The sequence below is a fragment of the Erinaceus europaeus genome, chromosome 21 (genome assembly GCF_950295315.1).
Source record: "Erinaceus europaeus chromosome 21, mEriEur2.1, whole genome shotgun sequence".
Taxonomy (NCBI): domain Eukaryota; kingdom Metazoa; phylum Chordata; class Mammalia; order Eulipotyphla; family Erinaceidae; genus Erinaceus; species Erinaceus europaeus.
In genome coordinates, this window is record NC_080182.1 from 28,010,951 (window position 1) to 28,147,862 (window position 136,912).

The 136,912-nt window shown below is 48.0% G+C and overlaps 4 protein-coding genes and 1 long non-coding RNA gene across 13 annotated transcripts in view; 3 read left to right on the plus strand and 2 right to left on the minus strand.

The window, feature by feature from the left end:
• Positions 1 to 25,220: 25,220 nt before the first annotated feature.
• RAF1 (Raf-1 proto-oncogene, serine/threonine kinase) lies at positions 25,221 to 81,072 on the plus strand. Of its 5 annotated transcripts, none has more exons than XM_060180709.1 (17): positions 25,221 to 25,510; positions 58,382 to 58,617; positions 61,536 to 61,648; positions 62,963 to 63,065; positions 63,719 to 63,876; positions 66,227 to 66,325; positions 71,122 to 71,275; positions 74,261 to 74,288; positions 74,380 to 74,507; positions 75,301 to 75,418; positions 78,071 to 78,155; positions 78,407 to 78,583; positions 79,353 to 79,399; positions 79,854 to 79,972; positions 80,056 to 80,187; positions 80,278 to 80,412; positions 80,504 to 81,072. In XM_060180709.1, exons 2-17 carry the CDS (start codon positions 58,411 to 58,413, stop codon positions 80,645 to 80,647), a joined length of 1,947 nt encoding a protein of 648 aa, XP_060036692.1. In that variant the 5' UTR covers positions 25,221 to 25,510; positions 58,382 to 58,410; the 3' UTR covers positions 80,648 to 81,072. The 5 variants fall into 5 exon arrangements, with proteins under 5 accessions (XP_060036692.1, XP_060036691.1, XP_016041047.1 ...); XM_060180708.1 differs by having other exon boundaries at positions 58,385 to 58,617; XM_016185561.2 differs by lacking the exons at positions 25,221 to 25,510; positions 66,227 to 66,325.
• MKRN2 (makorin ring finger protein 2) lies at positions 80,967 to 97,441 on the minus strand. 2 transcript variants are annotated; one of them, XM_007517090.3, is made up of 8 exons: positions 97,239 to 97,441; positions 92,171 to 92,299; positions 90,854 to 91,035; positions 89,464 to 89,771; positions 88,648 to 88,862; positions 87,637 to 87,747; positions 81,925 to 82,069; positions 80,967 to 81,842 (listed from the first exon to the last, which is right to left on the minus strand). In XM_007517090.3, exons 1-8 carry the CDS (start codon positions 97,262 to 97,264, stop codon positions 81,705 to 81,707), a joined length of 1,254 nt encoding a protein of 417 aa, XP_007517152.2. In that variant the 5' UTR covers positions 97,265 to 97,441; the 3' UTR covers positions 80,967 to 81,704. The 2 variants fall into 2 exon arrangements, with proteins under 2 accessions (XP_007517152.2, XP_060036700.1); XM_060180717.1 differs by lacking the exons at positions 90,854 to 91,035; positions 97,239 to 97,441.
• A 65-nt stretch (positions 97,442 to 97,506) lies between these two features.
• Positions 97,507 to 97,935, plus strand: LOC132535299 (uncharacterized). The gene is made up of 2 exons (XR_009547089.1): positions 97,507 to 97,631; positions 97,803 to 97,935. It is a non-coding gene; the product is annotated as an uncharacterized LOC132535299 (long non-coding RNA).
• A 12,387-nt stretch (positions 97,936 to 110,322) lies between these two features.
• Positions 110,323 to 120,201, plus strand: MKRN2OS (MKRN2 opposite strand). Its single transcript, XM_007517140.3, has 4 exons — positions 110,323 to 110,733; positions 114,986 to 115,035; positions 116,387 to 116,549; positions 118,002 to 120,201. Exons 1-4 carry the CDS (start codon positions 110,411 to 110,413, stop codon positions 118,222 to 118,224), a joined length of 759 nt encoding a protein of 252 aa, XP_007517202.2. The 5' UTR covers positions 110,323 to 110,410; the 3' UTR covers positions 118,225 to 120,201.
• Positions 120,202 to 127,721: 7,520 nt separating this feature from the next.
• TSEN2 (tRNA splicing endonuclease subunit 2) overlaps positions 127,722 to 136,912 on the minus strand; it is a 20,117-nt gene continuing 10,926 nt past the window's right edge. The window contains exons 7-12 of one of the 4 annotated variants that reach the window (XM_016185562.2): positions 136,222 to 136,272; positions 133,579 to 133,717; positions 132,677 to 132,713; positions 131,703 to 131,814; positions 129,301 to 129,390; positions 127,722 to 128,230 (exon numbers count right to left, since the gene is read on the minus strand). In XM_016185562.2, coding sequence (XP_016041048.2) covers positions 128,171 to 128,230; positions 129,301 to 129,390; positions 131,703 to 131,814; positions 132,677 to 132,713; positions 133,579 to 133,717; positions 136,222 to 136,272 — 489 coding nt within the window. In that variant the 3' untranslated portion in view covers positions 127,722 to 128,170. Of the gene's footprint in view, positions 128,231 to 129,300; positions 129,391 to 131,702; positions 131,909 to 132,676; positions 132,714 to 133,578; positions 133,718 to 136,221; positions 136,273 to 136,912 lie in introns of those variants that run through there. The other 3 variants (XM_060180681.1, XR_009547082.1, XM_060180682.1) reach the window with 3 other exon arrangements.

The following is a 136,912-nucleotide window of genomic DNA, read 5'->3' on the forward strand; positions in this document are numbered from 1 at the left end:
GAGGAAGCAGGGCATCACTCTGGCACACGGGATGCCAGGGATTGACCTCAGGATCTCAGGCTTGAGAGTCTCCCACCTTATCCACTGTGTCACATCCTGGGCTGCAGTAAATAAAACCTCTTAAAAAACCCGTCTGGGTGGAGGGTAGATAGCATAATTGTTATGCAAACAGACTCTCATGCCTGAGGCTCCAGAGTCCCAGGTTCAATCCCCCACACCACCATAAGCCAGAGCTGAACAGTGCTCTGGTTAAAAAAAAAAATTCCAATTTTGGAGTGACATGCTTGGGTCACAGGTCTGGGCTGTGCTCAAAGCGGCCAGGGATTCAGGAGCAAGGTCACCACACTGTCCCCTCCCACCTTGTCCTGACCCCTCCTTGAAGGCAGCCCGAGCCAGTGACTGGTCAGTAAGGGAGTACAGTGGCCCAGCCCCCTTCTAGTAAGTCAGGACAAGCTGCAAGGATCACCCCGTTTTCATAGGTCTCTGGGACAGCTCCCCACTTCCTGGCAGGTGCTGTTCTGCAACCCCAGGCAACCTGACCCAGCGCCCAGCACATCCTCAATCACAGGGTTCCCTACTTTCTGTCAGGCTATTTCCAGGATGGGGTGGGGATGGGACAGTGCAGGCTGCCTCCCCTTGCTGCCCACACCCCTAGGCCCTGCTGTCCTTTCATCTCCAGCTCACCCACCCCGCCCCTGAAGCAGAGACTCCTTGAGGGCTGGATTTATGTGTCCCAAGGACTCAGGAGGCTGAGTGCCTGCCCTGGGGGTGACAGACTGGGGGTGACGGAGGGAGCAGCCTGCCACTGATGTCACAGTCACTCTTGAGAACAGAGGGCCAGGAAGTAGCTCGTCTGGACAGGGCGCTGCCTTGCCATGTTCGAGCTCCAGGCTCCAGCTGATGCAAGGATCCGGGTTTGAGCCTTCGGCTCCCCACCTGCAGGGGGAAGCTTCACAAGGGGTGAAGCTGGTCTGCAGGTGTTTCTCTGTCTTTCTCCCTCTCTATCTCCCCTCCCCTCTCAATTTTTCTCTGTACTATCCAATAAAATGGAAAAAAAATGGCCACTAGGATCAGTGGATTCATAGTGCTGGCACCAAGTCCCAGTGAGAACCCTGAGGCAATAAATAAATAAATGAATAAATAAATTTTATTTATTTTATTACTTACTGGATAGAGACAGAAAACAATTGAGAGAGGGGAATGAAAAGTAAAGATGGAGAGAGAGAGATACCTACAGACCGGCTTCACCACTCGTGAAGTTTCCCTCCCTCTTGCAGGTGGGGACCAGAGGCTTGAACCTGGGTCCTTGCAGATGGTGACCAGGTGCTCCATCACTGAGCCCCACAAAAGTCTTTCTTATGGAACAGGTAGCAGCAATCTGGTCCTTTTCATTGCTGCATGCTATTCTAGTGCGTGAAGCCAATTCCGTGTGTTCAGAAGGTAGCTCAATGTCTAAAGTGTTGGACTCTCAAGACAGGTCCTGAGTTCACCTCTGGTCTTGCATGAGCCAGTGTAATACTTTGATATTCTCTCTCTTTCTCTCTCTCTAGTAAATAAACATGTTTTAAAACCACAGTATACTTTTCTGCTCTCCTGTGGTGGACACAGGGTTGTCTTTGTGTTGGGGCTATTAAAATAAAGCTGTGGTAGATATCCATGCAGACGGTTCTGGGTGAACCTGAGCACTTGTTTGTCGTGGGACTGCAGGCAGGGCTGGGATGGCTCAGTGTCAGGTAGGTGTGTGTCTGCCTTAAAGAGAAGGCCAGCTTGCTGAAGAGGCTGCTCCAGTCCCTAGGCCCACCGGCCTCGTCCGAGAGATCTGGCAGCAGTCCAACATGCAGGTCTCACGCAGCTCCACCCAGAAGTGCAGTTTGTCACATCTGGATGCCAACTAGCATAAGAGACCTGGACCTAGGGGTTCCTTTCTACCTCCACCCCCACTTCATGCGTCCTGGACCGTTAGGGGAGTCACTGCGCTGCACCTTCAAGTCCAGGGCACTGGCCAGTGTGTAGGGGCTACAGGAGAAGATCTTGGTGATGGGAGGGGAAAAATCATGGACCTAGGAAAGGCTAATTCTCCCTGACTTTTCTTGTTGGGGGAGAGAGAGAGAGAGGGAGGGAGAGAGGGAGGGAGGGAGGGAGGGAGGGAAGGAGGGAGGGAGGGAAAGAGAGAGAGAAAGGGAGAGAGGAAGAGTACGAGAGAAGAGGAATGTATGTCACCAGGGCCTACACTGCTGAGTGGTTTCCTGGAGGCCAATTTTTTTTCCAAGAGAGGAGAGACCCCACAGCCCTGCCCCACCCTCCATGGGGCTCCCTGGGTGCTGTGCATGGTGCTGAGAGGAGAGACCCCACAGCCCTGCCCACCCTCCATGGGGCTCACAGGGTGCTGTGCATGGTGCTGAGAGAGGAGAGACCCCACAGCCCTGTCCACCCTCCATGGGGCTCCCTGGGTGCTGTGTATGGTGCTGAGAGAGGAGAGACCCCACAGCCCTGCCTACCCTCCATGGGGCTCCCTGGGTGCTGTGCATGGTGCTGAGAGGGGAGAGACCTCACAGCCCTGTCCACCCTCCATGGGGCTCCCTGGGTGCTGTGCATGGTGCTGAGAGAGGAGAGACCCCACAGCCCTGCCCACCCTCCATGGGGCTCCCTGGGTGCTGTGCATGGTGCTGAGAGAGGAGAGACCCCACAGCCCTGCCCACCCTCCATGGGGCTCCCTGGGTGCTGTGCATGGTGCTGAGAGGAGAGACCCCACAGCCCTGCCCACCCTCCCTGGGGCACCCTGGATGCTATGCATGGTGCTGAGAGAGGAGACAGTCCACAGTCCTGCACACCCTCCATTGTGATCCCAGAGTGCTGAACACAGTGCTCGCACATGGTGCCCGAGCCTGAACCCAGGTCCTTGGTAAGGTGTGTGCTCTGCCTGGTGACCTTTCCCAACCCCTTCTATTCAGTTATTTTATGTCAGAAGGTAGTGCATTGAGCCTTTGGGTGCAGCAGCCGCAGCTGAGTCAAGGCCCCCACACTCACTCACACACATACATTCACACACACTCACAAACACACACACATTCACTCACACATTCATACACACACTCACACACTTACACACAGTCACTCATACACACTTACACAAACACACACATTCACTCACACATTCATACACTGACACACATACACACTCACTCATACACACACACACACACACACACACACACACAGCTGTGCTCAGCCCTGGGAAAAGCCCCCACCCAACCCCCAAGCCCTTCTTCAGCTGGTTCTCTGTTTCTCAAAAATGTGCAGGATGGGATCAAGAGAGAGTTCAGTGGAAGACCCAGTACTGTGTCCTTGCTTTCTTTTGTTGCCCTTTTTTTTTTTAAGTTTTTCTGTTTTTTTTTAATATTTATTTTATTTATTTATTTATTCCCTTTGTTGCCCTTGTTGTTTTTGTGTCCTTGATTTCTGTTTCCTGTGGAGAAAAAAGCCTGTTTTCATTTGAGATGATGCGACAGTTAATGGTTTTCATTTTAGAGGGAGAAAGATGCCCTGGGGAGCTTTTCTTTCCAAATTTATTTTTTATTTATTTATTTTATTTATTTATTGTCTCCAGGGTTACTACTGGGGCTTGGCTCCTGCACTATGAATTCGCTGCTCCTGGAGGCTATTTTTTTCCCTTTTGTTGCCCTTGCTGTTTATCACTGTTATTATTATTGTTGTTGTTATTGCTTTCATTGTTGTTGGATACGACAGAGAGAAATGGAGAGAGGAGGAGAAGACAGAGATGGGGAGAGAAAGTTAGACAACTGCAGACCTGCTCACCACTTGTGAAGAAAACCCCCTGCAGGTGGGGAGCTGGGGGCTCGACTGGGATCCTTGAGCTTGTCCTTGCACTTTGTACCATGTGCGCTTAACCCTCTATGCTACTGCCCAGCCCCTTTAAATTTTTTATTAGTCATTTAATATTGATTTACAAACTTATAAGATAACAGGGTTATAATTCCATTCAGTTCCCACTACCAGAGTTCTGTGTCCCCATTTCCTCCATTGGAAATTGCAGTGGTTCTCCCAAGGTCACAGATATGGGTTGATACTATAGCTATGGATATATATATATATATATATATATATATATATATATATATATACCTTGTTTTCCCTATGGTTCTGCCTTCTCTTCCTTTCACCTATTACTACTTCTGAGTGTCCTTTTTTTTTTTCTCTCTCTCTCTCTCTCTTTCCTCTCAGATGAGAGAAACAGCCTCTGGCTTCTTCTGGCATTTTCCAGAGTCACTTTCTTTCAGAGATGCTATAAAAACAAGATTCCTGGGCGGGGGAGATAGCATAATGGTTATGCAAAGAGACTCTCACTCCTGAGGCTCCAAAGTCCCAGGTTCAATCCCCCGTACCACCATAAGCCAGAGCTGAGCAGTGCTCTGGTGTTTCTCTGTGTATGTCTCTCTCCCTGCATCTAAATAAATAAATAAAATAAAATAAAATAAACAAGATTTCTACCTGAACTGGAGTTGTTGCATTGCACCAAAGTAAAAAACTCTGGGGTGGGGGGAGTACAGGTCCAAAAAGAATGGCAGAGGACCTAGTGGGGGTTGTATTGTTATGTGGAAAACTGAGAAATGTTATGCATGTACAAACTGTTGTATTTACTGTCAAATGTAAAGCATTAATCCCCCAATAAAGAAAAAAAAAAACCAAGATTCCTGGTTAAGCGCACATAGTGCAGAGCACAAGAAGTGGGCTTAAGATAACTCTGGAGGCACAAAAAAAAAAGTTTCCTGGTGGCAGACACTTAGGGTCCTGCTGGGATGGGAGGTTCAGAGCCCTCTGCTTTACTTCTGCTATCATTTACCCCTCTGGGCTTTTCTTTCCCCAGAACCCTGCTCAGCCCTGGCTGATAGTGGTACTGGGGATTGAACCTGTGACCTTGGACCCTCAAGCATGAGAGCCTTTTGTGTGACCACTCTGCTATCTTCCCATCCTGAGATTTTGTTCCTTATTTTAACTAGTGATGTTGAGGTTGGAGGAACTTTTTGGGAAAGGTCTAGACTCACACACAGCCCTGCGGAGAAGCAGCAGCTTGAAGATGAGCAGTTTGTTTGAGTCCTTGCTTCTTGGCTCCTGAGGCTGTATGATGACCGTCCCCCAGTCTCAGTTTCACCTGAAAATGGAGGAGACAGACTCACAGAGCAGAGCCAGCATCTGTGACTTCTGATGCTGTCATCTGCTAGCTGCTGGGCGTCAGGGCTCCTGGGCTGGGCTGGGGGTGCAGGGGGGTCGGGGGCGGGGGGAAGACCTAGGAGGCCTGGGGGTGGATGGGGTGCAAGGCTGCAGGCTGGCATCCAGCACCCAGAGGACTCTGAGGGTTTCACCCTGTTTATTGTTCAGTGTGGGCCAACACAAAACCTTAAGGGACTTCTTATAGAACCTTGGTGTTAAAATTCCTCCAGGAAAAGAATTGGATCAAAAAACACTCCTGCTAAAGGGAACGTCACTTGATGCCACCATCTTGGCCAGTGCTTGCTACCAAGCAAGAAGCCAGACAGTGGCTGGGGAGCGAATTGGCAGAGCCTCTGGTTCATGTCCCTGTGATTCTGGGTTACCATGAGCAAAGACCTGGGTTCAAGTCCCCAGTCCCCACCTGCAGGGGGAAGCTTCATAAGCAGTGAAGCATGTCTGCAGGTATCTCTCTCTCCCCTTTTCCTTTCACAATTTCTCTCTGCTCTATCCAATTAAATAATAAATGAAGTTTATTTATTTATTTATTTATTTTTTAACCAGAGCACTGCTCAGCTCTGGCTTATGGTGGTTCAGGGGATTGAACCTGGGACTTGCGGGAGCCTCAGGCATAAAAGTCTGTTTGTATAACCATTATGCTATCTACCCCTGCTGAAGTTTAAAATTTTAAGATAAATAAATCTTCTAGATGAAAGCAAGGGGTATGGGGGTCTCAGGGGTGGATTGGAGGGACTCGGGCGGGTGAAGGCTGAGTGGTGGGCCCCACACTCAGGCCCCAGGTTGGGGCCACCTGAGGGGGAGGGCCCTCTCCTGTACTGAGTGACTGTTCTCCCTGGGATCCTCCAGCCTCCTGCCTCTGAGTAAATAGGTGTTGCTATTTTCAGCAAGGGCTGAGGTCAAAAATACTTGCTTTGCTCTGGAGGGATTTTCTTAAGCCCTAGAAATAACAGGGCAGCAGGCTGTCTATTTTAGGCCCAGGTGACAACTGCTTACTAACAAGTCACTGTGCACACTTCTCTCGTGGGGCCTGGCTGGCAGAACAGGCCTGGGAGGTGGTGCCCCCAAAGCTAGGGCCTTTCCTGAGGGGCAAGGCTGGGGGGACGTGCTAGCTCCTTGTGTCCACAGGCCTTGCAGCTCCCCACCATGCGGCAGATGGAACCGGGGTCAGAGTGGGGCTGGGAGGTGGAGAGTGCCGCCTCCTCCTCTCCAAGTTCCCAGGACACGCTGGCTTGTCACCTAGAACTGAGCTGGGTTTTTCCATCCTCTGTGGCCCCAAAGGGGGCTTTCAGGGACTGAGAAGAAGGCTCTGGAGGAACGGCCCGAGGGAGAATGGAAAGCAGACTTCTGTTTGTATAGTGTGGTCCACAATGGATAGAGTGTTGGACAACCAAGCAGGAAGTCCTGAGTTCAATCCTGGCATCACATGTGTGGGAGTGATGCTCTGATTTCTCTCTCTTCTTTTTTTTTTTTTGAAGTGACAGAGGAGCTAGCATAATGGTTATGCAAAAGACTTTCATGCCAATAACTTGGATCCACCTGCATATCAGATTTCAGGCTCGGGGGGAAAAAAAAAAGAAAAAAGAGAAAAAAAAAAACTAGTATAGCCACAGGCCCTTTGGAATATAAATAAAATATGCCTACTAGCTATCTACAAAACTGAGACCCCGCCCCAACTCTTCATCTGCAGTATTTCAGCCTTTAGGTTCATGATTGGTCAACAATTTGTTTGGCTTTGTATGTTAACTCTCTTTTCAGCCACCAGGTTCCAGATGCTAGCAGGATGCGACCAGACTTCCCTGGACAGACCACCCCACCAATGTGTCCTGCAGCTCTGAGAGGCAGGCTGAGAGTATGGATTGACCTGCACTCCATAATGACCCTGGGTCCATACTCCCAGAGGGATAAAGAACAGGAAAGCTATCAGGGGAGGGGATGGGATATAGAGTTCTGGTGGTGGGAATTGTGTGGCGTTGTACCCCTCTTATCCTATGGTTTTGTCAGTTTCCTTTTCATAAATAAAAATAAGGGGGGGGGGGGAGTCAGGCGGTAGTGCAACAGGTCTTCAGGTGTCGATCTTTCTCTCCCCCTCTCTGTCTTCCCCTCCTCTCTCCATTTCTCTCTGTCCTATCCAACAACAACAACAGTAAAAAAAGAAAAAAAAGACTCTCATGCCTGAGGCTCCCAAGTCCAAGGTTCAATTCCCATGCACCTCCATAAGCCAGAGCTGAGCAGTTCTGGGAAAAAAAAAAAAAAGTTTACATCTGTGGCCTGGTTGCCACTGTATGTGACCTTAGGCAGGCTATCTAGCCTCTCTGACCTTCTTTCCTTCTTTCTTCATTTCTTCCTTTCTTCCTTTCTTTCTTTCTTTCTTTCTTTTTGTCTGTCACATATGCACTATCACCCCTCCCTCTTTATTTCAGAGGGGCAGAGACACCACAACACTGCTCCGCCATCCTTGGAGCTCCTTCCACTGTCTTGGTGTCTCCATCTGATGTCAGGATTCTTTTTTTTTTTTTTTTTTTTTTTTTTTTTTACCAGAGCACTGTTTAGCTCTGGCTTATGGTGGTGCGAGGGATTGAACCTGGAACTTTGGAGCCTCAGGCATGATGATGTCAGGATTCAAACCCCGGGCCTCACACATGACAAAATGCTGGCTCTGTGGGGTGAGCTATCTTCTGGGAAGGATATCTGCTGGTCCTTTGTTACTATTATTTTATTATTAGTGAAATGGAGATGAGGAAGCAAAACTTTAGGACGTGTGTGTGTGTGTGTGTGTGTGTGTGTGTGTGTTGGGGGGGGCTGGTAAAGAGGATGATGCCTGGGGCTGGGAGGGCTGGCAGAGACTAGATGGAAAGGGATGTACTTGCACCTAGAGGTAAACATGTCGAGGGGAGCAGTGAGTTTGCTAAGAGGCTTGATCTGTTGACTAACCATGTAACTCGCTGATTTATAGATGTCACGTGGCATCACTCTGCCACGTGACATCTGGGGTCGAGGTCGGGCTCTCATGCCTGAGAGTTCAGTGCTCTGACTACCCTACGACTTCCTATGAGACACACAATTTATTTATTTAAAAAAAAGATTTATTTAAAGCAAAACAGGGCTGAGTGGTGGCACACCTGTTAAGCATACATCACCATATGCAAGGACCAGAGTTCAAGTCCCCGATCCCCACCTATAAGGGGGGACACTTCACAAACAGTGAAGCAGGTCTGCAGGTGTCTCTCTATCTCTCTCCCTCTCTATCTCCCCTCCCCTGTTGACTTTCCTCTGCCTCTAGCCAATAAATAAATACAATATTAAAACACACAAGAGAAGAAAGGAAGCTTCAGTGCTGTGGTGTCTTTCTCTCTGTCTTCCTGTCTGAGAAAACAGTTTACCTGGACTGTAAAACACCAGACAGAGAGAAAATGAGAAGTGAGAAGAGAGAAACCAGAGAACCACTATGACTCTGGCATACACGGTACTAGGGACTGAACCCAGAGCCCTCCACATACAAGTCATAAGCAGAAACAAGATCTCATTTCTCCTGACCCTGGAAGCCATGACCATTCATTTCATGAATTCAGAGAGGTGGGAGCCAATACTCCACTGGCAACCACACGCAGTAGAATGGCCTCACACGCGTCTGTCCTATACCTTGAACCTTCCTGATGTTGTCTGCCAAATAGATTCTATCAATAAACAAATGCAAGAGAAGGAAATGTATCCCACAGCTCCTCAGGTGTGAAGAGGGCTGAGGGACAGAGGGATCTTCGGAACACCTGTCTCATCAATAACTTGTCATCAACGCCTCTGCATCATCAGATTTTGTGGGTCACCCTGTGGAAATAATTGCTGCACTTCACGGCACCCAGCAGTTGACGAGCCTTGTTCTATGACAGATGATTGGCATGTGAGAGCTTTTCAAAACAACCCTAAGTAGGGTGCTAGGAGACAGCTCCTGGCATGGAGTCAGGTCAGAGGCACGGGAGGGGGGGAGCCCCTGGGTTATGCTGCCCTCACTGCATGGGGGGAGCTCCACAGTGTTGGGGCTGTGCTGTGGCTTCTCTCCATTGCTAGGAGAGAAAGAATGAAAAAGCCTGTCACACATCAGAAACCGACAGCAATGACAAATGCTGGAGAGGTTGTGGGGACAAAGGAGCCCTCCTGCACTGCTGGTGGGAATGTAAATTAGTCCAGCCCCTGTGGAGAGCAATCTGGAGAACTCTCAGAAGGTTAGAAATGGACATATCCTATGACCTTGCAATTCCTCTACTGAGGATATATCGTAAGGAACCAATCATATCTATCCAAAAAGATTTGCATATACCTATGTTCATAATAGCACAATTTGTAATAGGCAAAACCTGGAAGCAATCCAGGTGTCCAACAACAGATGAGTGGCTGAGCAAGTTGTGGTCTAGATACGCAATGGAATACTACTCAGGTATTAAGAACGATGAATTTCCCTTCACCTCATCTTGGATGGAGCTTGAAGGAATCCTGTGAAGTGAGATCAGCCAGATAAAGAAGGATGAAGATGGGATGATCTCACTTGTAGACAGATGTTGTGAAATAAGAGCAGAAGGGGAAACACCAAGCAGAACTTGGACTGGAGTTGGTGTGTTGCACCAAAGTAAAGGACTCTGGGGGGTGGGGGAGAGGGTTCAGGTCCTGGAACATGATGGCAGAGGAGGACCTAGGTGGGTCCTGAGAAATGTTACACATGTACAAACTACTGTATTTTACTGTTCACTGTAAACCATTAATCCCCCCAATAGAGAGGGAAAAATGAAGAAGCTTGGCCTGGAGTGGTGTTTGAGGATTCGGCCAGAGGAAAAATGGGGAGAGCCACCAACATTGAGTAGGCACCTTATGGTCCCCATTTTACAGATGAGGAAACTGAGGCTAGGCATTAAATAACTTGGGGCTATAGCTCAATGGCAGAAAGAACTTTTTTTTTTTTGCCTCCAGGGTTGTCACTGGGGCTCAATGCCAGCATTATTCCTGGCAGCCATTTTTTAAAAAATTTTATTGGATAGGATAGAAAGAAATTGAGAGAGGAGGGGGTGATAGAGAGGGAGAGAAAGAGAGACAGAGAGTACTGTGTGTACTTAACCAGGTGCGCTACCACCCACCCCCTGAGAGAACATTGCACATGTAGTGTAAGGCCCTGGGTTTGCACCCCCAAAGCTAGACAAGTTACTCAAGGTCACACAGCAGAACTGAGCCTCAAACTGTGGCAGTTAACTGTTAAACTCAGCTAACTATTATGTTAGAAGCCTCAATGCCTAGACAATGCTAACAGGTGGAGACTAGGACAAGGACGGTGATGATGGTGACAGATCCCAGCCCTGCAGACAAGCTTGAGGTAACTCAGGGCTGGGGAGAAATCTCAGTGGCAGCTCATAGCACTTGTGTATTTGAGGTCCCATGTTTGATTCCTAGCACCACCAATAGCCAGAGCTGAGTGGTGCTCTTCCCCCCCCCAAAAATAAATAAATAAATGGGGTAGACTTATTCAGTGACTGTTACCTTAGCCTTCTGCTTCTCTCAGGAGTCAAGAGTACACAGAAAACACATAGGAGCTTGTCATTCTACTTCAGTCAATGTAATAATAAGAAATGGTCTTTCGTGGTCTGGGAGGTGGCGCAGTGATAAAACTTTGGACTCTCAAGCATGAGGTCCAGAGTTCGATCCCCGGCAGCACATGTGCCAGAGTGATGTCTGGTTCTTTGTCTCTCCTCCTCCTATCTTTCTCATAAATAAAATCTTAAAAAAAAGAAAGAAAGAAATTGGGAGTCGGGCTGTAGCGCAGCGGGTTAAGCGCAGGTGGCGCAAAGCACAAGGACCGGCATAAGGATCCCGGTTCGAACCCCGGCTCCCCACCTGCAGGGGAGTCGCTTCCCAGGCGGTGAAGCAGGTCTGCAGGTGTCTATCTTTCTCTCCTCCTCTCTGTCTTCCCCTCCTCTCTCCATTTCTCTCTGTCCTATCCAACAACAACAACAACAATAATAACTACAGCAATTAAAAAAAAAAACAAGGGCAACAAAAGGGAATAAATAAATAAATAAAAGAAATGGTCTTTTAGGGGGCCTGGCAGTAGCACAGCGGGTTAAGCACACATGGCACAAAGTGCAAGGACTAGCATAAGGATACTGGTTTGAACCCCCTGCTCCCCTACTGCAGTAGGGGGTCACTTCACAAGCAATGAAGCAGGTCTCCAGGTGTCTATCTTTCTCTCCCCCTCTCTGTCTTCCCCTCCTCTCTGTCCTATCCAACAACAATGACATCAATGACGACAACAACAACAATAATAACTACAACAATAAAACAACAAGGGCAACAAAAGGGGAAGAAATTAGCCTCCAGGAGCAGTGGATTCATGGTGCAGACACCGAGCCCCAGCAATAAGCCTGGAGGAAAAAAACAGAAAAGAAAAGAAAAGAAAAAAGTAAGAAATGGTCTTTCTGTAATTTCTACAGTTATCAAGGTATTTATCTTTATTTTTATTTTTTTATTTAATAAAAGATTAATTAACAAAACCATAGGGTAGGAGGGGTACAACTCCACGGTATTTATCTTTAAAAATATATATATTTTCCTTTTTGCCAGTCGTCCTGAACTGAGTTGCAATTGCCATTTTCCAGTGGGCTTCCTGCCCTGTGGCAGAAATCGGCCTTCAGGCCAGTGAAGGTACCCAGTTCTCCTCCCACAGCTGCTGACCTGTGTTGCATGCTTGGAAGTGCTTTTCCTGCAGGGAAAAAAAAAGTCCCCCCCTTTTCCCCCCCTTTTTAAAGGTTTTTATTTATTTATTATTGGATAGAGATAGAGAGGAATTGAGAGTGGAGGGAGAGAGACAGAGATACCTAAAGCTCTACTCTATGCTTGTGACTTTCCCCCTGCAGATGGGGCCCAGGGGCTTGAACCTGCAACCTTGCACCCTTCAATGTGTATGCTTAACCAGATGTGCCACTGCCTGGCCCCCAAAATTCCCTTTTGACTTGTGCATATTCTTTTTTTTCAATATTTATTTTATTTATTTGTTCCCTTTTGTTGCCCTTGTTGTTTTATCAGTTGTGGTTACTATTATCGTTGTTATTGATGTTGTTGGATAAGACAGAGAGAAATGGAGAGAGGAGGGGAAGACAGAGAGGGGGAGAGAAAGACAGACACCTACAGACATGCTTCACCGCCTGTGAAGCGACTCCCTTGCAGGTGGGGAGCCGGGGGCTCGAACCAGGATCCTTATGCCGGGCCACGTGCGCTTAACCCACTGCACTACTGCCCGACTCCCGACTTGTGCTTATTCTATGCTTCATTTTTGACACTGTAATGGCTGATTTTTGCCCTTCACTTTAGTGTGATTTGCAAGATAAAAATCAAGCTCCCCCCTTCCTCTACATGCTAAGGGAATAGCACTTTGGCTCCTGTTTCCATGTTCAGTGTGCAATAATTCTGTCCAGTTCTCTAGGTTTCAATAGCTTAATTAATTAACAATTATTATTATTATTTATCACTGGTTGTCACCAGGGTTAGCGCCTGTTCCTCTCCCTCTCTGTTTTCCCCTCCCCTCTCAACTTCTCTCTGCCCTATCAAATAAAGTGGAAGAAAGAGAAGGAAAGAAAGGCTACTGAGAATGGTGGCTTCATCGTGCAGGTACTGAACCCCACTGACAACCCTGGTGGCAATAAATACATTAAAAAAATTTTTTTACATTTATTTATTTATTTTCCCTTTTGTTGCCCTTGTTGTTTATCGTTGTTGTTGTTATTGCTGTCATCGTTGTTGGATAGGACCGAGAGAAATGGAGAGAGGAGGGGAAGACAGAGAGGGGGAAAGAAAGACACCTGTGGACCTGCTTCACCACCTGTGAAGCGACTCCCCTGCAGGTGGGGAGCCGGGGGCTCGAACCGGGATCCTTATGCTGATCTTTGTGCTTTGCGCCACCTGGGCTTAACCCACTGAGCTATGCCTGACTCCCAATAAATACATATTTTTAATTTTTTTATTATTTTTAATTTTTATCTACAAAAAGGAAACACTGACAAGATAAGGATAAGAGGGGTACAAATCCACACAATTCCCACCACCAGATCTCCGTATCCCACTCCCTCCCCTGATAGCTTTCCTATTATTTTTTATTATTATTATTATTTTTAATTTATTTCTTTATTGGGGAATTAATGTTTTACATTCAACAGTAAATACAATAGTTTGTACATGCATAACATTCCCCAGTTTCCCATATAACAATACAACCTCCACTATGTCATTTATCATCCTTCATGGACCTGTATTTTCCCCACCCACCCACCCCCTATTATTTTTTGATTTACTTGTTTATTTTCCCTTTTTAGTTGCCCTTGTTTTTTTATTATTGTAGTTATTATTGTTGTTGTTACTGATGTCATAGTTGTTGGATAGGACAGAGAGAAATGGAGTGAAGAGGGGAAGACAGAGAGGAGGAGAGAAAGACAGACACCTGCAGACCTGCTTCACCGCCTGTGAAGTGACTCCCCTGCAGGTGGGGAGCTGGGGGCTTGAATCGGGATCCTTATGCCGGTCCTTGCGCTTTGTGCCATGTGCGCTTAACCTGCTGCGCTACCACCTAACTTTCCTATTCTTTAACCCTCTGGGAGTATGGACCCAGGGTCATTATGGGGTGTAGAAGATGGAAGGTCTGGCTTCTGTAATTGCTTCCCTGCTGAACATGGGTGTTGACCGGCTGATCCATACTCCCAGCCTGTCTCTCTCTTTCCCCAGTGAGGTGGGGCTTTGGGGAAGCGGGGCTTCAGGACACATCAGTGGGGTCATTGCCCAGGTCCTGTTGCATCATGGTAGCATCTGGAACCTGGTGGCTGAAAGAAGAGTTAACATATAAAGCCAAACAAATTATTGACCAATCATGAACCTAAAGTCTGGAATAGTGCAGATGAAGAGTTGGGGGTCTCCGTTTTATAGATTAAAAAAAATTAAATGCAAGACTTTTGTAGCTGCAAAACCTCTAGAACATACTCGGCAATAAATAGTGATTACAATAACAAAAATCACAAAAAACAAACCATTTCAAAATAAAGGCAAACACTTGAGGTCATTTAACAGTTGTAACATATATAAGAAGTTAATTTTAAAAAAAGAGATTCAATTTCCTTTTAAAATAGTTTTATTTATTTTAGTGAGGGGTGGGGGGGTGGCATACCTGTTTGAGTGCACATGTTATAATGTGCAAGGACCCGGGTTTGAGTCTCCATTCCCCACCTGCAGGGGGAAAGCTTTGTGAGTGGTGAAGCAGGGTTGCAGATGTCTCTCTGTCTCTCTCCCTCTCTATATCCCCCTTCCCTCTTGATTTCTGGCTGTCTCTATCCAATAAATAAAGATAATAATTTTTTTTAAAAAAAAGAGAGAGAGAAAAGCCTGAGCCCTGCTCTGCCCTGCCCTGCCCTGCCCTGCCCTGCCCTGCCCTGCCGTGCTAGGGACTGGACCTGGCACTCTGAAACCTCACACAGGAGAGTCTTTGCAGAACCATTGTGCTGTTTCTCCAGCTTGAAATTTGATTTCTTTATCATATAAATTCATTAACAAGGGGCTGGGGGAGGGGTGACGCACCTGGTTAAGCACACGTTACTGTGTGCAAGGACCTGGGTTCAAGTCCTCGGTCCCCACCTGCAGGGGGAGGCTTCACGAGTGGTGGAGCAGAGATGCAAGTGCCTCTCTCTCTCTCTCCCTGTCTATCAACCCTTTCCCTCTCCATTTCTGCCTGTCTCTATACAGTAAATAAATAAAAATAATAGAACAATTTCAAAACCTTTATCATTAACAACTATTTTTAAAGACTCCATATTCCACTAGCTAAAAGTCAACTGATAAATCAGAAACCAGAGAACACACCTGTGGGTAAGTGTCCATCTGAATGATCAAAGACAGACAACTTGAAAGAAACAGTGAGGAGGAACTGGGACTTTTCTATTTTTGTACGATCGATCGTAATTACTAATGAGAGTGAGAGGAGAGAGAGGCAGGGCCTCACCCTGGCGAGTGCGGGATGAGGTGGGGGTGACGGTGGACTCAGGCTTCTTGTTTCAGAGTTCGGCCCCTTAGCCACAGCAGCTCCCAGGCCTCACATCCCTAGTGGGGGACCACAAGTCCAATGTGTGTACCGCAAACCTGGCGGTCCCATGCCAGAAGGGGGCAGCAATCCTCTGGAAACCAAGCTGACATTCTGGACCAAGGACCATGAAAAGATTCCTGTTGATCCAGTAATTCTGCTTCTGGGACTCCATTTTATTGGAACAGTTTGAAGTACGGGAAAAAAATAGTCATTTGAAAAAGTAGGGGAATGAGGGACAGTTATTGACTCCCCCAAAAGTCCAAGTTTTGGTTGTGGTTGTTGTTGTTTTGTTTGTTTTCCCCCAGAGTCCTGCTCAGTTTAGGCTTCTGGTGGTGTTGGGGATTGAGCTTGGGACCTCAAAGCCTCAGACACGAAAGTCTTTGCAGAATCACTGTGCTGTCTCCTCAGCCCTCCAAGCTCATGTTAAGATGATTTATTTACCCTTGGCACTAATTATAGGAGAAAGAGAGAGAGATGAGGGTGGAGGCGCTGCTCTGGTATTTGTGGTGCTGGGGACCGAGCTCCGGGTTTCACTCGTGCTCTGCTCTCTGAGCTCCTGGACTCAAAGTTCTCTACACGCTATCTTGTTTGCCTTTCTCAACAGCCCCCCTCCCCAGTCCTGCACTCTGCTCTGCCTATAGGTAAGGCAAGCCAGGTCCTAGGGGTTAAGCTTCTCTTCAAGGTCACCCAGCTCAGACGTGGCAGAGCTGGGCTCTGATATGGGGTGAAACAGTCCTGGGGCCACTGGGCACCCCACCCTCCCACCAGCCACCAATTTGCCCTGAAGGGTCTCCAAGGTCCCTCTCTGCTCTGGACTGTTTATCTGAATCTCGTGGTCGCCCTAAGTCAGTCTCAACAAGGACAACACAACACAGACATGAGTGAGGACCAGGACCCTGCAGAAATGGACACACTTCAAACCCACCCCACCCCGCCCCCACTTGTTCTGGGCCTTTCTCTAAGGTTCATCTTTGCTTTGGGGTTTTCATCTGGGGCATGATGTCTTTCTCAGTATAGGTACTGAGCACATCTGAGTGCTTGTTTATTTACTGAGCAATTATGTTGTAATGATTTAAAATGCAGTTTAGATATGTGGAAGCTCCTTACATTATCATTACAAAATGTCTTGTTTGCAATTATGTTAAAATAAATAGTTATTTTTAAAAAGATGGAGTTGAAAAAAAATGTAAAGAAAACATGGACTGGGGGGTGGTGCATTGCTACGAAAGTTCACTCAAGCATGAAGTCTGGGGCTGGGCAGTGCCACACCTGTTTAAGCTCACCTGGGTCAGGCCCCCCAGTTCTGGAGAAGGGCCAAGGGGAGTCAGTGCGCTCCGTCCAGTTACAAATGGGGTGGGGGTGGGGTGTGAACAGAACTAACCGCAAAGTGGACGTTTAAATGTCTTTGCTCCACAAGGGAACTTTCATTCACTCTTCTGGTCATAAACACCACCTCACCACCTCACCCTCCTTGCCCAGAGCCCAGCTCAAGTTCTGATGGTAGTGTGGGGGATTGAACCTGGGACCTCAGAGCCTCAAGCATGAAAATCCTTTGTGAGAACTGAGCAGTGCTCTGGTAAGAAAAGAACAGAAGGGCTGGGGTAGATAACATAATGGTTCTGCAAAGAGACTCTAATGCCTGAGACTCCAAAGTCCCAGGTTCAATCCCCCACACCACCATAAGCCAGAGCTCAGTAGTGCTCTGGTAAAATAAATAAAATAAAATAAAATAAAATAAAATAAAATAAAGAAAGAAAATAAAGAGGAAGAGGAAAAGGAGGAGGAGAAGTAGGAGAAAGAAGGAAAATGAAAAGATAGTCTGTTGAATAAACCTCTGTGCTATCTCCCCAGTCCTGATAAGCCTTCTCACCAAATCCCTGGGGTTCATGCACAAAATTTCTATCCTGTGACCACAAGCAAGAACCTGCCATGTGTGTGAGACTAGGCACCAGATTTCTGGGGGACTTTTTTTTTTTTTCCCCCAAGGTTAAGGTTGGGGCTTTGTGTACAAGAGGACTCCACTGTTACCAGTGGCCAACCCTCTTTCCCTTCCTTCCTTCCTTCCTTTTTTCCTTCCTTCCTTCCATTTTATTTATTTATTTTGTGAAAAATGATATATAGAGATAGACCAGAGCCCTGCTCAGCTCTGGCTGAGAGTGGTGCTAGCGCTTAAACCTGGGACTTCAGAGCCTCAGGCAGGAGGGGCTCTTGCAGAGCCATTATGCTGCTTCCCCAGACCTATTACTACTACTGCTATTATTATTATCATCATTATTATTATTTCTTTTCATTTATTTATTGTTATCAGAGACCTGCTCAACTCTGGCTGATGGTGGTGCTAGGGATAGGAACCTGGGACCTGGGAGCCTCAGGCAGGAGCATCTTTTACTGTGCTGCCTCCCCAGCCTTTTCCCTTCTTTCTGATAGAAAGTGTGTGTGTGTGTGTGTGTGTGTGTGTGTGTGAGAGAGAGAGAGAGAGAGAGAGAGAGAGAGAGAGAGGGAGACCAGGTGGTAGCATACCTGTTAAGCACACAATTATAATGTGCAAGGACCCAGGTTCAAGCCCCCAGTCCCCACCTGCAGGAGGGAAGCTTCACATGTGGGGAAGCAGGTCTGCAGGTGTCTATCTTTCCCTTCCCTCTCAATTTCTCTCTGTCTCTATCCAATAATATATATATATATATATATATATATATATATATATATATATATATATATATGAGAGGGAGAGGGAGAGAGAGAGAGACAAAAGTTGGCCCCCAAAGACATCTTTTGCCCCTGCCCACCTCCCATCATCCTGCTCTGGAATGTCTCTGTTCCAGAGAGACTGTCTCCAGTCCCTCAGCCCTGGAGAAGTGCTGGATACTCAGTCCCACCTCCAGCCCTGCCAAAATCCGCACAACTTCAAGACTCAGCTTAGAGGCAGCTGGGCGGCTTCCCCAGCTTCCCTGGCAGAACCGGTCTCTGCCCTCTCCAGTCCATCCCCTCCCACGGGTAAGGGACAGGCGCTTCCATTACTGTGCTGGCATCTGCTGGCTGGTTGGTGGGTGCCTTTGTTTATGTGGTTTTGTTTTTTCTGGCAGCCTGCGGGCCAGGCCCACACTGGAGACTCATCTGGGGCTAAAATTAACCCCCAGCGAGGCGGCAAGGTATGGGAGGCAGGCTGGCTGGGCCTCCCAGCTCCCCAGTCTCCACTTCCAGGTCTTTCCCCATGCTGTCCCAAATGCCAGCCACGCTCCCCTGGCTCTGGCTTCACTGCCACCCCCAGAGAGGCCAGCCCTGCTGCTGCTGAGTCCCAAGGCCCCCTTCCCTGGGAGTGATGGGAACACTTTGGACCTCAAGTTGGTGGCAGCCAGCACTGGGAATGCTCCAGACACCACTGCTGTCTGCTTTCACTCTGTAAGCCTTAGCCACGCGGTCTGCAAGGGCGCACAACGGGCACAGTGCTGGACACCCAGGTTTCAGGTCCTGCGTTTGACTTTGACTGCCTGGGACTGGCACTCGGTGTGCCAGAGTGCTGCTTTGTTTCTCTCTCCGCCTCTCCCGTGAATAAACACTAAGTACACCTTGAAACAATTTCCACGGGCCATGAAGGCTGTGTTTTAGCCTACATATTCACTACATGTGAGCACTGTTGGGTATGGAATATCTGTGCTATGACATACAATAAAAATAGTTTCAAAAAATGTTTTCCCCATATATTGGGCTGAGCAGTGGATGTGCCCAATTGAGCACACATTACAGTATGCAAGGACCTAGGTTCAAGTCCTGGTTTCTATCCTTGGCCCCCACCTGTGTTGGGGGGGGACTTCAGGAGCGGTGGAGCAGGGCTGCTGGTATCACTCTGTCTCTCTTCCTCTCTATTTCCCTTCCCCCCTCTTTTATTTATCAAAATAAATAACTAAACATTTTAAAACTTTCCATCTTTCTATCATCTGTCTATCTATCTATCTATCTATCTTTTTATCTATATATACTACACACACAGAGAGACACAGAACACACACACACACACACACACACACACACACGGGGGCGGGGAACCACAGCACTGCTTTTTCTTCCATGGAGCTCCCTCAGTGTTGTGGTTCTCCCATGTGATGTCAGGACTTGAACCCACGACCTCCTGCATGGCAGTGCAGGTGCTCTGTCTTCCAGGCCCCCAATTGTGCATTTTAAAACGCTTAGGATTCTGTTAGGTGAATCTCACCTCAACACATTACCACTACTGTTGCTGTCCTAGGCCCCCAGGCTGACATTTTCAGACAGAGGGAAAGAGGGAGGGGCACCCCTGCACTGGAGCCTCCCAAAGCTGGCTCCCTCTTCCGTGAGCTATGGTGCCCTCTGACAGCAGGAAGCAGCCGCTGCCACTGGCCAGCTGAGGGTGTGAGGCTCCCGGCCTCTTCTGAGGTGTGACACTGGAAGGCAGGGCAGTCACTGTGCTGTGTGGTGCCTGTGTGGTGAACAGCTGTGAGACAGCAGCCCTCCTGGAATGTGGGACATGAGCCAACTGCTGTTTCCAGTGCTGCTTCCTCTCAAGCTCACCCAATTCTTACCACTTTTTTAAAAAAAATAAATGATGGTTGGATACTGGTTCTAACATTTATTGATTTCTTAGACTAATAAACTCTGTCAACAAAATACCTAAATATTGCAAATTGGTTTATTTTATTGGGGAATTAATGGTTTAGAGTATATAGTTGTTGCTACATGTGTACAATTTCTCAGGTTTCTTTTTTAAAAATTTTTATTTATAAAAAGGAAACACTGACAAAAACCATAGGATAAGAGGGGTACAACTCCACACAATTCCCACCACCAGAACTCCGTATCCCATCCCCCCTTTTTTTCCCAGAACACTGCTCAGCTCTGGTTTATGGTGGTGCAGGGGACTGAACCTGGGATTTTGGAGCCTCAGGCATAAGAGTCTGTATACTCATTATGCTATCTACCCCCACCCACTCTCAGTTATTTTTATTTCTCCAATATCATCTCTTGGAGTCCGTGCCTGCACTATGTATCCACTAATCCTGGAGGCCATTCTCCACCCCCTTTTTTTCCTATTTTATTTGATAGGACAGAGATAAATTGGGGTGAGGGAGATAGAGAGGGAGACAGACACCTGCAGACCTGCTTCACCACTTGTGAAGTTTCCACCCTGCAGGTGGGGAGCAGCGGCTTGAACCTGGGTCCTTGTGCTTGGTAATATATGCTCTTAACCGGGTGCATCACTGCCCAACCTGTTCTTTTCTGTTATCTTTTCTTTTCTTTTTTCTTTCTTTCTTTCTATCTTGAGAAAGGGGAGAGAACCAGAGCATCACTTTGGCATATGCCCAGGTCCTCACACTTGACTGTCCACACTTGATCCACTGCACTACTTCCTGGTTCACTGGCTATCTAGACAGATGGAGCAAGAGACAGGCACTCTCTGTGAGTGAGGATTGGGTGTTGTGCATGGCACGCTCCCAGGTGAGGTATCTGGCTCTCACTTCTACTCACATTTTTTTTCAAGCTATTTTTTTTTTCTCTTTCTTTCTCTCTCTCTTTTTTTTTTTTTTTTTGCCTCCAGGGTTATTCCTGGGGCTCAAAGCCTGCATCATGAATCCACTGCTCCTGGAAGCTATCCCCCCTTTTGTTGCCCTAGTTGTTTTACTGTTGTTGTGGTTATTATTGTTATTGATGTCATTGTTGTTGAGTAGGACAGAGAGAAATGGAGAGAGGAGGGGAGGATAGAGAGGAGTAGAGAAAGACAGACACCTGGAGACCTGCTTCACCGCCTGTGAAGTGACTCCCCTGCAGGTGGGGATCCGGGGGCTCCAACCAGGATCCTTAGCCGGTCCTTGCACTTTGTGCCACATGCTATTAACCCGCCCGACTCCCCTCAAGCTATTTTTTCAAATTTGTGATTAATTGTGGTCTAAAAAATTGTAAGATGACAGGGTCTTAGTTGCACACCGCACTCACCACCACCAGAGTTTTGTGCCCCCACCTTCCTCATGATAATTACCAGAGTTCTCAAAGTCTTAGAGACAGTCTACCTTTTTTTTTGTAAGTTCATATGCTTCAGTTTTCTTTTCTTTTTAAAAAATATTTTATTTATTTATTAATGAGAGGGATGGGAGGAAAGAGAAAGAACCAGACATCACTCTGGTACATGTGCTGCTGGGGATTGAACTCAGGACCTCGTGCTTGAGGGTCCAACGCTTTATCCACTGCACCACCTCCCGGACCCCACTGTTTCAGTTTTCTTTCTTTCTTTCTTTCTTTCTTTCTTTCTTTCTTTCTTTCTTTCTTTCTTCAGAATTTATTTCTTTATTAATGAGAAAGATAGGAGAAGAGAAAGAACCAGCCATCACTCTGGTACATGTGTTGCCAGGAATGGAACTCAGGACCTCATGGCTGAGAATCCAATGCTTTATCCACTGCGCCACCTCCTGGACCATATGCTTCAGTTTTCTAAATTCCACATCTGAGTGAAACCACCTGGTAGTTAGTTGTCTCTCATCTTTTTACTTACTTTGCTAAGCATCATTAACTCCAGCTCCACCCATTTTGTCCCAAAGGACAGAAATCTCATCCTTTTCAGTTGCAGAGTATAAATCCCAGGGTCTATATCTATATCCCGTAACATATATATATATATATATATATATATATATATATATATATATATATATAATTTATTAATGAAAGGTAGGAGAAGAGAGAAAGAATGAGACATCACTCTAGTACATGTGCTGCCAGGGATCTAACTCTGGACCTCATGTTTGAGAGCCCGATGTTTTATCCACTGTGCCACCTCCTGGTCCACTATCCATAACTTCTTTATCCAGTCAACTGCAGACGAGCATTTAGGCTGTGTCCACTCTAGGCTGCTGTGAATAATGCAGCTGTGGGGAGTCAGGTGGTAGCGCAGCGGGTTAAGCACACATGGCACGAAGCACAAGGACCAGCATAAGGATCCCAGTTCGAGCCCCCAGCTCCCCACCTGCAGGAGAGTCGCTTCACAGGCGTTGAAGCAGGTCTGCAGGTGTCTGTCTTTCTCTCCCCGTCTTCCCTTCCTCTCTCCATTTCTCTCTGTCCTATCGAGCAATAACAACAACGATGGTGACAGTAAGGGCAACAGAATGGGAAAAAATGCCCTCCAGGAGCAGTGGATTTGCAGTGCAAGCACTAAGCCCCAGCAATAACCCTAGAGGCAGAATGAAGAAGATGATGATAATAATAATAATAATTTGGACACAGGGTCTGCCAGGTTCCCCTCCAGTAGAAGATTATGCCCAGATCAGGGTGAGTGTTGGAATGGAAGGATGTTACGCCTGGCACAGTGCAGTGTTGAGTGACCCTGTCTGAACAGCAGCAATGGTGCACCATGTTCTACTCAGACTGAAAAAAATCACAACACAGACTTAGCTCTTGACTCTGCCAGGAGCCTCCTGTCTATTCAGCCAGTTTCCTATTTAATTAACCCTTGCTGTGCCCTGTGTTTCTCTGATGGTAATAAACTCTAGCACACGCCTCTCTGTGCACATGTGTGCAATTCTCTCTGGAACTGATGCCTAGAAGTCTGATTTGCTGGGAGCAAATGATAATAATATTAGAATATTAAAATGTTAGCAGGTGGGCTGGGGAGATAGCACAGTGTTTCTGCAAAAGACTCTCCTGCCCGGGAGTCGGGCTGTAGTGCAGCAAGTTAAGCGCAGGTGGCGCAAAGCGCAAGGACCGGCAGAAGGATCCTGGTTCGATCCCCTGGCTCCCCACCTGCAGGGATGTCACTTCACAGGTGGTGAAGCAGGTCTGCAGGTGTCTATCTTTCTCTCCCCCCTGTCTTCCCCTCCCCTCTCCATTTCTTTCTGTCCTAGCCAACAATGATGACAACAATAATAACTACAACAATAAAACAACAAGGGCAACAAAAGGGAATAAATTTAAAAAAAAAAGTTAAAAAAAAAAAAAGACTCTCCTGCCCGAGGCTCTTAGGTTCCAGGTTCAATCCCCAGCACCACCACCAGCCAGAGTTGAGCAGGCCTCTGGGGGAAATAACAACAACAACAGCAATAAAATAACTTAAAAGTGTTCTGCAAAAAGTCTCTCCTGTCTGAGACTCCAAGGTCCCATGCTCAATCCCCAGCACCATTACCAGCCAGAGCTGAGCAAAGATCTGACCTCTCACTGTCTTTCTGTCTTTTCTTTTTAATTTCTTTATTGGGGGATTAATGTCTTACATTCGAGTAAATACAATAGTTTGTACATGCATAACATTTCTGTTTTCCATATAACAATACAACCCCCACTAGGTCCTCTGTCATCCTTCTTGGTCACTGTGTCTTTCTCATTAAAATAATTTTGTTTAAGATTTTATTTATTTATGAGAAAGATAGGGGAGAGAGAGAAAGAACCAGACATCACTCTGGTACATGTGCTGCCAGGGATTGAACTCAGTACCTCATGCTTGAGAGTCTAGTGCCTTAGCCACTGCGTCACCTCCTGGACCAAAATAAAATTTTAAAAAGGATCAGGTAGTGGTGCACCTGGTTGAGTACACACATCACAGTGCACTCAGACCTGGGTTAGAGCCCAGGCTTCCCACCTGCAGGGGGGAAGCTTCACAAGTGGTGGAGCAGGGCAGCAGGTGTCTCTGTCTCTCCATCTACCCCTCCCCTATGAATTTCTCTATCCAATAATATAAATAAGTAAAATTAAAATAAAAAATAAAATAAATGGTAATAAAACAAAATGTTAGCAGGTGATGCCCTTCCAGCAACAGGGGTCCCCAGACCTTGGGCAAGGCTGGGATCCACACTTTTGGCCCATCTGAGGGGGGTTGTGTCTTGGAGTGATAGGAGAGAGAGGGGACAGGATGAAGACAGACAGGAAAGCAGAGAGGGGGGACAGAGAGAGGGCCAGAGAGGGGGTCAGAGAGGGGGACAGAAAGAGGGACAGAGGAGGACAGAGAGAGGGACAGAGATGGGACAGACAGGAGGACAGTGAGTAGACAGAGCGGGACAGAGAGGGGGACAGAGAGAGGGACAGAGATGGGACAGACAGGAGGACAGTGAGTAGACAGAGCGGGACAGAGAGGGGGACAGAGAGAGGGACAGAGATGGGACAGACAGGAGGACAGTGAGTAGACAGAGCGGGACAGAGAGGGGGACAGAGAGAGGGACAGAGATGGGACAGACAGGAGGACAGTGAGTAGACAGAGCGGGACAGAGAGGGGGACAGAGAGAGGGACAGAGATGGGACAGACAGGAGGACAGTGAGTAGACAGAGCGGGACAGAGAGGGGGACAGAGAAGGGGACAAGAGAGAAACAGGGAGGGGGACAGAGAGAGGGACAGAGAGGGGGACAGAGATGGGACAGACAGGAGGACAGTGAGTAGACAGAGCGGGACAGAGAGGGGGACAGAGAAGGGGACAGAGAGAGAAACAGGGAGGGGGACAGAGAGGGGGACAGAGAGAGGGACAGAGATGGGACAGACAGGAGGACAGTGAGTAGACAGAGCGGGACAGAGAGGGGGACAGAGAAGGGGACAAGAGAGAAACAGGGAGGGGGACAGAGAGAGGGACAGAGAGGGGGACAGAGATGGGACAGACAGGAGGACAGTGAGTAGACAGAGGGGGACAGAGATGGGGACAGAGAGGGGACTTCCGGCTTTGTGGGACGCGTCCCCGCAGGCAGTGGGCGCAGAAGCATGACCGGACCCGCGCCGCCCCGCCCCTCCGCTACTCTCGCCCCCAGCGGTTCCCCCCCTCAGACCAGCGCCGCGCGTCGAAGCCACGCCCCCGGGGCGGGGCCCACACAGGCCAGAGCAATCGATGGCGGAGCGGGACCGCGGCTGCCGGCGGGGCGTGCGCAGGCTGCGAGGACGAGCGCGGAGCGCGGACTCGCGGGCCGGGCAGCCGAGTGTGTCGTCGCGGGCGCCGGGCGGCCATCTTAGATGGCGGGAGCGAGGCGAGAGGGCGCGTGAGAGTCGGGGCGGCTCGCTGGGCTCTGACCGCGCCCGCACGGGGTCGGCCGGCCGGGCTTTGGGGCGCGTGCCCCGGGCGCGAGGGCGACGATGCGGGGGCCGCCCGGGGCCCCGTCCCCTGGATTGGGGACGCGCCGAGTGTGACCGACTCCCGCTGCCTCAGCCGCCGGGCACGACGGGCCCGAGGCGGCGGCCCTCAGGTAGGCGGCGGGGTGGCGTACGGGGTCCGGCCGGGCGGCTGTCAGCGCGACTGTCGCGGGGCCGAGCCTGCGGCGGGTCCCCGAGTCCCGGGCAGGTGCCGGCCGCCTGTCAGCGCCCCGCGGGTCCGGGCCGCGCGCGGGGACGCGCCTCGGGGGGCCGCCCGGTGACTCCGCGGCGGGGCGGAGCAGGGGCTGCCGCTGCCACCCGGGGTGCGGGGTCCGGGCTGCTGGGACGCCCGCCGGGCCCCGGGGTGCTGGCCAGGCTCATTCATTGTTCTCCGTTTGGGCCGGGGTGTCCCGTCCGGGACGCCCTGAGGGGTTGGGGTGTCACCCCGGGACCCCCTGAGGGCATGGAGTGTCCACCCGGAACGCCCCGAGGGGCCGGCGTGCGCCCCCCCGGAGCCCCGTGAGGGACTCATTTGCACCCCAGGACTCCCTGAGGGGCTGAGGTGTCCCCCCGGAGCCCCGTGAGGAGCTGGGGCGAGCGCCCAGGACCCGTCCGAGGAGCTAGGGTGTCCCTCCCGGAACCTCCTTGAGGAGCTGGGGCGATCGCCCGGGACTCCCCCCTCTGCGGGCTGGTGTCGCCCCCCGGAGCCTGCCGGAGGAGCTGCGGTGTCCCGGAGCCGGGCGGGCGGCGCGGGGAAGCGAGCCTGGGGCGCATTCCTGCAGCCCGCGGCAGCGAACACAAACAAAGCGCAGATAAGGGGGACCGGCCCTGGGCTTGGGGGTGTGCCCCGCGCGGGGAGCCAGCTGCCGGGCTGGAGGCGTCGGAGTGGCTGGGGCGCAGAATCTGGGGTGCCGAGGGCGCCTGCAGAGGGGCAGGAGTGGGGTCACGGGCGGATTCTGCCCTCTTGCTGATGAGGCAGCCCCGCGGCCCAGGTGCCCGCGTGCCCAGGTGCCCGCGGCTTTGCAGGATGCTGGACGTCCAGCGACCGACCGGGGCAGCAGGGGCCGCCCGGCGGCCTGCTGAAAGAGCCTTTTCCCAAAATGCTGTTTTTGTAAGAGTGTGCTTTGGTGGTCACCCAGTTTTGGGTAACTGTGGACATTATCAACCATGCCCCCCCCCCCCCCCCCAGCCAGACAGACGTTGGCAGACTAGATTTATAAAAGATTTGAAAAAGTGTAAAAGGCCAGTAAGTAGTTGGGTTGAACTGAGTGCATGTTACTGTTTTCCTGTCTGCACTTGTGGCTCCGGAGGACTTTTTCACATAGGAAGCGAGAGTCGCAGAGCGGGACGGACACCCACAGCACTCGAGCTTCCTCCAGTGTAGTGGGATCCACAGGGCTTGGGCTTGGGCTTGGGTCCTGTGCACTACCCTGGCCAGCCAGCTTGCAGGCCCAGCCAGGTGTGATTTTTGTAGTAGATATTTGTGGATTGGTTGCTTGTTCTCCAGTTCTGGTGCAAAGTCTTGAGCGGTGTAAACAGAGTTTCCTGGAAGGGCTGCATTACAGCTCTTAGGTTTGTGCCGAGAGGGCTATACCAGCAGACTTCTTCAGCTGGTGGCTCCTACGTCTGGGGTCGTAATGACTCTGCACCAGTGGAGAATTTTAATGTTCCTTTGGCTTGTTTTCACTCTTGTCATGGCAAGGGCTGAGTTGTTGAAAATGCAGCAGAAATATTTGACCCAGTTCAACACTGGATCCTTGGGAAAATAAACCTGTTGGAAAAGCTTATCTTTCAGATATGTGGTGTTTGTGATTTTAAGTTGGGTTGCTTAGGATTGCTAGACTCTTGTCTGTAGTTAAAACAAAAACAAAAACAAAAAAAAACCTGTGGCTACCTTCAAAGTAGAAGACTGGAGTGAAATCCATTGTAAGTGTTTTTTACCAGAGGAAAACAGTGAGAAGTAAGGCTGATCTGGTTATTTCTGTTGAGAAGTATAAGATGAAGTGGAGAAGGACTGCGCATCAAATATTGGTCCAACTGTTCAGAAACTAGTGGCTTTTGTCTTAAAACTTGTCATTTGTGGAATCCAAAGTGGTGCAAAAACTGGATAACTTCTTAAAATTTCAAGTGGACTTTCAGAAGCACTAAACTTGTTATTAAATGGGAAATATAGTGAGCACCTTTAAGTTACTATTTCAAGGAGTTTATTAGTTGTAAGGATGTGATGCTACAGCATTTAAATTTCAGGTGAACCCTCTTAGTGACCTGCTGCGTGAGAAGGGAAGCGTTACGTGAGGGAGGGCTTTTGTCTGCATCTCAGGCACAGCATAAGGCCATACATAATAATCCTGCTCTTAGGAGGAGCTCGTTAGCTAACCTGCACACCTTAATGTTGACTTGCCAAGAGAATTTTTTTTTTTTAAGATTTAATTTATTTATGAGAAAGATAGGAGAGAGAAAGAACCAGACATCTCTCTGGCACATGTGCTGCCAGGGATTGAAGTCGGATCTCATGCTTGAGAGTCCAAAGCTTTACCACTGCACCACTTCTTGGACCACTTGCCAGGAGAATTTTAACTATTGCCTTTGAAAGACTGTGGACTAGTGTGTGCACACACACTGTTAGTGAAACCAGTGATGAGCTGGTAGTGAGTTTTTTTTGTTTGTTTTGATTTTGAAATTATGCAGACTGTAGAATTTGTTACTTTCTTTTTTATATGTAGTTTTCCTTCTTTCTTTTGTTACCTTTATTTATTCATTAGATAGAGACAGCCAGAAATTGAGGGGGGGTGGTAGAGGGGGAGTGAGACAGAGAGATACCTGCAACACTGCTTCACCACTTGGGAAGGTTTCCCCCTGCAGGTGGGAACCAGGGCTTGAACTCAGGGCCTTGCACGTTGTAATATGTGCACTCAACCAGGTGAGCCACTACCTGGGCCCCTAGAATTTGTTTATTCAAGACCAATGACTGTAGTTGGATAATTGCTTATCTTGACTGAGTTAATTGGAAAATAAAGAACTCTGGCTTAGTGTCAGGTCCTCTGGTCTCTGTGCATGGCATTATGCATGGGTAGAGCTCAATTTGCTAGGCCACAGTTCAGTTATGTACTAGGGATGCTTGTTTGCTTTTGGCATTTAAGAGAGAGAGAGAGAACACACGAACTAGAGCATTACTCTGGCTCATGAGGTGCCAGGGGTTGACCTCAGGCTTGAGAGTTCAAGGGTTGGGCCCCTGTAGTAGCTGTTTGTGTTGGAATTTGGCTAGTATTTTGGTGCAGGGCTAAACTACTCTGCCTGTAATTCTCATGGTAGAAAAGGCTGGGTGCATTTTTTTTTTTTTAATAGCATTCCGAGTAGAAATGCCTTATTTGCTTGTTCAGGTTCTCATTTTTAATTTTGTAATGGCTGAGTCATGCTGTTCCTCCAATTCTCCCAGAATTACTTGTCTAGCTCTCAGTGACTTTAGTAGTTACTTGCAGATCTAAAATTACTTTCAGAGAACCTCCGCTTAACCAAGGAAAATGCCAAGTGGGTGTTGTTTCTTTGTTATTGGGTTTAGCCAGCCTCTCTGAAATCTTTCTGGGGAATCACTCCTGAAGTGTGTTAATTGCCTCACATTCCAATCAGTGTACATAGTATTTCTTGGGGAACACTTGACACATAGTTTTATTTTTAGATCAGGTCTTAAGGGCTTCTACTGAGTGGAGACTGACAATCATAAGATCACCTTAGATTCTTAAAAACTTTTGTAATCTTAGAGATTCAAATTTTGAGTTGCTGAATGCGAAGCCTGGGGCATGACAGTGAGTGTGTTGTGGGGGGACCCTTGTCCCTGTTTGATTGCTTCAGAGCCTGTGTGGGCTTTCCTCTCTTCTCTGCCTGTTGGGTTTTATTTACTGACATTCAGTAGACAGTAAAGAGTGAGTGTTTGTCATAGATGTGCTTGCCTTTTTATTTTCTTTTTCTTTCAACCTACTGTAGAAAACAAGTGGACTGAGTTATTTGAAGCTACTCAACGCTAGGCATACATCTGGACAGTTTCCCTTCATCCATGCATTTTCTGATGGATGAGTCTTAAGAGTATTTTTTTAAAAAATATTTATTTACTTTGATTTTTATCATCTTTATTTATTTATTGGATAGAGATAGCCAGAAATGGAGAGGAAGGGGGAGATAGGGAGGGAGAGACAGAGATACCTTTAGCTCTGTTTTACTACTCCCAAAGCTTTCCCCCTGCAAGTGGGGACTGAGGACTTGAACCTGGGTCCTTGTGCACTGTAACGTGCGCTCAACCAGTTGTGCCACCACCTGGCCCCTGTTTATTAGTGAGAGACATAGGAGGAAAGAAAGAACAAAACCATCATTTTGTATGTGCTGTTGGGGATTGAACTCTGTACCTAATGCTTGAGAGTCACACTTTACTGTGCCAGACCTCACTTGTCATCATCATTGTCTTTTTTAATGGATTTTCAGTCTCAAGCGGGACAAATAGACTTTCTTTTTAAAATTTTAAAAAATATTTTATTATTATTTATTTATTTATTCCTTTTTGTTGCCCTTGTTTTATTGTTGTAGTTAGTGTTGTCATCGTTTTTGGATAGGACAGAGAGAAATGGAGAGAGGAGGGGGAAGACAGACGGGGAGATCAAGATAGACACCTGCAGACCTGCTTCACCGCTTGTGAAGCGACTCCCCTGCAGGTGGGGAGCTGGGGCTCGTACCAGGATCATTACTCCAGTCCTTGCGCTTTGCACCACCTGCGCTTAACCTGCTGTGCTACAGCCCGACTCCCAAATAATACTTTTTTAAAATAATTTTTTAATATTTTCCCTTTTGTTGTCTTTATTTTTTTATTGTTGTAGTTATTGTTGTTATTGATGTCATTGTTGTTGGATAGGACAGAGAGAAATGGAGAGAGGAGGGGAAGACAGAGAAGGGGAGAGAAAGATAGGCATCTGCAGACCCGCTTCACTGCCTGTGAATCGACTCCCCCTGAAGGTGGGGAGCAAGGAGCTCAAACCGGGATCCATATGCTGGTTCTTGAGTTTTGCGCCACTCCACCTGCTTGCTTAACCTGCTGTGCTACTGTCTGACCTCTGGGACAAATATACTTTTAACAAGTTTTACAGCCCTGGCAGTGGCACACTTGGTAGAGCAGACATGTTATGATGTGCAAAGACCAGGGTTCAAGGCCTAGTCCCCCACTTGTGGTGGGGGGGGCTTACAAGTGGTGAAGCAGGTCTTCAGGTCTCTTTCTCATTCCATCTGTGTCTTCCCTGCCTCTGTTTCTCTATCTGTATACAATAAGTACATAAATAAATTTTGTATATCTGTTTTGGATAGACAGAGAAATTGAGTGGGGAGATAGAGACATCTGCAACACCCCACCACTCATGAATATCCCCTTCCCCCGCAGGTGGGGACTAGGGACTTGAACATATCCTTGCACATAGTAACTTGTGCCTCTTTTTTTAACGTTTATTTATTTATTTATTTATTTATTTTTACCAGAGCTAACAGCTTTAGCTTATGGTGGTGCAGGGGATTGAACCTGGGACTTTGGAGCCTCAGACATGAGAGTCTCTTTGCATGACCATTATGCTGTCTACCCTCCGCCTATAACTTGTGCCTCTTTCTGCATTTGCCATCACCCAGCCGCTATGCTAATGCATTTATATAAATTATTAAGTTGTATTTTGGAGCTTTCTTTTCAGCCTTGGATAGCTTTTAATATTTCTTTACCTATTTAGAATTTTTTTACTTTTTTTTTTTGCTAGTTTAGAGAGGGAGAGACAGAGAGATGTATACATCCCTGCTTTACGGTTCATGAAGCTTTCCTCTTGCAGGTGGGGTCTGGGGGTTGAACCTGGGTTCTTGTGCATGGTAACATGCGCTTAACCAGGGTACAGTATCATCCAGCTCCATATTTGTTTATTTGTTTGTTTATTACCAGAGCACTGCTTAGCTCTGGTTTGTGGCAGTATCAGAGCTTGAACTTGGGCCCTCAGAGCCTTAGGTTTGAAAATCTTTTGTGGAGGACACATGGTGCAAAGTGCAGGGACCGATGTAAGGATCCTGGTTTGAGCCCACGACTCCCACCTACAAGTGGTGAAGCAGGTCTGCAAGTGTCTGTCTTTCTCTCTCCCTCTCTATCTTCCCCTCCTCTCTCCATTTCTCTCTGTCCTGTCCCACAACAGCAGCAGCAATAATAATAACAATAACAATGACAAACAACAAGGGCAACAAAAGGGAAAAAATAACCTCCAGTAACAGTGGACCCAGCAATAACATTGGAGGCACAAAAAAAAAAAAAAAAGAAAGAAAGAAAAGAAAAGAAACATTATGCTGTCTCCCTGGCCCTCACATCTTACTTTTACATAGGCCCTCTCCTTAGAACCTATCACCTAGATCAGGGGAGGGGAACCTTTTTTCTTTCTTTTTTTTTTCCTGCCAAGGGCCATTTGTATTATTTATGATACTATTCACAGGCCATACAAAATTATCAGCTTAAAAATCTGTATTTTGGGAGTTAGCGCAGTGGGTTAAGTGCAAGGGCCCGCAAAAGGATACTGGTTTGAGCCCCTGGCTCCCCGCCTGCAGGGGAGTGGCTTCACAGGCGGTGAAGCAGGTCTGCAGGTGTCTATCTTACTCTCCCCCTCTCTGTTTTCCCCTCCTCTCTCCATTTCTCTCTGTCCTATCCAACAACAATGACATCAATAACAACAACAATAATAACTACAACATTAAAAAAGGACAACAAAAGGGAATGAATAAACATAAAAAAAAATCAGCATTTCATGATGCTGTGAAGAAGGTTGCCCTTCTCACCAGAGGTTAGATTCCCAACTCCTGCTCTAAATGGATGAGATTGAGTTTTCCCTGGAAGATCATGATTCTTGCATTCTGGAAAATCCTTTTAGGAAGTTTTGCATTTCTGAAAGGCTTTTTGGGCCCAGGCAGATCATTTTGATAGGAAAGTTTGTTTACAGTAGAGAGTCAGTCATAAGCTTTTAAGTTCTATCCATTTTTTTTCCCAGAGGACACAATATCATCTTTTTTGATTGCAAAGTAATATTCCATGGAGCCTATCTCCCACAACTTCTTTAGCCAGTCATTTGCTGATGGGCTTTTAGGTTGCTTCACCCTTTGGCTGTTGTGAACAATGCAGCTATGAACACAGGGGCTGCTATGCTTTTCATTACATATTGACCATATGAGACATTTATGACATGAAAAATTCTGGACACAGTTGTGTACCCAGATTGGTTACAGTTGTATTAGAAGCCCTAAACTTAGCATAGTAGAATATTATTGAGTGATGGTAACTTTCTCTAGGGTACATCAACCTCACAAACATCTGCTAAGTTGAAAGCAGGTAGTCAGAAGAGACTACATGGTGCATGGTGTCTGTTTCCATGCGGTGTTCATGATAGGAGCAGGGAATCCACGGGGATAGAAAGTGGTGCTGCCAAGAGGTGGCTCAGCAGGTAGAACTCCACCTGAGGCCCTACATTTGATCACCGTGATCAACATGTACCAGAATGGTGCTCTAGTTGGGTGGTAGTGCTGTGGGTTAAGTGCACTACCACCTGCGGGTTAAGCGCAGGTGGCAGAATGGTGCTCTTTTCTCCCTCCCTCTCTCTCTCTCTCTCTCAAAAGAAGAAGAGGAGGAGAAGGGGGGGAGGAGGGAGGAGGAGGAGAGGGGAGGGGGGAAGGGGGGAGGAGGAGGAGGAAGAGAGAAAGAGAAAAAGAGGGAGAAAGTAGTTTAGTGGTTACCAAGAACCAGAGGTAGTAATCAGTAGTTACTAATGGGATTTCTACTTGGGTTGTTGGAAAAGTCATGACACATTTTATTTATTTATTTTTTATCTCTTATTTGTGATTAATAGTAGGTTTCAAGATTATAAGATGACAGTGTATAGTTGCACACCACACCCACCACCAGAGTTCCTCCTGCCTCCCAACAATAACCACCAGAGTTCTCACAAGGTTTAGAAACAGTTTGCTTGCTTCTGGCTTTCCCCATTTCCCCCCCCCCACATTTATGTGTATCAGATCTATAGATTACACATCTGAGTGAAACTAGCCAGTAGTTGTCTCTCATCTCTTTACTAGTTTCGCTAAGCATCATCACCTCCAGTTCCATGCATTTTGCATAATCTTTTTTGATGGCAGAGTAGTAGTCCACGGAGTATATATCCCATAGTTTCTTTATCCAGTCATCTGTGGATGGGCATTTAGGCTGTTTCCACTCTTTGGCTTTTGTGCCTGGCTGCCTGTGTCCCTTCTAATTAGTGTCTGAGTGTCCACTGGATTAAGCCTCAGAGTGGGATTGCTGGGTCATGAGGTGACTCCATGTCTATTTGTTGAAGGATTGTCCACACAGTCTCCACAGGGGACTCCCCAGTCTGCATTCCCAGCAGCAGTGAGCAGAATCCCTTTCCTCCACGACCTCGCCAGCACCTGTCGTGTCCTGGTTTGTGGGTGGAGGCAGTTCTCTCAGGGGTGAGATGGGATCTCAGTGTAGTTTTAGTTTGCATTTCTCTCATGATGAGTGAAGTGGAGCATTTCTTCATGTGTCTGTGGGCTGTGTGTGTCTTCTTTAGAAAACTGTCATGACGCATCTTTGCAACAGATGGCGCTAGTTCATTTTGGAAGTACTACAGTCATTCACATCTATGTTATTGTATCATTAGACAGGTGACAGTTCTAGCTTCATTCTGAAACTGTACTTTCACCCTGTTCTACTGTTTTACTGTTGTAAAGGGAAGAATTTACATCAAGCTTATGAAAAGCCATGTGACATTTATGGTGACGGTGCTCTACAAGAACCTCACTGCCAGCAACGGCTCACAAAATTCCAAGCTGGTGATTTTGATCTCAAGGATACTGCTCTGTCAGGGAGCCCACTGAGGCTGATGATGACAAAACAGGTAGAGATGGAGTCAAGCCCACTTTCCACGACACGGGCTTGTAGAAACATTGAATGTCACGGCCACTGGAAGCAGCTGGGATAAGGAAGCTCCAAAGCTGGGTCCTCTGAACTCAGTGACGTTCACCTAAGGTGCACGTACACACCTGTGGCATGCTAATTAATGTGAGGAAATGGATCCTTTTCTGGAAGGCAGCTTTGCTCACCACTATACCACCAACGCTATGGATCCTTTTTCTGATACGACTGAAAACTGTTGAGGAGACTGGATAGTTCACAGCAGTGTGATGTGCAAACTGTCTTGGTCCTGACCCAATGATTCGCCTCAAATGTCATCGAAAGCAGACATTCACCACACAGAGGCTGTACTCTCAAGTGTGCTGGGCTCTTAGGGGACGTGTTGTTTTGAAGTCTTACCAAGGAATCACACAGTTCAAATATTCCGTTGTCAGACGGTTTGAACAAGTCCATCATCCAGAAATATCCACAGCTTGTTAATAGGAGCGTGTCCATCACAACGCCAGACCACACACACTTGATCATCAGTCAACCGAGTGTGCCAACACGTGGCCCAGGGGTTTCTGCTTTGGGGTGATGCAAATGTTCTAACATTGATTGTGGAGATGCACGACTGAATATAGCAGTTTTATAGTAAAAGCCATTGACTTGTACTTCTTTATTAGGGAAAGAGAGTGCCACTCTGGCCCATGGGATGCTGGCATTGAGTTTGGAACATTAGGTTTGAAAGACCAGTGCTTTATCCATTATGCTACCTCCCAGGAAGCTAGGTTAAGCTTTTATTACTACTTGTCTACACTTTTCTTTCTTGCACTGTTCTCTGGCTGTTTTTCTGTTTTCTATATATTTCAGATAGAGACAGGGATGGGGGAGGGGGGGGACTACAGCACTGCCACACTGTTTATGGAATTTTCCCTTGTGTGTGGGACTTCATGAAGTGCCAGGGTTGAACCTGCAGCTTTGAGCAGGATAAGCTACTTACCCTGTCAAGTGAAATAGGGTCCTGGCCCTGCTCAACTGTTAATAAAACCTCTGAGCTGGTGTCAGCCTTCCAATTCCAATAATCTGACACCACGTTGCAGATACTATCATGATGTCATCCTCACTTCCCTGGGCAGACGACCTCACCAGTGTGTCCTGGAACCTCCCCTCCCCAGAGCCCTGCCCACTAGGGAAAGACAGAGACAGGCTGGCATTGTGGACCCACTTGTCGATAGCCATGGCCAGTGGTGAAGCAGTTACAGAAACCAGAACTTCCACCTTCTGCACCCCATAAAGGATTTTGGTCCATCCTCCCAGAGGGGGAAATGTTAGGGGGAGGTGAGCAGAGGGCTCTGAGCCCCAGTTCCATCAGGACCAGAGAGAGAAGAGGAGAAAAGGAAGGGCACTCGGGAGTAGCAGCAGGTGCAGGTGTGACTTAGGGAGGAAAAGAAGACAGCAGGGCCATAGAAAACCAGAGGATATATATATAGAGAGAAATAAATACTAGTCAACCCGTGTCTGTGACACTGGGAGAACCACTGCAATTTCTAATGGAGAGAATGGGGACACAGAACTCTGGTGATGGGAACGGTATGGAATTGTACCCCTTTTAATCTTGTATTTTGTAAAATACTACTACTAATAATAATCTTCCAAGAGTACCAGTTGCTTCTCACACCCGGCATACCATTCTCATGTCTATCTAATATGGATTCCTCATACTAAAGTGAAATTCAAAACCTGTTTTTTAAAGTACTTAAGTAGGTGTAGGCTACTGTACTTGATGTAGGCTGAGTAAGGCAGATTCTTGCCTTTCAATGGTGTTATCTAGTGAGAGATTGACTTGACATGCCATGATTTCTTCACCTTTTTTTTTTTTCCCAGAGTGTAGATTTATTCAGGGCAAAAGGCCAGTGCACATTCATTCCAGAGGTAGAGTGGGCTTCCTCCAGGGGTGAGCAGACTGTCTCTGTGCTGCTGGCTGGCTTTATTTGTTTAGTGAGAAAGAGAGAACCCAGGTATCATTTTGGTACATGTGATGCTGGGATTGAACTCAGGATCTCCTATTTGAGAGCCCAGTGCCTTCTCCACTGTACCATCTCCTTGGCTCCTGCACACCTGTTTCTTAGGGAGCCTGCTCAGGTACAGTCAGTCTTTTTTTTAAAGATCTATCTTTTAAAAATATTTATTTATTCCCTTTTGTTGCCCTTGTTTTATTGTTGTAGTTATTATTGTTGTTATTGATGTCATTGTTGGATAGGACAGAGAGAAATGGAGAGAGGAGAGGAAGACAGAGAGGGGGAGAGTAAGATAGACACCTGCAGACCTGCTACACCACTCGTGAAGCAACCCCCCTATAGGTGGGGAGCCAGTGGCTCGAACCGGGATCCTTATGCCTGTTCTTGTGCTTTGCACCACCTGCGCTTAACCCACTGCACTACTGCCTGACTTCCCAGTCAGTCATTTTTGAGGGGAAACAAGGAGTGGAATAAAGATAGATCCACGAGGACAGATGTCAGTCATTTCAGCGACTGTCAGAAATTTTGGGATGTCTGTGGGATGTTATTTGTTTTCATTCTCTCTCTAAGATCTTTATCATTTTCTCTTTCTTTTTATCAGAGCTCAGCTCTGGCTTATGGTCCTTTCTTTAGTTGGGGCCTTGCTCATGTTCAGTTCTCTGCCTCTGGTAGAGTGCACATACTATTATGTGTGAGGACCCGGGTTCAAGCCCCTGGGCCCCCCACTTCATGAGTGGCGGAGCAGTGCTGCTTTCTCATTTTAACCCTTCCTATTTCTGTCTCTCTCTATAAGAAAAAAAGAAAGAAAAAGAAAGAAAGAGCTGCCAGAAGCTCTGAATTCATTTAGTCACCGAGCACTAGTGATAACTCTGGTGGCAAAAAGAAAAAAGTCTTTGCACCTTGCAACATATGCTTCTAGCCAGATGTAAACTCTCCCACTGTAAAATCATTTCCCAATCTTTTTCTCTTTCCCACTCAATACAGCTGTGTTTCCTTCCACGGGGCCCTTCTTAACACTCTCGTATGACCTTTATAACCCACCCTCCTCCTCCTCTTCTGCTTCCTCCCCTCATGCTTGATAGTCAGTCCCTCACCCTATCCAGTGTACCACTTCCTGGACCAAGTGTTTATGATTCTTTTTTTTTTTTTTTAATTTTTTTCTTTTTAGATTTAAAAAAAATATTTATTCTCTTTTGTTGCCCTTGTTTTATTGTTGTCATTGTTGGGTAGGACAGAGAGAAATGAAGAGAGGAGGGTAAGACAGAGAGGGGGAAAGAAAGATAGACACCTGCTTCACCGCTTGTGACGTGACTCCCCGGCAAGTAGGGCGCCAGGGGCTCGAACCGGGATTCTTACACTGGTTCTTGCGCTTTGCGCCACATGCACTGAACTCACTGCGTTACTGCCCTACTCCCGTATTTATGATTCTTTTAGGTTATAAAACTCAGATTATCACTCACTACACAATGCGCTCTCTCTCAAGTGCAAGAGGACCCCTGTGCACATGCTGCAGGGTGGGAGCCGGGCGCTTTCAGGTTGACCTCTCCCCCTTCAGACCTTCTCCTTTCTCATTGACACTTTTCTTTGAGTTGCCGAGGGATCAGGCCTGTGTGCTTCAGTGAACAAAACACATGTGTGATTGATTTCATTGCTCCAGACTGCTTTTCTTCTCTCTCTCTCTTTCCCTTTCTCTCTCTCTCTCTCTCTTTTTCTCTTTTCACCAGAGCCCTGCTTGGCTCTGCCTTGTGGTGGTGTGGGGGATTGAACCTGGGACCTTTGGTGCCTCAGGCATGAACAACTTGGAGAACCATCACGCTGTTTTCCCTAGCCCTCGAACTGCTTTACCATGGAGACTAAGGGACAGAGAGGTGGCACACAGCTGAGGTACCTCTGGTGCCAGCACCTTTTCGGACACAGCTGGGCCATGTGGTAACAAGGCTCTCAGACATGCATCCTGCTTGCTGACTCTCCCACCCTTTACTGACATTGTTGAATCTAAGTGACAACACGCAGTTCTAGGTTTTTGTTTTTTAAAATCAGAGCTCTGCTCAGCTCTGACTTGTGGTGGTATTGGGGATTGAACCTGGAACCTCTGGTGCTCTCCCCCAGCCCTCAATACTAGGTTTGTGTGTATACTAGTTTGGTACTATCCACTATAGACTTGTTTCCTTTTTATTTCTTGATCATCTGCAAGGCTTTTGTGCTTCCAGCCAGCATTTTCAGACAGAGAGGAAGAGAGAGCGAGAGAGAAGCTACAGCTTGTAGTGTCCTTCAGTGTGCTGGGGGCTGGCCTCAGGACCCGGGTTCCTGCACATGGCAAATGACTTGTTTATTTATTTAATTCCCTTTTGTTGCCCTTGTTTTATTGTTGTAGTTATTATTGATGTTGTCGTTGTTGGGTAGGACAGAGAGAAATGGAGAGAGGAAGGGAAGACAGAGGGGGAGAGAAAGATAGACACCTGCAGACCTGCTTCACCACCAGTGAAGTGACTCCCCTGCAGGTGGGGAGCCGGGGGCTCGAACTGGGATCCTTACGTCAGTACTTGCGCTTTGCGCCACTTGCACTTAATCTGCTGCACTACAGTCCGACTCCTGGCAGATGACTTTATAGTTATTCACTGTAGCACGTTTTATCAGAGCGTCCCGTCCTCCCCTTAGAGGACAGGATGGTGACAGCGCATAAGAACAGTCAGAGTGGATTTAGCACAGTGGCTGGCCTGGGTGCAGCTCAGCTTGTTGACTAACCACTGGGTAATGCTTACTGAATTGACGTTTCCAGAGATGCCTACATTGTTGGTGAGACTGCAGCTCCTAAAAGGCAGGGCATGCTCATTCTTGCTCGTTAATCTCCAGTGCTCACATCTTTGTCTCGATTATATAACAAACCTGAAGTGACCGTGTGGAGACTGAGACTAGTCACTAGGACATGGGGTCTCCTCTGTGGAGCTGCTTCCTCCTGCACCCCAGTGCGTGACGCTAGGAGGCCTTGCACACTGCCTCCTATAGATCCCTGTGACCTAGTACATGGGGTCCCCTCTGCAGAGGTCGCCTACCCAAGCAGCTTGCTGACCTCCACTGGCTGGAGCTGCCCTGCCGCGCAGCTGCTTCCTCCTGCATGGTGCTTTGCTCAAGGGAAAGAGCTTTAGCCAGAGACCTCCAGTAGGGATAGATGCCTAGCCTCCACATGGACCAGAACCACAGTGTAACTGACTCAAGCAGGGGTCGAGACTTATGACTTGTGGTTATCTACCTATCTGGCCATGCAAACTGGCCCCCAAGGTGATTCTCTCTCTCTCTCTCTCTCTCTCTCCCTCCCCCCCCCCCCTCTCTCTCTCTCACACACACACACACACACACACACACACACACATTTAGTGTTCTTAAATGTATGGCCAAGGCTTCTGTCACCACTGACCCAGACCCAGAGCCTTTGATCATGCCAGATAGAAAGTGCGCCCATGAGACAGGACTCCCTCTTTCTTCTACCCCCCAGCTCCTGGCAAGCTGTGCTGCTTTCTCTCAATGAATGTGACTGTTGGAGGTACCTCACATAAAGGAATCATACAATATTTGTGATTTACTTAGGGGATTTTCATGATCTATTCATGTTGAAACATGTACCAGAATTTCATTCCTTTTTTTGGCTGAATAGTCCCTTGCATGTTTCCATATCTATGCATGCCACGTTTGTTTACTCATTCATCCATTGATGGACTCCTGCTGTTTCCAGCTCTTAGCTGTTTTAGTAGTGCTGCTGTGAACATTGATTTGCAAGTATCCTATGAGTCAGCTTTCTGTGTTTTTAGTAGCACTGAGGAATGAACCCAGGGCCTTGGGCCCCTGTGATACCACCACTGAGTAACCTGAAATCCTGTATTTGAGAGAAGGGACAGGAGAGAGGGAGAGATGGATGGGGCGAGAGGGAAGACCACACAGCACACCACCATCCATGAGCCTCTGCCCGTGGTGCTTCCTGGTGGGTTGAGGCTTGAATCCAGGGCCTTCTCTTGCCCGGCCTTGTCTAGCAGTCAGACAGATGGACACTCTGTCGGACGAGCCTTGTTTTTGTTTTGTTTTGCTTTTTCCCAGAGACTGCTCAGCTCTGGCATATGGTGGTGCCAGGGATTGAACCTGAGATTTGGCACCTGGTGCCTCAGGTGTGAGTCTTTTGGCAGAACCGCTATGCCACCTGTCTCCCCAGCTCTGGGTGAGCTATCCTTACCTTCAACCTGAGTCTGCTTTCCGTTCTTTGAGCATGTGCCTAGGTCTGGATTTGCTGGATCATGTAGTAACTTAGTAACTTTTTTACTTTTGGTGGGATTGGTGTGTTGTGCCCCATCACTCTAGGCTACTTTCTCTTTCAGTCACTCAGAGGCACCTTCCTGATGAGCTCTCTCTCTCACCCTCTGTTTAATTTTTTTTTTTTGAAGGATTGCCTAACTCTCTCAAGGCCATTGCACCATCTTATATTACTGCCACTGCACTAAGGCGCCAGTTTCTTGTCATCCTTGCCAACGCTTGTTACTTTCCATTCTATTCCATTTGGAACAGACATTAGTGGCACAAAGATAAGCCAGTATTTCCATGAATTAACTTAATGGAATGAGATATCTGGGTATTTTTTGTTCCCCTACCTATTTTCTTTCTTTCTTAAAAAATTTTTTTGGAGGCCTGGGTGGTGGCGCACCTGGTTGAGTGCACATGTTACAACGCTCAAGGACCCAGGTTCGAGTCCCTGGTCCCCACCTTCCTTCTTGTGTAGCTAGATTTTTTTACCTGGCCATCAGAATGAATATCCCTAAACTGTGTTTTATTTGTGTACTGTGTGTTTGCTACTTGTGTTAATGGTACACTTTGGATATAGCAGACTTTGTAAAAGGTTTATTGTGAATTTAGCAGTTGCTGCCTAAAAGGAGTGCCAGCAATAGACAGAAATGAAAAAAAATCAAACGAGTTTGAAAGAGTTCTAAATGATTTAAGATGAAAATAATGGAAAGCTGATTTTTGTTAAGAGTTAAAAATCAAATTCACTCCAGATGTTTTTCACTGTGGAACACATCATTTTAATGTAGTTGCTTGGAACCAGCTGTTTTTAAACTTTGAAAGTCAATCACCCTTTTAAAAAGTCAGGAACTTTCCTGAGCTCCGGCAGCCCTGCTTATTGACACTTGTGAGGAGAGAGTGTCACATCTCTGCATGTGCCTTTGTGCACAGTCATCTGATTTTGGCAGAATGGAAAAGGGGGGCGGTCTGTGAGGAGACCCAACGCGTTGACACGAACACCACCTTGTAGCCATCCCACTGCCCTTTTGGACTGGCTAGGAATGGAACCAACGCTTCTGCTAAACTAGATGTTTGTTTCCTGGCTAGAAGGAAATGACATTTGGCTATTAAGTACTATTAAGAACGTGTTTATTCAGCTAGAACTCTTACATGTGAGGGGGTTTTATTGTCCTGTGTTGTGCGGTTAGTTGAATTAAGAAAAAAAAAAATCAAAGCCTTTATTCCTTAAAAGTCTTGATAACTGGACTGCAGATGGTCTTGGGTGAAGGAATGACCATAAAGGAGAAATGAGCACTGAAATGGGAGTGTTCTAGGCTTTTTTCTGCCAAGAGTTTACTTCTGGGCAGTTTTAGCCATCACTACTCATGCTGGGTACAAGTTCGGGTGAGATTTTGACTTCAGCTGAAGAAAATAATCTTGCTACATTCTCATAAGACATCTAACCATTGAGTGTTACCCTTGTTATCTAAAACTACATTATTGGGGGTGGGGGTGGATTCGGTGTTGGTGAGACCAGACTGCTCTGCTCTGGCATGTGTGCTTTTGTGACTCTGGAGGGGGGACATGAGTGTCACAACAGGCCTTGCATTCTACCTGCTAAGCTCCCTCCACCCTTCTGAGTGTTGCTTCTCCTTTGTCAGAACATGGAGGTGCTGGAGGGAATCGTGTTAAGTGAAATAAGCTGGAAGATGACAAATACCAGATGATCTCACTCATAGGTGGCACTTAAGAAACAAAGGGAAATGGGGGGGAGAAACACTACTAAACTGTGGTCTGTTTCAACAGATCCAGGATACAAAAGGGGAGACTGGGAGTGGGTCAGGTCAGCTGGTATAGCTGGGGGGAATAGGTTCAGCTCAACTGGTATAGCTGGGGGGGCAGGGTCAGCTCAACTGGTATGTGGGGGAGGGTAGCTCAACTGGCATAGCTGGGGGTTGTTCAGCCCCTTGAGGCTCTGGGTTGATCCCTGGTGCGCCATGTACTACTCTGGCTCCCCCTCTCCCTGTGAACCTCTATCTCATGTGAAATAAATAAACTAAATCTATGAATAAATAAATGAAATAAACTAAAAGTGAGGGCTGAGCGCCCAGTGCACTGTGGTGGAGGAGCTGACAGCCAGGTGGAGGGGGAGGTAGGTGTGCTGGCACCTCACGGGGAGACTGAATACACCCCTGTGACAGCAGGTGTTGGCACGCAGCATCTCCTCAATAACATGGGGGAAATGTTCCTGATTAACAGAAGAGAAAACCAGAGCATCACTCTGGCACATGTAATACTAGAAATTGAACTTGGGACTGAGTGCTTTTCATTAATTAGTTAATGTATTTATTTTTACCAAAGCACTACTTAACTTGGATTTATGCTGGTGCAGGGGACTGAACCTGGGACCCTGAAGTCCTAGGCATCAAAGTCTTTTGCATAATCACTGTGCTGTCTCCCTGCCCCTAGAACCCTCATGCTTTGGCTGTAGGAACTGCACCACCTCCTAGGCCCCAAAAGAGGGAAAGATAAAGAGGCAGGAGAGACGCCTACAGCACTGTTACGGTGCGTGCTGCTTCCCTGATGATGAGGGCTGGGCTCCTGGACCTCAGGCGTGGACTACTCTGCTGAGCCAGCCGCCACCTACTTAGGAAGAGATTGAGAGGGCTGGAGCCGAGCCCAGAGTCCATCTGTGACATCAGATTTGTCACAATTCGGCTCTGGCTTCTTTCTTTCTCCTTACTCTATCTCTACTCCTATCTCGTGATGTAAAGACATATTTTCTTCTCCTTCCCTCCCCAATTCTTTTCTTATTTATTTAAACATTTCTTTATTAGCTTTATTTTTTTAATAAAAGGCTATTAATGCAAAAGATAGGAGAGAATAAAAAACAGACATCACTTTGACATGTGCTGCTGGGGATTGAACACAGGACCTCATGCTTGAGAGTCCAGTGCTTTATCCATTGTGCCACCTCCCGGACCACTATATTTACTTATAATTGGATAGAGTCAGCAGAAATTGAAAGGGTAGGGGAGACAGAGAGGAAAGAGAGGGTAGGGGTAGATAGTATACAAGGCCCCAGGTTCAACCCCCCCCCCCCCACCATCATAAGCCAGAGCTGAGCAGTGCTCTGGTAAAAAAAAAAAAAAAAGTAGAAGAGACCCCTGCAGCCCTCTTCACCACTCACAAAGCCTTCCCCCTGCAGGTGGAGACGGGGGGCTCCAACCCGGGTCCTTGTGCACTGTAATCTGTGTGCTCAACCGGGTGCGTCACCACTTGGCCTGTTCTTTCCTTTTTTTGGTAAAGACTATCTTTTGCCAGTTAAGACACATTGTAAATTTATTCTCATGGTGTCTGGCTTGTCTTTATACATTGTGGGGTGTAATATGGGTGAATTCAGTCTTATAGTTAATGCTTTTGTTTCTTCTACAATAAATTCTCCCTACCTCAGTGTCATGGTGATAATATCTGGTATTTTTTCTAAAACACTAGTTTGTCTTTTTTGTTTTGTTTTGGGGTTATGTGACAATGAAGATTTTTTAATTAATTCATTTTTTAAACTTTTCTCACCATTCCCATCACCAAAGGTCTGTGTCCTGTAGATATGGTACAAGTGTTAGGCTTCTGGAAAAGCTCTTCGTGTTATGACTTTTGTCATGGTCTGTCATGGTTTTGTTTTCTACATGTGGACTTTATATCATTAACCTCACTAATTCCTCTTATTTCTTCAACTAAATTACAAAGTTATTGGACTTAGCAGTCAGGTATTAAATTTCTTCTCCAAATCCTCCTTTCTATACAGCCTTCAGAGAGAGCTTTAACAAATAATTGTCTTTCACAAAGTGAGTAGAAATACTTATTTTCCTTTCTCTCTCTCTGTTATAGAAAACGTTTCACTATTTTCCCCCTCCTGATTTGTTAAACACAAGAGAAATTCAAAATAGAGATACATTGAGAGATACTCTGGAGTATCACTCTGGTCCATGTGGTATACGGAACCTTGGCAAGCCAGGCAGCACCCTGCCAGTGAGCAGTTCATTGACCACGGTTTGATCTGCATGCCCTTTCTGGGTTTCAAGGCTTCAGTTATTTCCATGGCAGGTAGAGGCAGGGGCAGGCGAGAAGACCAACTCTGCCATTTGATGGTGTTGGGGATTGAACCTGCACCTTCTGGTGCCTTAGGTATGAAAGTCTGACAGGAAATCTCTGCACCATCTCTTAGACTTCAATTATTCAACATTTGCTGAATCTAGTTTAAAATAATGCTTAAAAGCCTAGGAGACAGCATAATGGTTCTGCAAATGACTTTGATGCCTAAGGCTCTCTGATTCAGCCTCTGGCACCACCCTCCCTGGAGTTGAGCACAAAAACAAGACTTCTTTTTTTCTTTTCTCTCTTTTTTTTTTTTTTCCCCTACCAGAGCACTGCTCAGCTCTGGTTTATGGTGGTGTGGGGGATTGGACCTGGGACTTTGACATGAGAGTCTGAGACATGAGAGACATAAGAGTCTGTTTGCAGAACCATTATGCTATTTACCCCCACCAACTAATTTCTTTACCACTAATTAATATTTCATAAACTTTAAGCTTACTGGATAGAGGCAGAGAAATTGAACAGGAAGCAGGAGAGAGAGACAGACAGAGACACCCTTGCAGCGCTGCTTCATTGCTCATGAGGCTTCCCCCCCTTCAGGTGGGGACTGGGGACTTGAACCCAGGTCCTTGTTCATTGCAACATAATTGCTCCACTAGGTGTGCCACCACCTGACCCCTTAGTTCTATTTTTTATTGCCACCAGGTTCGTCTCTTGGACCTGGTGCCTGCATAGTGAACCCAGCACTCCCAGCAGCCATTTTCCCCCTTCTTTTCCTTTAATAGAACAGAGAGAAGTTGAGTGTTGAGTGGGAGATAGAGAGGAAGAGGAACACCTGCGGCCCTGCTTCACTGCTAATGAAGCTTCCCCTCCTCCCAAAGGTGGGCACCAGAGGCTTGAACCTGGATCGTTGTGGCTGGTAATGTTTGTTCAACCAGGTATGTCATCACCCGGCCCCTGGGAAGATATCTAAAACAACTATGCTGGCTTTTATAGTTTTAAAGATTCATCATATGATTAAAAACAATCAAAACTGAAGTAACGTTTGATCAGACTGGCATTGGAGTAATAAAACATGAGGCAGATGCCTGGGAGGTGTTGCAGTGGACAATGGGCGGGTCCCAGGTTCGACCCCCAGCACGGCATGCACTAGAATGATGTTCTGGTTCTCTCCCTCTGCCATTAATAAAGGAATCTTTACGGAAACTATGCAGTTAGTTCACTGCTACCAACTTTCCTTCTCTCCCCGTCCAATCTGTATCTTGCCTTGTGATCTGTCAGGAGCATATAGTTTAGCTAGTATAGTTAACTGATTAAAACGTGAGCTGTTGGCCCATTAGACACTCGTGCCTGAGGTGTCCGGTTTGGTCCCAGCAGTGCATGTGCCAGAGGGTTGACCCTCTCTGTCATAGTACTAAATAAAACATCTTGGAAAGTGAAATACAAATCAGTACAGGGCTCAAGTCAGATCACGTTCCATACATGGATTTTTATAGACTCCCAGCCACACAGAACACACTGCTTCATTCTCAGAAAGTCCTCTGTAGTGACATTTGCTTTTCCACAGTCTTTTAAAAACTCATTCTGTATGGAAATAGTAGTGCTGGCTAGTGTAGGCATTTTTGCTCACCCTCTCCTCTCCTCTCCTCTCCTCTCCTCCTCCTCTCCTCTCCTCTCCTCTCCTCTCCTCTCCTCTCCTCTCCTCTCCTCTCCTCTCCTCTCCTCTCCTCTCCTCTCCTCTCTTCTCTCTCCTCTCCACCCTTCCCCCTCCCCCCACCATCATAGGGACTTCACTGCTCCAGGCTGACTTCTCAGATAAACAAAGAAGCAGCCTTCAGTACCGTGGGACTGGATTTGAACCTCAGTTGTGCACAAGATAAAGCAAGTGAGCTAGCTGTCTTGCCAGCCCTAAGGTGGTACTTGGAGAAATACCACACAGAAATAAGAAGGACAGAGCCATTTAGGACATTATAATGGTGAAGCAGTGTCCTGGGTTCTCGTTCAAAGAAAGAAAAAGAGGGGCTGGGTGGTGGTGCACCTTGTTGAGCACACACATGACAGTGCTCAAGGACCTGGGTTCAAGCTCCTGGTCCACACCTGAATGGGGAAAGCTTCACAGTGGTGAAGCAAGGCTGCAGATGACTCTCTCTGTCTTTTGCCCTCTCTGTCATTCCTTCCTCTCAATTTCTGGCTGTCTCTATCCAATAAATAAATCAAAGTAATAAAAAAAATTTTAAACAAGAAAGAAAAAAGAAGGACCTGGCTGATTGGCCAGGCAGAAGAAGTGCTGTGGAAGAAGTGCTGCTGATTGGCCAGGCGGAAGAAGTGCTGCTTTCAGGCACAAGTTGTTGTTTTTTTTGCTTTTTTTTTTTTTTTTTTTTTAAGTTTTTAAATATTTTTTTATATTTATTTACTCCCTTTTGTTACTCTTGTTGTTTTATTGTTGTAGTTATTGTTGTTACTGATGTCGTCGTTGTTGGATAGGGCAGAGAGAAGTGGAAAGAGGAGGGGAAGACGGGGAGAGAAAGATAGACACAGGCAGACCTGCTTCACTGCCTGTGAAGCGACTCCCCTGCAGGTAGAGGGGCCGGGGGCTCAAACTGGGATCCTTCATGCCGGTCCTTGTGCTTTGTGCCACCTGCCCATAACCTGCTGCGCTACTGCCCAATTCCCTCAGGCATAAGTTTTAATGCTTTCTCTTTCTTGTACACTCAACTTCTGAATGTTAAAAAATTGGTCTTTCTTTTAACAAAATTCTTTAATAAATTTTAGCAAAATTTATTAAATTTTATTAAAATTTATTAAATTTTAAGAATAAAGTTCTCAGCCTGAACTATTTTTCACCCCTCAAAGAAACTAAAAGATTATTGGCACCCCCACACAAATGGTTTTTCTTAGCATGTCCCAAAAGCTCTGTGACCCTTGTCTGTTGAGAGGAGCTGTGACGGGACACAGCAGCAGGGGAGTTGTGCCCTAGTGTGGTGTGAGCCCCTCAGATGTGTGCTCCAGGTTGGACTGGAGGGTGAGAGATGGCCATTGGGACATGGGGCTGGTCACTTAGATTTTATCTGGTCACTCAGATTTTATTTATCTAGTTAGTGGAAGTTACATTTTCCTAGTTGTAGTCTCAGCAGATTTGATGTTTCATGAGGGATCTTTTTATTTATTTATTTTTATTTTATTTTTTCCCTTTTGTTGCCCTTGTTTATCGTTGTTGTTATTATTATTACTGTTGTTATTGCTGTCATTGTTGTTGGATAGGACAGAGAGAAATGGAGGGAGGAGGGGGAGAGAAATATAGACACCTGCAGACCTGCTTCACTGACTGTGAATTGATCCCCCTGCAGGTGGGGAGCCGGGGGCTAGAACTGGGATCCTTACACCAGTCCTTGCGCTTTGTGCCATGTGCGCTTAACCCACTATGCCACCTCCCAGGAACTTTTTATTTTCAGTGTATGTTTAGGACACACTAAAGTGTTTGTGTGGAAAGTGTTTACAGTTTAGTGAACAAGAATGGCTCTTGGTTTTACTTATTTTTAGCTTTATTTATTTATTTATTTATTTATTTTTACCAGAGTACTATATAGCTCTGGCTTATGGTGGTGCTGGGTATTGAACCTTGGACCTTTCATGCTTCAGGTATGGAAGTCTCTTTGCAGACCCATTATGCTGTCTCCCATCGGGTGAGGGCTGGGAGCTAGGATTGGGTTTAGAGTAAACTGATTGTTGGGAGGTGGCACCCTGGCAGCTCTAGACTTAGGTTCTTGAGATCTTGAGTCATTCCCCCCCCCCCCCCGTGTGTGTGTGTGTGTGTGTGTGTGTGTGTGTGTGTGTGTGTGTGTGTGTGTGTGTTTCAGAGTGCTGCTCTGGCCTTTCTCTTTTGAATTAAAAAAAAAAATTTCCTGAAAAAATGAAGTAAGACAACTTGAAAGGGAAGTGACAGCACATATTAGTAAACCGAATTTTGGCAGTAAAGGACCCCATCTGACTTGACTACCAGTTGAGTTCGGCTGCCTGCCCGCCTGCCCGCGGCCCTCAGGAAGGAGTTCTGTGCTGCCTTTCCCTCCTGCACTCCTTTCTGCACAGCTTGGCTGTGTCCTCTTCTCAGAGCAGCTGTTGGCAGTGCTGAGGAGTGGGGCCATGGACTGGCCACCTGAAGAACAGCAGTGTCTGAGTGTCTGTTGTCTGCTTATGACTCAGAATGTTCTTGGAAAGCTTATTTTTATCTTGACTTTTGCTTCTCTTTGGTTTTCTTTTTATGCTTTGAGAGCGGCAGAGAACCCACAGCACTCTTCCATCCTCACCTGACCACAGGGTGAGTTTCCCACGAATCTTCCCTGTAGCTTTGCTGGGTGGAAGACCAGTTAGTGATCTGCACTAGCCTTGCTTCACTTGGCATGGGTACTGGTGTGCTAGCAGTGACGATGTTGGCACAGCAAGTTTGAAGTGAAATGCATCACCCAGATTTTGATTTAATTCTTCCTTTAAGGACATGGGTGGCAGGCCAATTGAAAGATTACTTTCTTTTTTTTAAAATTTATTATTTAACTTTATTTTATTTGGGAGGACAGAGAGCAATTTAGAGGGAAGAGAGAGGGACAGAGAGAGAAATCTGCAGATACTTCATTGCTTGTGAAGCTTTCCCTTTCAAGTGGGAATGGGGGGCTTAAACCCAGGTCCTCGAACACTGTGATATGTGCACTTAACCAGGTGTGCTACTACCCAGCCCCTAAAGGTATTTTCCCTTTTCTTTTTCCAGAGCACTACTTAGTTCTGGCGTTTGGTGGTGCCTGGGATTGAACCTGGGACCTCAAAGGCTCAGGCATGAAAACCTCTTTGCGTAACCGTTATGCTACTTTCCTAGCCTGGCTGTCTTTGTAAGACCTCTCTCTACTTTAGCGCCAGGACTGGCATAAGGATCCTGGTTCAAGCCCTCAGCTCCCCAACTGTAGGGGAGTCGCTTCACAGGTAGTGAAGCAGGTCTGCCCATGTCTGTATCTCCTCTTCTCTGTCTTCCCCTCCTCTCCCCATTTCTCTCTGTCCTATCCAACAATGAACGACATCATAAACAACAGTAATAACCACAACAAGGCTACAACAACAAGGGCAACAAAAGGGGGAAGAAAAAAAAAAGGCCTCCAGGAGCAGTGGATTCATGGTGCAGGCACCGAGCCCCAGCAATAACCCTGGAGGCAAAAAAAAAAAAAAAGGGCCTCTACTTTAATCCCTTGATCTTGAAAGAGGGAAAGACCTCCGCTTGGAAGCCATATTCAGAAGTGGAATTACGGGGTTATATAGTAATTCTGTCTTGATTATTTTAGAAACTGCTATACTATTTTTCAGGGTGGCTGCATCATTGTATATATCTACAGCAGTTCCAAAGAGTTTCTCAACTTCTCCACATCCTTGCCAACACTTTAAAAAAAACTTAGTAGAACTATTTATTTCAGAAATGACCAGGGCATGCTTCACCTCAGGGTCCCCTGTTGCCTCTGCTTCCTTTTTTTTTGCTTTTGTGTTTATAATAGCTGCCTAATAGCTCCACATCTTAATGGGCATGAAATAGTGCTCATTCTGGTTTTGGTTTTTATTCCCTGATGGTGAGGACCTTTCATGTTCTTGGGCTTTTATTTTTATTTTTTTAATTGACCAGAGCACTGCTCAGCTCTGGTTTATGGTGGTGTGGGAGATTGAACCTGGAACTTTGAAGCTCCAGGCCTGAGTATCTTTGCATAACCATTATGTTACATACCTAACCACCCCCTCCCCATTTTTTTTGTATTTATTTTCCCTTTTGTTGCCCTTGTTTTTTTTTTTTTGTTGTTGTTGTAGTTATCGTTGTTATTGATGTTGCTGTTGTTAGATAGGACAGAGAGAAATGGAGAGAGGAGGGGACGACAGAGAGGGGGAGAGAAAGATAGACACCTGCAGACCTGCTTCACTGCCTGTGAAGCGACCCCCCTGCAGGTGGGGAGTTGGGGGATCCTTACACTGGTCATTGTTATTTGCGCCACGTGCACTTTACCCGCTGCTCTACCGCCTGACTCCCCATTTTATGTTCTTATTGGCTGTTCTGAGCTGTTTATTTTCTTTTTTTGGAAAAAATGCCTGTATACCTTGATTATTTAAAGAATTAGTTGTCTTTTTACTGGGTTGTAAGTTCTTTATTTGATAGTATTTAGAGTATCTATAGGGAACCTTTTTTTTTTTCCTGCAAAAGGCTGCTAGGGTATTTATACCATATGGTGTACAAAACTGTCAGCATAGCATTTAGCACTCCTGAAGAGAGTGTGTGGGTTGACTGATAGTTCTGAGTCCCATCTGAAGGTGCCTTGGGAGGGCAGAACCAAGTGATTCTGCCTCTCAAGTTGGACAGATGAAAATCCCTTAGCAGATGATCTGCTGTGGTTTTCTCACAACTTTAACTTCCTCCTCTGGTTTTGCTCCTCATCAGAACTTCAGATATAGACAGCTTAAGGGAGGGTGAGGTGTGTGCTGATGCTTGGGAAAATGTGGGAAGGACCTCAGGCAGCAGCAGTCCTGTGGGTCAGCATCTCAGTAAGGTGATAGTGAAGGTGAGAGAGACACAGCACAGGGAGACAGAGACAGGGCTGGGGAGGTAGTGTAGTGGTTATGCAGAAGACAGCCACAGCTGAGCTGTGTTCTTTTCAAAGCAGTAACAGTTAACAAGGTGAAGCGGGGGGGGGGGGGGGGGGGGGGGCAGCAGGCTGACACCACAGCTGCCAACCTTCCCTGGTGAGGCAGGAGCCCTGCTGAGTTGTCTGGACGACTCCACCTTAACCGTCTTGGCCTGTCTCAGTACAGAAACGAGTCCTTGGCTGCCAAGGGCCCTTGAGAAAGTGCGCTCTCATACACGTGCCTTGCCCCTGGCCAGTGGTTTTGTTCTCTTTATTTCAGAAGGGCGGGGGACATGTCCACTAGTGACAGCACACTGCCCTGCCTGCCTGCCTGCCTGCTGAGCATCTTTTTGGCCCCTGAATGAACATTTCTGGTAAAGTTCAGTTTATCAGGGCTTTTTTTCTTTTTCTTGCTTGTGCTTCTGCCATTTTATCTTAATCCATCACTGAACCCAAAGGCGACTTACTCTCAACTATTTGAGACCTCCATGTAGAGACCCTCTATTTTAATTTTCAGAGCTGAAGACTCAGACTTCTTAGTAGAAGGGTCTCAGATCTCTGGGAACTAGGCCATTGAGTTTCCCTTTCCTTCAAAGGAGTATAAAAACTGAGCGACCTCACTCACAGGACTGCAGATGGAAAGCGACCTACGCCACTGACCCGCTGCTGCCATGCCCTTCAGCAACGGTTCTTTACCGCCATGAACCTTTACAGGCATTTGCCTCCAAGAAGATAGTCACAGCACAGCCTTCCCTTTGCTGCCCCCTGGGGGAGAGCAGATGAAATAGCAACTGCTTCAGAAAGTGAACATCAAAGCAGACAGTGGCTGCATTTACAACACAACAAAATCATTTGCTTTGCTTCCATTTTCTTTCCTTGGTTCACACCTGTGTGACTCAGATGCTTCCCCTACTCCCATTTCAAGCTTCAGACAGAGGAAGAGAAGGAGAGAGAGAGAGAGAGAGAGAGAGGCAGATAGATAGACAGGAGAGGAGACACCAAGCATCACTGTACTGTGGGTGAGGTAACTCCTAGCACAGTATTTCATAGCTTCTCATTTTTTTATGTTTATTTTTTTGCCCCCAGGGTTATCGCTGGAGCTCAGTGATGCACTATGAATCCACTGCTCTTGAAGACCACTTTCCCCCTTTTGTTGCCCTTGTTATTTATTGTTGTTACTGTTATTATCGCTGTTACTGCTTTCATTGTTGTTGGATAGGACAGAGAGAAATTGAGAGAGATGGGGAAGGCAGAGAGAGGGAGAGAAAGATAGACACTTGCAGACCTGCTTCACCGTTTGTGAGGTGACCCCTCCACCCCACCCCACCCCTGCAGGTGGGGAGCCAGGGGCTCAAACCGAGGTCCTTGTGCTTCGCACCATGTGTGCTTAACCCACTACTCTACTGTCTGAACCCCCCCCCCACACACACACACACACACTTCATAGCTTTTCACCCAGGGATCAGCCCACACCTAGAGATTAAGCCAAATACTCATATACCTAAAGGTATTTATTTCATTATTCTCTGCACATTAGAGAACCTGAAATCTGAAGAAGGAAACTAGATAAGAACAAATTACACTTAACACAGTAATGTGTGGCTAGACAAATACTTATCAAATCTTAATTATTGTTCTCATAGGGTTCTTCTACCCCTTTTTTTCCCAATATATTTTAAACTTTTAATCAGGAAAATGAAAAAGCATGCGCCAAAGAATCTTGTGGGCCACTGAGGCAAAGATGGGTGACCTCACACACTTCACATTAAGTCAAAAGGAATCGGTCCATTTGATTTGAGGCTGTAGGTGTGCGCATGTGCAGATGAGGGCCCGAACTGGCAGGATTCACTCTTCCCAACTGCTGTCTGGGCCTCTGCTGGGTGCTGGCATGTAAGGCAGAAGCTGCATGTGTTAAAGTGTTTTACAGAAACTGCTCAGGGGTCTTCATGCTGATGTGGGGAGATCCGGATTCCTATCTTTACAGCCTCTCCCCTGCACTACTAACCATGTCCCTTGTGGTGTCCTTTAAGACCTCAGGCTCATTCGTGTGTGCGTGCATGCGTGTGTGCGTGTGTGTACGTGCACACAGCCCTGCTTGGGTGTTTGTTGCGCTGAGATGGAACAGCCCCAGCCCCAGGCCTCGTGATACCCAGTGATAGTAGTCTGCCTCCTCATGGCTGCACCCTGCCATCTCTCTCTGCTGCTTGTGGGTGTGACACATTTCTGTTCTTGAGAATTTTCAGCCCCTGCTTGTGTAACTGTTCTGCCAGCCCTCTGCAAGTGAGCTCCCCGACTCCAGGTCTGGGCTCAGCTGGCCCCTCCTGGCTGAGGCCTGCTCTGACTCTCCGGTGCCTACCACCATTGTCATGCTGCAGTTTATATTACTCTGTCTCCACTAGAGATTGGCTCCTCCTGAAGGAGAACCTTTGCCTCTTGCTCACTTACGCCAGCACCTGAGCAGTGCCCTCGAGTATTCAGCTCATTGCCTGACTGGCAGAGTGAGAAAGTGGGGGTGGAGGGTCACCAAACAGTTGGATCAAAGGTCACACAGCTGTTAAAAGCCTGAGGCTGACTTTAGAGCTAATCTGTATGTATTATACTTTTAATGCTAGAAGTTACTATCCAGAAAATGTGGTAGGATAAGTGAGATTATGAGTAGTTCTAATCTGTATGTATTATACTTTTAATGCTAGAAGTTACTATCCAAAAAATATGGTAGGATAGGTGAGATTATGAGTAGTTCCCTTCATTCCTTCCCCAAGTTTATTTTTATTTATTTTTAGTACCAGAGCACTGCTCAGCTCTGGCTTATGGTGATGCCAGGCATGGGACCTCAGAACCTCAGACATGAGAATTTTCTGCATAACCACTATGCTATCTTGTAATTCTTATACTTTAAATAAAGGTATAATTAAACACAAGTTAAAAAACAAAGGACAAGCTACCAGAGTGTTAGGAAAGAGCCAGTTCTCAGGAAGCTTGAGCAGGCAGCTTCTCTGCCAGCTTTAGAATGAAGAATGACGGTGTGGGAAGCCCTGGGACACCAGTGCTTTTGACCTTTGACACTGACACTGTCAGTGAACTTGAGTGCATATCACTGTGTAACTTGGATGATGTTATTTTGATGGTTTTATGGTCCTCATTTCTATCTCCAAATAAGGTTGTTGGGATAATTACATGCACAGAGGCCTTGTGCTTATTGAAATATAAAGAAATCTTTATTTTATTTTAAATTTTAAAAAATCTTTTAAAATTATATTTATTTATTGGATAGAGACAGCCAGAAATTGAGAGGGAAGGGGGTGATAGAGAAGGTGAGAGACAAAGGGACACCTGCAGCCCTGCTTCACCACTTGCAAAGCTTTCCCCCTGCAGATGGGGACCGGGGGCTTGAACTTGGGTCCTTGCGCATTGTAACATGTGCGCTCAACAGGTGCACCACCACCTGGCCCCAGAAATCATTATTATACAGACTAATTGATTGCTTCTATTCAATTGGTATAGAATTTTCAAGAGCACTTTATGTCCAAGGTTTATTTATTTATGGAGAGAGAGAGGAGGCTGGGGAGGTGGAGGGCGGAGGAGGAGTGTTGACACAGCTGGGTAAGCCCACAGGATTCCACACACGAGGACCTGGTTCGAGCCCCTGGTCCCCACCTGCAGGGAGGAAGCTTGAGTGGTGGCAGTGTGCAAACTACAAGTGTCTCTTTCTCTCCTCTCATTTCTTTCTGTCTCTGTCATAATTAAAAGAAAAATGGCCACCAGGAGCAGTAGATTCATTGTAAGCCCAGAGACAAGCCTGGTGTTAGAAAAAAAAAAAAAAAAAGCAGTGGTTTGGAACTAGTTGAGCCTGAGTTCTAGAGTGGGTGGGAAGAGTCCGCCCATGTGGGTTTCTTAAATCAGAGATCTCAGCTGTCACAAATGTCTTTGTGCTGTATCTTGGTAAAAGGTAAAATAAATAAATAAATAAATAAATAAATAAATAAATAAATGTTTAGTTGGTAGCAGGCAAATTCTCCGTCTCACCAAATAAGTGTGTATAGCCAAGAAACTTGTGATCATAAAGATGCTACTTGTATTTTGAAGAGATATCTCTGGAAAAGTTGGTTTCTGCCATCAGAAAGTGAGATCTTTAGCTCTGGTGGCTGGGAAGGGTGAAGTATGTCTTTTGAGTGCTAGCTCCGGGCTTGGTCCCTGATACCCACACTGTCTTCACCTGTCATGCTCAGCCCTGCTGCAAACAGTACACTTCTTCTTCTTTTTTTTTTTTTTTTTGGATTTGATACTTAAAAAAAAATCTTTATTTATTGGGTAGAGACAGAAATCAAGAGAGGGGGGTGATAGAGAGGGAGAGAGAGACAGAGAGACATCTGCAGCCCTGCTTCACCACTTGTAAAGCTTTCTTCCTGCAGGTGGGGACCAGGGGCTCAAACCTGGGTCCTTGCTCATTGTAATACATGTGCTCAACCAGGTGCGCCACCACCCAGCCCCAAACAGCACACTTCTAAGCAAAGTCTGCTGGAAAGATTTACCGTACACCAAGGGAGAGCTGCAGAGCGTTTTCCTGTGCTTATCTGCTTGGGAGAAGCCTGAGGGTGCAGCTCTGGCCCCCATGGTGCTGAGCTCACCCAACTGCTCAGCCAGTTGATTCATATTTCAGGTCAGCTTTTATGTTTGGTTTACTCTTTTTTTTTTTTTTTTTTTCCCCTCCAGGGTTATTACTGGGGCTAGGTCCCTGCACCACGAATCCACTGCTCCAGGAGGCCATTTTTACCTTTTGTTACCCTGGTTGTTTTCTTTATCGTTGTTGTGGTTATTATTATTGTTGCTGTTGATGTCTTTTTTTTTTTTTTGATAGAAATGGAGAGGGGAGAGGAAGACAGAGAGGGGGAGAGAAAGATAGACACCTGCAGACCTGCTTCACCTCCTGTGAAGCAGGTGGGGAGCCGGGGGCACAAACCAGGATCCTTACACCGGTCCTTGCGCTTTGCGCCATGTGTACTTAACCTGATGTGCTACCGCCTGACCCCTTACTCTTTTAACCAGAGCCCTGCTTACGGTGGATGCTGAGGACTGAACCCAGGGCCTTAGGTGCTTTGGGCATGAAAGGTTTTTTTTTTTTTTTTGCCACCACAGTTGTCCCTGGGGTTTAGTACTACAGTCCCATCACTCCTGGAAACCACTTCTCCCATTTTATTCTTTCTATTTCATTTGATAGAGCAGAGAGAAATTGAGAGGAGAGGAGGAAGGGAGACGGAGACACCTACGGACCTGCTTCACCACTGGTGAGGTTTCCCCTGCAGATGAGGAGTAGGGCTTGAACCTGGTCCTTATACATGGTAATGTGTGCATTCAGCTGGGTGCTGCCTGACCTGACCACCGCCTGCTCCCCTGAAAGTCTCTTTTCATAACCTTTATGCCATCTTCCCAGCTCTGTTTTACCTTTTTTTTTTTTTAGATTTTGTTTATTAACACAAGACAGGGAGAGAGAGCCAGCGAGCCAGACCATCACGCTGACACAAGTGGTGCTGGGGATCAAGCTTGGGAGTCCAGCCCTTTTCACTGCCCCCTCCTGGGTGGCATTTCAACATTGTAATAGTTACTGTCCTATTCTCTGAAAGGTTGTGCCAAGACTGTTTGAGAATAAAGCCCTGCCCTGACCTTGAGTGAGTCCTGAAACTTCTGGTGTCCTCAGCTATCTGCTAAAAGCAGTGACTAGCTGCTGGCCTCTTGTGACATGAAAAAAAGCACAGTGCGGAACGAGGGTTCAGACAGAGATTTGGGACTACAGAGCCCTGGGCATATCCAGCCCTGGCTCAGGGGTTTCATTTAGATAAGAGGTAGAGGCAGGGAGTTCAGGCCGCCAGTTCTGAGTCTCAGCTCTGACTTTTACAAAGTGAGAGTGTTCTCAGTGGCAAGACGGAGGTGTGGCGAGTCTCCTTCCTCCCCAGGAGTTGGTGTGCGCTGTGCAGGCCTTGCGATAATCTAGCTGCTGTTAACAAGATGAAGTTCTGAAGGAGGAAGTTTTGATAAAGTTAGAGCTGGAGGAAGCTTCAGGGCTGTGGTCTCTTGCACTCTCTCTTCCCTGCCAGGTCATAACCACAACCATAACTAATAATACTCAGTGGCGGGTGGGCTCCTTGCCTGCTTTGCCCCGGGGGCGGGGTGCCCTCCCGCTTGAAAAGCTCGGCCCAGTGTGTGTGTGTGTGTGTGTGGGGGGGAATGGGACAGCTCAGCATGAGAAGAAGAAGAGCTATGTAGAAGTGTCAGACTAGTGACCCTGAGGAAGGTGGGCGGTGGCTTGGGCGTTGGTCTGGGTGAATCCCCCACACAGTGAGCGTGTAGGTTTATGTGCATGCCCCTTGCTCCCCGCCCCCGCCCCCTGCCCTTAACTGGACTAGAAGTCAGGGCCTGGCTCCATGTTCTGAGTTTTTTTTTTTTTAACCTCCCCCCCTTTTTGTTGCCCTTGTTGTTATTGATGTCATTGTTGTTGGATAGGACAGAGAGAAATCGAGAGAGATGGGGAAGACAGAGGGGGAGAGAAAGATAGACACCTATAGGCCTGAGTTGTCTTTTAATTGATGGTATAGCCCTTACCATTTATTGATGGGTTGACTTTTTACTCTCTGCCTCTTCCCTCTCCCTCTAGTTGTCTGTGGAATAAATAGACCTCTATAAATACTTAGTGGAATAGACTTAGAGTTTTTCTGGTTAAGAAAAATAGGCGTCATCTTTTTGCATTTCCCCATTAGGAATTTACTGAAGCTCCACATCTGCATAATCCCACCAGTGCAGGTGCGCCCCCCCCCTTCCAGATGGAGGGAGGGAGAGAGAAAGAGAAGGAAAGACACCACCATTGCTCCGCCACTTAGGAAGCGCCCTGATCTGTGTGGTGCTGGGTCTATGCCCTCTGCTGTGTCCCAGCCCTGGGAGTGTTATTTTACAGAGGTCACATTCAGCTGCTGCCACCATACCAGACACACTGCAGAGCTCGCTGCTTGTGTTGTGACGTAACGACCGATGGCTTGTCTTTCTCACCAGATCTTAGGATCACGGAAGCTGCATCAATGGAGCACATACAGGGGGCCTGGAAGACGCTCAGCAATGGCTTCGGGTTCAGAGACGCGGTGTTCGACGGCCCCAGCTGCATATCCCCCACACTCGGTCAGCAGTTCGGCTATCAGCGGCGGGCGTCAGATGATGGCAAGCTCACGGACTCATCCAAGACGAACAGCACCATCCGGGTTTTCTTGCCGAACAAGCAAAGGACAGTGGTATGTGGTTTGTACTCCCCAGATCTAGCTGTCTGAAGAAAGCATGGGCTAGGGACTGGGCTGGGCGCCTGGTAAAGCACATTCTGCACTGTGCCCGAGGACCCAGGTACAAGCTCCTGGTGGTGCCAGTGAGGGGGTGCTTCAGGAACCGTGTGAAACAGGGCTGCAGGTCTCTCTCCCCCCTTCTTTGCATTTTGCTGTCTCTGTTAGAGAGAGAGAGAGAAAGTTAGAAAGATGGCTGGGGTTGGTGCAGAAGCCGTGTCCCAGCAGCAACTCTGGGGACCAAAAGTAAATAAATATAAAGTATAGGAAAAAGAAATCGGGTCGGCTTGCCTGCCATTAGTGGAGAGGCAGATGGTAGTGGGCCGGGGCCCAGCTGCAGGTTTGACTCCTCCTAGGGCTTTTTCTGTCCCTTTCCCGCTCTGTCTTTTCTCCACCTGCTAACTTTTCACTCTTTCACTACTTTGGCCTGCAAAGTCATCTACTCTGTACTATAGGCAACACAGCTCCCTTTTTTTCTTTCTTACCTCTGCACCACTGTGTTGGCCTCTAAAACAGTGTCTCCCTTATGTCATTCTGCCTAATTTAAAAAAGCTCTGGGTCAGCCTAGAGCTTCTCAGCTTGTGTCTCAGTTGTGTCTCAGTTACTCTCCTTGCCGTCTTGTACACTTCTCTCGCCTCCCTGTTACGGTGTCAACCTTTGCGTGCATTTCTGATGAAGGCAAAACACAAAAGGCAACGTTTAGTTTTTGTTTCCCTCTCCTAAAAATAAGTCTTATGGCTAGCAAGATAGTCTTGACCCCTCCTGTGTCCCAGCAGTTTTATTTCAGTCGCAGCTGGTTGTTACCTGTTTCTCATTAATTTCCTCTCTAGCCTTAGACTCAGAGCCAAGGTGGGAGGGTGAGCATGATGCTGTCCCTGGTGTTAGGAAGACTCCTCAGCCCCGTGTGTCATTACCACAGGACTGGGGAAGTAGTCCGGCATGATGATTTCTGAGTGAACCTTTCTGACAGCCATGCACAGCTGTAGATTCCTGCAAAGGCAGCAGCCTGTCCTTGTCTTTCGTTAGCTGTCAGTTCCGTATCATTTTGAGCCTGTTTTCTTGCCTGATGAGGTGAGGCTTCTGCTGTGTGTGCGGCTCACACGTGAGCACTGTGGTGGACGTGATGGTATGTACGCCTTCGTCAGAGCACTGCTCTTGGTTGGGGATGATCTGGAAGCTTCATTCTACCGATAGCTTCAGAGAAAATACTAGCAGAGAGCCATCGCTTCTCCTGTTTCCTTGGTGAGAAATGGACTGTTAACTCAAGGACTCTGCCCGCTTCAGGAAGCACAGGAAGAGTAGTCTCTCAGAATGACACTTAGAGCCTCTGAGTGGGCCTCAGCTGTTAGTGAGATTTCACGAACTTCAGGATGGGTCTGGGGGCTTAGAGAGCAGAGAATGCCAGTTGTGGAAGCAGCAATTAGCTGCTCCTTGGTTTTCGAATGTCTCTTGTCCTTTGTTCTGTCAATGCTGGCATCTCTTGGACTAGCCGCTGTCTTGCTGTGCCTGGCATTGCTGTAGGGTGAGACTCAGCTGACAGGCAGGTTAAGCTGTGGACTCTTGGGCTTCAATTACAAGTAACTGAACCAGATTCCCTGGATGTGCAGGGAGGTGTAGGCCAGGGAGATGTTTCTTCACAGACTTCTTGGGTGAATCTGTTGGTAGCTACGTTTGGGCACACCTGTGGATTAGTGAGTTTTAGTTGGCACAGTCTGTGACATATAACAAAGGTTGATCGCGTAACACAGACACCACTTGACAGTGTGTAATGGGCCAGTGCTATCTGTAGTTGGATTCTTGGTGTCTTCGTAGTTCAGGTCAGTATTGGTGGCTTTAGTTCTGAAGAGCTGGGCCTTCTTGGGAGCTTCATAAGGATGTCATTGTTTCAAGGGACTATTTATTTATTTATTTATTTATTTTTACCAGAGCACTGCTCAGCTCTGACTTAAGATGGTGGGAGGGATTGACCCTGGGACTCTGGAGCCTCAGGCATGAGAGGCTCTCTGCATAACCATTATGCTATCTACCCCAGCCCTTTCAAGGGACCTATTAAACTGATTAATGAAGCAGACTCTGGGAGGTTGAGTGGCCACTGTCAGCTGTCAGCCTTTACCCACTGTAGACAGTCTGTATATTATATTTCCTCTCCTTGCTTATTGACTCTAAACCAACACATAAGGACTTTTCTGGAAATTGAAGCTCTTTTGAGGTCTTAGCTGACATTTTCATCTAGTGACCACGGTGCACCCCTGGCTCTCACACTGCTGAGAACTGGGCCCAGGGAAACGTGGTGGAACTACTAAGACTGCCCGAGTGCTGTGCACACTCATGGGGTCCGGCAGAACTTCCTGTTCATGCTGCAGGGCGCGAGCCTTGATCTCCTCACTTCCTGCCTGCTTTCACCAGTGTAAAGTGCATGGGAGGGGTAGCTGTTTTGGTGACCACAAGCTAAATGCCAAATTTTCTTCAGAACAACTCTAGTTTTCCAGGTGACTTCATCCCCTTCCTGTGCATGTTCACAATGGCTCGCGTGTTTCCGTGAGTCACAGTTGAGGTGTGCCGGAGGCAAACCGGGTCATTCCACCTCCTGCTGGCAACAGCTGGGCATGCATCTTCCTCACCTCACATCCTCAGAAGCTCATAGGTTTCCTGCCCTCTAGACAGTCCTGGTCTTGAGAAACCCAAGAGTGGTTCCCACTAGTTCCTCCACGCCAGGCCGGCAGGCAGCACAGGGCAGCAGAGCTGGTGTGACTGCTGCAGCCCATGTTTACTGACGGCAGCCACCTTCCATGCACACACTGAGGAGCTGGCCCTGTGGTCACTGTGGCGAGGGCTGCACACCCCCTCCATGCTGAAGGAAGACCCCCTGTCTGCAGGTGAATGTGCGCAACGGGATGAGCTTGCACGACTGCCTCATGAAGGCCCTCAAGGTGCGGGGCCTGCAGCCCGAGTGCTGTGCCGTGTTCAGACTCCTCCAGGAGCACAAAGGGTAAGAACTCTGAGACAGCCGCCCTGCCTTCTACAGGCACGAGCTCCTGCCTTCAAAATAGCAACTGCTTTCAGGTTTAAAAAAAGAGTCATACCAGTTTCTTGTAGAGTACTATGGGTTTATTTTTCTGTAAACACACAAAACAGAAAAATACAAACCTAAGAATTTAAAATCGTTTGAACATTGTATTTGAAAAGTGATACGTTAGGTTTTAATAGTGTTTCCATAGATGGAAAAAGTAATTTCAGTTGGTGTGCTGCTTGATGGAAAGAAACTTTATTTTTAAGATTATATTTATTAATGAGAGAGACAGACAGAGGCAGAACCAATGTGTCACTCTGGCTTATGCAGTGCTGGGGATTGAATTTGGAACCTCATGCTTGAGTGTTCAGTGCTCTAGCCACTGTGCCACCTTTGGGCTGTCAGGGCAGAGATTTTGTATGTGCTATTATGTAGTATAGAACGAAGTCTTAGAAATTCCTTGCATTAATGTTCACTCATTTTTATTCAGTTAACTTTTACCAAATCCTTACAGTGTATTTTATTAGCATGATAAGGAAACATATCTGAAGAAATGATGATAAGTTTATTTAGGAGAGTGACTTAAATCTAAGCACAAATATTTTAAAGATTTTTAAGGCACAAAGAGAGAGGAAAGCGCCCCCAACCCCATTTAAGTGCTAACTTTCTGAGACAGTATGCGTGAAGAGACTGCCCAGGATAGATAGGCCATGCGGGGAAAGGGGCTGGACGTTAATGTTTACTTCACTGTAGCTCTTTTTATTGCTTTATTTTAGGCACAGAAAAAGCACTCTTAGAGAAATACATCAAATTACAGACTCTGCAAACAATTTTACAGATTTGAGCCATTAATAGAAATGAGTATCCACTTTTGCTTCATGCTAATTTGTGTTTTCTAGATTGAAGTAGGCTAACAACAATTACATTCTGCCACTGTATTAACATTTATAACCCATTTTTATAGGACTTTAATGTTACAGGGCCTGTTTTATTATATATTTCTCAAGATTCTTAGGTTTCACTGTTTTAGGAAAATTTTATTTTAAGAGCCCAGACTTTGGAGTCCAGCAAACTTTGGCTCCTTGATATGGCTCATACTCACTGGTTACCTTGAGCAAGTCATCTTTGTTGACTGCCATTGCCAGTGGTGTGAACTAATCACTTAGTGAGTGGGGTGCAACAGATTTTGTTTCTGTAGCTTGCGATAGATGGTAGCTATTGTGATTGCTGATATTGAACTCTTATCTTGTTTAAATATTTTCCTTGCTTAGTATTGTTTTTAATCCCCGTTAGTAAAAAGGCACGTTTAGATTGGAACACTGATGCTGCCTCGTTGATTGGAGAAGAACTTCAAGTAGATTTCCTCGATCATGTTCCCCTCACAACACACAACTTTGTAAGTTGTAGACCTCTTCTCTCTCTGTGGCATGTTGGGAGCTTGTAGCCAGCATAATGGGAATTTCTCAGAGTGAACACACACATTTCTGAGTATGGTTTAGGTCTCTAGTTATGCCCTTGTGTACAGTAAGGTGGTTCTGTAAGGCACTGGTCACAGAGAATCTTATACTTGTGGGTATGGATTTTAGAACTGTTGGAAGTATGGCTCTTGGGGGGCAGACAACATAATGTTTGTGCAAAAAGATTCTCATGCCTGAGGCTCCAAAGTCCTAGGTTCAGTCCCCCCACACCACCATGAGCCAGAGCTGAGTAGTGTCTAGTTTAAAATAAGGGGGTGGTGGTGGTAGTGGTGGCACAACTGGTCGAGTGACGTGTTGCAATGTGCAAGAACCCAAGTTCGAGCCCCTGGTCCCTACCTGCTCGGGGAAAGCTTTGCTAGTGGTGAAGCAGTGTTGCAGGTGCCTTTCTGTCTCTCTCCCTCTATCTATGCTTTTCCTCTTTATTTCTGGTAGTCTCTATCCAATAAATAAATAAAGATAATAAAATCTCTGTTCTGTAAAACTTCTTGGGGACCAAAAGGTTTTTTTTTTTTTTTTTTTTGGGTCATCTTTTACTTCCTTGTTGTAACTTATTCCTGTGATTTTATTCCAGGCTCGGAAAACCTTCCTGAAGCTTGCTTTCTGTGACATCTGCCAGAAATTCCTGCTAAATGGATTTCGATGTCAGACTTGTGGCTACAAATTTCATGAGCACTGTAGCACCAAAGTACCTACTATGTGTGTAGACTGGAGCAATATCAGACAACTCTTGTAAGGCATCATTCTTTTCCCTGAAGAATATAAGATGCTTATAGTATTTGTTAACAGAATTGAGACCTGGTAACTCCCTTCAGAGACAGTTCTGAAGCTTTCAAGTTAAAATGTAGTATAGTTTTCTGAAATGATTGGGCAGGAACATCTGTCAGACAGAGATTGGCATCCTGTGATTCAGTAAGGAAGTGAACAAAGTGACAGGAAGACTTTTCAGAAAGACCGTTGGCAGCTACTGCCAGGAAAGTGGCTCAGCAGCTGGAGGCCAGGACTTTCATGCATGGCCCTGGGTTTGACCCATGGCACCACACTTGCTACAGCAGTGCTTTGGCATATCTGTCTGTCTGTCTGCCTCTCAGGAAACAAGCAAACAGGCCTTTAAAGAGAAACTTAGTCAAAATATGCAGTTGGTTTTTTGATGTTGGCTCTTCTCTTAACAGCTCAGTTCTTAGGTTGCTGATGTAGCAGGTAGTAGGCACTGCTTTCTGATTTGTTAAGTACATTGAGCAGACCTGTGCCACTGAAAAACAGTAGGTAGTTGGTGGGTTTTTGTTAGTTTGCTTTTAACCTCACTAGAGAAAACATGAAACTTCATATGGGTTGAATGTAAAATCTTAGAAGTTACTTGTATTCTTTTAGAAACAAACTAGCTGCCAAAATACATTTCAGACAGACAAACTATTATTTAGAAAGACTTAAATTTAAGTACCATTCCAAAGTATCTTTTAAAATTTGATAGGAATATGAAATGAAAATTGAAGTTTCATTTTAATTTTGAGAATATTTGGAAAACTAAATGGATGTAATATTAAAACATGATGGGCGGGGCAGACAGCAGCATGGTTCTGCAAAGACACTCTCATGCCTGAGGCTCAAGTCAGTCCCCTGCACCACCATCAGCCAGGGCTGCTTGGGGCTCTGGTTAAAAACAAAATGATGGAAGCCTCAAAATAGCTCTTGTCATGTGCATGACCCAGGTTTGAGCCTGGCTCCAACCGCCTTGAAGGAAACTTCAGTGCTGTGGAAAGAGAGAGAGAAACACATCCTATTTTGTAGTAGCCACATGGATTCTTCAACAGCTTGTATAGTATCAGTGAGATGAGCAGCAGTTCTGCCCTCATGGGTTATGTGCCCACTGCTGCCATCAGCAGCTTGGCACCTGAGGCTCTGTTCACTCATCTCTGTTCTCATGAAGACAAATACTCCTCTCTCCTCTTACTTAGGAATTTTGGTTCTAAACACAACTTTTGTTCATTTCCATCTTTTTCTCTGTTTCCAACCCAGTATGTTTCTAGAAAGGCTGTGTGTGATTCAGGTTATAAAGATCTCTGGTGTAGCTTTGAGAAATTCTTTTATTGTATTATATTTTGGTGGTCCTCCTGCATGTGTGATCATACTGTTCCTGGGCTGACTTTTTCACTCCTGCCATTTCAGAGAGGGAGAATAGAGAGACCACAGCACAGCTCCACCATTTGTGGAGCTTTCCTGGGCGCTGGGTTTGAACCTGGGCCTATGTGCCCTACTGGAGGAGTTATTTCCTGGCCTACGACTCCACCCTGAACACTAGTTAGTGTTTCCTAAGCGCACACTAGATCCTGTATTTTCACTGGCAGGTCAACATTGTTCACATTCTGTATCACTTAAACCTTTTCTCTAGGGGGACAGGGCAGTGGCATGCCTACTAAAGCACACATTACCATGCACATAGACTCAAGTTCAAGCCCCCCCCCAGTCCCCACATACAGGGAGGAAGCTTCACAAGTGGTGAAACAGTACTGCAGGTGTTTTTCTCTTTCCCTCTCTATCATCCCCTCCCAACTTTTTTTTTTCTTTTTTTAACCAGAGCACTGCTGGGTATGAGGTACAGGGGATTTAACCTGGTACTTAGGAGCCTCGGGCATAACCATTATGCTATCTACTCCTGCCCTGTAATTTCTATTAAAGAAAAAGGGGTAAAAAAGATGAAGAAAAAGAAAAGAATGGTTGCCAGAAGCCATGGATTTGCCATGTAGGCAGGCACATAGCCCATGATAGCGCTGGCAACAATAAAGAACCAACCAACGGTGGGGGTAGATAGCATAATGGTTATGCAAAGAGACTCTTGTGCCTGAGGCTCTGAAGTCGCAGGTTCAATCCCCCACACCGCCATAAACCAGAGCTGAGCAGTGCTCTGGTTAAAAAGGAAAAGAAAAGAACCAACCAATCAACCCACCCAGTCTCTAGGGTTGGTGATCCCTTTCTTCTGACCTAAAATGGTCAAGGGAAGTGTGATCAGTAGATGGTCAGTTTGTGTGGCTGGGAGTTTATCAGGTGAAGGTCCCTAACCCAGCCTTTATCTAATTTCCTTTAGATTGTTTCCAAATTCCTCGGTTGGTGACAGTGGGGCCCCAGCACTGCCTTCTTTGACAATGCGTCGGATGCGAGAGTCTGTTTCCCGGATGCCTGTTAGGTATTTTTTTTTTTAACCTACAGACTTGCTTTTGGAAAGTTAATTTTGGGGAAGATGAGATTGAAGCCGGAGTAGAAAATGCTCGAGTTTTTTTACATCTCTTCCTCTAACTCTTGTGCTTCTTTGAAATTTAATACTGGTGTTAAACATAAGAGTGTCTGTAGTCTGTAGCTCTTACATTTTGGAAAGTGATGATCATAGTTCCTTAGGACCACATCACATTTTAAAGAGTGTGAGACTTTCCCTTCCTTGGTATATAATAAGTGAACCTCAGAGAGCCTCAGAACTATAGACAGTGATTCAGTAAAAAAAAAAAAAAAAAAAAAAAAAAAGAAAGACCCCCCCCCCCCCCGTGGGTTTGCATAATAGTTATGCAAAGAGACTCATACCTGAGGCTCGAATAGGTTCAATCCCCCACCCCACCATAAGCCAGAGCTGAGCAGGGCTCTGGTAAAAAACAAAGCCCATCAACTTTACATTGCTTATTGTGACCTCATTGCTAAAGCCACAATACTTAGTAGGCCATCTTATTTATTTATTTGTTTATTATCAGGGTCCTGCTCAGCTCTGGTTTATGGTGGTGCTGGGATTAAACCTGGGACACCTGGGGCCTCAGGCAGGAGAGAGCCTATTGCACTATAGTTAGTGTTATCACTGGCCCAAGGCCATTATTAAAAAAAGGGGTGGGGATTTGGGCTGTGGTATACCTGGCTGAGCTTATGTATTACCATGCACAAGAACCTGGGTTCAAGCCCCCTGCTTCCCACCTTGTAGGGAGTATACTTCACAAATGGTAAATTAAGTCTGCAAGTGTTTCTCTCTCACTTTTTCTCCCCTTCCCCCCTCAATTCATATTGAAGTGTTATCTGGACATGTATTTGTGTGAGACCTCTGTTTTCTTAATATTTTCTAATCTTTATTTACTTTGATTTTTATCTTTATTTTTATTTTTATTAGTGATTTAATAATGATCGACCAGATTGTGGGATAAAAAGGAGAATTCCCATAGAATTCCCACCACCAGAGTTTCATATCCCATCCCCTCCATTGGAAGCTTCCCTATTCTTTATCCCTTTGGGAGTATGGACCAAAGATCTTTATGGGGTGCAGAAGGTGGGAGTTCTGGCTTCTGTATTTGCTTCTCTGCCGGACATGAGTGTTGGCAGGTGGATCCATACCACCAGCCTGTTTCTGTCTTTCCCTAGTGGGATAGGGCTCTGGGGAGGCGGATTTACTTTTTTTAAAAATGAAAGTGATATAAAAAGATACAGGTAGATACCAGAGCCCTGCTCAACTCTGGTTTATGATGGTTCTAGGGATTTTGAACCTGTGTCTTTGGAGCCTCAAGCATGAAATTCTTTTGCAGAATCTCACTGGGCCCATTTAATGCCTTTTAATAGGCAAGTGTCACCAAAAGACTTTTTTCCCTCCTTTCTATTTTTACAGTGTATGACAGAGAAATTAATAGAAGGAGAGATTTCCACTCAGATCAGTTACTAGACAGGGCTGCCTGCTATCACCATTACTATTCAACACAGTGTTGGAAGTTCTTGCCATAGCAATCAGGCAGGAGCAAGAAATTAAAGGGATACAGATTAGAATAGAAGAAGTAAAACTCTCCTTATTTGCAGATGACATGATAGTATACACAGAAAAACCTAAGGAATCCAGCAAGAAGCTTTTGGAAATCATCAGGCAATACAGTAAGGTGTCAGGCTACAAAATTAACATTCAAAAGTCAATGGCATTCCTCTATGCAAACACTAAGCTAGAAGAAATTGAAATCCAGAAATCAATTCCTTTTACTATAGCAACAAAAACAATAAAATATCTAGGAGTAAACCTAACCAAAGAAGTGAAAGACTTGTATACTGAAAATTATGAGTCACTACTGAAGGCTCAAGGAAATTGGAAAAGACACAAAGAAGTGGAAAGATATTCCATGTTCATGGGTTGGAAGAATTAACATCATCAGAATGAATATACTACCCAGAGCCATCTACAAATTTAATGCTATCCCCATCAAGATCCCAAACACATTTTTAGGAGAATAGAAAAAGTGCTACAAATGTTTATCTGGAACCAGAAAAGACTTAGAATTGCCAAAACAGTCTTGAGAAAAAAAGAACAGAACCGGAGGCATCACACTCCCAGATCTCAAATTGTATTATAGGGCCGTTGTCATCAAAACTGCTTGGTACTGGAACATGAATAGACACACTGACCAGTGGAATAGAATTGAGAGCCCAGAAGTGAGCCCCCACACGTATGGACATCTAATCTTTGACAAAGGGGCTCAGACTATTCAATGGGGAAAGCAGAGTCTATTCAACAAATGGTGTTGGAAACAGTGGGTTGAAACATGCAGAAGAATGAAACTGAACCACTGTATTTCACCAAATACAAAAGTAAATTCCAAGTGGATCAAGGACTTGGATGTTAGACCACAAACTATCAGATACTTAGAGGAAAATATTGGCAGAACTCTTTTCCGCATAAATTTTAAAGACATCTTCAATGAAACGAACCCAATTACAAAGAAGACTAAGACAAGTATAAACCTATGGGACTACATCAAATTAAAAAGCTTCTTCACAGCAAAAGAAACCACTGCCCAAACCAAGAGACCCCTCACAGAATGGGAGAAGATCTTTACATGCCATACATCAGACAAGAGTTTAATAACCAACATATATAAAGAGCTTGCCAAACTCAACAACAAGACAATAACCCCATCCAAAAATGGGGGGAGGACTTGGACAGAATATTCACCACAGAAGAGCTCCAAAAGGCCGAGAAACACATGAAAAAATGCTCCAAGTCTCTGATTGTCAGAGAAATGCAAATCAAGACAACAGTGAGATACCACTTCACTCCTGTGAGAATGTCATACATCAGAAAAGGTAACAGCAGCAAATGCTGGAGAGGGTGTGGGGTCAAAGGAACCCTCCTACACTGCTGGTGGGAATGTCAATTGGTCCAACCTCTGTGGAGAACAGTCTGGAGAACTCTCAGAAGGCTAGAAATGGACCTACCCTATGATCCTGCAATTCCTCTCCTGGGCATATATCCTAAAGAACTCAACATATCCATCCAAAAAGATCTGTGTACACATATGTTCTTGGCATCACAATTTGTAATAGCCAAAACCTGGAAGCAACCCAGGTGTCCAACAACAGATGAGTGGCTGAGCAAGTTGTGGTATATATACACAATGGAATACTACTCAGCTGTAAAAAATGGTGACTTCACCGTTTTCAGCCGATCTTGGATGGACCTTAAAAAAATCATGTTGAGTGAAATAAGTCAGAAACAGAAGGATGAATATGGGATTCTCTCACTCTCAGGCAGAAGTTGAAAAACAAGATCAGAAAGAAAACACAAGTAGAACCTTAAATGGAATTGGCGTATCGCACTAAAGTAAAAGACTCTGGGGTGGGTGGGTGGGGAGAATACAAGTCCAAGAAGGATTCAGAGGACCTAGTGGGAGTTGTATTGTTATATGGGAAACTGGGGAATGTTATACAAGTACAAACTATTGTACTTACTGTTGAATGTAAAACATTAATTCCCCAATAAAAAAAATCAGGAAAAAAAAAAGAATAGGAGAGAAAGACACCTGCAGCCCTGCTTCACCACTCTGCAGCTGTAGGGGTGGAGGGGTGCTCAAACCCAGGTCATTGTGCATATTAACATTTGCACCCAACCAGGTATGACATCACCTGGCCACCAAAAAGACTTACTTCATAAGTAGAAACCAGATTTCTGGAAAGAAAGAAAAAAACTTTTTTTTTAAAACACAATGATCACATCTTATAAAAACTAACCTTTTTATTTTGTGAATTCATATATGGTATCACTCAAATCTGAACAGAACTCAAACCAGTCTTTAGAGCAAATAGTGAAAATCTAATTTCCCTATTTGGTTGGCAGAGAAATGGCACTATCTTTTTTTTTTTTTTTTTTTTTTACACATGGCGTTTACCTCATGACAGTTCGGTAGAGGGAGCTAGTTGTTATCATGTACAGAAATGGCATTTTCTGAAGAAGTCTAGTGATTAATTTCATAGTTAGGAATTCCAACTTAAAAAGTAGTAATTAACTCTGAGCTGACTGTGGGTGGAGTGGGTAAAATACTGCCCCCCCCCTTTTTTATAGACATGCTCAGCTGGTCTAGCTATCTGCTTTCTCTTACTAACCTATAAATTGAGCAAGTTCCAGCAACCTTAGTAAAAGTTAATGGATTTTAACCTGTTCTTTCTCAGAGGTGCTCTAGAGGTGATTTGTTAACAAGAAGAAAACTTAAAATATATTGTTCTTCTAATGGGAATTCATTTCTTGTGTGAAAATAATACGAGCAGAAAGCACCTAGATCGTTTTTCAGTAGTGCACATGAAAGAAGGCAGGTCTAGCCTTTATGCCTTTCATCAGTCTGTGTTTTCCGAACCTTGAACCAAGAGCATGGATCACCTGTGTGTGATTATTTAACTAAATAAAAAATTAGGCTGTTCTTTGGTTCTCAAGATAGTTCCTGTCTGTTGTTACCTCTTTACAATCAATCTTATTAGGGCAAAAAGACTCTCGTGCCTGAGGCTCCAAAGTCCCAGGTTCAGTCCCTAATACCACTATAAGCCAGACCTGAGCAGGGATCTGTGGGGGAGGAAGTAAGTCTTGGCAGAGGCAGAGGGACAGAGGCTTTGCCTCCAGGCATCCCAGCTATGTAGGCGGTGATGGACTGGTGTCAGTGGGGCAGGCTGGGTGTCGATCAGCACCTCTTGTTTTTCCTCCTGCCCCAGCTCCCAGCACAGATACTCCACTCCCCACGCCTTCACCTTCAACACCTCCAGCCCCGCTTCCGAAGGCTCCCTGTCGCAGAGGCAGAGGTCGACATCCACGCCCAACGTGCACATGGTCAGCACCACCCTGCCTGTGGACAGCAGGGTGATCGAGGTAACTGGGCTTGGGGGTCATGAGGGCGTGGTCAGCTGGGCCACCAGAGGGTTTGCACCAGCTTCTCGCATCCCTCACTGAAGGTGGAAAAGAATCTGCATCTTTTGACTGCTGAGTAACCCAGCAGCTGGTTTATCAGCCAAGTGGAGAATTGGACTTTTCTGGAGCAATGTGGGCATTTTAGAGCTGGCACCATCTACTGGATGCCACAGGGTTCAGTGCGCTGCTGAGTAAGGCCCATGGCCCCATCCCATGGGTGTAGGAACCTGGAGGCTCCCTGCAAGACTAGGTGACTTGACTCAGGAGTGAGAGGGCTGTCTCCTGAGATTCCAACAAGCAAGTATGTAGGGAGATGAAAAGGTGCCCAAAGCTAGTGTGTTCAAGTGGCCTTTTCTTTGCTTGGCTTTTTATACATTCCATTTGTTTGGTTTGCTTTCTAGTTCATCTTTAATAACAACTGAATACACTAAACATCATACTTCTCACCAGACTTGCTGGCAGTGGAGTGCAAGGAATAATAATAAAAAAAAATCCTCTGATATTGCTGGTGGGTGAGGCAGATTTCCCAAGGGCAGTAGCTAAAATGAAAATGTTCCCTGCCAGCCAGTGAGGAATGCTACAATAAATTTCTATAGTCACCATTCTATCCTGTGTGCCACTTTGGATGGCATGCCCTGAAGACCCTTTGCTAGAAAGACAGCAGTGCTGTCTCTACGTCATGAATTGTTTCTTGAAAAACCCAGGCATGCCTTTCTCTCAGGCAAGGCTCACCTCACTCAAAGCCAGCCAGAGGTGGCGGGGGTCAACAAGAAAGCGACTTGGCATATTTGGCACTCTGAGGACCCCAGGAGTGTTGGTGGGGGAGCCATGTGCACGCAAAACATCCGTTTTCTGATTTCTGTTTTTATCATGATTTGCCCTAGTAATTCTGCTTAACTTTCCTCCTGTTAAGTGATTTGCTCTATTCCAAACTCCTGACACTTAAGAGGGGACGTCCCAAGTGAGAATTCTGTTCATACCTCTCTGTATACACTCTTAAAGCAGAAAAAATTCTGGCTTCGTTTTTTTAAGTATACGCTCTTGACCTTGTTTAAATCATTAGCAGTTCTCTTTATTTACGCTTCAAGATAATTGAAAAATTTCTTCTCGGGAGCTGGGCGGTAGTGAACCAGGTTAAGTGCACATAGTCTGAAACACAAGGACCTGCACAAGGATCCTGGTGCAAGCCCCCGGTTCCCCACCTGCAGGGGGAAGCTTCACAAGTGGTAAAGCAGGTCTGCAGGTGTCCATCTTTCTCTCTTCCTATTGTCCCCTCACCTCTCAATTTCTCTCTGTCCTATCCAAAAACTGAAAAAGTGGCCACAGGAGCAGTGGATTCATAGTGCAGGCATGGAGCCCCATCAAAAAAAAATTCCTTCTCTGAAAAATGAGTCCCATCATTTAAATTAGCTTAGAGTAAAATTTCAGGTATGTAACAGGAAGGAAAATTACTGTGACATAGGAAGACATCAGAGTGCAAGGAGATACATCCTTGGTCAATAAAAATCCTGTGCCATGCTTTGACTGAAGGGAAACCTGGACTTTGAAGTCACAGCTGCCGGGGAGTCTGGAAGGGCAGGTCACTTTGGCCTTTGGCTCACACCAGCCATTGTGTCAGCCTTCAAAACCTGCACACTTTGAGCTTCCAGCCTTCCCTCCCTGTAGGCTTGTCAGCTCTTTTGGATGTTTGTGTGTATGTGTTGGGAACTGTATTCCTACACTCCTCTCTGGGTGATCCTTAGGGTGACCTGGTCAGGTTTGGGAACCTTGGGCTCACATTTTGTAAGATCTGGGCTGGGGTGGCGGAGAAAGGACAGGCCCAGTTGGGCTTGTGATCCTGCATGTTCTGGGGTGTCTTGGGGTGGGCACTTCCAGTTCCAGTCAAAGCTGTGGGAAAAAAGGCATCTTGTTTTGATCGTGGTTGCACAGAACAAATAGAAATTCCCAGGAAAACAAACAGTAATGAAAGCCTTCTGAGAACATGGGGCTTAGTCGTTTTTTAAACCAGAGCACTGCTGAGTTCTGGCTGATGGTAGTAGGGTTGGGGGTTGAATCTGGGGCCTCAGAGCCTCAGGCAGAACCATGATGCTGTCTCCCATGCCCTCATAAATATTTACATACCGAGTTCTTGGTGGAGAGCCATATGATTTAAACACCCCAAAACAATTTGTTTGTTTTGATTAAGACAGAGAAAGTGGGAGGGAAGGGGGAAGTGGGGAGAGAGAGACACCTGCAGCCCTGCTCTATCACTTGTGAAGCTTCCCCTCTGCAGGTGGGTACTAGGTTATTGAACTGGGTGCACCATACCCGGCCCCCTCTAATAAATTCTAAAAGTAACCTGTGACTTCTTGCACTAGTAGAACATAATTCATTTCAAAGCTTCGCCCTAAGTTGAAGAGTGGAGTGCCAAGATGCATGGCTGCACATCTGGCTATGTCCTGGTCAGGCCTTGTTACACGCTCAACTGTGCGTTTCTGTAAAGTGCAGACTTGGGACGAAGGGATTGATGGTTCTTCCAGTTTCCCCTGAATTAGACTCTGACTAGCAGTGGTTTTGACTAGCAGTGCTCACCTTATCAGTGCAGAGTCTGCTCACTGTCCTGAACTATCGAGGGGTGAGGAGCTCAGCCACCCCCACCCCACTGCAGTGGAGCAGGATCCTTACTGGAAAAATGTGTTGATGATGACTCTGCTGGGCTTTGTCAAGGTCACCAGTTTGCTCTGTGTGCTGCTTTCTCTGGGACACAGAAGTTTCCACTGCACATGACAGCTGACACCAGTGTTCATGTTGGATAGCAAAATGAGATAACAGCCACTGAAATTTGGTGGGTTTTACCGAAGGCTAAGTAGGTTTTTAGAAGTGCAGAGTTGCTTTGTATCTGCGAGTCCTCCCCAGAAAGCATCTTTGCTGGTGTCGAAAGTGACCAGCCTCCCTTTTTCGTTTCAGGATGCGATTCGAAGTCACAGTGAATCAGGTATTTGTGCAGCATCGCCTTGCGAACAGTAATGGGCTTTTTCTCTTTATGCCGTGTATACACGTGTGGACTCTTTGTCTCGTCTGTTAAGCCTCACCCACAGCCCTGTCCAGCAGCCCCAACAACCTGAGCCCCACGGGCTGGTCACAGCCCAGAGCCCCTGTGCCGGCACAGAGAGAGCGGGCACCCGGACCCGGGACCCAGGAGAAAAACAAAATTGTGAGTATGACAGACAGTCCCTCCTGTAGTGTAGCTGAGTCAGAAACAAGGAGGCATTTCATTTAGAGCCAAGGTGCATGGTCCCTGAAGATAGTTAATGGGCAGTGAGGCAGGCCCGTCTGTCCACCTATTAACAAGTAACAAAGAAAAAAGATAAAGATGGCCACCAGGAGCAGTGGAGTCATGCAGGCACTGAGCCCCAGTGATATTCCTTCTGGCAAAGAAATAGGCCAGGCTGTGGTGCACCTGGTTGAGCACGTTACAGTACTCAAGGACCCAGGTTCAAGCCCCTGGTCTCCACTTGCAGGGGGAAGCTTTGTAAGCAGTGAAGCAGGGCTGCAGATGTCTTTGTCTCTCCCCTCTCGATTGCTCTACATCATACGTACATACATACATACAATTTAAAAATTGAATTATGAACATTGGTGCCCTTTCTGGCAGGTTTGTATTGAAAAACATGATTTATTGCAAGGCAGCTCACAATTAAAATGATATTTTCTCAGAAGAAAAAATCTGGAATTATAATTACTATGTTTATCTTTTTAAAATTTTATTTTATTTTATTGGATAGAGACAAATTAAGAGGGAAGGGGAGGGAGAGAAGACAGACATCTGCAGCCCTGGGTCACTGCTTGTGAAGCTTTCTTCCTGCAGGTGGAGATGGGGGCTTGAACCTAGGTCCTGACACATGGTGGAGTATGCTTACATTTGAGAGATATGGGAGTGAGTTGCTGGAGAGGGCCAGGTCATTTCTTTGACACTCCATCAAGGAGACCTGGTCTTCTCGTTTCAGAGGCCAAGGGGACAGAGAGACTCCAGCTACTACTGGGAAATAGAGGCCAGTGAAGTGATGCTGTCCACTCGGATCGGATCAGGCTCCTTCGGAACTGTCTACAAGGGCAAGTGGCACGGTGAGTGGGGCCAGGCTGGGAGGGCCACACAGGGCTTCAGTCCTGTACCCAGGGTGCTCCTCCATCTGAAGATGAGACTCGCCTGGAATCTGGTGGCGTTCTGTATGGTCTGCAGTGCTGGGACTCCTAGACATTGGTGAACAGGAGCTGTACCCTACAGTCTAATGTCAGTGCCTCTATGTAAACTCATCTGCATGTCTGCACATGGGGCATCTCCAAAGCCCACTACTTTAGAGAAACAAGTTCGAGAAAGTTAAATCTGGAGGGCCAGTGGAATAGCTCCTGGGATAGCACACTGCTACTAACCCACTGGTATTAACTCTTCCTTGAAAGTTTTGTAGAATTCATTTGTAAAACCATCTGGTCCAGGACTTTTATTCTTGGGAATATTCTCGGTAACTGTTTCAATTTCTTTGTAGTTCCTCTTTGTTTAATTTTGTAAGCTTGTGTAGATATCTAGGAACTCATCCATTTCTTCCAGGTTCTCTAGCTTGGTGGCATATAGTTTTTCATAGAAGCCTTGCGTGATACATTGGATTTTGTTAGGAAATCTCTTTCATTTACAACCCCATTTGAGTCTTCTTCCTTTTTTGTTTTGAGTCTGGCTAAAGGTTTATCGATTTTGTTTACTCTTTCAAAGAACCAGCATTTAGCTTCATTGATCTTTTGTCTGGCTCTCTTATTTTCATTTATTTCTGCCCTAATTTTAGTTATTTCAGTCCTTCTGGTTGCTTTAGGGTTCCTTTGTTCTTCTAAGTCTTTAAGGTGTGCAATTAGGTTGTTTATTTGAGCTTTTTCTTGTTTCCTAATGTGTGCTTGTACGGCTATGAACTTCCTCTCAGTACTGCTGCCTTAGCTGTGTCCCAAATATTTTGATAGCTTCTGTCTCCATTTTCATTGAACTCTCATAATTTCTTCCTTAATTTACTTTGAGGGAGTCTGGTGGTAGTGCAGCAAGTTAAGCGCACGTGGTGCAAAGCGCAAGGACCAGCATAAGGATCCTGGTTCGAGCCCCTGGCTCCCCACCTGCAAGGAAATCGCTTCACAAGCAGTGAAGCAGGTCTGCAGGTGTCTTCTCCTCCTCTCTCCATTTCTCTGTCCTATTCAACGATGACAACATCAATAACAACAACTACAACAATAAAACAAGGGCAACAAAAGAATAAATATTTTAAAAAAATTAATATTTACTTTTTGACCCAGTAGTTAATTAGTATAGTGTTGAATTTCCCTATTTTGGGAGTTTTACTAATTTTTTGTTTGTTGTTAAGTGTTAGTTTAATTCCACTGTGGTCTGAGAATATGCTTGGGATGATTTCAGTGTTCTTGACTTTGCTGACACTGTTTTTGTGGCCTAACATATACAGGGCCTATCCTTGAAAACAACCCATGTGGACTCAAACAGACTGTGTATTTCAGTTTTGTGAGGTGAATGACTCTGAATATGTCCAATACTTCGTTTATTTATCTCCACTTAGCTCCCTCATTTCTTCATTAATTCTCTTCCTAGATACATTACCCCTTAAAGGCTGCTATTCAGCGCAGAGAAAACACTATGTGATTTCATTAGCTTTGGACAGGACAAACTGAGGGGAAAGGGAGAGACAGACAGCTTTACCACTTGAAGCTTTACCCCTGCAGATGGGGACAAAGGACTTAAACTGAGTTCTTGTGTGTGCCACCACTGGGCCCCTCATCATTTTTATTTTAAAGGTTTACTGTTTTGTTTTGTTTTTTTACTATAAGAGAGTGAGTGAAAGGAGGAGGAAGAGAAAGAGACATAGCACTGCTTAGCCCTGGCATAAGGTGGTGGCAGAGATTGAACCTGGAACCTTGGGAGTCTCTCATGTGCACATAAGTGCCAAAATAGACTGAGCTGTCTCTTCTGGCCCTCTCACTCTTGGTCCAGAGTCCAGCTTCCCGGCTGGCTTCTGTTCAACCTGCTCTGCACATTGACTGCTGTGTTTCCACAGCACTGATTTTACCAGCTTCCTCAGCACTCGGCCGTCCGCTGACAAGGGACATTCTCTCAGTTCATGGGAGCCTGTGCAGGCAGGGTGCTGCCTCCACCCGACCTGTCTCTGGGCTGTGGCAGAGGGCACAGCACTGGGGCATCGCTTACCATCAAAGGTTTCTTTGTGCCATCAGAGGTGTCTTGTGGAGTGCAGTTGACACCAGGACCTCAGGTGTTTTAAGGACTGCAGGTTATCTCTTTAAAGTTTCCTTTGCCACTCAAGCAATGTGGAAACGTGTCTGCTTGCTTCATATTTGTTGGTATACGGTGGTTCTCACAGTTCAGTTGTTCATAAAATCAGGCCTTCTAGGGGGGAAAGGCAAAATAAGATGGTTTGGGAGTCAAGCGGTAGCGCAGGGGTTAGTTAAGCGCGTGTGGCGCAAAATGCAAGACCATAGTAAGGATCCCGGTTCGAGTCCCTGGCTCCCCACCTGCAGGGGAGTCGATTCACAGGCAGTGAAACAGATCTGCAGGTGTCTCTCTCCATCTTCCTCCTCCTCTCTCCATTTCTCTCTGTCCTGTCCTAATAATAACTACAACAATAAAACAAGGGCTACAAAAGGGAAAATTTTAATAAACTAAAAAAAAAAAAAAAAAGATGGTTCAGCTGATCACACCTATTACAAACTAATTTACAGGTGATGTGGCGGTGAAGATCCTCAAGGTTGTTGACCCAACACCAGAGCAGTTCCAGGCCTTCAGGAACGAGGTCGCCGTCCTGCGGTAAGTGGGGCTGAGGGAGTGTCTGGAGTCCGAGGTGGAGGTGGTTCGCCGCCTCTTACAGCCTAGCTGCCTGATTCTGGGCTTTATAATCTGTTTTCAAACCTTAGACTAATTGCTGATATTTCCAGTATTAGCCAGATACTGAACCTACCTCTCATTCCCCACCTGGAGCAGGGAGGATGGGGAGCTCTTTGGTCAGCTCTGCAGCCCCATGACCGTGGGAATCTCAACCTCTGCTCCTCTCTCCTCAGCAAAACACGGCACGTCAACATCCTGCTCTTCATGGGTTACATGACCAAAGACAACCTGGCCATCGTCACCCAGTGGTGTGAGGGCAGCAGTCTCTACAAACACCTGCACGTCCAGGAGACCAAATTCCAGATGTTCCAGCTGATTGACATAGCTCGGCAGACGGCACAGGGCATGGAGTGAGTGTGCGGGGCCTGGTCAGGAGTGGGAGATGATGCACAGTACGGTGCCTTCTGCTCGCACAGTTGTGGCTCTGGGCTTTCGGTGTCCTTGCCCACAGGGCGCTACACCCCCACCCCCCTTGGCCAGCTCTGGAGCCTGCTCCTCCCATAACAGAGAGCCAGCACTTGACACCCAGCAGTCAGGGAGCTGAAGATGTGCTGCTAAGTGTTCCTTCAGGGGGTACTAGGACCCAGGTTCAAGTCCTCAGTCTCCACCTGCTGGGGGGATGGGATGCTTCATCAGTGGTGAAGCAGTGCTGCAGGTGTCTATCCTATTAAAAGTTATAAAGAAGTGTTAATTAATAAGGAAAACTGAAATGAAATTTGCTTTCTAGTCAGTATGTTTTAGGGGGGGAAATGGGAGGTATAAGCCATATAAAAGTAACCCTTTGTGTGTACCAGCAGTGGTTTTAAAAGTAAAGACATCACAGCTAACTCCAGAGGATTTCAAGTACCTGGCTTCTAGCAGGTCACCATGGTGATCATGTTTCTGCATTTCCTCCTTTTCCTGGGCAAGTAATATGCCACTGTGTGACCAGACCATGCTCTGTGCAGTCACTGGTGGAGGTTCAGGTTGTTGGAACTGTTTAGATTAAAATCAGTGCTTTGATTCCCCACACCCCAGCAAGCCAGCCCCCAATTGAACACTTAACTGGGTGCTTCACTCTAGTTGAGAACGGCTCTCTAGAGCCCTCAGACTGACTCTTGCAGTTTTCTTTCTTCGCAGCTATTTGCACGCCAAGAACATCATCCACAGAGACATGAAATCCAACAGTATCCTTGGCTGTTGAGTGAGCTGAGGACATGGGGGGGGGGGGTGGACTTGGTGCCTGAGGCACAAGCTATAGCTATGGACTGACTAGCTGCTGGTGAATGTGCAACTGGGGGCATGACTGGGGGTTCACTCCCCAAGGAAGGGGTGTTTACTGAAGCTAGAGCATAGCACTGACACTGCTTCAGCATGGTGAGGGGAGCCTGAAGGTGCGGTTCTGAGAGACCAGCCTGAGTCCTGTGCTCATAGGAGATAGGACAAGCCTCTGTCTATCAAGAGGGAGTGGTATGGTGTCTGGGATGCTTTGGTGCGTCTGAAGTTGGCAACAAGGGAGAGACCCATGAGAGCAAAGCCCCAGAACCCCCTGCAGGGAAGCAGGGCAAGTGGGGGTGGGTGGGGGGCTTCCTCAGAACCAGCACAAGCGCTCTGAAAGCAGATTCCTTAACGAGCATCGAGACATATTTCTCCACGAGGGCCTGACAGTTAAGATCGGTGACTTCGGCTTGGCCACCGTCAAGTCCCGCTGGAGTGGCTCCCAGCAGGTGGAGCAGCCTACTGGCTCGGTGCTGTGGATGGTGAGGAGGGTGGCCCGGGAGGGGAGTGCTGACAGGAGGGGGGGGTCTGGGGAAGCGGGTGGCTGAGCCAGGGCTCCCTGCAGGCCCCAGAGGTGATCCGCATGCAGGACGACAACCCCTTCAGCTTCCAGTCGGATGTGTACTCATATGGCATCGTGCTGTACGAGCTCATGACAGGCGAGCTGCCCTACTCACACATCAACAACCGCGATCAGGTAGGTGGCACCTTGGGCTGGGACCGACCGGATGGGATGGGGACAGGATGGGAAGGGGATTGGCCACCACTGCCTGCCCTCTGCTGGCAGATCATCTTTATGGTGGGCCGCGGCTATGCCTCCCCGGACCTCAGCAAACTCTACAAGAACTGCCCCAAGGCCATGAAGAGGTTGGTGGCCGACTGCGTGAAAAAAGTCAAGGAGGAGAGGCCGCTGTTCCCCCAGGTGAAGCTGGGTGTCCCAGGGAGGAAGGGAGGGGATATCACCTTGGGGAGTGCTGCACAGCCTACTGAGGGAATGGCCCCTGGCCCCCCAGATCCTGTCTTCCATCGAGCTGCTCCAGCACTCTCTGCCGAAGATAAACCGCAGCGCCTCAGAGCCCTCGCTGCACCGCGCAGCCCACACTGAGGACATCAATGCCTGCACGCTGACCACAGCTCCCAGGCTGCCCGTCTTCTAGCGCCCTGCTCCCCTGAGAAGCTGCTGCTAAGGACCGTCACTGCGCTCTCGGGCCTCAACTCCGTGGTGCCTTCGCCCCTTCCAGCCTGGAGGAGGAAGGAAGCATGCGCTGCTCCCTCCACAGACAGCGGCCACGTGCTGAGGTGACTGGCAGCAGACGGGGGAGTTTTGCACAGAATGCACCAAGTGGCTGCCTGCCGGCCTGCTTTGGTACTAAGACTTAACTGGGGGTTTCGGAGCCCCCTACACTGAACTGAGTCTTCCAGGAGCCGCCCCACCTTTCCAGCCACCACCTAGATGCAAGGAAGCCAGGAAAACGGTTTTCTTGATGATTTGGGTTTTAATTTTGTTTTTATTGCGCCTGATAAAATACAATTATCCAGTGGTTCCTTAATTGTGTTATTTTAATAAAATAAATTAAATGTAGGCTCAATGGCTATTTCCTCCTTTAAAAAGCCATGCTGTCCCCACCCGTGGACTCTGTTCATCCTCTTGCTACTCTCAGGAGATGACGTAAAATGATGCAGAAGAACACTAGCCCGGGCGGACTTTCTATCCGCTTTAATGCATTTCATAAAACACGTGACGTCTACAGCTGCTGATAAAAACAGGGAACTTAGGCTGGGGGCTCACTGCTTCGGCAGGTTAAGCTTCAGAAACGCTAATAGGCGATGCCATGTGCTCCGCTCTTAGGAGCCCTGTTGCCCAGACCAGGAGGGAGCCTGCCGGGATGTCACTGAGATCACACACGACTGCAAATCAAAGCCAGACTGTGCTAGGGGTGCGACTAGGTGACCAGGAAGGAGGCACCCGGGTGCTGACCGGGAGGGGCGGCTCAGGGGAGTGTGCGACCATGCACGCACAGACATTAGCGAGGGGACGTGACGGCCCCAGGGCCGAGGAGAGCCAGCATGAGGGGCGGCTAGTGCATCGGCTACAAAAGCAGCGACTCCACACAGTGTCGGGCTACTTTATGTCCTCTGTCCCCTGTCCCGTGGAGGTGACGAGCAGACCCAGCAGCCGGCCTACCTGGGGTGCAGGCACCCCGCTGGGGCAGCTCAGGGCTCAGCCGGCTCCACACCCGACAGGTGCATGAACAGGTCCCCAAGCTCTGTCATGTCCACGTCCTCTGTGCCAGGGACGTGGTGGCTCTCTCGGTTCTCAATGAAATCCCAGAGCCGCACAGAATTGAGGAACTGCAGGGATGAGACAGATTACTGTCTGGTGATGATGGGGAGCGCTCCCCACCCCCTCACCCCCCTGGAGCCCCAGCCTCACCCGCACGGTGCCTTCAGAGCTCAGCTGTTTCCGAGGCTTCTCGGGCTCTGCCAGCCGCCCATCAGGGTACGCGTGGCGGTACAGGCATCTGCTTCCAAACGGGCAGGTCCCTTTGCCTTGTTCGAAGTATTTACAGGCCTTCTTCCTGGAGGAGGACACAGAGGTGGTGCCGTCTCCACAGGCTAACCTCACTGTTCCCAACTAAGAGCGCCCGTTTGATCCCAGGTCATCCCCCCTTGAGTGACACCTGCCTGGGGACTCTCAAAATCCCCTCAAATCCCCGTGAAACCATCGCCTAATCCCCCCGAGCTTGCTGGAAGGTGGTGGGGTATGCCACTGCACCCACGGCTAGTAGAGACCCTCCCCCCTCAACTGGGCTGCTCCTGCCGCCTGGTGGACACACTGAGGCCAGAGTAGCGGAGGCAGCTGAAAGGAGCTGTCTCAGAACAGCTCAAGTTCCTACTAGATCCAGCCCTCCTCAGATCACGGGTTGGGGAAGACACGGAGGGGACTGGCTGGTGGTGCACCTAGCTGAGTACACAGGATCTGGGTTCAAGTCCCTGGGCTCCACCTGCAAGGGGGAAGCTTCACAGTGGTGAAGCAGGGCTACAGGTCTCTCCCTACCTCCCTTCCCCCCACCCCCAGTTTCTCTGTCTCTATGAGAAATAAATGACAAGACATCTGGGAGAATTAAACAGCAATAGGTCATTTGAGAGAAGATGGCTTTTAAGTAGAGCAGGCCACTGTCAGGCAGCTAAACTCCCATTGGACACCCAGCGTTTCTAGCCTAAAGAATTAAATACAGCAACCAACTTCTCGAAAGGGACCGAGGAGGGGTCCAAATACCACACACTGTCTCTAAGCTGAGTCATCACACTCAGCTGAGACGGACAAGACAACACTGGACTGATCCAAACAGCCCCCAGAAAATCAGGCCTCCATAATGCATAAACCTCCATGATCAGTAAACCTCGGAGAATCCAGTCTCCAGGGGCCACCTTTCCCACGCCAGGAAAAAATGTGATGAACCACTAGAAACCAACTTGACAGATTTCCAAGCAGCCTCGGAGTGTGGTCAAGGTGGACAGAACTGGAGACCTGTGGGGAATCCAAAGGCACCACATGTAACTGGAGTACAAGAAGAGACAGACAGGAGAAGGTAGATTTGATGAAACAATGGCTAAAATGATAACAAGCTGAGAAACAGTCATGTCGATGATGGAGGCAACCAACACTTGACAGCAAACTGCTGGAACCAGGACGGGAGCAAAGATGATGGATTAGTTTGAATCAGATCACAGTAAGTCCACGTGCTGGAAGAGAGATCAAAACCTTACACCAGCCAGACAACCATCAGGATAGTGTAGGGTTCCACCTACCCTTCTGAGTGGTGAAGACACTGTGACAGTGAAAAACCTCCTGACGAAATCAAAACAGCTCATCACACAATCCGCGCATTAAAGGGGGGGGGGGGGGGGAGTTCAGTGCATGGGGCTGACCTGGAGGGCGCTGCTCTGCCCTGAGCGGGACCCAGGTTCCAGCCTGCCCACTGCAGGAGGAAGCTTCTGTGCTTCCTCTTTCGGAGGGGTGTGTGTGTGGGGGGTCTCCCAGGAGTTACATCCAAAAGGAAACCCACTGGAGGGGCCAGGTGGTGGTGCACCTGCTTGAATGCACATGTTGCCACGTGCAAAGACCCAGGTTCAAACCCCTGCTCCCCACCTGCAGGGGGGAAGCTTCTTTATGAGCTGTGAGCCAAGGCTGCAGATGTCTCCCTCTGTCTCTGCTTTCCCTCTCAATTTGTCTCTGTCCAAAGTAAATAAAAATTTAAAAACACTTCAAATGTGGCCCAGGATTAGCCAGAGCTATGGATAAGCACGACACGACAAGCAGAAGGCCCCAAGTTCAACCTGTCACTGCATGTGCCAGCAAAGTGATGCTCTGGTTCTATCATAAAAGATGGCTTCCTTCTGGAGCCAGCAGAGAAGGGAAGCAGTACTTTGGGGAGGGGTGGTACAGTGGCTCGAGCTCTGGACTTAACTGTGAGGTCCCAAGTTTAGTCCTTGGCCTTGCAAATATCAGACTGATGTCCCAATCCTCTCCTATTTCTCACTAGAGTTAAATGGGCCTTCTCCTGAGGTAAGGGAGTGAAAGATCTATACACCAAAAACTCTTAAGATGGGGAAGAAATCAAAGTCTGGACACTGAGGGAGAATGCGGGCGGTGATGGCGACAGCGGTCTGCGTGTAAAGGGGCTGAGTAGGGGGCTTCTCTTCAGTCTCTGGAGAAAGCACACCTGCTGCCACCAGGGTTTCAAGCCTCCAGTACTGTCTGTACATCAATTCCTGTTGTTGGCAGTCAGTGTATGGGTGACGGTGACACTAATATAGTAGCTCAGGAACAGAAATATATTGCAGTAGCGTAAGAGTGTACAGAGAGGAGGCCTGTGTTTCCAAGTCATCAACATACACAGGAGACGGAAAGCTATTTTGTGTTCATGAACTGGAAGAATTAACATTATTAAAATGGCTGTAAAGCCTGAAGCAGGATCTGGCTCAAAGTAATCGCTATGAAAATCCCAGCAGCATTCTTCAGAAGTTCACAAAACTGATTTGGAATTAATGAACAGAACTGAGAATCCAGAATAAAAGTGCATGTATATGGACACTAATTTGTAACAAGTGAGCCAGAAGCCTAGAGAGGAGTAAGAAAACTTCAAAGAACACCGTTGGGAATGGAACAAAACTAGACCATCCTCTAACGCCAGCCATATACACTGTTGGTTCAAAACGGCTTACAAAAGACTTCAAGGTAAGACCTAAAACACAACGCACACAGAAGACAATACAAACAACGAGCTTCTTGACATCAGTCTCAGATGAGACAAAGCCTCGACTAACAGGAAGGAAACAAAAGCAAAAATAAACCAATGGGACTGCCTCGACATAAACTTCTGCACAGCAGAAACTGTCTGCACTGGGAGTTGAGCGGTAGTGCAACGAGTTAAGCGCACACAGCACAAAGCACATGGACCAGCGTAAGGATCCCGGTTCGAACCCCCAGCTCCCCACCTGCAGGGGAGTCGCTTCACAAGCAGTGAAGCAGGTCTGCAGGTGTCTCCCTCTCTCTGTCTTCCCCTCCTCTCTCCATTTCTCTCTCTCCTATCCAACAATGACATCAATAACAACAATAACTACAACAATAAAACAACAAGGAAGGGAATAAATATTTTTTAAAAAGAACAAAAAAGAAACTGTCTGCACATGGACTGGATGACTCAGCTACTAATATTTCAGTGTTTGGTTATTTCATATATATATATATATATATATATATATATATATATATATATATATATATATATATATTTTCCCTTTTGTTGCCCTTATTTTTATTGTAGTTATTATTGTTATTGATGCTGTTGTTGGATAGGACAGAGAGAAATGGAGAGAGATGGGGAAGACAGGGGAAGAAAAAGATAGACACCTGCAGACCTGCCTCACCGCCTGTAAAGCAACGCCCCTGCAGGTGGGGAGCCAGGGGCTCGAACAGGGATCCTTACGCCTTAACTTTCTGCACTACCACCCAACCCGTTTGGTTTATTATTTCAGGCAGTCTGCAGACAATGCCACTCCTATCAAGGTCCCAGTGGCATGTACCACAGACTCAGAACAGTGTAGGAAGGCAGCATGAGGGTCACACAAACCAATCTTCACACCTGTGGCCTGAGGTCCACCTTAAGCCAGATCTGAGTAGTGCTTTGGTAAAATAAACAAAACCCCGAAAATTTTATCTGAAGCCACAAAAGACCCCAGACAGTTAAAGATGGAGGAAGCTTGTGCCTGGACTTCAAACCATCACATAGCTGTAGGCATCAGACGATCTAACACTGGAGTGAAGTCACCACCAGAACAGAACAGAGTCTAGAATTCCCCCCACACACACACACATGGTCAGCACATGGCAGAGAATCCCCAGGAGGGAAAGGAAGGAAAAGTCTCTTCAGTAACTGGTGTTGGAAAAACCACACAATCACACCTAAGAATGAAACTGGGGGAGTCGGGTGGTAGCACAGCAGGTTAAGTGCACGTGGCGCAAACTGGAGTAAGGACCCCAGTTCAAGCCCCCAGCTCCCCACCTGCAGGGGAGTCGCTTCACAGGTAGTGAAGCAGGTCTGCAGGTGTCTGTCTTCCTCTCCCCGTCTTCCCCTCCTCTCTCCATTTCTCTGTTCTAGCCAACAACGACATTGATAACAACAGTAATAACTCCAACAACAAAACAAGGGCAACAAAACGGAATAAATATTTTTAAAAAGAAGAAACGAAGCGATCCTCACACCACACAAAAAGTCAAGTTGAATTAAAGTCTTTAATGTAAGACCCCAAACAATAAACCTAGAAAAATAATTTTCTCCGCATTAGTCTTATCAATGATGACTTCTGATTTGACACCAAAAGAACACAAAAATTTGACTAGTTCAAACTAAGAAGCTTCTACAAAGCAAAGGAGACCAATAAAAGCAAATTAACTCACTAAGTATATAAAAGCCACATAACCAAACATTCAAAGAAACCAGACTCTCTCACCCAAGCCCCACAGGTCCCAGGTTTAATCCTGGGCACCTCTGATAGCAGAGCTGAGTAATAAGTGAATATTTAAAATCTAAGTATGTTTGGAGTGATCAGGTTACAAAGGTGAAGCCCTCAGGAATAGAGCTGGACCTTCTGTGAGAGAGGCCCCAGAGTTCTTTCAGCTCTTCCACCCTGTGGGATGAGGGCACGAGGAAACCTCGCCTGCCAGGATTTCTACCAGTCTCCACGGTTGTAAGTAAAAAACATGCTGTGCGTCCCTCGCTCTGTGGTGTTTTGTCACAGCAGCCGGAATGTGTACCACATGGATACAATAGTCAAACTGAGAGCCTCAAACAGCCCCGTCCAGGGCAACTCACTGGACAGTGGGCATCTGACTTCTGGGTGATCACTGAGACATATGAACCAAGTGGAAACTGGCCAACAAAGGTGGAAGTGCAGCAGAGAAACCAAGGGTGGAAGTACTTGTTTCTGCTGATGACACGTGAAGCCCCAGCCTGCATCACCCACACCACATCACAAAGTCTAGTCACTGCATCTCTGCTCCACACGACTGTCTCCCTTGTGGATTTGCCCACACTTCTACTCCTGCCCCTTTGAACACGACAGTCATGCTCTGACCTTGGCCACTGCTGTCACTACCTCCTCCATCCAGAACCTTCTTCCCATGTGCTTCAACAGGGCTTGCAGCCCCACCCCAAGGTCTTCACTTGGCCTGCTGGGGGCATCTGCTGGCCTCCCACGTCCTGTTCCCTGTTCCAGACTTGCTTTACTCCTTAGCCCTGATCATAACAACCACTATCTCATTTCTTACTTTCTTCCAGGAGATTAGGAGTGAAGTGGGTGGGACTTCTGCCCTACCTCTAGAAAGGCCCACTGTGTGGGGCTCCTCAGCCAGTGTCTGCTGGGTGAGTGCAGTGATCACAGGTGGCAAGTTGTCCTTCCTGCCAGAAACAGGCTTTCTTGGGGATTCAACAAGCACCCTTGTTCATGTCTGCACCCCAGTGCAGTTGTGCATGGTTTGAGCCCCAGATGCCCAAAATGCCCCTTTTGGGAAAGGGAAGGGGAGGCCTTGCAGGTAAGTGACAGTGACAGTAGAATGAGAGGCCTGACTCAGAGCACTTACCCCATTCCTTGTTTGAAAGCTTCAATCAACTCATTCTTTTTATTCTGATCTTCCACCCAATACACACTTGGAATCACAAATTCTGATATCACACGGCACTCTGGACAAGACCTGAAAGAAGAATCAGGTTTGTAAGAGACTCTGACAAAGCCTATGTGCCATCTTCTTTCAGACCCCTTGCTCAGGGGTGGGAGCTGGCACAGTGGAAGTACAGTGGTCTTGCTTGCCTGAGACTCCAGACGCCCAGCTTCAATTCCCAGCACCACCATATAATAGAATTGAGCAAAGTTCTGACCCCCAAGTAAGAAATAAATCTTATGAAACAACCTTTGACCATTCTGGGTGGTGACCAACCCCAAACTCTAAAAGTTGCTATCATCACTCAGGAATCTTATTTACTGTGAAAATTACTGTGTAATTAAAGAGACGACTCAATATTAGATGGGCCAAAATGTGAGTAGAGGCTTCTCTGGTTAGTAAGCCTGGGAAAGGTGCCTGACACTGTCACCGGGAAGACGCAAATCAGAAGCTCAGGAGACCAGCACTTCACACCTTCCAAGATGGGCAACCTCAACAGAACCAAGTGCTGCCACAAGTGGAGCCCAGCTTCTCAGGGCTGGTGGGACTAAGAAAGGCGCAGTCACCTGGCTTCTCTCTAGTCCTCTTTCTTGAAACTCTAGCTCATGTGAAACGGAAAAGCCTGTACTGGCTCCACAGAGCACCCACAGCCTCAAGGGGCCTACTGAGCAGGTGGGAAAACGTGGTTGAAAAAGGACAACCAACAGCTGGCCCAGGCAGCCTCTGTCCTGTCAGCACAAGAGGCTGTGCCCTGTGACACTGTCACACGGGGAGCCCTGCCCTGGGGCCCAGCACGCCCCAACCCGCCACAGCCCTCAGGGGGTGGCCTGCATTTAAAGGGGACAAGTGAGGGTGAGGGGGCTGCAGGGGCAATGGAGGGCGCCAGGTCAACTCTCCCCACAGCTTCTGCAACTCAGGCCCTCATCTACTTACTTAATGATGGGGTTCTCAAACTGCTTGGCACACCTCCACTGCCGGATACAGGACAAGCAGTAGGTATGGTTGCAGCTGGAGAGGATCCCGAACCTTCTCTCCGAGGCCGATGCCTTCTCCAGGATCACCTCCATGCAGATGCTGCACACTTTGTCCTGACTGGCCTGGAAGGCGAAGGCCTTCTCCATCTCGTGCTCGAACGTCTCCATGCACATCTGATTGAGGGAGAAGAGGGAGATGTCTTAGTTCTGAGCTGCTGGGCAGCGGCTGCCAGTCACATGCCCACAACCCTGCTCAGGAAGGAGGCCAATAGAGTCCCAGGCTAGGTGGGGCCCAGCAGCCCCTGGATCCAAGGCGTGCAGCTCTTCAGACCACAGGAAGGACTTCCAACCATCAGTGCTGCAGGCCTTGCTTTCTTAATATTTTATTTATTGATTGATTTAGATAGAAATAGAAATCAAGATGGGAGTAGGGGGACAGAGAGGGAGAGAGACACCTGCAGCCCTGCTTTACCACTTGTGAAGCTTTCCCCCTGCAGGTGGGGACCAGGGGCTTGAACCTGGGTCTTTGCACACTGTAGTGTACGTGCTTAACCAGGTGTGTCACCACCCAGCCCCATCCTCTCTCAATCTCTGTCTCTATCCAGTGACTAGTTAGCAAAATATATATTTTGAAAAAAAAGAAAAAGAAAAAAGAAAATGCAATAACTTTTAAAAAGAAAGGCCAGTGGGCAGGCATTGCTGACATTTTTGCATTTTTGTCACTTGGTGCTTCCCAAGCCGCTCACTGTGGAGCCACAGGAAAGCGTGCCCTCACCTTCTCATGAGCTCGGCGCTGCTCTGGGTCACAGGGGTGCAGAACGCGCAGCCGGCAGATGTCACACAGGTCCCCGTGTAGGTAGGCGCAGGCATCCCCGAAGCGGCACTCCCCGGCCGCTGCATAAGGGCACAGTGGCTGCGCGCCGCCCGTGTAAGAGCTGCAGGCCTCTGGATCATCCAGGCCACTCCTGATGGCCTCCAGGTAGGACTGTGGCTTCCCTTCCAGGCTGGCCTGGGGCTCGCTGCGGCCTGGGGGACCACTCACCACACCCAGAGAGCCCTGTTCCTCGGCCCCGCCAGTGAGATCTTAAAACAGAGCAAGGGAGAGTGAACACTGGCCTGCCTGTCTAGTAAGGACTTAAACTAAGAGCAACTCTGATCTGGGGTGTTACTGCGGGGGATGCATAAGGACAAAAAAAAACCAGCAAAATGGAACTCAGGCCAAGAGGAAAAAACAGTACACCCACACTGACAATACTTGTAAGAATAACAGAGAACCCAAACTCCTAGCTGGAAACACTGGGAAAGAGCAAGACAGACCATAATATTATGTATGTGCTAAAGTTACTGTTAAAAGACAGTAAGTATGAAACAACATGCACAGCAGCGACACTAAGGAGGTCCAAGTCACGGGGAGTCGAGGCCAGCAGGGTGGAGTGTGACAGTAAAGTCCTGTCATTGGTCAACAGAACAGATGCACGTGCAGCTGGAGGTGAGCAGCGACAGCTAGACTCCCACGCAAGACCCCTGGCTGCAGGTGCCAGACTAAGGCTTTGGCCTCTGCCTCGTGAGATGTAGCACACCTTTAGGAAACCACCCGGGGTCCTAGGCCAGTGTCAGGCTGCTCATAGCACACTGGATGCCTCGGTGGTTACGTGGGCCAGGGGCTGGCTTGCTGGGGATGGAGTCTATCTTATCTGCACAAGTTCAAGATAAGGCCAACTTTCATATAATTTACAGACTTCTTCCTCCCCAAGCCTTGTTCTAGGCTACACACTTCCAAAACCCCAAGGCTACAACCACAGGTGTTGACTAACACCAAACAGCACCTACAGCACCAGAAAACGAAGACTGAGCTGACCTCCGAGCCAAATAGTGACACACCTGCTCTGTATCAGAAGGTGCGGCCGTAAGACCCGGAAGCTGGGCGTGTGGGAACCGGGACCACTCAGCACAGACAGTTACATACTAATAAAAAGGTCCCATCTCAAGTTTTGCCAAGCCAAGCTTGGGGCCTGTCCAGCACTGGGTGGGAGGTCAAGCGGCCCATCTTAAACAGGGTCTGTTCTGTTCTGTGTGTGTCAGGTCAGCACGAAGGATAGGGACAGGAGCACCAAGAAAAGCCAGTCTCTTTCCAAAAAGACAACGAAAGGGTTCTGCTCACTCACTTCGGTCTCTAAGTACCAACGTTCTCTTTTCACGTTTCCCAGGCTCGTGTAAGTTTGTTTTCACAATAGATGCAGTGAGGTCGGAAGGAGGGTGAGGACTGTGGAGGCCGGGGGAGGGCACAGCGTGGGGCATGGTGCCCACAGCACCACCAGCTGCAGCAGAGGGCCTCGTGTGATCGTATCTAAATAAAACACACAGCAGATGCATTATGCACACATGACATGCATACGCCTCCCACCCTTCCCAGACACAAGAAAGACTGTTCGTCCTGCTCTCGTGGAGGAGGAAAGTGAGACACTCTCCCTCCATGTTTCAATCAGTGCAGCGCCTATCAACTAGTAAGGACTGCCTTGCAATTCAGAGTGATTGAAGTGCTGTCCGCCCCTCTGGGCCTCAAGGGGGCAGACAGGACACACAAAGGAAGCCCAAAAATTCCAGATGCTGTACCGAAGACTCCTGGCGCTCTCAATGTCCTTTCAGGCAAAGACCTCCAAAATGCTGCTAATGGCCCGTGTCACTGGAGAGTGGTCTCTCTTGGATTGGTCTCTGGGTACCCCAACAGGGCCGGGCAGGTGGTCAGCTCACACCACCCCCACGCAACACAGAGGAAGGACTGAGGGGAGCTTTGCAGCCCAAGAGAGGACAGAGCAGCACTTTTCTACAAAAGCACAGGGGGATTTCTGAAATGTTTCCTGCCTAGGGATGGCAAAACTTGCTTGTTATCAGTGGATTAAGAGAGCGAGCACTGAGGGCGCTCACAGCAGAAAACTGGTAATCACCGAAATATCGACCACATGAGTAACTAAGAAAATGATGGCATATGAACATCAGAAACAGAAAGCTACAGTTAGGGGATAAGTAGCAGCACAGGAAAAAGCTTTAGACTGGAGTGGAAGGAAGGTCAAATGTAAAATCTTACGTCTATTTTGAGAGCAACTGTGTAACTTTATACTCCTATGAACAAGGCCTACAAGGTGATTCTGAACAACTGAAATTACTTTTAAGCCAAAACCGAAGCTTCCCAACTTGTTGCTTTACTTTCTGTACTGCTGTTATATTATTTCTAAACTAAAAATATGAGGGATCAGGCGGGGGCACACCTGGTTGAGCATATATTACTATGCACAGGGACTCTGATTCAGACCCCTGATGCCCACCTGCAAGGGTCTCTCCTCCTCCCTCTCAATTTCCCAGTCCCTCTGGGAGGGGGGGGGGAGCTATTTCTTGGTTCAAAATTGCCCTTTTGAAGACCTGCAGGTTCAGTGCAGGGCTCGGGCCTTGAGAGCCTCAGCAGCTGGGGAGTTGCGGGGTCTTACCTGCAGCGGGTCCCATAGGCGCAGCAGCCCTTCTGGTAGTACTTGCAGATGGTAGACGGCTTGCTGTTGGCCAGGTCATGGGAGAACAGGCACTGGCTTCCTTCCCGACATACACCATGCATGAAGTACCTGCAGACAGAAGCAGAGATATAGGCCTCAGAGGCACTCAGCCTTGATAAATCCCACACAACTAACTGGTGGTTATGCACAGTGACTAAAAAGGCTCTACGGGGCCTGGAGAGAGAGCTATCTAGGCCCTTGATTCTAAGACAAATGATTTTAGATGGTCATGACTAAATGAAAGCTTTTCTGGAAGAAAAATCATCCCATACATTTCTTTCTTTTTTTCCCCAGAGCCCTGCTCAGCTCTGGCTTATGGTGGTGCTGGGGACTGAACCTGGGACCTCAGGATGAAAGCCTCAGGATGAAAGTTGTACCCATTATGCTGTCTGCCCAGCCTGATCCCAAGTATTTCTACTTTAAGTCACAGCCTCTTTTTACAAATATATTTTTGTTTTATTTTGAGAGGTAAAGACCAGAACGATGCTCAGCTCTGGTTTATGGTGGTGCTAAGGGACTAAACCTGGGATTGTGGAGCCTGAGGGATGAAATCCTTTTTACATAACTACTATGCTATCTCCTCCACCCATCTCTTAATCAGAGATGTCAGCTCCATAGCTGAGAAGGTAGGTTCTAAGTAATCCTCAGTAAGCATTCCTCTGTCCTTGGTCCTCCTGGGGCTTACAGAAAATGGTTGTGATGAAAGTGGGGAGCCCAAGGTTCAAGCTGCAGCCTTGCTACCTATGAGCAAGATACAAAACCAACTACCTGGAGCTCGATACCTTTATCAGACTTTAGTTTTACTACTTTACTGGGTGAGATTCTGAAAGACTCAAGCTGCTAACAGATACTGTCAACAGAAAGACATTAACACTCTTTGAAGACAGTAACATCCAAAGGTACAAAAACACAGTGATGGGGACCAGGCAGTGGTGCACCTGGTTAAGTGCACACACTGCAGTGTGCAAGGACCCAGGTTCAAGGCCCTGGCCCCCAAGTGCAGGGGGAAAGCTTCATGAGTGATGAAGCAGGGCTGCAGATTTTCTCTTTGTCTCTTCCTATCTCCCCCTCGCCTCTCAGTTTTTCTCTCTCTATCCAATAAGTAAATAATAAAATTAAAAATATTAAAAACACAGACACAGTGTCTGACATTCAACTGCAAATTATTAGACAAATCTTTAGATTCCACCTATGAGTGAATCCATTTAGTAGTTGTGTTTCATCTCTTTTTTTTTAATATTTATTTTATTTATTTATTCCCTTTTGTTGCCCTTGTTTTTTTATTTTTTATTGTTGTAGTTATTATTGTTGTTGTCGTTGTTGGATAGGACAGAGAGAAATGGAGAGAGGGGAAGACAGAGAGGAGGAGAGAAAGATAGACACCTGCAGACCTGCTTCACTGCCTGTGAAGCGACTCCCCTGCAGGTGGGGAGCCGGGGTTCGAACCGGGATCCTTATGCCGGTCCTTGTGCTTTGCGCCACCTGCGCTACAGCCTGACTCCCGTCTTTCATCTCTTTACTTACTTCACTAAGCACCATCACATCCAGTTCCATACACTGTCCCAAAGGACACTATGGTGTCTTTTTTTGATGGTATAGTAGTATTCCATGGAATATATATCCTATAATTTTTTAGCCAGTCATTTGTTATGGGCATTAACAGATACCACAAAAGAAAATCTCAGAACAGTGGAGAGTGCAACAGAAAGAATCTAAACCACAGCACAGGGAGGAGGAGAAACTTTTTTCTTTCTTTTAGCTATAAAGGAGAGTAGAGGGGGGCCAAGCAGTGATGCACTGGGTAAAGTGCACAGGGTACAAAGAACAGGGACTGGCTTAAGGATCCTGGTTTGAGCCCCCGGCTCCCCACCTGCAGGGGATCGCTTCAAAGCAGTGAAGTGGGTCTGCAGGTGTCTAACTTTCTCTCCCCCTCCTCTCTTGACTTCTGCCGACTTCTCTCTGTCCTATCCAGCAACAGTAACTCCAAAAGCAGCAATGACAACAAAATGGGGGAAAATGGCCTCCAGGACTAATGCAGGTTGAGCCCCAGCAATAACCCTGGAGGAAAAAAAAAAGTGTAGAACTTGCTCTCAAATACAATTAAAAAAAAAAATCAACCTAGAAAATACATGAAACCAATGCTTTCAGACTTGGATGAAAGGTACCAAGACAGGCTCTTGAGAGCATGGAACCAGGTGCAGTCTTAATGAAATGAAAAGATGAGGCCTGGGCTTCGAGGAGGCTGAAGGGAAGGGGTGGGGGAGTTTAAGAAACCTCTAAGCAGAATCACATAGATATCAACTGGCTTTTCAGAAAGGCATGGCAATAATTCAAAGGGCAAAGGAAGGACAGTCTTTCCAACAAACCATACTGACCCTGTATGGGGGGAGTGAGGGAAAGGGATTCAAATCCTATGTATCTAACGTCTCCCAATATGAACGAAGAATGTAACATACCTTGTATGTATTCTATCCAAAGACATTTAACTTGAATCCAGCAAAACCTTAATTCTCACTCCCAGTGAGTTTATAGGAAACAAAGGGGGTTAGAAATAAACTAGAAGACATGAGGAGGAAATAATCAGATACACAGAAAAGAACAAACTCTTTAATGTCATGGGAAAAGGTGGCAAATATACTAGGTCTGAAAAATAGTGGGGGGGTGGGGCAGTGGCACACTCAGTAGAACACACATCACGATGTACAAGGACTAGGGTTCAAGTCCCAAACCCCAGCTATAATGGAGGAGAAGCTTCATGAATGGTGAAGCAGGGCTGCAAGTGTCTGTCTCTCTCCCTATCACCCCTACTCTCTCGATTTCTGACCATCTTAATCCAAAAAATACAGGTAATAAAAAACAAAATAAATGGCCACCGGGAGTGGTGGATTCATGCAGGCTCCAAGCCCCAGTGACAATCCTGGTGACAATGAAAATAAATAGGAGATTGTCTGGTACTTTCTTAAAAACTTCCCCTGCAGGGTGAAAGCTTTGCAAGTGGTGAAGCAGGGCTGCAGGTGTCTCTCTTCTTCTCTATTGTCCCTTCCCTCTTGATTTCTGACTGTCTCTATCCAATAAAGAAAATAATAAAAAAAAAACTTACATGAGTCAATAACCCCATTCCTGGGTGTTAACCAGGAAGAATGAAAACATCTTTAGGCCAAAGAGAGAAAGCAATAGGTCCTGAGTTTGATCCCTAGAGTGTCATATACCAGACTGATGCTCTGATTATCTTCTCTTTCTGGTTATTAATGAAATTGTCCCCCCCCCCAATAAAAGATATTGGATCTATGCTATGTGTTTCTTAACCACAATTAAAAATTTAAACAGCACCTAGTATAATCTCATTTTTTGGCTAAATTGACAAAAAACATACACATAGATACATGCATTTAAAAATGGAAAGTTGTGGGAGTTGGGCAGTAGAGCAGCAGGTTAAGTGCAGGTGGCGAAAAACGCAAGCACCGGAGTAAGGATCTGGGTTCGAGCCTCCGGCTCCCACCTGCAGGGGAGTCACTTCACAGGCAGCGAAGCAGGTCTGCAGGTGTCTTATCTTTCTCTCCCCATCTATCTTCCCCTCCTCTCTCCATTTCTGTTCTATCCAACAACGACATCAATCATAACTACAACAATAAAACAAGGGCAACAAAAGGGAATAAATAATAAGTATTAAAAAAAACCAAAAAGTTGTATGAGAGTGTTGAAAAAGCAGCAATCCTTGGAATGAGGCATATAAATGGATTTTTACTTTTTTCCCTTGCTCTATACTTTCTACCATTTCTACCATGCACAAATACCATGTGTGTAATAATACTTGTTGGGATTTTAAAGTCATGTGCTTGGCTCAATGCCCCGGCCCCACCTGCACGGGAAGCTTCACGAACAGCGAAGCAGTGTTGCAGGTGTCCCTTTCTCCCTTTCGGTTTCTGTCTCTATCCAGCAGTAAATAAATACGAGAATAAGGAGAGACACGAGACACGAGGTGCCACGTGCAGGTGAGGACCAGGGGCTTGAACCCAGGTCCTTGCGCTCGCTCCTCGGGGCGCGCTTGCCCAGAGCCACACCTGGAGGCACCACGGGCCTTTTCACAGGAGGGAGAATCACCGGCCTGTGGTGCCTCCAGGTGTGGCTCCCGCACCGAGCAGGGCAGCTTCAGCTCTCAGCCCCGCCCCTCGGGACAGGCCTCCAGCAGCCTGCAGCTCCTCGAAGTTTCCTGTCGCGTGGCCCCTCAGACCCCCACACCCCCCCAGGCCCCCCTGTGGCCCCCTCAGACCCGCCCCGCTTCCCCTTCAGAGCCCCACCCCCCGCATCTCCCTCAGACGCCCCTCGGTGGCCCCATCAGACCCGCCCCGCATCCCCCACAAGCACCCCTGCAACCTCCCACGGGAGGGCCCCCCACATCCCCCTCAGTGGACCCCCCCGCATCCCCCAGACCCTCCGCATCCCCTCAGACGCCCCCGCGTCCCCCTTAAACCCTCCGTCCCCCCCATCCTCCCACATCCTCCCCAGATCCCCCCGCATCCCCTCAGACGCCCCCGCGTCCCCCTTAGACCCCCATCCCCCCTAGACCCCCGCATCCCCCAGACCCCCCCGCATCCCCCTTAAACCCTCTATCCCCCCATCCCCCCGCATCCTCCGCAGATCCCCCCGCATCCCCTCAGACGCCCCCGCGTCCCCCTTAGACCCCCATCCCCCCTAGACCCCCGCATCCCCCAGACCCCCCCGCATCCCCCTTAAACCCTCTATCCCCCCATCCCCCCGCATCCTCCGCAGATCCCCCCGCATCCCCTCAGACGCCCCCGCGTCCCCCAGGGCCCCATCCCCCATCCTCCCCAGACCCCCGCATCCCCCTCAGACCCCCCCGCGACCCCCAGACCCCCACATCTTCCCCAGACCCCCCCGCATCCTCCCCAGACCCCCCCGCACCCTCCCTCAGACCCCCCCGCATGCCCCTCAGAGCCCCGCGGCCCCCTCGCGCAGCAGCCCCCCGGCCGCCGCCGCGCGCCCTCACCTGCAGGTGACCTGCTTGGTGCTCATGGCGACCGGGCTGTAGAACTGCAGAGCCGCCGCCACCGCCGCCGCCGCCGGCTCGCTGCTCCGCCACCGCCTCGGCCCTGCCCATCCCGCGCGCTCGCGTCACGCCGCACCACCCGTGCGCCACCTCTACAGCGCCGGCCGGAAACCCTGCCGCCGTCACAATTGGTTCCGCCCGGGGACCGAGGCCGGTCCCACCCACAATACTTCCGGTCCGGTGTTCTCAAGCCTCCGGTCGGAACGGCGTCCCAAACCTGTTCATGCCTGCCGACGGGCCTCCCTGTTTAGGAGGTTCCCGGGGGGACCCTCCGTCCTGAGCCCCCGGACCCCTAGGCCCCGACCGCCTCGCGCCTTCAGCCGGCCGCTTCCGGTTCGTAATTGTCGATCCGGAAACACCCCGAAAGGCGCTTCCGGATCCTCAGTTCCGGTCTCAAGGCTCCAGCCCGCGCAACGCCGCTTTCCATTTTAATTTAATTAATTAATTTATTTATTTATTTATTATTTATTTATCTGTTTATTTATTTGCTGTTTGTTTCCCCAGAGTCCTGCTCAACTGGGATCGAACCTGGACCTCGGAGCCTTGTCCGGGAGAGCCTGTGCGGACTGTGTGGCCCCCAGCGCCGCCGTCGTCGGCATTATTACTATCATAAATATCATTACTATTATTATTACTATCACATTGTCATCATGTTCCCCGGAGCCCTGCTCAGCTACAGCTGATGGTGATGCCAGAGATTGAACCCGGGGCCTCAGGGCCTTGGCGGGAGAGTCTGTGCAGACCCCTGTGCAGGCCTCTCAGCCCCCAAATCTATTTTGAAACTCAGGTTGAACCATGTCGTTCCTCTCTAGCCCATCCAAAGATTTTCGTTTTATTAAATACATATTTTTTAATTTACTGGATAGAGACAAATTGAGGGGGGGAATAGACACCTGCAGCCCTGCCCTGCTTCCCCCCTGCAGGTGGGGACCAGGGCCTTGAACCCAGGTCTTGTGCACTGTAACTGTGCTCAACCAGGTGCACCACCACCTGGCCCTGACTTGCTTCTTTTTTTTTTTTCCTTTTTAATTAATACTAGAGACCGAGACTGACTATATATAGTAAATGCAGAAAACATGTGTCTGCCCCTGACTTGTTTTTGTTAGTAGTGATTTAATGCTGATTTACAAAACTCTGAGCTAGCGTTTTTATTTTCTTTTGCCTGAATTGTTATAGAAGCATACAGTCATGAAACTTTTCAAGGTACCTTATTATTAAACTGGAGCACTGCTCTGTTCTGGCTTGTGGTGTTGGGGGCTGAACCTGTGGCTTTCTGGAAGGTGGGAGTGCGCATAGACTTCCCTGGTGGCTGTGGGGTGGAATTATACACTGAATATCACATGCATGTGGACATCAGCTATGCACTGTTATCTTAAAACCTTGTAACCCACCATTAATCACAAATAAAAAAATGAAAATGGGGTCGGGTGGTAGCACAGCGTGTTAAGTGCGGGTGGCACAAAGCGCAAGTGCTGGAGTAAGGATCCCGGTTGGAGCCCCCAGCTCCCCACCTGCAGGGGAGTCGCTTCACAGGCGGTGAAGCAGGTCTGCAGGTGTCTATCTTTCTCTCCCCCTCTCTGTCTTCCTCTCCTCTCTCCATTTCTCTCTGATCTATCCAACAACAAATGACATCAACAACAACAATAATAACCACAACAAGGCTACAACAAGGGCAACAAAAGGGAGCAATGGCTTCATGGTGCAGGCACTGAGCCCCAGCAATGACCCTGCAGGCAAAAAAAAAAAAAAAAAGAAAGAAAGAAAGAAAGAAAGAACAAGCTTAGGGCTTTAGGGCTTCAGATCCTCAGACACAAGAGAGTTTTTGCATCACCACCCACAGCCCAGCAGCCCAGGGTCACATTGCCAGTATCCCAGGGTTACCTTTAGAGCTTTTCCAGGTCACACCTAAAGGGAATTGCTTTTTCTCACCTCTAGCTCTTTAGAAACATTTTGCTTGCTTTTGACCCACAGGAGCCCTGATGGTGTCTGTCTGTCTGTCTGTCTTGCTCAGCACAGTGCTCTCAATTTCCATCTCTATGGTTGCAACGGCAGGATATCCTCATTTTTGATTCCTCGGTTGCTTATCAATTTACAGCAGCTTCTTTATCTATTCTTCTCATGGACAATTGGGATGTTTACCTATCTTGGCTACTGTGTGCAGTGCTCAGTAAACATCGCTGCATAGGCAGCTCTTTGCTGTCCTGAATTCGTTTCCTTTGGATCCATATTTTCATGTTGCAGATGTCTTTCCTCTCCCTCATTCTCCCCTTACTGTTCCTGTCTCTGATCTGTTACATGTGGTGGTGGGTGTGGTATAAGCTACTACTAAATCATTAGTGAAATAAAAAAAAAAAAGGATTCAACTTCCAGGCAGAGCTATGAGCAGCAGATCACTTTCTCTCCTCTCCGGATCAACTAGGAATACTAAAGGAGACCACCTGGGACCGAAACAAGACAGGACTAGAATGACCACAGGAACCCAGTAAATCACCGGTGAGTACAAACACCTGTGGCTGGTGACAGGAGAGAGGAGCCTAAGGAGAGATTAAGTGACTGCTAACAGTTCAGCAGTTTATCAGTTGAGACACCACCTCCAGTTTGCTCCACCAACAAGGGGACAGCTGAAGGGAGGAGAGAACTCCCCAGAGACTCACCAAGTGCAACTCTGAGTCTCCATTGCTACTACCCTCAGAATCTGGAGCAGCGACAGGGAGGGACACCAGGGGACAGAGATCTAACCGGGAAACTCAGGAGAAGACCTATACCTTGGTAGCATAGCTAAGGGGCTGTGAAAGTCTCTGCATAACCACTGGATTATCTCTGCCACACCCTGCTTTATCTCTTGGTCAGGAGTCAGTGATTAATCTGAAGCCTATTGATAGTTTAAAAGCCCTCAGGCTCCCATAGCCTACAGGGAAGGAAAAAAAAAAAGGCTTTTAAACCACTGAGCTCCAACTTAGAGATTTAAATACTATTGAAACAACTGTTAACTTCTGCCACCGTGAACCCTTTAATTAACTTACTTAGACACAAGTCAATCCAGGCAATAGTGATCAATAATTTGAAAAGTACTGATAAAGGGAACTCATAATATATAAAATGGTTAAAACAACAAGAAATATTGGAGAATCGAACCAGGACAAGAGCCCAGCTAAAAGTCCTCCAGAGGGTGAAGCACAAAATAACGAGTTCAACATCCAAACATTAGCTAAGGAAATAATAACAGGAGTGAGTAAAGAATTTGAAAAAATTATAATAAAAAATACAGGAACAACAAATGAGAATATGGAAGAAAATACTAATTATCTCATGGTTATTAGAGAGCTGAAAGCTGAAATCGCTGAGCTAGGAATGCAACTAGCTGAACAAGCTAAAACAGTATCAGAGCAGGGCAACAAAATAGATGAACTCCAGAAAACAGTAGAGGGCAGAGAGAATAGAATCTATGAGGCTGAAGACAGAATTAGCAAGATTGAGGATGAATTAGAGACAACTAAAAAAGTAAGAGATCTCAAAAAGAGATTAAGAGATGCTGAAAACAACAACAGAGTCCTATGGGATGACTTCAAAAGAAACAATATACGTATTATTGGCATACCAGAGGAAGAAAGAGAAGGAGAGGAAGAAAGCATTTTCCAGGCCATAATAGCTGAAAATTTCTCTAGTCTAGACACCAAAGACGAAAGATTCAAGAAGCCCAGAGGATCCCAAACAGAATTAACCCAGACCTAAAGACACCAAGACATATCATACTTAGAATGGAAAGGAATAAGGATAAAGAAAGGATCCTCAAGGCTGCAAGAGAAAAAGAGTCGCCTACAAAGGAAAACCCATAAGATTAGCAGCAGACTTCTCCATATAAACACTATAGGCCAGAAGAGAATGGCAAGATATCTATCAAGTGCTCAATGAGAAAGGCTTTCAGCCAAGAATACTATATCCTGCTAGACTCATTCAGACTAGATGGAAGCATCAAAACCTTCTCAGACAAGCAACAGTTGAAGGAAGCAACCATCACCAAGCCTGCCCTGAAAGAAGTTCTGAAAGGTCTCCTATAAACAATCAGACCACCACAAATAGGACATATATCAAAACACTCTAAAACTCTACAAGAATGGCGTTAAAATATCTTCAATCTTGGATATCAATAAATGTCAAATGGCCTGAATTCACCTATTAAAAGACACAGAGTAGGAAGATGGATCAGAAAATACAACCCAACAATATGCTGTCTACAGGAAACCCACCTAACTCAACAAGACAAACACAGACTTAAAGTGAAAGGATGGAAAACTATCATACAAGCCAATGGCCCACAAACAAGGGCAGGAACAGCTATTCTCATATCTGACACGATAGACTTTAAAATAGATAAGATTAAAAAAGATAGGAATGGACACTACTTAATGCTCAGAGGATCAGTTAATCAAGAGGACTTAACAATTATTAACATCTATGCACCCAATAAGAAGCCATCTAAATATATCAAATTTCTACTGAAAGAGCTACAGCAATATATTAACAGTAACACAATCATAGTAGGGGACTTCAGTACCCCACTCTCTCAACTTGACAGATCATCCAGGCATAAAATCAATAAAGACATAAGGGAGCTAAATGAAGAGATAGATAAACTAGAACTATTGGACATTTTCAGAGTCATTCATCCCCCAAATCTGGAATACACATTTTACTCATCCACATGGGTCATTCTCAAGGATAGACCATATGTTAGGCCACAAAGACAGCATCAGCCAATTCAAGAGCATTGAAATCATCCCAAGCATCTTCTCAGACCACAGTGGAATTAAACTAACACTTAACAATCAACAAAAGATTAGTAACAGTCCCAAAATGTGGAAGCTCAACAGTACACTTCTTAACTTCTGGGTCAAAAAGGAAATAAAGGAAGAAATCAAAATGTTTCGAGAGTTCAATGAAAATGAAGACACAAGCTATCAAAATATTTGGGACACAGCTAAAGCAGTCCTAAGAGGGAAGTTCATAGCTATACAAGCACACATTAGGAAACGAAAAAGCAGAAATAAACAGCCTGATTGCACATCTTAAAGACCTAGAAGAAGAACAACAGAGGAACCCTAAAGCAACGAGAAGATCAGAAATCACTAAAGTTAGGGCAGAAATAAATAACATTGAGAACAGGAAAACCATACAAAAGATCAATGAAAGTAAATTTTGGTTCTTCGAAAGAGTAAACAAAATCAACAAACCTTTAGCCAGACTCACAAAACAAAGGGAGAAGACCCAAATAAATCGGATAGTAAATGAAAGAGGAGATATCACAACAGACACTGCAGAAATTCAACATATCATGCGAGGCTTCTATGAACAACTATATGCCACCAAGCTAGAGAATTGGAAGAAATGGACGATTTCCTAGATACCTACCAACTTCCAAAACTAAGTAAAGAGGAAGTGGATAACATGAACAGGCCCATCACAGCTAATGAAATTGAATCAGTTATCAAAAATCTCCCCAAAAATAAAAGTCCTGGACCAGATGGTTTTACAAATGAATTCTACAAAGCCTTCAAAGAAGAACTAATACCTCTACTTTTAAAAGTCTTCCAGAAGATTGAAGACACTGGAATACTCCCTGCCAGCTTCTACGAAGCCAACATCACCCTGATACCAAAAGCAGACAGGGACACAACCAAAAAAGAAAAATACAGACCAATATCTCTGATGAACATAGATGCAAAAATATTGAACAAAATTCTAGCCAACCGGATACAGCAGTATATCAAAAAGATTGTTCATCATGACCAAGTGGGGTTTAGGCCAGGCATGCAAGGTTGGTTTAATATACATAAATCAATCAATGTGATCCACCACATCAACAAAAGCAAGACCAAAAACCGCATGGTCATATCAATAGATGCAGAGAAAGCCTTTGACAAAATACAACATCCCTTTATGATCAAAACACTACAAAAAAAGGGAATAGATGGAAAATTCCTGAAGAGAGTGGAGTCTATATATAGCAAACCTACAGCCAACATCATACTCAATGGTGAAAAACTGGAAGCATTTCCCCTCAGATCAGGTACTAGACAGGGCTGCCCACTATCACCATTACTATTCAACATAGTGTTGGAAGTTCTTGCCATAGCAATCAGGCAGGAGCAAGGAATTAAAGGGATACAGATTGGAAGAGAAGAAGTCAAACTCTCCTTATTTGCAGATGACATGATAGTATACACAGAAAAACCTAAGGAATCCAGCAAGAAGCTTTTGGAAATCATCAGGCAATACAGTAAGGTGTCAGGCTACAAAATTAACATTCAAAAGTCAGTGGCATTCCTCTATGCAGACACTAAGTTAGAAGAAATTGAAATCCAGAAATCAGTTCCTTTTACTATAGCAACAAAAACAATAAAATATCTAGGAGTAAACCTAGCCAAAGAAGTGAAAGACTTGTATACTGAAAATTATGAGTCATTTCTCAAAGAAATTGAAAAAGACACAAAGAAGTGGAAAGATATTCCATGTTTATGGGTTGGAAGAATTAACATCATCAAAATGAATATATTACCCAGAGCCATCTACAAATTTAATGCTATCCCCATCAAGATCCCAAGCACATTTTTTAGGAGAATAGAAAAAATGCTACAGATGTTTATCTGGAACCAGAAAAGACCTAGAGTTGCCAAAACAATCTTGAGAAAAAAGAACAGAACCAGAGGTATCACACTCCCAGATCTCAAACTGTATTATAGGGCCACTGTCATCAAAACTGCTTGGTACTGGAACATGAACAGACACACTGACCAGTGGAATAGAATTGAGAGCCCAGAAATGAAGCCCAACACCTATGGAATCTAATCTTTGACAAAGGGGCCCAGACTATTCAATGGGGAAAGCAGAGTCTCTTCAACAAATGGTGTTGGAAACAATGGGTTGAAACATGCAGAACAATGAAACTGAATCACTGTATTTCACCAAATACAAAAGTAAATTCCAAGTGGATCAAGGACTTAGATGTTAGACCACAAACTATCAAATACTTAGAGGAAAATATTGGCAGAACTCTTTTCCACATAAATTTTAAAGACATTTTCAGTGAAACAAATCCAATTACAAAGAAGACTAAGTCAAGTGTAAACCTATGGGACTACATCAAATTAAAAAGCTTCTTCACAGAAAAAGAAACCACTACCCAAACCAAGAGAGCCCTCACAGAATGGGAGAAGATCTTTACATGCCATACATCAGATAAGAGTTTAATAACCAACATATATAAAGAGCTTGCCAAACTCAACAACAAGACAACAAATAACCCCATCCAAAAATGGGGGGAGGACTTGGACAGAATATTCACCACAGAAGAGCTCCAAAAGGCCGAGAAACACATGAAAAAATGCTCCAAGTCTCTGATTGTCAGAGAAATGCAAATAAAGACAACAATGAGATACCACTTCACTCCTGTGAGAATGTCATACATCAGAAAAGGTAACAGCAGCAAATGCTGGAGAGGGTGTGGGGTCAAAGGAACCCTCCTACACTGCTGGTGGGAATGTCAATTGGTCCAACCTCTGTGGAGAACAGTCTGGAGAACTCTCAGAAGGCTAGAAATGGACCTACCCTATGATCCTGCAATTCCTCTCCTGGGGATATATCCTAAGGAACCTAACACATCCATCCAAAAAGATCTGTGTACACATATGTTTTTGGCAGCACAATTTGTAATAGCCAAAACCTGGAAACAACCCAGGTGTCCAACAACAGATGAGTGGCTGAGCAAGTTGTGGTATATATACACAATGGAATACTACTCAGCTGTAAAAAATGGTGACTTCACCGTTTTCAGCCGACCTTGGATGGACCTTGAAAAAATCATGTTGAGTGAAATAAGTCAGAAACAGAAGGATGAATATGGGATTCTCTCACTCTCAGGCCGAAGTTGAAAAACAAGATTAGAAAAGAAAACACAAGTAGAACCTGAACTGGAGTTGGCGTACTGCACCAAAGTAAAAGACTCTGGGGTGGGTGGGTGGGGAGAATACAGGTCCATGAAGGATGATAAATGACATAGTGGGGGTTGTATTGTTAGATGGAAAACTGAGGAATGTTATGCATGTACAAACTATTGTATTTACTGTTGAATGTAAAACATTAATTCCCCAATAAAGAAATAAATTTTAAAAAAAGGCCACTGGGAATAATGGAGTCATGCAGGCCCTGAGCCCCAGCAATAACCCTAGTAGCAAATAATTATTGAACTCCACATAACACCTTTAAGAAAAATGAAAAAAGGCAAGATTATAATAACTTTTTAAATATTTATTTATTCCCTTTTTTTGTCCTTGTTTTTAATAAAGGACTCTTACAACCAAAAAATAAAAGGATGGATAATCCAGTTTTTAAAATAGGCAAAAGATGTGCAAAGACATGTCTTCATTAACAATATACAAATGGCCAGTTGGTACACACACACACACACACACACACACACACACACACACACAAGTACCATAAAAGACCTTCAGTTTCATTAGTCACTAGGAAAAATATAGATCAAACCCACCAACAGGTAGCTCTTTGAAACCATTATGACGCATCCAGTGAGAAGTGCTGATGAGGCGGAGCAGGGGGATTCCCCCATGTGTGAGGAAGGCAAGCCGTAGAGTCACAGAAAAAAAGTCTGGGAGTTCCTCAAAGTGGACTTAATACAGAGTTTCTGTGTGACCCAGAATCCCCCCCCTTTTTTAAGATTTATTTATTTCCTTTTTGTTGCCCTTGTTTCCATTGTTGTAGTTATTATTGTTGTTGGATAGGACAGAGAGAAATGGAGAGGAGGGGGAGACAGAGAGGGGGAGAGAAAGACAGACACCTGCAGATCTGCTTCACCGCCTGTGAAGTGACTCCCCTGCAGGTGGGGAGGCGGGGGCTCGAACCAGGATCCTTACGCTGGTCCTTGCTCATTGTGCCACGTGCACTTAACCCGCTGCACTACCACCAGACTCCCAAGAATCCCATTTTTATGGAGAACTGAAGACACGTCCAGCCACAAAGTTTCTGACCACCCCCACCCCCACCGCCACCGCCCCAGCAGAAACAACTCCAATGCCATCAGCTGACAAGTGTCCACGGAGAATGGGATATATCACATGATGGAATACTTTTCAGCAACAAAGAGTAATAAAAATCCAGTCCAGGGCGCTGGGTGATGGCACATCTGGTTGAGCCCATGTTACAATACACAAGGACCTGGGTTTGAGCCCATGGACCCCACCTGCAGGGGGAAAGCTTTGCAAGTGGTGAAGCAGGGCTGCGTCTCTCTATGTCCCTCTCCCCCTCAATTCCTGGCTGTCTCTATCCAATAAATAAAGGTAATTATAAAGAAAAGGAGAGGAGAGGAGAGAAGAGAAATACCAGTAGTCCATGCTACTCACGGATGAACTTTGAAAACCTGACACTAACGTGAAAAGCATCAAGCATAAAATGCCATATACCACTGCCAGGTGACAAAGCGTTAGATCAGATCATAGCATAAGTCAGAGTGACACTGACTCTCCCCATTCCCAGCCCCCCACACACAAATCTTTAAAAAGACCACAAAGTGAGCGGCTGAAAACTACTCGGGTGGAAATCAGACTAGGGCTTGCCAGGAACATGGGGGTGGGGAGAGTGGGTAAAGTTTTTAAGGGAAGAAACAGAAGAAAGGTAAAGGAACCCAACCCACATATAACAGAATTTCTTTTTTCCATCTTTATTTATTTATTGGATAGAAACAGCCAGAAACTGAGACGGGAGAGGGTGATGCAAAGGAAGACAGACAGAGAGACACCTGCAGTACTGCTTCACCACTCACAAAAAGTCTCCCTGCAGATGAAGACGGGGGACTCAAATCCGGGTCCTTTTGCACTATAACATGTGCTCAAGCAGGTGCGCCACTGCCCAACCCACATAACAGAATTCCTTCCTCTCCGTGTGGAGTCAAGTACTAGATTTTGCATGATTTCAGTATCTGGGCTGATTTTTTTTCAAAGAGAGAGAGAGAGACACCCCACGGTAGCAGGGCACCCTTTGGTGCCCTGGCTCCCATGAGGTGCTGGAGTTCAAACCTGGGCTGTACATATGGCTGGGCATGGCCCCAGTCCTACGAGGTGGCTTTCTGGCCCTTTAATAGAACTTTTTGGTGAAGAAAACCATAATAAAAGAAGCAGAACAATTATGAAAAAAAACTTTAACAGAGATGAAGTGATAAAGTCAAAGAGCACAGCACAAGCCCAAGAAGTCCACACTAAATGACTAACACAAGATAGAATACCATTGTTGATCTTTTTAAAAGATTTTTTAAATTATATTTATTTGATAGAGACAGCCAAAAATTGAGAGGGAAGGTGGAGATAGGGAGACAGAGACACCTGCAGCCCTGCTTCATCACTTGTGAAGCTTTCCCCTCTGCTGGTGGGGACCAGGGGGTTGAACCCAGGTCCCTGCACATTATAGTGTGTGCACTTAACCAGGTGCGCCACCACCCAGCCCCAACTGTTGTTGATCTTAAAAAGAAAATACCCTTCAGAGATATTGGCAGGAGATAATGCAACTTGTAAGTTGACTAGCTTTTCACCAGACTTCTTTTTCTTTTTTAAATATATTTTTTTAATTTTTTTTTAATATTTATTTTATTTATTTATTTATTCCCTTTTGTTGCCCTTGTTGTTTTATTGCTGTAGTTATTATTGTTGTTGTCGTTGTTGGATAGGACAGAGAGAAATGGAGAGAGGAAGGGGAAGACAGAGAGGAGGAGAGAAAGATAGACACCTGCAGACCTGCTTCACCGCCTGTGAAGCGACTCCCCTGCAGGTGGGGAGCCGGGGTTCGAACCGGGATCCTTATGCCAGTCCTTGTGCTTTGCGCCACCTGCGCTTAGCCCGCTGCACTACAGCCCGACTCCCATAAATATTTTTATTTATTATTTGATAGAGACAGAAATTGAGAAGAGAGAGAGAGAAGAGACAGAGAGACACCTGCAGCCCTGCTTCACCACTCCTGAAGCTTTCCCCTGGCAGGTGGGGACCAGGGGCTTGAACCCAAGTCCTTGTGCATTGTAATGTGTGCACTTAACCAGGTGCGCCACCACTTGGCCCCTCACCAGACTTCTTGACAGCAGCAATTACACCAGAAGGAAAAGAAACCTACTACAGAAAGTGTGAGACAAGGATTTTATACCCAGCATATATTACCAATACAAGTGGTAAGCTGTTACCAACATGTAAGAACTCAGGGCATGTTCTTCCTATGAGTCTTCATAAGGAATCATATAGAGAATAAACATTGGACAAACTTAGTAGATAAATCCTTGATGGGTTTTATTTTATTTCTATTATTATTATTATTATTTGCCTCCAGGGTTATTACTGGGGCTTGGTGCCTGCACCATGAACCCACTTGGGCTCCTGGAGGCCAATTTTTCCCCTTTTGTTGCCTTTGTTGTTTTATCATTATTGAGGTTATTGTTGTTGTTACTGATGTCATCGTTGTTGGATAGGACAGAGAAATGGAGAGAGGAAGGGAAGACAAAGTAGGGGAGAGAAAGACAGACACCTGCAGACCTGCTTCACCGCTTGTGAAGCGACTCCCCTGCAGGTGGGGAGCCGGGGGCTCGAATCAGGATCCTTGTGCTGTTCCTTGCGCTTCATGCCATGCATGCTTAACCTGCTGCACTACTGCCCAACACCCAGATTTTTTTTTTAAATCATCACTGGGGCTTCACTTCTCCAGACCAACTTTTCCAGACACAAAGAGAGAAGTCAGAGGGCAAGGGAAAGGTACACTGAAGCTTCTCCTAGAACAGCAAGGCTGTAATCCAAGCTGAGTCATCTCATCTGTGGCAACGCAGGTGCCACCCCAGGTGAGCTGTCTTGCCAGCCCACAACCATTGAAACAAATACTTGAAAGCACTGAGGGTGCATGGGTTCTCTCTTTTCCATAAGTAAGTAATTGACTATAAATTTGAGGGTGGGGTCACTTTGGGAGGGTTAGAGACTGGGCCATGGCAGGGGTCAGACTCTGGACGGGCTTCTAAAGTAACTGCAGAGGTTCTGGAGTTGAGTGGCAGCTCCACGGGCTTCGCATGGAAGTGTTTCATTAAGCCTCCTCTACAGCCACCTGGAAGGATGGGCCGGGCTGGGTACTGGGAGGTGCAAAAGCTTCTGAGAGGAGAGAGAGACAGGGATCTGTGAACAGCATCTACCAGAATAATGCTGGACCTCTAAACACGAATGTGGTCAGACTTGTGACAAACCCACAGCTAACATCATGCTCTATGGGGAAGGCTGAAAGCTTTGCCCCTAGAATCAGGAGGCAGGCAGGGATATCCACCATCTCCACTGTTACACAGCATAAGTCCTCGAGGTGCTGGCCACCGCAATCAGACAAGAAGAGAGATCAAAGGGACACATGTTGGAAAGGGAGAAATCAAACTATCGCTATTTGCCAATGACATGATAACATACCTAGAGAACCCCAAAAACTTTCCCCAAGGGTTACTGGAAATAATACATACAGTAGAGTAGCAGGATACAAAATCAATACACACAAATCTGTGGCATTTCTGTATACACACAAGGAGTCAAAAGAGAGGGAAAAAAACTCAAATTCCATTTACACTCAAACCTAAAAAGATAAAATACCAGGGATAGACTTCATGCTTGAGAGTCCAGTGCCTTATTCACTGAGTCACTTCCCGCCCCCCACAGTCTCTCATATCTAGCTTTGACCTTCTTTTTTATGAGCAAGCTTGCGTCTACAGTCTGAAGCATCCCTGCAGAGCCTCCAAGCAAAGCTCTCTTTCCTTTACTCAAAGCCAGAATGCTATAACCTATTCTAGAAGCTCTCAAATAAGTCGTCGGCCTCCAGCTCCAAAAAGCTCAAAGCCTGATGACTAATTCAACAGACTCTGGCAGGAAGCTGAGCCCAGCGCTGTGTGGAGGGGGGGGGGGGGTGCAGGGGCAGGGCCGCAGGAGGCAGGGCTGAGCGGATGACAGGAGTAAAACGCACCCTGGGGCTGGGTGAGAAAGAGACTCGGCAAACAGCACACCTGGGCGCTGGCTCTTTAAGAAGCCACCTGCGGGCTCTGTGGAATGACATCACTGCAGCTCAGCGTACCTGCTGCTACCAGGTCATGTGAGAAGGAAGTCTCTAGAAGGATCCTTGTGTCCTGGTTTTCTGTCAGTCTGGAGGGGAGAGCCATGCATGAGGAGGCCGGGCAGTCTCTGGTTCAGTTCCGTCACTGCGGAAGGGACATCTACTGCTTCTGCGTCCCCCGCTGCTGCCCCCTCTGCCAGCAGGACCTGGGCTCCCGGAAGCTGGAGGAGGCCCCTGTCAGCCTCTCCAGTCCCTTCTCCAATGGCCACCGGGAGCCGTGCGCCTTCGTGCTCAGACCAACGTACGGGACCTTCCTCAGGTACAGCGTCCTGGGGCTGTGCTAAGTGGTGCAGATGCTCCCTGTCTGCGGTGGCCACTGGCATCTCCTTCCTCCCACATGGCTGGAGTACGATCTGGCGACAACACAGCACAGCACAGCACCCTTTGTGGGGAGAAAAGATGTTCTCTTATCTCCTCAGAGTGGGCCAGTTTCCCAGTGTTTTGGCACTGAAGCCCAATGCGAGCCTCTTCGTGTCATAAAAATAGATGGAGACAAAACAAAGGGTGCAGGGGCTGGGTGACAGCACGCCCAGCAGAGCGCACACGTTGCCACGTGTGTCGGCTCAAGTTCAAGCCCCTGGTCCTTGCCTGGAGAAGGGGAGCTTCACAAGTGGTGGAGCAGTGCTGCAAGTGTCTGTCTCTCTCCCTCTATCCCCTCATGTCTCACCCTGTTTGTTTTTCTATTTTATTTTCTAGGAAAGAGAGGCATTGAGAGGGAAGTGGGAGCTAGAGAGGGAAAGAGACAGAGAAATGCCTGCAGCCCTGCTCCACTGCTTGTGAACCCTCCCTTCTGCAGGTGGAGGCCAGGGGCTTGAACTTGTGTCCTTGTGTGCGCACATGTGCTTTATTGGCTGTGCCACTGCCCAGGCCCCATGAGCACTAGTTTAATCACTGATGTGGTGGGGAGAGGAACAGGCTTCAGCACCACCACCCCCATTTGCTGATCTCACCAGAACCTACAGAGCCCCTGAGCCGCCCTGCCCAGCAGACCCTCCACGGCTGAGTTCACAATGTTGTGTCTCTCTCACTCAGCTTCCAAACCCTCAGGACCTGAGTCACTGTCCCCTGCTACAGCAGAGACCTCGCACTCACCCAAGGGATCCCTGAGGCTCTGAATGGTCTGTCAGGACCTTGTGGGCGCCGTGTAAGGTGGGGCAGGTTGTGGACTGCACAAAGGCTCCCCACTCGCCAAACTGGCCCCTGAGACCTGGGCAGTGCTGCACCTGCAGGAAGGGAGGGGCAGCTCTTCCCTGTCACCCACTAACATTCTTTATCTCCTTCTCCCCTTTACTGTGTCCAGTCATCTGCTAAACACTTGCTACCCTAACACTGAAAAGACAGGCCAGGTGGTGGCACACTCAGTAGAGCACTCACATTACCAAGCACAAGGCCCCGGGTTCAAGTCCCCATTCTCTGCCTGCAGGGGGAAGCTCCAAGAGTGGCAGAGTAGTGGTAGAGAAGGAGTCTTTCCTTCTCTGTCCCTCTCTCTTTCCCCTTCTCATCTTGTCTTTTATCCTCGATCAAAGGAAATGTCCACAAGGAACAGTGGGGTCACACAGGCATTGAGCTTCAGAGACAACCCAGGTGGCAAAAACAGCTAAATAACAAAAATAAAGTTGGGAAGCACAGACCACATTTCATGCCCTGTTGAACCCTGACAGGTGTGTGAAGCCTGACAGAGAAATAACCCAGGGCACAGGGGGCACGGGGGGCCTGGGAGGCACAGGGGTGCGAGGATGTGTCACACTGAGCAGGAAACAGTGTGATCAGGAGCACTGGACACTCACAGCCTCTCACAGTCTCTCCCCATCCCCCGACTACTGCTATGTTTCCCAGCTCCCTTCTCTCTCTCTTTATCTCTCCATCTTTTTTATAGTTCTTTTTATATTTATTTATTTATTTTTCCTTTTGTTGCCCTTTTTTTAAATTGTTGTTGTAGTTATTGTTGTTGTTGTTACTGATGTCGTCATTGTTGGATAGGACAGAGAGAAATGGAGAGAGGAGGGGAAGACAGAGAGGGGGAGAGAAAGACACCTGCAGACTTGCTTCATGACTGCCTGTGAAGCGGCTCCCCACGGGACTCGAACCCGGATCCTTACATCAGTCCTTGTACTTCACACCACATGCGCTTAACCCACTGCACTACTGCCCAACTCCCTCTATCTGTCTATCTAGCTCTCCCACTCTTGCCTCCAGGGTTATTGCTGGGTTTCAGTGCCTGCACTATGAATCCACTGCTCCTGGCAGCCATTTTTCCCATTATTTTAAAAATAGGATAGGACAGAGAGAAATTGAGAGGGGAAGGGGAGATAAGAGAGGGGGTGGTGGGAAGGGCTGTGGGGTCTCTCCTCTCTCAGCACCATGCACAGCACCCAGGGAGCCCCATGGAAGGTGATGGGAAGGGCTGTGGGGTCTCGCCTCTCTCAGCACCATGCACAGCACCCAGGGAGCCCCATGGAGGGTGGGCAGGGCTGTGGGGTCTCTCCTCTCTCAGCACCATGCACAGCAACCAGGGAGCCACATGGAGGGTGGGCAGGGCTGTGGGGTCTCTCCTCTCTCAGCACCATGCACAGCAACCAGGGAGCCACATGGAGGGTGGGCAGGGCTGTGGGGTCTCTCCTCTCTCAGCACCATGCACAGCAACCAGGGAGCCACATGGAGGGTGGGGCAGGGCTGTGGGGTCTCTCCTCTCTCAGCACCCTGCACAGCACCCAGGGAGCCCCATGGAGGGCGGGCAGGGCTGTGGGGTCTCTCCTCTCTCAGCACCATGCCCAGCACCCAGGGAGCCCCATGGAGGGTGGGCAGGGCTGTGGGGTCTCTCCTCTCTCAGCACCATGCCCAGCACCCAGGGAGCCCCATGGAGGGTGGGCAGGGCTGTGGGGTCTCTCTTCTCTCAGCACCATGCCCAGCACCCAGGGAGCCCCATGGAGGGTGGGCAGGGCTGTGGGGTCTCTCCTCTCTCAGCACCATGCCCAGCACCCAGGGAGCCCCATGGAGGGCGGGCAGGGCTGTGGGGTGTCTCCTCTCTCAGCAGCATGCACAGCACCCAGGGAGCCCCATGGAGGGTGGGCAGGGCTGTGGGGTCTCTCTTCTCTCAGCACCATGCCCAGCACCCAGGGAGCCCCATGGAGGGTGGGCAGGGCTGTGGGGTCTCTCCTCTCTCAGCACCATGCACAGCACCCAGGGAGCCCCATGGAGGGCGGGCAGGGCTGTGGGGTGTCTCCTCTCTCAGCAGCATGCACAGCACCCAGGGAGTCCATGGAGGGTGGGGCAGGGCTGTGGGGTCTCTCCTCTCTCAGCACCATGCACAGCACCCAGGGAGTCCATGGAGGGTGGATTGGGAGGTGTGGTCTCTCCTTTCTTGAAGGAATGCAAATATGAAAGTGGACCAGAGAAGTTTCTCAGCAGCAAGACACATACATGGGGCCTCAGTTCACTCCATGGCAGCACACTGGAGGGGAAAAAATAAATAAAAAAAGAAAAAGAAGAAAAGGAGTGGTCTGGGGGGTGGCAGTGGATAAAGCCCTGGACTCTCAAGCATGAGGCTCTGAGTTCAATCCTTGGCAGCACATGTACTAGAGTGAAATCTGGTTCTTTCTCTCTTCTCCTATCTTTCTCATAAATAAATAAGAGTCTTTAAAAAGAAAGGGGAGGTCAGGCGGTAACACAGTGGGATAAGCACAGGTGGCGCAAAGCGCAAGGACCTGAGTAAGGATCCTGTTCAAGCCCCCGGCTCCCCACCTGCAGGGGAGTCGCTTCACAGGTGGTGAAGCAGGTCTGCAGGTGTCTATCTCTCTCTCCCCCTCTCTGTCTTCCCCTTCCTCTCTCCATTTCTCTCTGTCCTATCCAACAACGACGACATCAATAACAACAACAAGAACTACAACAATAAAAAAACCAACAAGGAAGGGCAACAAAAGGGTATAAATAAATAAATAAATAAATAAATATTTTAGAAAAAGAAGGAAGAGAGTAAATAAGGATCAGAAGTAGGGGCTGGGTGGTGGCGCACCTGGTTGAGCGCACATGTTACAATCCACAAGGATCCAGGTTCGAGACCCCGGTCCCCACCTGTAGGGGGAAAGCTTTGCAAGTGGTGAAGCAGGGCTGCAGGTGTCTCTCTGTCTCTGTCTCCCCCCTTTCCTCCAGATTTCTGTCTGTACCCAACAAATAATGGAAAAGAAAGTTCTCAGGAAGTAAGGACTGTGCTTGCTGCGTGCAGGTGTGGCTGTGGGTGATGACACCCACTCGGGTGTTGGCTGTGGAAGGGAGCCCCTCACTCTGGCCCTGGGGAACCGGCCTCCTCCCAGCAGGAGTCGGTGACAAGACGCCTCTTCAACAGTACACACCCCTAGGTGACGCCTGGACTCTGGGGCCACCTGGCTGTGCGCTTGAATGGGCCGGCTGGAGCGATTGCACTCATCTGTGCTGGATCAAGTACCAGCACCTGCAAGCCAGGGGCCCACACTCCCCAAGGCTTCACGCCAAATGAGACATGTCGCTTCTTGCAGGGAGTACGACGGAAGGTCGGACCTGCATGTGGGAGTCACCAACACACGCGGTGAGTGCATGTTCACAGCTTCCCTGGGCTTTAGCTGCAAAGGGAACAGCATCCTGTTCAGGGCCGGGGTGGTCGTGGGGTGGTGGCGGGTGGGTGGGTGGCACAGTGCTAGTGCACGGGGCGTGCAAGCAGGGGGCCCCAGGTTAGATCCCTGGCCCCACCAATAGCCAGAGCTGAGTGGTGCTCTGATCACAAAATGAAAATAAAAAGTGAAGGAAAAAATTCTTCACATAACCCGGTTAAAGGAGAACAATGTTTTTTTTTCTTCCTTCCTTTCTTCCTTTCTCTCTTTCTTTCTTTCTTTCTTTCTTTCTTTCTTTCTTTCTTTCTTTCTTCCTTTCTCTTTTTTCCTCCAGGGTTGCCACTGGGGCTCAGTGCCTGCACTATGAATGCACTGTTCCTGGCGCTATTTTTCCATTTTATTGGACAGGACAGAGAGATATTGAGAGAGGAGGGGGAAATAGGGAGAGAGAAAGAGAGACACCTGCAGACTTGCTTCACCGCTTGTGAAGAGACCCCCCTGCTTCACAAGGTGGGAAGCTGGGGGGCTCAAACCCCAGTCCTTGCACTTAGTATTAACTGGGTGCACCACCACCTGCCTCCCGCACCCGTGGAGAACAGTGTTTACAGAGAAAAAGGTTGTGGTGTCACTTATTTCGTGCTCCTTGTGTTCTGACAAAGCACAAGGTGGGTGATGGCTGCTTCCTGAAATTGACTGTGTCAGAGGGAGACTCTAGAGATGTCTCTGCTCCTATCTCAGACCATAAATATTGATGTTGTGTATATGTTAATATGGGGTGTTGGGGAACAAACCGGGGCCTTGTGCCTCCTGGGTTCACCTTCATATATGTATATATATGGTATTTTTATTTATTTATTTTGATGAGAGAGATACAGAGAGAAAGATACATACAGTGAGAGGCCAGAGCCTTGCTCAGCTCTGGCTGATGGTGGTGCTGGGGTTGAACCTGGACCTCAGAGCCTCAGGCAGGAGAGTGTCTGAAGAGCCACTGTGCTGTTCTTACATGTTTATATGTATGTGCACAGATTTAACTTTCTTTTAGAAAGGAATGGGAGGGAGGCAGCGAGAGAGAGAAAGAAAGGGAGGAAGGGGAGGAGAGACATCACGGCATGGCACCTCTCCACCATACAAGGAGCTTCCCCTGGTGCATCCATGATGCTCCCTCTGGCACTGGGGCTTGAACCCAGGACCTGGTGTGTGCTTAGGCATGTGCTCCACTGTCTAACCGCCCCCCCCCCCCGCCTCAACCCTCCCATGAGGTTGTGTTTTGCAGAGCTGTGGGGAGGGGCTGAGGGCCATAGGATGCCGGGTGACTGGCTGTGCACACAGGGCTGGTTTACAACTACACGGAGCTGGGCGTGCGGCAGGAGCTCGAGGGCTGGGAGCAGAGCGTGAGTGTCCCCTTGCTGCAGCCCTCCATGCTGGCGCTCAGGGACCAGTGGGACCGCTACCTGGATGACTTCTCTGCCTCGGGGACCTGGCTGCCCCACAGGTAGGGCTGTGTGTGGAGGAGTGGACAGTGCCCAGTGGCCACAGAGCCTCCTGAGAGAAGCCTGGAAGGGAGGTGTGAGCAGTCTGGGTGAGCTGAGGATGGGACCCAGGGCCCTCCCATGGGCAAAGCTGTCACGTGGCTGAGCCTCGGTGCCAGCTACCTCCCTGGTCTGTGTCCCAGAGACCCCCGAGGCCTTGAGCCAGTCTGGAACCTGCCTCCCAGACCCCTGTTCTCTGTCACTTTGTAAGATGCATCTTGAAGGGCTCACTTCTGAGGGGGCTCAGGGTGCTGATACCCCAATGTGGGGACTCCATCTGCCTGGATTCTAGTTTCTATCATTGAAATTCAGATCTGGGGACTCGCTCATGTGGGGTCACCACTCCTGGGCCAACTTTCCCAACAGAGGAATAGGAAGAGAGACAGAGAGAGAAGAGACAGCACAGAGCTGAAGCCTCCAGGTGCCAGTCCTGCACAGACGGTTCTCTCTCTGCTCTGGGACTGTTTCTAGAACTGTGAGACAGAGTGGGAGGGGGCAGAGAGGGGCGCCCCACCACTCCTGGGCTCCGTCCTTGCTGCTCTTGTGTGGTGCTGAGGCTCAAACCCAGAGCACTCAGACAGGCAGGGCAGGAGCCATGCTGTGGGCCCACCTTTCTGGTGCTGAATTACTATTACTTTAAAAAGATTTTATTTATATTTATTGGAAAGAGACAGATAGAAATTGAGAGGGGAGGATGAGATAGAGAGGGAGAGACCTGCAGCCCTGCTTCACCATTTGTGACGCTCCCCTCCTGCTGGTGGGGACTTGAGCCTGGCTCCTTGCACATGGTAATGTGATCTCAGCCAGATGCAATGCCACATGGCCTCCCCAATTACCTCTGTTGCTTCTCTTGAAAGAAGTTAGGGAATGGGCAGTGGGGCACCTGGTAGAGTGTACATCTTGCTATGTACAGGACCCAGGTCAAGCCCCCGCTCCCTACCTGCAGGGGAGAAGCTTCGGGAGTGGTGAAGCAGGTCTTCAGGTGTCTTTCTGTCTCTCCCCTTCGTCTCTCAATTTCTGTCTGTCTTATCAAATAAACGCTAGAAGAAGAATAAGATGAAGTAAATAAATGAATGAACAGAAGTGTAGACACTTGGTGTCCCAAGTGTCCCTAGAATCCAGGGAGATGAAGTCCCCACATTGGGTGCCAGCACCCTGAGCCCCTCGGCCACCTGTGTCCACCTAAGTGCAGCAGACACAGCCCTGGGTGCCCGTGTCCTTCAGAGGCTTCTGGAAACTCCGTCAGCACCCTTGGGTGGGCCCCAGAGAAGCCCTAGCTCAGTAGGAAATGCTTTGGAGACAGCTGCTGTCTCACTGTGATGAGGCCCTGGGTTAGAGCCCCTGAACCCAGCGGAGCACCATGGACAGCACTGAGGGAAGCTCTCTCCCTCCCTCCCCTGCCCCCTGTCCTGAAGGTACCACGAGGAGACCCATAACTGCGCCACCTTCGCACTTGCCTTCATCAACTGCATCCTGGCCACCGAGGGCTGGGGACAGCTGGACAAGGGCAGCTTCACGGAGAGGTTCCTGCTCCCGCGGACACGCAGGGCATCCAAGTACATCGTGCTCCATCGGGCCATAGAGGAGAAGGGTTTCTATGCGACAGAGCAGCCCCCACAGGACAGCGCGTCCTGCTGAGGGCTGGGGGTGGGGGGCAGCAGGGCAGGGGACCTTCAGTGGGCTCTGAGGCCAGTCATGAAGGAGGGACGGTACACAGCTGCTGCTATGGCCCAAGGCTCCCCAAGGCCAATAAAGCTTGCCGGTGGCTCTCAGAACTGATTCTCTCAGAACTGGGTTTGCAGCTGGGAGTCCTGCCCAGGGCCCAGGGGGCTGCCCAGAGCTGTGAGAACGGACCTGGAAACTGACCAGAGCCTAGCAAATCACCTGGGTGAGCTCATGACATGGGGCTTGGAAGAAGGTGAATGAGGACTGCCCTCATCCCACTGCTGTCATTTCTTTCTGGAAAGAAAAGTATTTGTTGATTGTTGTGAGAAATAGAGATTTTGGGGTGGGGCGGGGGGGGGGGTTCAGGTCCTGGTGCCTGGTGGTGGAGGAGGGCCTAGGCTGGGGGAGAGTGTTTTGCAGAAAACTGAGATGTTTTACACATGTACCAGCAACTGTATTTACTGTAAATCATTAATACTCCTCCCCCCAAAACCAGAAGGGATAGGTGGAGGTGTTCCCGGTGTAGGCACACACCGTGTGCAAGGACCCAACTTCCATCTCCCCACCTGCAGGGGGGAAGCTTTATGAGGGGTAAAGCAGGGCTGCAGGTGTCTCTCTCTTTCTCCCTCTCTCCCCTCACATCTCAATTTCTCTCTGTCTTATCAAACAAAATAGAAAAGAGGAAAAAATATGGAAGAAAAAGAACAAAGAGGAAATACAAAGTAGAACTTAGACTGGGAAAAAAAGTCTGCTTACCTCATGTTTGGTGATGGAAATAGAACAAACGCTTTTCCTTTCTCGCTATAATTTTTTATTCATAAAATAAAAATGGTTTAGCCATATATAGAGAGAGCCATAATGAGACAGGGCAGAACACCAGTCAGCCCTGGCTTTGGGTGGCGTCTGGGGTGGAGACTGGGGCCTCAGGCACATAAACCCTGTGCCCTAAGTCAGCACTTTTATTTTCAGAGCACGTGGGAGTGGGAGGGAGATAGCTCAGCATGTAGCTCCTGCCCCCTGTGATGGGGCCCTGGGCTTGAGCCCCTGCACCACATGGGGTGCCACATGCAGCACTGGGGGAAGCTCCATGGAGGTGGAGTGGTGTTTTGGTTACCCTCTTGCTTCCCTCTCTTCTCTTCCTAAAGATGAAAAAAAACACACACACACAAAAAAAAAACAGGGCCTGGGAGGTGACTCAGCACTGTGTAGCAAGGAGGCCTCTGGTCCATCCCCTGGTGGTGCATTCAGAAAATGTACCTGGCAACTCTAACCTTCGAGACTAGTTAACACTCCCTCTCTGCACTGGCTTTCTGGCATCTGGCTGCTTGAACTGGAGAGACAGTTCTCCGTGGGCAACGAGCCAGTCTGATTGCTTTTGTCTGTTTAGATCCGGATGGGCAGAGAGGTGGAGAGGGAGAGACAGAGACCACAGCACAGAAGGTTCCTTCAGTGTAGTAGGGGCTGGGCTTGAACCTGGGTCGCGAACCTGGGTCGCATACGCGGAGAAGCTACGCCTGTCTGGCCTGCTGGCTTCTGTTTTATCTGACCTGCTGTGGGGTGAGGGTGGGCAGGATACTGGGATCACCTCCACAGAGCACCCCTGCCGCTCTCAATGCAGAGCTCAGAAGGGCCCCGGGAAGGGCTTTCTTTGTCCTCCAAGGCCTCCAGGAGGAAGAATGGGGTGGGGAGTATGGGGGTGAACCTCCACACAGAAACGAGAGCTGGAGGGACAGCTCACCTGGTGGGGCTCACGGCTCACCATGCCCAAGTTCCCATGTTCAAACCCCAGCACTGCATGGGAGGTGTGATGGAGTCCCAGGTTCCGGTGCTGGGGTGTTTCTCTTTGTGAATGAATTAGTAGCCTGAAACTGGAGAGCGGGGAACTGTCAGGTGTGCACTAATTACTACCCTCGGCAATATTTTGGATATTAAATTGAAATACACCGTCAATCCTGCTTAATTAGAATGTGCACGCCACTCCCTGAACTGACGTGCAGTGTGCTATGTCTGAAGTTTAACTTTCCCTTGAGGTTTGGAGCAGGAAGTAAAAAACAAGCAGCTTTGCGGTCAGGAATTTGGATGGATGAGTTAGGGGAGGTCCTGAAGGAGGTTGGATTTCACTGGAGCAAGAACGCCACCTAGCGGCCTAGCGTTCAGCATCAGGCAGCTGCCAGCTGCTTCGTAACTCTAGCTGTCTGTGTGGCAAGAAGTGATTCTTGGGGCCAGGTGTTGGCACACCTGGTTAAGCGCTCACATTACAGTGCACAAGGACCCGGGTTCAAGGGTCCCCACCTGCAGGGGGAAAGCTTCACGAGTGGTAAAGCAGGGCTTCAGGTGTCTCTGTCTCTCTCCCTCACCTCTCCATTTCTCTGTTTCTATTCAATAATAAATAACTAAGGGAGTCGGGCAGTAGTGCAGTGGGTTAAGCACAGGTGGTTAAGCAAAGCACAAGGACTGGCAGAAGGATCCCGGTTTGAGCCCCTGGTTCACCGCCTGTGAAGCAGGTCTGCAGGTGTCTGTCTTTCTCTCCCCCTCTGTCTTCCCCTTCTCTCTCCATTTCTCTCTGTCCTATCCAACAATGACGACATCAATAACTACAACAATGGGAACCAAAGGGAATAAATAAATATTAAAAATATATTAAAAAAGTTATTCTCATCCAGTCTGGGGAGACAGCACAGTGGTTCTGCAAAAGCCTTTCCTGCCTGAGGCTTTGAGGTCCCAGGCTCAATCCCCAGCCAGTACCACCATCAGCCAGAGTTGAGCAGGGCTCTGGGGAAAATTAATAATAATAATAATAATATTGGGGAGACAGCATAATGATTCTGCAACTGACTATCCCACTTGAGGCTATGACGCCCTAGATTCAGTCCCCAGCAACACCATCAGCCAGAGCTGAGCAGGGTTCTGGTCTCTCTCTCTTGGTATCTTCCCCTCTGTATCTATTCTTTGTCATTAAAATAAAATATATAAAATATTAAAAAATTGATTCTCATCCAAAATGAGCCAAACATATTTTCTGATAAAATGAATAAAAACCCAGATAACAGAACAGTTGTCTTTACCTACCCAGTGACTGCGTAGACTGACATGAACTATCCTTACAGTGCTGTGGTGTAGTTCACTAATTTGGCCTAGGGGAATAAAATGCAGAGCATTAGGAAAAAAAAAAAGAAGAAAAGAAAGAGAAAAAGTGGCCTAAGATAGTGAAATCAACATATACCCTAGCTCTGGAGAAAAAAAAAAGGTGTTTTTAATAAGCTTATCAGGTTTTGCTTATCCAAGGAATCATGAAGCTTTATTTTTTAAATTTTGTTTTCCTTATTATTTTATTTTATTTAAAAAATATTTTATTCCCTTTTGTTGCTCTTGTTGTTTTATTGTTGTAGTTATTATTGTTGTTGTTGTAAATGTCATCATTGTTGGATAGGACAGAGAGAAATGGAGGGAAGAGGGGAAGACAGAGAGGGGGAGAGAAAGATAGACACCTGCAGACCTGCTTAACTGCCTGTGAAGCGACTCCCCTGCAGGTGGGGAGTTGGGGGCTTGAACCGGTATCCTTATGCTGGTCCTTGCACTTGGTGCCATGTAAGCTTAACTCGCTGTGCAACCGCCCAACTCCCTGATTAATTAATTAATTTTTATTTAAAAATATTTTATTTATTTATTCCCTTTTGTTGCCCTTGTTGTTTTATTGTTGTTGTTGTCGTTGGATAGGACAGAGAGAAAATGAGAGAGGAGGGGAAGACAGAGAGGGGGAGAGAAAGACAGACACCTGCAGACTTGCTTCACCGCCTGTGAAGCGACTCCCCTGCAGGAAGGGAGCCGGGGTTCGAACCGGGATCCTTATGCTGGTCCTTGTGCTTGGTGCCACCTGCGCTTAACCGGCTGTGCTACAGCCCGACTCCCTAATTTATGTTTTATGAGAGAACTGTTCAGCTCTGGCTTATGTGGTGATGAAGATTGAGTCAGTAGTAAGCAAAATATTCCACAAGTCTGTTTTGAAAACCGTTTCCAGAACTCACCTTGTCTTTGGTCTGACATGATGTGCTATGCCATCTCCTCTTACCCCCCACCCCCAAGTCAAGCACTAAGTGATTCCCCCAAACTATGGGAACCTGCGGGGCCCACCCCAGGTGCTAATGGCGACCTTAATGGGGCAGAGGCAGGATGCCTGACAAAGAGGACGGATCAACAGCATTTAAAACACCAAACACTCCAGGAGTCTATGAGTACTGATGGTCTTGTCAGCTGCTGCCTCGGTCAAAATAAAAAAAGTTGGGGGGAATCTAAGGAGTCTCTGGTCAGAGAGGTGGCACAGTGGGTGAAGTGTTGGAGCCTCAAGCATGGAGGCGCTGGGCCCCAGCAGTACGGTCTCAGTCTCTATCTCTCCCTGCTCATAATAAAATAAATCCTTAAAAAATAAAAAGGTTTATTTGAAAAAATGTAGGAACTCAGGGACTTTTATGAAAAACAAAACTTCCCATCCAGGTTATGAGCCCACCTGGGCCTGGACTGCTATTCTGCACGTTCCGGAAACTCACTGGATGAAGATGAAAGGACCAGGCTGGGGGCAGGGGGACTCTGGTTCCTCCCCAGCTCTAAACATTCACTTTTTCAGATTTAAAATTTACTTTGTTCACTGACGGGTTAGACAGAGAGACACCTGGAGGGCAGAAGAGACAGAGAGGGAGAGTCACCTGCAGCCCTGCTTCATCGCTAGTGAAGCTTGTCCCTTGCAGGTGGGGAGTGGGGACTGGAATGCTATGCTCTACCAGGGACACCACCGTCCAGCTCCCTGAACATTCTTAGTGCTCTCTGGTCTAGTTTTTATCCGAGTATCAGTGCAGCTACATTTATTTATCTTCATTTTTTAAAAAATTGTGATTTAAAGTGGGTGACAAGATTATAAGATGACAGTGTAGTTTCACTCATACCCAGCACCAGAGTTCTGTGCACCCATCCTCCCACCTCCCAGAGAACCACCAGAGTTCTCACAAGTCTTACAGATTCCTTGCCTGTTTTGTTTGGATTTTTTTTTTTTTTTGGCAAGTTCATATGTATCAGATCTCTAGACGCCACATCTGAGTGAAACCATCTCGTAGCTGTCACTCATCTCTACTTATCTCACTAAGCATCATTATCTCCAGTTCCATCCATTTTGTCCCCAAGGACACAATATCATCTTTTTAGATGGCAGAGTAGTATTCCAAGGAGTCTATATCCCATGACTTCTCTAGCCAGTCATCTGCTGATGGACATTTAGGCTGCGTCCACTCTCCGTCTGTTGTGAATAATGCAGCTGTGAATACAGGGCTGTGTGTGTCGCTTCTAATTAGTGTCTGAGTGTCCGATGGATAAAGCCTCAGAGTGGGCTTGCAGCTGTATCTGCAGAGAATTCCAGGACTCCACACCAGGACCCAACCTCCAGCTCCCCCCACCCAGCCCCTTCAGCCTCCAGAGCCCCAGGACAGGAACAGCACCTGCTCCTAGTGCCCAGAGGCAAAGCCAGGGTCCCCTCCCGGACCGATCAAAGTTCACACTCTGCAGCAGGCCGGGCTGCCATCTGCCCTCAGAGGGGGAGAGAGCTCAGGGTCCTGCTCCCACCCGACACACAAGTGAGAAAGGAAGCACCCACCTGTCACAACAGTTAAAAGTCACTCCTGGGATTCGAGCAGTAGCGCAGTGGGTTAAGCGCATGTGGAGCAAAACGCAAGGACTAGCATAAGGATCCCGGTTCGAGCCCCCAGCTCCCCACCTGCAGGGGAGGCGGTGAAGCAGGTCTGCAGGTGTCTGTCTTTCTCTCCCCCTCTGTCTTCCCCTCCTCTCTCCGTTTCTCTCTGTCCTATCCAACAACGATGACATCAATAACAACAGTAATAACTACAACAATAAAACAAGAACAACAAAAGAGAATAAATATTTTTAAAAAAATTTAAAAAATCATTCCTAGAAGTGCCTGGAGGTGAAGCAGTGGGTAAAGCATTGGCCGCTACAGCGTGAGGCTCTGAGTTCCATCCCCAGCACCACGTGTGCCGGGGCGATGCTCTGCTTCTCTCAAGAAGAAACAAGCCAGTGGATGAAGCAGCTGCTTCTCGCTTCTGAGTGCCGTGTCTTTTTGCTGCTATGGACAGGGCTTGACTGTTTCAGCCAGGGGACAGGGAAAGACCCCACCATACCCAGGTTCCCCCAATGAGGGGGTGGAGAGTGGGGGCCAGGCTGGCACCTTCATGAGGCACTTGGCAAAGCAGCTTCTTCCCAGGAGAGCTCTCACTGCTCACCCACACCCTTTGCTCCTTTAGCAAAAAGCCTTTTAAAGAGTCTCCATTTTTGCAGTCAAATGCTCCACCACTCAGCTATGCCCCCAGGGCCTCCATTTCTGACAGGGGCGGGGTGTGTGCTCAAGCCTGAAGGTGGCACTGCCAGGGCATCTTTTCTTTTTCTTTTTTTTTTTAAAAATATTTATTCCTTTTGTTGCCCTTCTTGTTTTATCATTGTAGTTACTATTGTTGTCGTTGTTATTGGATAGGACAGAGAGAAATACAGAGAGAAATGGAGAGAGGAGGGGGAAGACAGCGGGGGAGAGAAAGACAGACACCTACAGACCTGCTTCACCGCCTGTGAAGCGACTCCCCTGCAGGTGGGGAACCGGGGGCTCAAACCGGGATCCTTAATGCCGGTCCAAGCGCCATGTGCGCTTAACCCACTGCGCTACCGTCCGACTCCGCAGGGGAGTCGTTTTGCAGAACCATGATGCTGCCTGCCCAGCCGGCTAGTTTTCTTTCATTTCAGCGGCTGAGGAATTTTCTGCTCACACCCTGCAGCTTGAGTCCCATGAAGGACATGCAGTTTCTTCACGGGCCAACAGATGGCAGTGCTGCCCAGGCTGTGGAAGCATCACAGTGGCTAGAAGCCCCCTGGGCACTGCCCTGGGGCCCACTTGGTCTCGGGTACATGCTCATGGACCACAGTTCGAGGTCAGGGGTGTCTGCAACGTGCTGGACTTGCAAGACTGACGGGACCCTGAGGACACTGCTTTGCCAAGAGCTCAGCAGGCAGACTGCACACCCTGCTAGGGGCGGAGCCCCGGCCTCACATGGGAGCACGATGAGCAGCACCAAGGGAAGCCGCAGGTGGTGGAGCATTGCCTCAGTGTCTCTCCTCCTCTCAGGGCAAAGAGTGGAAAGTCAGAAGCTGGACTCCAGGGCACACACTCTACTCTGCTGAGCCCCCGCCCATGCTGATTCAGCACCTTGATGCAGGAGGGTCTCTGTATCCTCCCGGGCCCTCCTCCCCACAGCCAAGGCTGACCCCACTTAGTCCCCTCAGACTCCTCCCCACAGTCTGCTCTCCTGTGCAGAACAGACCTTCCATTTCCCTCAGAAGGTAATCACGGGAACCCACATTTTACACCTGAAAGGCAAGAACAAAATAGAAACAAGCGAAAAGCTGGCCACAAAAGCCTTTCCCACAGCGTCTTGTTGTCCAGCCTGTAAAAGGAACCTGGGAAGTATTACTCCTGCCCCTGTGCCCTCTCCACTTTACAAATGGGGAAACTGAGGCTGGGGGGCGGGAAGCTGGGGCACCATGGTCTCCTGTAGACAGATCTAGGATCTGAGCCCAGCTCTTCCCAAGTTCACTTCCCACTGTCTAGAAGGTCCCATTTAAAGGTTAAGAGGAACCCGACCTCTGAAATACTGCTTTGAAACATACAAAAAGATTCTCTTGAAATAAAACTATTTCTTTTGTTGAACCATTTCACAAATATCATGCCATCGTAAGCAAGGCCTCCCTGCACACCTACCTGTTCGCTCTGCGCATGTCATAAAGCAAGACAGCTCGATGGGCCTGAAGCTCATTTTAAAAAATGGGTGTCACTAGTTGGTAAGGAAGTTAACATACCTGTTAGAATCATCTGAGATTTTAGTTGGACTATAAATAATTCAGTCCCGGGGGGCTGGGCAGTGGCATATCACCGTGCACAAGGATCTTGGTTCAAGCCCCTATTTCCCACCTGTAGAGGGGACACTTCACAGGTGGTGAAGGAGGTCTGCAGGTCTTTCTCTCCCTCCCTTTAAAAAAATTTTATTTATTTATTTAGCCTTTTGTTGCCCTTTTAATGTTGTTGTAGTTATTATTGTTATTATTGATGTCACTGGTTGTTGGATAGGACAGAGAGAAATGGAGAGAGGAGGAGAAGACAGAGAGGGGGAGAGAAAGATAGACACCTGCAGACCTGCTTCACCGCCTGTGAAGCGACTCCCCTGCAGGTGGGGAGCGGGGGGCTCGAACCCGGATCCTTCCACCCATCCTTGGGCTTTGCGCCACGTGCGCTTAACCCGCTGCACTACCACCCGACTCCCCCTTTCTTTCCCTGCTCTCTCAATTTCTCTCTTCCCTGTCAAATAAATAGAAAGGGAAAAAGAAAAAAAAAAAAGGCTGCTGTGGTGCTAGATTTGTAGTGCAGGCACCAAGCCCCAGCAATAACCCTGGTGTCAATAAAAAAACAAACAAACAAAAAACAAACAGTAAAAAACTCAGTTCTGTTATTGTAAATGGATGGTGGGTGGGGAGGACAGACTATGCTCCCGCCTGTCCCGGGCCAGAGGCGCCTTGTGTGCAGAACCCTTGCCCTGCACCCCACCTCTCAGGCTGGTCCCGCACCTTCCCAGGGTGGCCAGGGGTTCCAGTGGCAGGACCTAGGCTCAGAAGGCAGCAGGGGGTGACATCAAGCTCGCTTGGCCGGCACGGGTCATGGGGACTCATCTTATTCCCACCTCTCAGCGCACAAGGCTGGTTCTTAGCCAAATGCTGCCGAGCCCTGAGGGCCGAGGAGAGGTCACTGGATGAGCTGAACCCTGGCAAAGTCTGTTTTTCCCTTTGCCCCCCAAGGTCATCCCCAATTCCACTGCTCCCTGCCAGCTTAGAAAGGCCCTGCTTACTGTCAGTCACATGCATGTTGTATTTTTTCTTTTAGTTTTTTAATATTTGTTTTCCCTTTTGTTGTCCTTGTTTTATTGTTGTTTTTTATTGTTGTTATTGATGTTGTCATTGTTGGATAGGACAGAGAGAAATGGAGAGAGGAGGGGAAGACAGAGAGGGGGAGAGAAAGATAGACACCTGCAGACCTGCTTCACCGCCTGTCAAGTGACTCCCCAGCAGGTGGGAGCTGGGGGCTTGAACCGGAATCCTTATGCTGGTCCTTGTGCTTTGCACCACGTGCACTTAACCCGCTGCACTACCACCTGACTCCCCATGTTGTATTTTCATGTGTTACGTCAGCACACTTTTCTAAGTCCCCTTGTTTTAAGTGGAGCAGGACAGTGTGATCTTCTGTTAAGCCACTGTGTCCAGGACACAGATGTGCCTGGCACCGAGCTCACCGCACGCCTGAGAATCAGGGAGCTGATGCTGGAGGTGTCCCTATTGCAGACAGACACATTGGTATTTAAGTGGCTACATGGCAAAGCTCGGACAAACAGGCTTTATTTTACTCACTGGAAAGACTGGCACACAGGCCTGTGGTCTCGAAGTCTGCTCGCCACGCTCTCAGAGCGGACACTGTGAGGAGGGCCTGGGAGCCCAGGGACAGTCCCAGATACAGGTCCAGTCAGAGATGCAGAGAAGTCGGGTGGCTGGAAGAGTCTGCCTGTCCCTCACCTCATCCCAGTGGTGGGGACACAGGCGGGGCTGGAGGACGGCAAGACCGAGCAAGGACAGCACCCCAGCTCAAGTCTCCTGCGACATTCCATTTTCCGAGTCTCTAGAAGTGTTTGGTGCCAGGAGCACTCTGCCCTTTGACACATTTACACTGAAGGGCGGTTCTAACACAAGGACTTTTTACAAGCCCAGGCAGCACTGGGATTGTGGCAGGCCCGGAGGTCCTTGCTGGGGAAACCAGGAGTCCGAGGCCGGCCAGCTACAGCTCGTCCTGGTCACTCCTCTCTCGGGAAGACACCCAGCGGCTGAGAATCACCTCCTGGAAGAACCAAGATGAGGTACAGTGGGTTTCATAAGGAGGAGCCCGTGAAGTCACAGCCATGCTTCCCAGAGCTGCCTACTTACTGGGTGCCCCTCTCCTGGCAAACAGACACGTGCGGAGAAAAGGGAGCTGGCAGGATTGACTTTTCCATGACAGCCACATGGACCTTTGCTGTGGTGCTGGGGGTGAGCCAGGGACGGACGGACACACACACACACACACACACACACACACATGCCTGGGGCTCCTCCGGTGCTGTCTGTGCTTCCGTGCAGTGCTGGGGATGGAGCCCAGGCTTAGTGCACTGCCAGGCGTGGGGTCTGCCAGGCGAGCCAGCAGTCCCCCACCCCCATGGTGCAGGGTTTTAGAGCCACACCTGCTTCCCTTGTGGCTGCACCAGCCCCTCTCAGGAGCATCAGCGCCAGCAGCAAAGTGAACGCCTAACACTCAGCCTGAGGACAGGCCCCTGTGGGCGCTGGGTGCTGGGTGCAGGGAGCCAGTCAGCATAGGGGGGAGGGGAACTCGGGCTTGCATCTGTGTCTTGTAAACACTGGTTTGGCGGGGAGGCAGGGACAAGGCAGGCAATGAGGTGCAGGGTGAGTGGGGGGTGGTGGTGGTAGGCAGTGGGCATGGAGAAGGTCTCAGAGAGGAGCCTGGGCATAGCCACTGTGCCTGGGAGGGAGGGAGAGGAGGCACAGAACCCAGCTGCCTGGCTTGGCTGAAGGTGGGAGGGAGTCTGGACTCTCCTAGTCTCTGAGATAGAGGCCGAAGATGCGGCATGGCCAGGAGACGCCTGGCCATCTGTGAATGCTGGGCCCAGGGGGACATGTGGTGGTGGGCAGGACGCTGTGGGGGCTGCTTAGGGGGCAGTGAGCAGAGGCGCCGCTTGTGTGTCTAGTGGGCTCAGTGGGGGCGGCACACGGGAGTGCCTTGTGCGACCAGGGCAGGACCCGCGCACTTCCTCTTCCTGGGGCCTCGTGACAGTGGGCAGTCTCTGGGGCGACACCATCCAGCCTCAGGGTCTTAGGACTTGAGTAAGACACGGGTCCTGATCTGGGTCCACCCACCTGGACTTTGATGTGTTTCATACATTCTGGTGACTCCATTTCCTGGTCGGCCATGGTCTCAGGCTTGATCAAATAGCACAGCAGGAGCTCCTGGGAAGATGCAAAGCCATGAGGTGTCAGAGGGAGGCTAGGGCTGAGGGAGACCTGGGCAGGGCACCCCCACACCACCACCTGGAAACACCACCCAAGCTACCCCCCACAGCGCACTCTCGGGGGGCACTGCTGGCTGAGGTGCGGACAAGGGACTGGCGTCCAGCTGTCACGGACTCAGCCTGCAGACGCACTGAGTGTCGGCCTGGACCCAGGCAGTGAGTGTGGGCACAGGGCACAGCCCAGAGAGCCTGGGGAGTGCTGGCGCCCCGCGGGTGAAGCCCCGGCTGAGCCCTGGCAGCATGTGAGCGACTCCAGTTGCTGTGGTGTTTGCAGTGTACTGCCCGCCCCAGGCTGTCCCCCACCCCTCATCTAAATGCAAAGGCAGCTCAGAGGTCATGGAGCCAAGTGTGCTGGGTCTATTTCAGGGAAATAAAATATATCTCTGTCTCTACCCGGTAATGAGCATAAACATAGGTACCTCATCCCGTTTGACAGGACAGAGCTGTTTTCACAGCTCAAACTGAAGAACTTAACCCCCACGGAAGATGCCGGCCATCTGACCCCAGCTGGACAGTCCACACTCCCTGCCCGAGGGACGGGGGCAGAGTGGGAGAAGACCACTGACCCCCGAGTCTCTTGCCGGTCTGTGCGTTACTGAACAACGGGGGAACGCGTGGCTTTTGCCTGTGATGGGCCTGGTGTGGGGTCAGATGACATTTCTTTCCTGCCCTGGCGGCAGCCTGGATGTGGGGGGCTCTGGGTCTGAGCCCAGGCTCTGTAGCTGAGTGACTGCGGGTCTGTCCCTCAGCATCCGAGCTGCGCCTCCAGGAGGGTCAGCCACAGAGCGGTGAGAGGACACGGCCCAGCAGCGAGCAGGGACTCTGCTCCCTCCGTGAGCTCTGCCGCCTGAGAAGCAACCTGCCCCTGGGCCCGGGTGCAAGTGGGCTCTGAACACGTGTCACCTGTGCTGACTCAGGGTGCCCTGGAAGGCCGGCTGAGCCCACCATCCTGGCTCCAGGAATCTCTATTCAGATGCTTCCTGGACCTTAGCACCAGGTGGTGGGCGGGGGACTGCCTCCCATCAGCCTTCCACAAATTCCCTGGCAGGAACACTCTGAGATGCCCACACGGGCTGGGGAATCATTCACCTGGACAGTGTGCTGCTCTGCCATGTGCGCGGCCCTGGCTTGAACCCGGCCCCCACTGCACTGAAGGAAGCAGCTCTGGTGCTGTGGGCTCTTTCACTCTCTTTGCCTGTCTCTTTTTGTTTCTGTTTTTGTTACCAGAGCGCTTCCACACTACGATCATCATCTCTGGCATTATGCTATTCCACTGCAGAATACTGTGCCCCAGTATGGTTCTGTAGCCCCCACGTCCACTTGGTCAATTCCAAATTATATTCCTCCATGAGGATAATTTCTGGAACCATCCGTTCCACCCCGGTTCCATGGCTGCCAGTTCTTAGCAACATCGCCCCGCCAGATATTTGTCGGGATGCGGCACCATCTAAGTTCATTTCCCACGTCTACGCTCGACCGGACCTGCCAATATACGCGGATATCTTCGCCCACCCTGTCCAACGCTTGACGTCTCGTCACCCAATCTGGTCCCCTATGCCTACACTGAACTTCTCTGTTTCAGTCTCTTGGAAACAGAGTTGGCAGTCAGCTGAGGTAAAGAACAAACACCTCATCACAGACCCCTGCAAGCGTCAACCCGGCTTTGACCTAGCACGTTATGATTGGGCCCTCCTCAATCGCTACCGAACAGGCCATGGCCGGTGCGCCGCTATGTTCCATCGCTGGGGAGCCAGAGACGACCCGAACTGCCCCTGCGGCTACAGACAGACTATGACCCACATAGTCAATGACTGCCACCTCTCCAGATTCAAAGGAGGTCTCGAAACTTTACATCAGGCTCAACATGACGCTGTTGACTGGCTACGGAAGAAGGGCAAACGCTAGAAGAAGAAGAACCAGAGCACTGCTCAGCTTTGGCTTATGGTGGTGCAGGGGATTGAACCTGGGACTTTGGAGCCTCAGGCATGAGAATCTATTTGCATAACTATTGTGCTACCTACTCCCCACTGGCTTGGACAAAATAAAACAAATTAGCAGGAATGCCTACAAGTGGCTTTCCTAAGCCTTCTGCATCTGACAAAAAATGCTGGTTGGGGAGCACTGAAAGCAGCGCATGTCAGGTGCTGGCTACACACACGCACATGCGCACACATGCATACACATACGTGCACACACACTCTCTCTCCCCCCTCAAAGTGACCCGTGAGGCCCTGGCTGCTGCTGTGTTACCTTGGAGACGTTGACTGAGACTCTGCTCAGGGCGGCCAGCGACTTCCAGCTGAAGGGTCTGTGGAGGGAGCCCTGGAAGCGCTCATTGACCATCTCGATGACTACAGAGTAGCTGGGGAGCACGGAGAGGGAGGCGTGGAGACAAAAATACCTCAAACTGGGGCCAGGAGGTCAGGCTTGGAAGTGTGAGGTCCCGAGTTCTGTCCCTGGCGTAGCACGTGCCAGAGTGATGCCCTGCTGGTCCTCTCTGTCTCTTTCCCGCTTTCTCTCTCATCAATGAACACAGAAATCCCATTAAAAAAACAAAAAAGCCCCGCCTGAAACCTGTTTACAAAGACCACTAACCGTAGTAGTCCTACTGTGAAGGGAGACACAGAAAATTAAAATGGACACCACTGGGTCCTAAGCCTGCTCCCTAGCCGACCTTGACTGAGAAAATAATCACGTTACATCATGAACTTCCAGGCTGATCTCAGCACTTAGGGGGAAGGAGCACAAGTATTTCTTAGATTTAGATTCTGCTCCTCACTGATGTTAAGGTGGAATCACTACTGAGTGGATCTGCTTGGTGGTCACTGAGTTTTCTGACAGACCCACCACAGCTGTGTGTGCTCCGTGTACAGAAAGACTGTGCACAGGGCGGAGACCCTGAGCGTCCTGTCAGCCCCAAGGGACCCAGCCCTGGAGAATGACGGTGGAGGACAGAATGCTCTGTCCTCCCTTTGACCTGTGAATTTATTTAAGAATCACTCCAGGGGCCTGGTGCTGGCGCACCTAGTTGAGTATTCATGTGATAGTTTGCAAGGTCCCAGGTTCAAGCCCCCGGTCCCCACCTGCAGGGGGAAGCTTCAAAAGTTGTAAAATAGGTCCACAGGTGTCTATCTCCCCACTCCCTCTCAACTTCTAATTGTTTTTATCTAAAATAAATAAGTAAATACACACATAAAAATGAATAAATAAGAATCATTCCAAACCTTGCATGGTAAAATGGAGGGCCTTTGCGATATAACACTGTAGAGAAAAAGAGAAAATGTCTGACTACTTGAAACTGAAAGGCTGAGTTAGCAGGTGTTTTCTCTCCTCTTCAAAGGGGCAGGAACACTCTTGTCTGTGATTAAGCTTTGATGCAGCCTGTGATAATTTCTATAGAATGCTCACCACTTTTTCCCTGGAACAAAGCAATTGCTTTCCACGTTGTTTTGGTCCAGGGAAAAGGTAGTGCAGGTATTTTTCCTTTCTTATCTTTCCCTTCCTTCCTTCCTTCCTTCCTTCCTTCCTTCCTTCCTTCCTTTCTTTTTTTTTTGGCTCCAGGGTGTCACTGGGGCTTGGTGCTGGCACTATGAATCCACAGCTCCTGGAGGCTATTTCTTCCATTTTATTGGATAAGACAGAGAGATAAATTGAGAGAGGAAGGGCGATAGGGAGGGAGAAAGACAGACACCCGCAGACCTGCTTCACAGCTTATGGAACTTCCCCCATGCAGATGGAGAGCTGGGTGCTCGAACATGGATACTTGCACTTAGCACTAAGTGTGCTTGAGCGGGTGCACCCCCGCCCAGCCCCCTGATGTTTGTACAAGATTCCTTTCTATAACAGAAAGCTCAGAGTATGATTCTCTAGGGAAATATATCTGGGACCTCATGTATGCAGGTTCTATGCTCTGCTTGCTGAACCACCCCCTTGGGCACTAAATTTTTTCCTTTTTTTTTTTTTAACCAGAGCCCTGCTCAGCTCTGGCTTCTGGTGGTACAGGACACTGAACCTGGGATTTTGGAGCCTCAGGCATGGGTCTCTTTGCATAACCATTATGCTGTCTCCCCTAAATATTTCTTTGCAGCTGTACTTTTCTAGGGCAGACCCAGGCCCTTTCACTCACGTAGATCCGTGCCATACTTCAGCCCCACCTTGGGCACCCAGCCCTTGCTCCGGAAGTGGTGGTATGCCATGTACGTGGTCCTGAACGTGGGCTGAGCTGTGCTGAAAGCCTTCCAGAGCTGCATGATGGTCAAAGGCTCCTGGAGGGAGTGGACACAGGAAGGCGTTGCTGTGTGTGCGGTCTCACCTGCGGCCGTTGGACCTTGCCTCCGCTGAGCCCAGAGCCAGAGGGCCGAGTCGAACGGGGGAAACCCTGTACTGCCACGTGGCGGCCGCCACCCACGAGTCTGGGCAGCAAGGGGCTCAAACACAGCCCAGGCCGAACATGAAAGAAAATGACACAGAGGACCTCAGTAACTCTGGAGGAGAAGCCAGAACTCCCACTTTCTGCACCTCACGAAGAATTCTAGTCCATCCTCTCAGAGGGATGCATTGGGGGTACAGTGGCAAGCATGGCTACCTTCCATCCTCCCAGAGAGATAAAGAACAGGGAAGCTTCCAATGGAGGGGATGGGACACAGAACTCTGGTGGTGGGAACTGTACCTCTGTTATCTTATAATCTTGTTAATCATTATTAAATCACTGATACTAAAATAAAAAAATAATTTTTCTGAGGCTGCTCCCCACCCCCGCCACCTCAGGTCACTGAGGTCCCTGGGCCGAGCTGCTCCAGAGGGCCTGGGGAGGGCACTGTGCTTAGAAGGCCATGAAGTTGGAGGGGGTGGTGGGGGCTGTGCCAGCGGTAAGGCCCCAGGCCGGCAGGGCTCGTTCATCAGGGCTGCAGGGCAGCGTGATCTGCGCATTTTCAAAGACCTTCATGGGGCAGCTGTTGAGGGCCAGGCCATGCTCAGAACAGTCACACAATTTTGCACAAACTTAAGAAAGAAAACAAAACCACTCCCATCTAGTCACTAAAAGCAGACAAGCTGCCATTTCTAGGCACACAGTAATGATTCACCTGCTTACAAGAGAATTAAAATGTGTAGATTTATTACGAGACAGAAACAATGGTGAGTGCCCACTAGGCTTGGCATATGCCAGGGACTCGGGTGTGCGGACAGGCTGTGCCTGGGTCCTGGGCTTGGATCTGACCTGTCTCCCAGGCTGGAGACTTCCTCATACAGGGACTGCAAAGACTGTGGTGCCTTGGCTTAGAGAATATTCTGCTGCACAGTGAAAACCTGATGGTGGGTGGGGGCGGGGGGGGGGGCAGCATCACGGTTCCTGCCAAGAGACTCTCCTGCCTGAGGTTCCAAAGTCTCAGGTTCAATTCCAAGCACCACCAACAGCCAGAGCTAAGCAAAGCTCTGGTAAAAACCCAAATCAAAACTAACACGGATGGCAACTAGGAGCGGCTGAGGAGCCTGCAGGGCCACCTGGGGGATTCCTGATACCAGCAGCTCCTAGGGAGGGGGCTTTAGGGCTCAGTCACTCAACTTGGCTGCAGCCAAGATCTCAGAGCCATGAGAAGAACCTCAGCTGGCCGCTGTCTGTTCTGCAGCCCTTCCTAAGGGGAGGCTCCATGCATGTGTGGCCTGCAGAGGCCCCTGGGAGGGGACAGCCCAGCCCTCCCCTAACCAGCAACAGCCGCGCAGAATGGGTGGGGCCTCCTCCCCAGGCAGCCCACCCTGCTTCACTGAGGATGTTCTGACAAGCGAAGGCCCCGGAGAGGAGGCAGGGTGGTCTCGTAAAAGGCCACCTTCGGGGACAGGGCGGAGCTGCCCGCCTATCAGTCAGCTGTTTGCAAGCCGCTGGGACACTTGTGAAAGGGGTTTATGGGAACAGGCTGGTGAGTGATGGATGTGTCTGCACCCGAGGGCGGCAGGGAGATGGGCTCTTCTTTGTCCTGCTGACCGTTTTCCAGGTCTGTCTGGAATATCTTCAATGTGTGTCCTATTTGTGTGGTTCCAAGTTCAGAAGAGACAAGGGTAGAGAGTGCCCCACCTGCACCCAGCTTCCCCCAGCCTCAGCCCCAGCCCCAGCCCTCCGCCAGGAGACAGGCAGCAGGCCAACCTGACGTGACAGCCCTTCCTCTTTAGATTAACAATTTCTTTTAGTGAGTGAGCAAATGAGATAGAGACTGACCAGAGTCTACTCAGTTCTGCCTTCTGAACCTGGGATTTCTGAAGTCTGGTGTGCAGCTGCTGCGCGACCTCCCTGACCCAGGACAATCACACACACACCGCCCCCCACCCGGAGGAAAGGGCCAGAAGCTGTGCCTGCAGCCTGCAAGGTGGCTGGTGCTGCGCAGCCTTCACTGAAGCAGGCCCAGAGCACAGGAGCGTTGGCGTTGGCGTTGAGCACTGCTCCCGCTCAGGTTTCCTGACCGTTGCATGTACTTGTGCTCACTGACTCCATTAAAAGGGTCAGGGCTGGCTTGTGCTAGGACAATCTTAGCACAGGACCCAACGCCCAAGACAGAGCAGACTAGCTGCTCAGGGTGGACACGTCTGCTCAGGTCTGAGAGCACGCAGAAGTGACTACAACCTGGTTTGAACATCAGGAGATTATTAGAGAACCGTTCAGTGCTGCTATTGGTGTGCCAGGGAATGAGCCTGGGCCTCTGGCATGCAAGGCCCGTGTCTGCTACCACTGTGCCAGCTCCCTGGGTCAAGTGAACTTTGTTCATAGGAGTCATCTTACCTTCTCACTGTAAACACTCAGACACCCCAGAGCGTACGCCAAGAAGAAGGCCTAACAGAGAGGAGAAAATGCTCATTAGGGACCGCCCTAAGAACAAACACACCCATACTCTCTCACATCTTAAGAAATTGCTTTACAGGGAGTTGGGCAGTAGCGGTGCGTTAAGTGCACTGGACTTGCAAGGATGTGGTCCCCAAGTTCAATCCTTGTCACTGCTTAAGCCAGGGTGATAGTGTCTCTCTCTCTCTCATATTAATAAATAAAATCTCAAAAACAAATTTCTTTTGAGAAAGCATCACTCCATCACATATGGTGTTGGGGCTCGAACCCTGGGCTTCATACATGCAAGCCCTGTACTCTACCATTGAGCCACCTCCCAGCCCCCTGGGCTGTACACTTTGAATTGTTCTTTTATTTATTTATTTATTTATTCCCTTTTGTTGCCCTCATTTTTTATTGTTGTAGTTACTGATGTCATCGCTGTTGGATAGGACAGAGAAAAATGGAGAGAGGAGGGGAAGACAGACAGGGGGAGAGAAAGATAGACACCTGCAGACCTGCTTCACCGCCTGTCAAGTGACTCCTCTGCAGGTGGGGAGCCAGAGGCTCGAACCGGGATCCTTACTCTGGTTCTTGCAATTTGCGCCACCTGCGCTTAACCTGCTGCGCTACCACCTGACTCCCTGTTATT

What these genes read in the sequence shown, in the direction of transcription:
- RAF1 (XM_060180709.1), top strand. Translation starts at nt 58,411, where the DNA reads ATGGAGCACATACAGGGGGCCTGGAAGACGCTCAGCAATGGCTTCGGG. An exon ending in CTACAAGGGCAAGTGGCACG is followed by an intron (nt 75,419 to 78,070) that starts GTGAGTGGGGCC and finishes ACTAATTTACAG; the next exon opens with GTGATGTGGCGGTGAAGATC. An exon ending in ACATCAACAACCGCGATCAG is followed by an intron (nt 80,188 to 80,277) that starts GTAGGTGGCACC and finishes CTCTGCTGGCAG; the next exon opens with ATCATCTTTATGGTGGGCCG.
- MKRN2 (XM_007517090.3), bottom strand. Translation starts at nt 97,264, where the DNA reads ATGAGCACCAAGCAGGTCACCTGCAG. An exon ending in AGCGCCGAGCTCATGAGAAG is followed by an intron (nt 88,863 to 89,463) that starts GTGAGGGCACGC and finishes TCCCTCAATCAG; the next exon opens with ATGTGCATGGAGACGTTCGA. An exon ending in GCTCTGAAGGCACCGTGCGG is followed by an intron (nt 81,843 to 81,924) that starts GTGAGGCTGGGG and finishes TCATCCCTGCAG; the next exon opens with TTCCTCAATTCTGTGCGGCT.
- MKRN2OS (XM_007517140.3), top strand. Translation starts at nt 110,411, where the DNA reads ATGACATCACTGCAGCTCAGCGTACCTGCTGCTACCAGGTCATGTGAG. An exon ending in ACGTACGGGACCTTCCTCAG is followed by an intron (nt 110,734 to 114,985) that starts GTACAGCGTCCT and finishes CGCTTCTTGCAG; the next exon opens with GGAGTACGACGGAAGGTCGG. An exon ending in GGGACCTGGCTGCCCCACAG is followed by an intron (nt 116,550 to 118,001) that starts GTAGGGCTGTGT and finishes CCTGTCCTGAAG; the next exon opens with GTACCACGAGGAGACCCATA.